This window comes from Hippocampus zosterae, chromosome 16 (genome assembly GCF_025434085.1).
Source record: "Hippocampus zosterae strain Florida chromosome 16, ASM2543408v3, whole genome shotgun sequence".
NCBI lineage: Eukaryota > Metazoa > Chordata > Actinopteri > Syngnathiformes > Syngnathidae > Hippocampus > Hippocampus zosterae.
This window is the reverse complement of record NC_067466.1, coordinates 12,708,421-12,852,599: the sequence shown is the minus strand read 5'-3', so window position 1 is coordinate 12,852,599 and position 144,179 is coordinate 12,708,421. Positions and strand designations below refer to the sequence as shown.

Sequence of the window (144,179 nt, the reverse complement as noted above, 5' to 3'; positions counted from 1 at the left end):
GCTGACGCCTGCGCATAATTAGTTTGTAAAATGGATACATCGCCGATTATATTTTCAAAATCAATTCATATTTCGCAAAGGCAACATTCATCAGAGTACTGCGTTTACACTCGAATAGTTTTTTTCTCCTCCTATATTTAAGTGTAGAAAATTGGCAGCTTCCACATAACGTTTTTTTTTTCATCCGTTTTATTCATCTGCTGGATATTGAAGCTGCTGCAGTGAAATTTCAACTGAAAATGTTTTGCATAATTCCGCAAATTAATTATGTGACCCACATTGAAACATAACCGCTTGTCTAATGATTCCTTTCTTTACTAAATTCGAGAAAACCCCTTGGTAATAGACTCCGCAAAGACCATTCTGCCTTTCAGTGTTAGAACTCCAAGGCTTTATCTGAAGACATTCCGCAGAACGCACAATCGCACCCACCACTTCCGGGCCACTTTTTACATCTGCATTCATCTCAAATAGACAACTGACAATCACTGCGGAGTAGAGTGGGTGCTGCCGAAGTGTGGCAGGGTTTCGACAGCCTTTTCTTGCAGGCTTATCTACTTGAGAAAGTTTTGGCTGGCTTTGTAGGACGGGACACTGGAGGTGACACTGTGGCTTTGCCAAACTTTCCTAAAAGGCGACTATTGTGTGCCGCGTCTCGCTTGTGGGAGGAGGAGGCGGGAAATTAGCAGCGCGACTGCAGTGACAGTGTGCGGCGCGCGAGTGAGGCTGTCATCATAACAGTCGTAATGAGCATCACGACATAAACGGTACTAGCAGAGAGCGGGAGCGGGATGCAAAGCGAAAAGAAAGTAACAGTGATGCGGCAAGAATGAGAGTAATATATGAACAGGCCACGGCTCTGAGCTACGGCAATTCTAAGTAATCGTGATATTCTTGATGCTATAAATGGACTATATCTAAATATAAAAATTATAAAATATCAATTTCAAAGCATCCATCATTGTAAGTTCCACAGCATTGCTCCAATAGAATCCATCCATCCATCCATCATCTACCGCTTATCCGGGGCCGGGTCGCGGGGGCAACAGCTTTAGCAGGGAAGCCCATACTTCCCTCTCCCTAGCTAATTCTTCCAGCTCTCCCCGGGGGATCCCGAGACGTTCCCAGGCCAGCTGGGTGACATAGTCTCTCCAGCGTGTCCTGGGTCTTCCTCGGGGTCTCCTCCCGGTGGGACATGCCCGGAACACCTCACCAGGGAGGCGCTCAGGAGGCATCCGAATCAGATGCCCAAGCCACCTCATCTGGCTCCTCTCGATGTGGAGGAGAAGCTGCTCGACTCTGAGCCCCTCCCGGATGACCGAGCTTCTCACCTTATCTCTAAGGGAGAGCCCGGACACCCTACCAATAGAATGTTCACACATTTCTTGGCAATGGTAAATCACACGAAGCGCAATGTGTCAGTTGGTGAGTTTGGGAGACACGGAACACATTCTATGCGGCGAGCCAACGTCACAACGTAGATTGACAGACCTGCTCGGGATCATGTCACAGTAGCAGTCACTTGTTGCTAGGCAGAATACTGTATGTGGGACACAGTCAGGGGTGACATAAGGGAGGTATAGTCATGTCGAATTCACAGGGCCGTGACTGACACTGGCCCCAGAAAATAACATTTTACCATGGAAGCAGTGGTCCATTTTTATGCCTAATTTATGTTGAACATATGTTAACAAAACAAAGTTAGGCCTTACGATGCCACAAAAGTCATGGATTCCATCTAAATACTCTAACCTCCTCCAACCTTGTGATGATCCAAGTGGCCCCCGCTAACCCTTCAATTCTGATCCCTGCCCCCTGCGCCACATGGTGTCCCTCGCATTGGGAACAATCCCAAGAATTAATATTCAAGTTATTCACAGGATATGGGATGTGTTGTTTTTTTCCAGTCCTCCCTCTAAGCCTTACACTGTTGCATTTGGCCTCATTTCTCCTGATTTCCCCCACCCAGGGAAAAAAACACAATAAGTCCCTCCAAACGACATGACGAAATACAATGTTTGGCAATTTTCTGACATGCCGCCAATGCAGTTATTCGTGAATCCGTCCAGAGCGTTCATTCATTACCTTGTGGCGTTGCACTCATTTAGTTCTTTTCACGCGCAAGTGGCTGCCTTTTCTGGCAAACTCTTCTCGTGCCAAACATTTGCTCACTTATTTATATATGAATGGGCTCATGATTGAGAAACAGCATTCAGGCTTTGGAACAAGAAGAGGTCTTTGCAAAGAGATCAGATAAAAGCTATGAATCGTGTTTTAACGTCTTTTTTTTTTTTAAGTATCCCAGTCTCACTCAACACTTTAAGGCTGATTTCTTCCATTTTAAGATCAATGAAGGATTTTTGACCCTGAATTGAGAACTTTGCTGGCTTAAATTGGTCATCGGTGACCAGTGAAGATGACCCGTGCCCTTCTAGTCTAATTGAAAGCTGATTGTTTAAGAAGGAAAAAAAACCCTACTTTGGCGAAAGGAGAGGCGAATGATCAAAGAGACGGGAAAGAGAAATGCTCCAGCTGATATTGGAACTTTGGTGAAAAAGAGAATTTGTTTTGATGTGAGGAGCGGCAGCTTCCGCGAGGCGACATGGCCAAAGCGAGGACCTTTTAGGTTGCCTTCCTCCGACCCTTGAAGCCTGTTTTCCATTTGAGAGGTGCGGAATAGAGCAGTGGGCTTGTTAAGGTGGGATGAAGGGGTAAATGAAAGCCGTCTAAAAAGCTCAGCGGAGCGGCGATGCAAATTGCTTTCATTCTTCACAGCTTGCCACTTCCACGATCTGATTTCGGCACCGGCGGTGACCTTCCTCTGATGGTTTCTTTTACCGCTTTTATCCCTTTAACCCCCACCACCCCCATTTTCTCCTTGCTTTATTTATTTCCGCATGTCCCATTTTTCCACCATTTCTGCTAAAGAGTGGAGTCCATCCATCTTAATCTCTCAAGAGCTCACATCGTGTCTATTTGTACGTTTTGGAGAAGGTATCATGCGAGTGTTAGCACACGTGGGATAGTTGTGTGTCATTCGGTTTCTTTGCTGACCAAGAGCTCTTAGAAGCATGAAAAATGCCATCCACTAGAACTGGTAACAAAAGTGGAGAAAATATTTTGATTTGTAATACATTTATCCATTTATTTGTTATATTAGCATGATAGATAGGTAGATTGACAAATGTGTTGGACCATCACGATTCTTGAGGGTAAATCAATTCAAATATTCCTGTTCCAGCACCTTTTTTCCAAATCCACACGAAATCCTTCTACTGGGGCATTGGGCTTCTATTTGTCAATTTATACTCTTGTCAACTTTTGGCCCCGGAATATTTTTCTACTACACAGCATTAGCACTCATTTTTTGCTCACCAGAATAGAACTTCTCTAAAGATAAGTAGGTTCACTCAACTAGGTCATTTCCATGCGAGCATAACCTTAGGTGACCTTGAAAACAAAATCCCGTTCCATGACCTTGAAGATGTGGACAACGCTTCCCTTTTCACATATTGTCTGCATTCCCTTGTATTTTTCCGAAGCTGCTAGGGCGAAATGTGATCTCACCGCCCCCCCTCAGCCAATGCTACACTACCATCCATCGACTTCAGTGTCTTGAAAAAGCCCTCCAACAACAACAAGCAGCTTTCAATTTCCTGTCCCACACTGTCCTCTTGCCGCCAGCGACAGGCTATGAGGAGCCTGGCAGAGGGCACAGCTTCCAAAGAGGCCTAATAATAAACATGGCAGCCCCCGCCGAGCTGAGTGACATATATTCCCCCGTCTCCCAGCAGCTGAATACGGACTCCTTAATATTCAAGCGCCGTAGCTGGAACAGCTTGGGCGCTGCATGGAGTCAGTCTGAAGTGCGTACACACACATACACACACACACACAGACTTCTGCAGGGTTTTCATTTATCCCCATTTCTTCCAGCATGAAAAATTACATTTTACACTGTTGTATCAGCAAAACCAATCAAGTTGCGATGGACGCAGTTAACATCGAGACAGAGCGAAAACAAATTTAGGATCCATAAACTGGGATTGAATTTGGGTGCTAAAGCACCACCGCCCCCCCAAAAATAGTTTAGAAATGCCCGTTTAAGAGACAGATTTTATTTGAGAGGAGCAAGAAAACAAACTGCTGCATCATAGCGGCGGTTGAGGCCTATTAGTGCAGGTAAATTTGATGATTTTTTTGCGAGTGATTACCGAATCGATTTTCTCTCAGGATATGAACTTCAGCTTTGAGACACACAGTAATGTTCTCTCCTTGCAACCATTTTCTTGACTCTTTCATCATTGACTTTAGCCCGAACATCACTTTGGAAAAAAAAATTAGAGGGACTATTGTCCCCCGCCTCCCCTGCTCCAGAAGCAGGGATTGCTTAGTTTAGTAAGTTGGCAGCTGTGCAGCTTAGCGGACGACATACAATTTATTAGAGTCAATTGAGGTATCTGCAAGCCCTCTTTGTGTCCTCTCCAGAGAGGAACGGAGAGTTAAAGGACATTGGGGGGGGGGGGGGGGGTAGAGGACAAGGCCCACAAAGATTATTAGTGGAGGATTATTAAGCGCTCAAATATCCCAATGGAAGATGTGAAAAGAATTGACAAAGATTTGCCTCTTAGTTGTTATCGGTGACCCGAAACTTGACATCATTACTCTTAAACTGCCATCAAGTGTGTTTTTCTGGATATATTTGGAGTGGACGTCAGTGCCACTGAAGCTGAAACTGGAAGTTTATTGAGTCTTTAACTCAATTCATGTTTTGGAATTGAGTTCAGCACAGCTTTTGAATTCAAGATAAAGATTCGGAGGTAACGTGGAGTGATGTTTACAATCGTACAGCTGAGGAAAGGTTTTAAAATATGTACCAAATTCATGTCGGCCTCAATACTGAACTATAGTAATCATAACCTTAGTTGTTGGAGATGGCGGAGAAAAAAAAGACAACACTAATATGGCATCATTATATTGTGCAGGTGCACCTAATGAAGAAAAAAAACCTCAAAGGGGATCAAAGGTAAGAGATGACACACCTTCCCCAAAGCTCCAAAAAATCATGTCGCGTTCCAGGGTATCGCATATTTGCTCGTGCTGCATTCAACTGGTTGTACTTTCTCTGCGTTCAGAATTTAGTGAAAGTCTACAGGGAGACGTGTAGGTACCACCTGCATGAATAATGCATCAATCAAAGCATATTTTTGTGTGTGTGTGTGTGTGTTTGCCCCTTAACCAAAGCGGCCCTTGTGACTTCTGAAACAGATTGTTCAAGTTGTATGCAGAATATGGACATTAAAATGTACTATATTAAATTCGACCTCATGTATTCAAGGAATGCCATGTGGGAAACGGGAAAGGGATGTTCTGTGAATGATAGGAACCCAAAGGATAGTTGTCACTCATGGCATCGCTTCATGTGCATACAAAAAGGTTTTTGTTTTTTTTTTTAATCACAACTAGTTTGAAAAACCTTGAGCCAGCAAATAAAGCGGTTTTAGTTTCTATATAAGTAATAATTTCCTGTTCCCGCTATGTGCATTTTGGATTAAATAATGCAAGCGCACTTTCTAGATGGAACGAAAAATAAAATAAAATTCTTAGGTGTCTAAAACCAACAAGGTTGATACTTGCACAAAATAATGTCTATCGAAACATGAGAAGAGCAGAAATGAAATATCTTCACTGAAAAACCAAACCAGGATTCCACTCACCCTCCCTACACAGTCCTGCTCATAAAACGTCATATAAGATAAGATATATCTTATCTTATCTTATCTTATAAAGACGAGAAATGATTTACTAGAAACATTGACAAACGTGGTGTCAGAGTTGTTGAGAATATTTGAACACGACGTTAAAAAAAAAAAAAAAAACTTGACTATGTGCCCTTCACACAAGCCACGTGACCTGGAGTATATTTTGGTCCAGAAAAATGTTGAACATCTCAAAAGTTCTTCTCACGACTCACGGTTGGAAATCCAACTCCTTTCTACATCTGCTCACTCACTTCTCAGAGCCGTAAGAGGCGCGACAACAAAAGCGTTTGTCAATTCAATGTGATAGCCTGTTGACAGAATGGCTTCAGTCTTGCTTGTATAGTGGCAGACAAGCTTGTGAGGTGTCAGTCACCGAGGCAGCTCCTGCAATGTTTCCGGCTACGAAAACAACATCTTGACCGAGCTAAGCCGATCACCAGATGAAAGTGGCGCGGCTTAGTCCCCGAAACTTCACCCCTCAGCTATGCCTGCGTGACGAGTACCGCTCGTTTCGCGCGTGAGGTAGATCCATTTGTTGCCATCGTCTTTTGCGTATTATCGAGCTGGAGTGCTTTGATGTCTTGAGGCACCGAGACTCCGCTGATGGTGATTGCAAAGGTCCACCATGCGACCCGTTCGAAAAAGCTGCAAGCTCCAAGAACACGAAAAAAACACGGTTTGTTATCATGTTAGCTGTTTCCGCAAAAACTTTAATTTTGGTCGCTTCCATTTGATTTTGAGGCCAGACTCATATTTTTATCTTGTGAGTGAATCATGCTGAACCAATCTCATTTTGATATTTGGACAAGGATAAATTGCATGATGGCAACAAATTTCGATTGAATTTTGTAATCTGAGATGCAATGAACATTTTCTCGATGGATGATTTCTTGGGTGCATTTTTGTTTTTCTGAAATCGTTACAAATTACAACGCATGGTAAAATCAGCGTTGCGCAAGGCCTTAAAGGCCAAACTAAGAAACAATTAGCGAAGAAAATCCCCCAAATCTGCTGTACTAGGAAGCTAGTAAAGACATTTTGGAAGGCAGTATCAAAAAACATTTCGGGACACATAAAGACAGATGATTAAGATTTGGTGTCGACCAAGCCTTTGAGATTCATTCATTGTTCACAATACTCTTGTCCCAATTGATGAATGTGAAAATTCCGAAACAACAACATTGATCAGTAATGGACCTTTAGGAGGTTGCGAGGGTTCGGCGATTCTCGCTGGTCATGATCAATGATTTGGCATCCCCATTTGCGCTGTTCTTCACACATCCCTTCTGCTCTCCCCGACTGTATTACGGCACCAATTCAAGTCCGAAATGAACCGCGGATGAGACATTGCTCGGTCCGTTACGTAATCCAAACATTGACTTTGCTGCAGGCCGCGAGTCGAGATCGAGGGGGTGGGGTGGTGGGGTGGTAGTAAGGCCTTTGTAGGGCACACGGAGAAGGTAAACGTCCTCAGTTGACGTCCTCGGTTTTACGCGTATGTTGCCGCATATGCTAAAACGCTAACTACGGGCTAGAATTACAAGACGGCGACATAAATCCCCGCTTAAAATACGCTTACAAAGTCTCGGCATATCACCTGTACTTTTCACAGGAAGAGTTTCAATTTGTGTCCATTTCTATTTCCACACGAGCCATTCAGCGCGTGATTGTTTGATGCATTTGTTTATTTTCGTGCAATGTTCCGCTCCCCTGTCAATGAAGATGAAGTCAGTGCGGCCGACTCAATATCATTTTTAAAGCTCTCAGGTGCGGGTGAGATATTACACAGCCTGTAAGTGGCTCCACAATCTTCCCTTCCTTTTATGATCATATGGCAAGCAATAATCTCTTCTCGCCTTTCATCCAACATTCATCATAATATATCTGCGTGATATATTGTACAGGCGCCGCCCACGGCCCATCCGGGATCTCCTTCGCGGAGCTTTTCTCCAAAGAACTTCACAAGCAGCGACAAAAATAGCCATGAAAGAAGGGCATTTTGCACAATTCTCATATGTCAAAGGAGGAAAATTCGAGCTTCGCGTTGAGCTGGTGGTCCACCTGCCTCAGGTTAAACGTACACCATGACATTGGTATTCAGAGAGTGTGTGTGTGTGTTTCTCTTTGGCTGCGCACCACTGAGTCATGCACAGTGAACTCTGAAGCCGCACGAGGTCCATGACCTTCCCTCCAACACTATTTGGCTTTCTGCATGGCAACTCTTTCGTGTCGCCATCTCTCTCTTTTCCTCACTCTCTGTCTGTGTCTATCTCGTCCCCTCACACACACACACACACCGAGGTGATAAATGTGACCCCCGGGTCTTGCGTTCTCGTATCCATTTTCACCCTTCAAGCGTCTGAGGCCCGGGCGTGAGCCACACAGCTCCTCGTTCCATGTTTGTGGCATGTTAGGTTTTCGACACATGCAGCGTGTGATGCTTCGTGTCAGGAGTTGGTCTGAAGCACGTGAGTTTTCTGCTGACTAGTGAACAAGATGGACACTATCTATGAGAATTAACGAAAATATTTTTAGACCGTTTTTTAAAAGTTACTTCATGATCTAAAACTAAAATTGGAATTAAAATATCTATTGACAAATAATATAAAAATGAGAACTTTAAAAACAAAAAAACAACAGCAAAATGAATTTTTTTATGTTTAAAAAAAAGGAACTAAAACTGCCTAAAGAAGGAAAATACCCTTGTCATCTTTGTCACTTAATTTCTTTCAGGGGCTATTTTCAAGTTATTTATGTTGAAGTCACTGTGAAAGAACGTCAAAGAATCGGCAGAAATATCATTTACTTAATGATTTTTTTATTACATTTTTTGTGCTCTTTAAATGTGCCATTTTATATAAAACAACTAAAGCTAACACTAAAACTAACTAAACTGAAATAAAGAAAAGAAGATAGACTAGCTCTAAAAACTAATTCAAACTAACTGAATTAAGTTAAGATCTTGTAGCGGCAGGTTGACCGTGGAATAATACATTTAGAGGTGTCAAATTATCGCTATAATTGTGAATAATTAATTTCAGTTATATTTTGCGCAATATGTTTTTTAATCATGTTAATCTAATCTCTAACTTTATTATTTCTGTAGGTGGGTTGCCTGTTACTTATAAATGTTAGTTTTCAAAACTTAATTTATTAAGCTAACAGAACAATCTCTAAGTCTTAGAAATAAGTACACAAGCACCATTTTATGTTCAGCAAACCCAATTTTTATTTGTGTTGGAACTGCTTTTATTAACAGTATTAAAATGTTCATTCAAAACAAAATAAAACAACAATTTTCTTCAGCACTGTTTTAAGGGTCTGTTTTATTTATTATCTGTAGCAAGTTCCGTGTTCAGTACTTGTATTGCTCAGAAAGGTGTTCTTACTCTTTTTGATATGTTAACCTAAGCACTTTTTCTGGACAAGGTGTTCTCTTTTATTTTTATTTTGTAATTATTTGGAGATTTACAAAAACAATAAAGTGATATTCCCCCTGGTGGTCAAAACTAAAGGTTGCAGGTCAGATTTGGGATGACAGTAGTCTCCAATACAGCAGAAAGTAAATGGCTTGGACTGCATCTGTTTAAAAACAATAAAATACTTTATAATACCACTTTTTTTGTGATGTGAATCTTTTGATCTGCATCAATGCTCAATAATGTAATAGATTTAAAACGAAAATAGGGGCTTTCTCAGCAATTTTTAGATTTGATTAAAATATAGATTAATTAGATCAATTACAGATCAGAATTAATTAATATAACCTTTTTTAATCTCTTGACAGCACTAATTATATATTATTTCTGTTTTCCATCATTTCCTGTGATAAAATCTGATACAAATTCAAGGTTGAGCAGCATTCCTGATTGGATTGTGGTCACCCTTAGAGGTTCCTGCTTATGTGCATGGAGCATTTCTCGACCTTAGACTGACTGTTTTAGGACATGTTTTATTATTATTTTTTTTGCCTAGACAAAACATTTCTCGACCTTAGACTGACTGTTTTTGGACATGTTTTATTATTATTATTTTTTGCCTAGACAGAACTGGAGGGTCCAATAAATAGTAATTTGTGATACATTAGTTTTAAGTGTACCGTAAGAATCAGAAATTGACTCTTACTGTACCTCCAAATGAAAAGGGGTCATCTGAACCTCATCTCTGATATAAACAAACAAACAAAATGGTGATAACTTGTCTTAGATATCGTGTATGAATTTTTATTTATTACGCCAATGTAATCAAAAGGCCACTTATATAATGCTTGTGTTTCATGCCAGGTCGCCTTTCGCAGAACAATTCCACCTACATGTGTCACGTGTGTATGTGCATGACCCCGGTCGCAAATAGACGCAGCATCGTCTGCTTTTCGCATCACGTCTCCACTCAAGCAGGAAGTCTGCATGTGCACAAACACAACAACATGAGCAAAAAGCCTTCAGGGGGGTTTTCGCTGCTGCCAAAAATATTCCACATGACATCAAAGCATGAGTCATATCACAGCTAGCGCTGAATTCACGTCACAGCAGGAGGGGCATTTTCCTATTTTCAATTTAAAAATGAAATAAAATCAATAAGGAGAAACAAGCAAAAATAGATGCAAGCAAAATGATCGTGATGGAAACTGCAGCCAGCGCAAGCTTCATGAGTGAGCTTCCAGAAATGGGTGCTATTCCGACAAAATATCAGTAGGGGGTGCACTTGTATGGAGCAAAATCTCTCACTTCAACTACTGCCAGTGTTTCCAGTCAAATAATAATAATGACAATAACGTAAAAAATAAGCATTTATAAACCAGGTGCAACACGGAATCTAAAGTACGTTTTTAACACGGCACTAACATCTCGTCGACACATGGGACGAGACGGGGAAATATTTAGCCCTCTTTCTTAATTAACATGCGTGTTGATGTCTTGATAAATATTGTCCACACAAACGAGGCATTCATCTCATGTGCACACTTTGAAGCCTTTTAACATCTCATGTCGAGACGAAAACAAGAGTGTGGGGGTTCCCCTTCCGCGGATTCGGGAGGGGATCCCCCCGCGCCTCCCCAACTACCCCCTCCCCCACACCTTCATGCAAGAATCCACGCAGGGATAATTAGGCAAGGCTTTATGATAACTTACCATATTGACTTCTGACACCATGTCTATGCTGGCGATGTCTATATTCATGCCCACTCCCACTGGTGCACCTGGGATGAAATAATAATAATTAAAATAATAATAATAATAATTGGAAACTGTGGTGCAGCCTTTATAAGGGAATAATGATTCTATTCCCGCTTGTGTGAGAGAATAGTTTTTTTTTACTGATTTACGAAATCAGCACATTTGACCATTTGAAAAGTTGAAAGAGGGAATGCTGCAGCTGTTGTAAAAGCGCTCCATAAATCAGGATGTATTGTTTTGTATTGTATGTACATGCATGCACGAGCGGTGATATTTTTTTGACGTGCACATGCACATGACTTGGTTGGCATTTACACAGCATTGCATTGCATTAGCGCACAAAGTGACAGCTCAACATTTACCTCCAAAATCTGGCCTCAGACGAATATCATAACCTGTCAACAGCCTATCCACCGTCTCTTTAACCAAAGGCATATTGCTCGGATCGTTCACACCGACACTGTGAAGGAGCACACACACACACACACACAAACACAAGAGTCACACACACGCGCAAATTAACAGATTAAGATGGCAAAACATTTCACGGAGCGCAAAGTCTCCTACACGCCGTTTCCGCTGCTGGTCCGGCAGGAGGGAAAATAAACGAGAGAAGTGAAACATTCTTACCTTTGTGCGCACACCACGGCCACTACGAGGGGGAACACCCCGACACAAAACCACCATCTTCTTCTTCTTAACACCGCCATGCTCGCGTCTTTTGATGGCGTGTGTTGTTGCTGTTTCTTTTCTTTTTTTTCTTCCTCCCCAGCCTCCTTATAGTCAAGACAAGACGAGCTACAACTTATTCTTGCCAGTGCGGTAATTCCAATGCTGGACGCATGCGCAGTCTGCGCTACAACGTGAAGACCGATGATGAAGATGATGATGCTGATGATGATGATGATGATGCTTGTGACAGAAGTGTAGTAGACAGACAGCCAGACGCGGGTGGAGTTTAAAGGGCGGGGGCGGGGGAGTCAACTGTCACTCGTGAGGGATCTCCCAGTGTGATGGACTGCAATTAGGTTGCAGGTTGGATTCCCATAGAAATGAGCAAGGCGTGTCTTTTTGTTCCGTGCATCACTCACGAGACATTCAGTTGTGTACGGTAACTTTTAACATCCTGTAATCACTTAAATAAGGACATCGGCTTTGATCAATTCAAACAAGAATGAGAGACAATAAAATTCAGCATTTTGAATACAATGAACCCCTGTTGGTTCATCGGTTCGATTTAATGGGACCCATTGCAAGTATTGTAATTTAACATAGATAATGCTGGCACTGTGGTGTATAATTTAGAGGGGAAGTCAAGTAAAATAAAAATATTACAATAGGTTGTATTCATCCCCCACTAGTCTAAAAACAGTAAAAACCAATCATGGCCCAGATTACAAAGTAGCATAACCAAACTTAAGAAATAAATGTTGATGATGTTGATGATCATAAGTGTTTGTCTGAAAGGAGTGTGCGTGATAATATTTAATCATCATAATAACAACAATAATGATGATGCTAGGCGGCCCGGTAGTCCAGTGGTTAGCGCGTCGGCTTCACAGTGCAGAGGTACCGGGTTCGATTCCAGCTCCGGCCTCCCTGTGTGGAGTTTGCATGTTCTCCCCGGGCCTGCGTGGGTTTTCTCCGGGTGCTCCGGTTTCCTCCCACATTCCAAAAATATGCGTGGCAGGCTGTTTGAACACTCTAAATTGTCCCTAGGAGTGAGTGTGAGCGTGGATGGTTGTTCGTCTATGCGTGCCCTGCGATTGGCTGGCAACCGATTCAGGGTGTCCCCCGCCTACTGCCCGGAGACGGCTGGGATGGGCTCCAGCACCCCCCGCGACCCGAGTGAGGATCAAGCGGTACGGAAGATGAATGAATGAATGAATGATGATGCTGATGAAAATCAAACCTTTCCTCTCACATGAACACTTTGAGACAGTAATTCATGCCTTTGTCACATCCCGGCTCGATTACTGCAACGCCCTGTACTTTGGAGTCAGCCAGTCCTCCATCAAGCGCCTTCAGCTGGTACAGAATGCCGCTGCTCGCCTCTTGACTGGTACTCGTAAGAGGGAGCATATAACTCCTACTTTGGCATCCCTTCACTGGCTCCCCATTCATTTTAGAATTATTTTTAAGATCCTCCTCTTTGTTTTCAAATCTCTGAATAATCTCGCGCCACCTTACCTCTCTGAGCTCATACGCCCCTACACCCCTGCCCGGCGCCTCAGGTCTGTGGACCAGTCTTTGCTAGACGTACCAAGAACTAAACTGAGGCTCAGAGGGGATCGAGCCTTTTCTGTTGCTGGTCCATCTCTCTGGAATGACCTCCCACTGAACATTCGGCAAGCCTCCTCGCTGCCCATCTTTAAAGCCCTCCTCAAAACTCACTTGTATTCTTTGGCGTTTGACTCAGCATGACTTAGATTTGCTCTTGATTTTACTGCTTGGTGCTTTCTACCGCCTTATTACTTATTACTTATTACTGATTCGTCTTACTGTTTATTGTATATGTTAAATCGCTCCATGTACAGCACTTTGTATGCAGCGATGGCTGTTTGAAAGTGCTCTATAAATACTGTTGACTTGACTTGACTTGACTTGATGATGATCATAACTACTTGACATCATAGTCCGATACTTCTTTGGCAGGATTGTCATAAATTGGCCACATCATGAGTGTGCACCCGTTTTCTAGGTTGGAAAAACTCCGGTCAGGTTTGTCTTATTTGCAACTGACTGTTCGTGATTGGTTCTAGGGCAGTTTGAAAAACTTCCTGAGGACATTTTCAAAGCAATAAAAACATTTTTAAAGGCTGTAAAAGTGTGGAGGCAAGCTAGACTAGGTTTTAGACACACGCAGATTGGTGCAATTAAAAATGGGCACATTGCCTCGTCGAGAGCGGGAACAGAATACTAATTACTAAACAAGAGCAGCAGAATACTAGAGACACGCCTAAAGTTGAATCAATGCCAGCTCATTAATAACCTACCTGATAATGTGTCCAATTTCTTGGTGCTTGGTCACTATTCTTGATGGTCAAGATGTCAGAAACAGCTCTCGTGATGCAAACAACAACAAGAATAATCGTGTTCAATTAATACCTCTTTAACAGTATCAATCAAAACATTCTGAACGTTATTGCAGGCTAAATGCACAATGTTGTGACCGGTGTGCCTTCACATCCCGGCACCAGTGCATCGATCGCCATACATCCAGACCTGTATATGCATAGTGCATTAAGCATGTCTTAACACTGCAAGAGGCACGCTGCCAATTCCGAAGTGCCTCGGGCTTTGGAGGCCGGATCCATGTAGACGAGGAGTATGTGGTGAAGCTACACTGGCTACGCACGCAAAGCTGAGCAGGAAGCATGCACCACCGGGGAAAGGAAACTCCAGTCATGGAGGAAATGGTGGATCGGTTGAAGATGCCTCAGCATTGAGCCCTTTTTTTAAGAGAGTGATGAGAGACAGATTCCTTCAGAGGAGAAGCAGCTGTAGGATTGCAAAAAAAAATTAAAAAAAAATCTCCATGCCACCTGATGGTGTCACTATTTAAAATTCTCTAAACGTTGAGTCTGTTTCAGTGATATGCAGTATGTTATTGACAGTGCCCTTACACAAATTGGTGCAATGACAAATTGCAGGGAGCTTAGTCTTGAAGCTACAATTTTGACGTCAAATTAAAATTGGAAAATTACTTAACTTGCCAGTCAACGGAAATCACGCAAATTACCCACCAACGCTGGACTTTTGCCATTTGTCTGTTTATTTATGTATTTATTTTTTAGAATCTATAATAATGGTGAGTTTTCTTTTGGGAACCACACACGCCTGCCAGATTCTGCCACAAAAGCATTTGGACGAAGAACTTCAAGATGGTGTGTGTATCAGGCGCCCGTTCCTTAATAAGTCTACACACCCCCAGTTTCGTTGTAAAGTGTTTGTGATGTAAAAAAATATGGGATCAAGAGAAAGTATTAAAAAACTTTTCTACCATTAATGTGCCCTCAAAACTATCAAACTCAATCGAAAAAAATATATACATGTTTTTTCCAAGACAGGAATTAAAAATAAAAGAGATAATGATGATTAACCCCAAATAAATGTTCTAGTAGGTTTTCCTGATTTTTGAGTATTATGCGAAAGGGATTGCTTCCCAAAATTGTCATATCTAGAGCTATAAAAAGGTTTTTAATTAGTATGTGAGGCTTTTTTTTTGTACTGTGCCAGTAATTGTCTGCACATTTGTTTCCTGTCTTAAATCTTGGGAAATTTGTTGTCCAAACGTGCCAAATCGACCGAGTGAAGCCGTTGCATTATTTAGACATTGCAGACCGGCCTCGCAGGGGGAAGTGTGAAAAGATTTACTACGCGGCACCTGGTGGATCTTCACTGTGGAGTTTACACCTGGTCTGCTTCCACATGCCCAATGTCTGTTTGTCATCCAAGTGGGGCCGCACGCCAAGCACCACACGATCGGCACACACCTTCCCGCCGCCATTGAATGTGACTTTCAAAAGACCCTCAGACCGACATGTGAATCTATTTAACATGTTTTAGTGCGTATCATACGTCCATCAAAGTTTAATTCAGAAATGTTCATCTGGGGGGGGGGGGGGGGTAAATCTTTTATTTACTTCCTAAATAGAGGTGAGCCCACATAATGCTTCTTGAAATCCAAAAATGCACAAAATCTGCGCGCATGGGTTACTGCAGCAAACAAGGCCGTCTGTCAGTAGAATGTGGCGGCTGATTTGAATTTCTCTGTCAAGTTTTCTGTTTAAAATCGACAACAACTGGAAATCAAAGGCACCTTCCAGTTGTTTATGTTGCTTTGAATGCTTCATAAGAGTTGCCCATAAACATATGAAGTTACAAATAGGTGAGAGAAATGGCAAGGACTGAAGAGGACTGTGGGAAATCAACATCTTCCAGAGCTCAGGGACACCCAAAACACTATTTGAGGGAGGTGCTTGTTTTTTCTTCCTGCACCTCATCTATATGGAAATATGGACAATAGAGTAAAAGATAATTGACTAAAAGTTACTAATTTATTTTTGACTAAATCGAAACAAAATTCCATCTTCAAATGAAATCATTTGTTCCGTTTTCCGGCCCCATGCCGCGACCTTACATCCGCGTTGACAAGCATATGCAAATGTCACCCTATTGTTATTAAACCGTGCTTACATCCATTACTCTTCCGCTCAAAGATCAATATACGCACGGCAGGCCTTTTTCCGGCATTCACTGAAGTGATGATCGGGATACTTTCATCCGCAATTACGCTCATGAATTTTTCAACGTAGCTCCACAATACAGTGTGCAATGCTCACCGGCTGCTCCCCTCCCATTATTGTTCACCTGAGAAGAGAAATTAGCACATACGCTGCATTTAGCTTCAAAAGAGCCCTTGATGTGTGCTGGGGTTTATTTTTTTTTAACACTCCCCATGGTTGTTCAGAGTCTACACCTGTCCCAGGAATAATATCAGGTTTGGAGCGCTGAAGCGGGGATAAATGGGATAAAGCGAGCCTGTCAGACAACATTTGGACCTTATCTCCTTATCTTCTCCAGAGGAGGCGCCACCTGCTTCCGCTTCAAGGTTGTCGTGCCCTTCAGGCAGCGGATTGTTTGCTACTCACCTACATCTCTACTGCCGTAGCGGTCTGCTCAACCACAAGTGCCGACAGGAGGGTCATCTTTGGACACAGTTGGGAAGAGGAGGAAGTAGAGGACCGCTGCGATGATTTGAGAGCGTCTGCCAAAAAGCTGCTCTTCGGGAGAGCTGGCTGCCATCTGATGTGATGATTTAGATGGCGACACATGAGGTTGTTGGCTTCTTTCGACGGTTTCCCTCCCATGTCGCTCCCTGCAGACAGCGAGGGTGGAAGGAGATATATGATGCATTGTTTTGCGCCATAATGTAAAAAAAAAAAAAAACAACAACAAAAAAAAAACAGTTGCTGGGTGTCTTACGGAAATCAAGGATTGAAAAATGGACCTTATACAAAAAACATTCATGTCATGTTCATTAAAGACCGTAAACTGTCCATAATGTGAATGTTGTTGTCTGACTATATGTGCTATGCCAGGGGTGCCCAAACTTTTTGGATCGAAGATCTACTTTTCAATCAACTAACCTCACGGGATCTAACCTTGACGGCGCGCGCACGCACACACACACACAAATTTAAGATTTACCTGCTTTATTTTATTTTTTTATTTTTTTTTATGTGAAAATGAGACTGATAAGATGATTAGTGTGCAGTGTATATTAACACAAAAATATATTACTAACATGTACAAAGACACACAAATGGTTGTTTGTTTTTTTTCTTCTCGAAACTCCTCGGATCTACTTGGGTCCTGTCTTAGATTTACCGGTAGATCAGGATCTACCTAATGGGGCACCCCTGCGCTAAGCAGTTGACTGGCAACTCATCAGCGTCCTAAGTCTGATTTTCTTGCTTTTGTTTTTAAACATGAGAAGGAAAACTATTGAACTCTGTTGAGCTGAGTGTGAAAAATCAGTCAAACATACTTTGAAACACAAGAAAAACTCATACCTGTGGCTTTAAAAACAGTGGATAATTTTTATGACAAGTTAACACCTGCATGCATGACCGCTTTCCAATTTATTTATGTTTTTGTTCAACTGAGTTTGGCGGCAAAGCAACACAGCGTTTTAAGTAGCACCGCCGCGGCGCCGGCGACTTCAATTTGACATTGACCATCTACTATTCCATTAGCGGTAACCATGGAGACTGCGGCATACACCTCCACGTCGCACACATGCTCATCATGTGCGAGAATGCACTTGCATGACTTGTTTTCCGCACCTTCTCATGAACTCTCAACATTTCCAGCAGTTCAACTACAATTCAAACTTGAATTAAATATGGTTGATATGAGAGTGAGGCTTTTGGCATCATGGGCTAATTCCCTCAGCTTTCGGGTCAATAGTTGCTCATAAGGAAAAGAAAATGTCATTTCAACCGGATAATTTAGCGCAATCATTGCTCCCCCAATTGCGACAAAAAATAATTAACGTCTTGTGGTTCAAGTACATTCCGATACGTAGTGGATACAGCCATTGCCCAAGTGTAGGTAAAATATGACCTGTATTTCCCTGGAGGAGGTCGGTGGGGAAAAGGAGCACGGTATGCTACGTTGCCCCCTTTCCGCCTCGCTTAGGAGGAGGATAACCTTTTAAAATACGTCCATGATGAGGGTGATAATTAGAAGAGCAAAGAAATGTAACCGCAGGTGTACAGTATGCGGCGGCTCGGAGGAGAGAGAACCACACCAGATGCAATTGGACAGGTGGAAGGGCAGCAACACACACACACACACACACACACACACACACACACACACACACACACACACACACACACACGCACAATTGCGCACTCATCTTGGTTTCCTTCATCGTTCACAACAGCTCGTACTCCGTCTTCTTGCTTTCACTGGGACATGTTGGCAGGAATCAGTTCACTGTTCAAGTTTTTTTTCCTCCTCTCGCTCACTGTCTGAATTTTATTGGGTCAGCTGAGTGCATATGAGAAAAAGTTTTCTCCCAAAAGTGTGATGGGAGGAAAAATTGATTGACAGGCATGGAAATGGTAACGCTACTTCTCCGGGCTCTCGCGTAATGAGTTTTTATCCGCAAGCGTTTTCCTGCGTATGCAAATATCCGATACACTTGATACATTTTTAATAAGCAGCATTACTCTTGTGCATTTGCTATCTGGACAGTCTAACCTAAATATCTGTTGTAGGATATTTTTTTTGGTGAGGCATATTATGAATTTATGACTGCTGAATTGATTATATTTACCTACGTAGTGTACCTAGTGTTGCGGTACTTTCATTTTTCAAAACGTATGTCAGGTGACCTGTCATAATAGCCAGGAGAGAGCATCCTTCAACTTTTGAGAATCCAATTGTAATACAAAACACTCATTTGACATTTCACTCAAAATTACTCATTTGACAAGTGTAAAATCACAAAAATTAATCAATGACAAAATGATACACTAGCATTTTAAAACATCGTTGTGGCGAAATTCATCTACTTTCTCCATCTCCTTAGTCTTGGGCGGGAAGAGGGAAGTCCACCAACCAACCACATGACACAATGAAGACAATCCCCCCCCCCCCCCCCCCCCCCTCCGCCGCCTTCATACTTCCAGTCACACCGAGGAAAATTTTGTCTTTTAAGATATTTTGAGAATGTGGGCCGAAGTGAAAGCCCACACAAGCGTGGGGATAACATGCAAACTCTACAAAAGGCCAAAGCTAAGTTTCAAAACAGGAACCTCTTGACTGCGAAGCAGACATGCTAACCACTGGGTCAACCACCGTGTTGGAATTGTAAACAATCCAGCCCAGTCCATTTCATTGGGATCCACATCCTTTTTCGATAAACACAAGGTCTACCGAAATATCACACACAAATCCACCCCCCCACCCGCACATCGCCCCAACAGAAATTCAACATTTACTTTATCTTGCTATGATATGATTCTGTCTCCATGGCAACTGCCGCTGCCATTTCTCGTGATGTAGAGGCGGTGCGAGCACGAAGGATGGAGAAAGAATTTTGAAGAAACACTTTTTATTGAGGGTCACAACAATAATGGGGTGGGGGAAAAAAAAAAGTTTTTCCAAGTTAAGCGGCCGCTCATGTTATTGGGGCGAGTCAGTCAGCGCACCCGCAAAAAGGCCACGCACGCCCCATACTCCCTTGTTCCAACGCACACAAATACATCGTGACAACCTTCCTCCCATCATCGTGGCGGCCTGGAACCTTTTCCCAAGTCTTTATTTAAACCACTTTTGGAAACAAGAGCCAAACGTCCTGCCCTTTGTGTGACGACCAAAACAAAATGAAGCGCTTCAAAGTTTAGATGAACACGCACACACGCGCTCGGACACACAAGTTTTCCCCTACTGTAAGTGTTACCATGGCGACCGCACGGCGAGGCTTATGAAGTACAGTGGGCCCGTCTCACGTGGGAGCTGGCATGTATTTATAGAAGCACTGCGCCGTGGTCAGGAATGAGAAATGATACACTTTCATGCGCACACATGTTGCGCAGTGTTCGGTGTGTGTGTGTGTGTGTGTGTGTGTGTTACGAATATGAATATGAACTACAAATTTGTTTGAAATGACAGGGGAGTTGGGGGTGTGGGTTAAGAGACAATGTGTGTTTCTTTCACTTTTCACTTCTTTCACTTCGCTAGCTTCCAACCTTTCATTTAAGGCCCTGAGCACACACAAAAATAAATACAAATGAGATCGAGTTGTGCTTTGAGAATCCTCCCGCTGTCAGTGATTTTTTTTTTCTTCTTTGCAAACAATCTGCTGGCCTTGCATCGAAATGCAGAGTGCATATCATGGCGGGTTTAATTAAACCTCCGTTTATTTGAATGATGAACTAATTAAAATCGTTTTGATTCCGAAAGCATGTCTCCTTATCTCGCCGAAGTAATTGTACTTTGCAAATGGACATAATTGAATTGCTTCTCATTCTATTGTTCCCATGGAAGGGGACGAGTACCTCCTTGCAATCCATCATTATCACGTTGCCTCTCATCTTCATGCACATCTTTAAGTCTAATGAACGGCTGTAGTGATTACATTCGGTGAAAAGTGTTGTCTGCCAAATAATGATCCCCCATTATTTATATTTGTTCACTTAAAGACAAATTAATGGGGAATTGATGAATGGGATCAGGTGGGATGAGCCACACACTTGTTTACAGGATTGAGAACTTTTTTTGATCATAGTAAATACAAGATATCAAGTGTTTCGTCCTGACACTCTTTTAGCGCTTTCTGTCTATTCTTACCATTATCATATATCAGGCAAGTGCTGAAAGAAGTTAGCAGTAAAACGTAGTAACTGTAAAATATTTGCACCATAATGTCGATTGTAAGTTTGCTCTAACTCAGCCAAGTGTATTTGACTTTTGTTACATCTATCTGCATAGAAGAAAAATGGATGCGCCCTTCAGTGAGGCAGAGTACTATTTGCCTCACCTCACCCTTTTAATGTAATCTCCTTGATGTAATCAGCAAAATTAAAATAGATTACTATGGAAAATACATTTTCTTATACCTGCATATATGTACAGTGTATTTTTTGTTGTTGTTTGTTTTTATAAACTTGATCTGTATTATGGATGGAACTGTGGGGAAATGTTTTTTTAAGAGTTGCTGTTTGGCTAAACACACTCAATATTACAAGAATCCTACTTTTTGCGCTTACGTTCATGTTTTATATACATTTTAAGAGTAAGAGCTTAGTTTAGACGAAACCAGACTCTCAGTTAAATATGCCGTTAATGTGCGGAAGAACACAGCAAGCAGACAAGCATGGTTAACTTAAAGAGATTGTGTGCATGTAATGGGCAAAAATGCCTAAAAAGCAAAGATGAATATGTGTGTGTGGGTGTTTACAATGTCTGCTACTTTCAAGCTAAAAGCTACTCAGGTGGATTAGACCGGAAGGCAAAGTGCTTCTTTCTACATATGCAGGTCCCTTTCAGTTTCGATGTATGGCTTCAGGACTCTGTATTTCGACAGTTAAAAACAGGACCAACTTTTAAAACAATGATTTGCCGTGTTAAGAACCTTCATAATGAATGTGCCATGCTCTTGATCTTCAGTGATTCACTCATGATTGCAAATTATCGAGAGCCCATTTTTCAGCACGTTGAGTGTTTGGTGCACAAAGACAGCGGCAGTTGAAATGTGACGTTGCGTAATCAGTCCGCGCATTTGAACAGCGTCAGAAGACCACCCTATATTTCTCCCTCTCTGCCTCGCTGCATGAATTATTGATAACAAATGACTGTGATAGCAGTTATAATGAAAAAGTAATGCTGCGCCGAGATAATCTCGCTCCTTGATCAATGAAGATTTCTTTTCTCTTCCCGTGCATTCAAGTCTTGTTCGAGTTTAATATGCACACAAATACAAACTCAATGTGCCATGCGCCCAGCGTGAGAATACAATATCGCAGAGTCGTCTTCATGAACTTTTAGTTGCACAACTGCATGCAGTCGGGGGTAAGAAAATGATTCTACACAATCGAATGAGATGTGGGAGCCAAAATTGTCTTCGTTGGATATTATCGTGGCTGAAATTTCCTGGGAATGCCCTTTACCATTGCCGCCAATTTAAGTCCCTCCATTTTCTTTCACGCATGTCTGCATTTGGCGAACTGTAGCCTAGGATAGCCCAGAATAGGAACTTCGATAAGGCACCATTCAAATTAAGTGAAAAAAAAAAGGTGAAATAAAGGTATTGCCCTTGCATGTGGGCAAGGAGAGCCACATTTGCCAATGGGCTTAACTGTTTAGCGAATGGTTCCTTGAGTCGACCTGCACAACAACAACATGACAGCACTCGTGAGGATCGACTCAAACTCCCGCAAATCCCAAGGCCACACCCCTTAAAGGCATGTATTCCATACACAAATACATCATAAATCATTACAATTTTGTAAAAAGAGTTTGTTTTCATACAACACAGTGATTTGTTTGTGGGAAAAAAATTGAAAATAAATAAATCAATTGGGGGGAAAATGATAAAAATGTTCTCATGTAACCAAATAAGTAGCCAAAATAAGACCAACAGCTCTGAGTAGTTATGATAACTTGCACTTCAACTCTACATATCGTTACATTCTTCAACATTCAAACGTGATTTTCTCTCCCCCCTCCCCCCTCATTAGGTAGTGAAGGTGTACCTAATGTTGTGGCCAGTCAGTCTATATACAAAATATATCAAACTCTCGCCAGCATTTGACTGGTTTTAATCTTCATGGTGGTGCTATTTGTCTCCTCTTCCTCTTATGAGGAAATTATCACCATCAATTTAAATATTTTATTTTATTTATTTATTTATTTTTTACTTTTGTTGCAAAATTCCCCCCCTCCTCCCTCCCTCCTCTTCCCTTCCCTTCCCGCGTGTCCGTCCGCGCTCTTCACTCTCCAAACTCCTCAGTGTTGTATTCTTGCATGCTTTATTTATTTCTTTCTTTCGCTCTCAACTGAGCGGTTGAGGCTGTTGAGGCGCGCGCACCGGAGAGCAAGTCAAGTCGTGCCGGTGCCAGGACTGACGCGCCAAAATCGTCGCAACTCAAAACAAGAGCTGCTCACAATTTTGTGAGGGGGGGGAAATAATCAATCATGTCTTCGCCCGATGATGGCATGTGCTCGTTTGCGTAGCTGACCTCGGATTTCTGGACTTGTATTTGTAACTAGTACAAGGAATGGCTTTCCTTTTGACGTGGTTCTTTCTGTCTTGGTGAGTCGCAAACTGTCGGACTTTTACGCACGACGAGCGCGCTGCTTTTTTTTCATCATTTACTAAACTCTTGTATTATTTTAGAAAGCTATTTTTAATTTCGTTTTTTTTTGTTGCACGTGTGCTTTAGTTACAGCGTATGCAGTGCTCGGGGGACTCAGCACAGCGAGAGCAGTATCTATTTGGATAACATCACGCGCATATTGGATAGATTACTGGACGGCTATGACAACAGGCTGCGACCTGGATTTGGAGGTAGATGCTTTCATATACTTTTGAATCACAAATCATCGTTGGGTTGTGGTTGTTTTAGTGGCTAAAAGTTCAGCCAAGTTTGTGTTTCCGAGCTGGGTGTGACTGTGATGTGACAATGGGGCAAATATATGACATGAAATGCTTAGTTGAGCATGAGATTGAAGCTAAAATGATGTTTTATGACTCCTACAGTGGAGATATTCGATAGGACTAGCATGCAATAAAAGAGTACAAATCCAGTGGTTGAGTTCTGTTAATAAAATAAAGTACATGGTATTCGAAGTACCACATTACTGCAAAATCTGTCTAATCAAGTCATATATGTTTTTCTTATATTTATCACACATGCAGTTTTACACAAAATCATGTAAAATATAAATATGTTGGTGTTTTCTTTCCCCGTGATTATTTGATCATTTTTGGAAAATTCCTTAGTGTTTTATGTCAAACCTGGAAAACGCCTAACTGCCTGTGCTGTAGGTCCAGTGACAGAAGTCAAAACGGACATCTTTGTCACCAGCTTTGGACCCGTTTCAGATGTCGAGATGGTATGTAAACAAGCATCACAAAGTTAATTCATTCTGCTTGTCATGCACATGCGTGCGTCTTGCCCCGTCGTTGAATAGACACGAGAGCAAATGTGCACTATTTGATGCTTTTTTTTTTTCTCTCCCTGGTAACTCAAGTCCTAGCCTTCATTATTCCAGCATTTGGGCAGATGTCATTAGTCCAGCTTAGTCGGACTTTAATCTGTCTGACAATCCCCCCCGTGAGAGAGATCGAGAGAGATGTGGCTGATGTTGGGATGGGATAGGCTGCTGGCTACACTTGACAAGCAGGCCGAGTGTTATACGTCTGTTGAATATGATGTTGCCATTCGGGGGCTTTTCGTGGGGTCTCGAAAGACTTGGACCACCGTGTGATGGTGGTAATGGCGAATGATCTATTTAGAAAGGCATGCCTTCCAGGGTAGTGAGCTTACCCATTTGACCTCAAAGCCTCCATGGTTGACACTTATTTAAGACTGGCTGCCTGGCTTATTTGATTTTTTAAAGACCTGATCGTCAGTTTACTGTCCAAGCTATCGAGATGCAATCAGACATGCTTTGAGGAATTTCAGAACTGAATTGACTTTGTACCCTCACGAGCCACCGCTGTGTGTTTTTTAATGCACTTGTATGTCGCAAAGAAGTATCTCCAAGATATTTCATGAATGATTTTGAGATTATTTTGACGTGAACTGTTCTGTATGGCGATTTGTTATGCCCCACCAGCTGTTGCGAAAGCGCGATTTCAATAAAAAAAAATATTGGATTGTAATTTTATTATACACAAGAAGGATGAGATATTCGAAAGAGCTCCCAGTGTGATACAGTGCAGTGCAAAGTACAATGAGGATGATGAAAAGATCAATTAAAAACCTCTCGGACAGTGTCGATCAAAAATGGGCATCATAGCATGTTTTAAGGAAGGCCGTTTAAAGAATTGGATCATTCCCATATAGATTGTACTGGGAAGTCAACCCTTGCGGAGCTCCTAATTGGACAGGGAAGGACTTCTAGAGTCAGGGGAGCGGGGGGTCTTCAAAATGGACCAATCACGCCTTTGTATGAGTCAGCAAAAAATAAATATATTGAAAAATAAATGCAAAAATGATGTTCACAGAATGTCATTAAAATGAAACATACATTAAAAATTAATGAATACATATTAAAAAATGTGCTGCATTCATCAACGTGAGAGGAATTTTCCTCATTGGTTCTTACCAATTTTTTTCATAAATAAAATTCCTTCAGACTTCTGAAATTACACTGAAGTTATATTATAAACAACGTTTAAAATGACTTATTTATTTATTTTTGGGTGTCATCACGCATTTGAAAGGTGTTTTAATCCTAATTGGAGGGCTCTTAGGAAAATAGACTTGCTACATTCAACAACTCAAAATATATTTTTTTAAACTATGTAGTCCAGTAATTGTCTAAGGATGACTGAAATGTCGAAGTGCATACGAATGTGCTGAGCAACGTTGGCCAGGGAGGAATACTCCGCTGTAAACATTCAATACATAAATCAGACAATGCCAAAGCTCTGCCATCTGCCAGACTCTTCAGGTTAGAAGGGTAGCGGCATGATGAAAGTCATCGTAATTAAGTAGTAAAACATTCTACTCGTCCTCTCCAGGAATACACCATGGACGTGTTCTTCCGGCAAACGTGGATCGACGAGCGCTTGAAATTCGAGGGCCCCATCGAGATCCTTCGACTCAACAACCTCATGGTCAGCAAGATCTGGACGCCAGACACGTTTTTCCGCAACGGCAAGAGGTCGATCTCTCACAACATGACCACCCCCAACAAGCTGTTCCGCATCATGCAGAACGGAACCATCCTCTACACCATGAGGTAACAATGCCGTGGCCAAGATCAAAATAGATTGGCGGATGGAGCCCTGGATCGCAAATCAAACAAAGATAGTATCCAAAAAAAAAAAAAGGATGCACAGAATGGCGTAAATCCATTCCAAAACAAAAAAATGTGCCATCTGATCGCGAAAACAGCCTTTTGGATGGCAATTCAAAGGAGCCTCTTTGTTCCAAAAAGAGAGATGCCCTGGATGATAAAGTTCCTCCTGTGCGATGGAGGGCTCAGAATTCCCGAAAATAATTGGAACATCTGAACGTATAAAGTTCTTTTGCCAAACTCCAAACTAATGATGCACTGCGTTCTGCATCATCTTTTGAAGTGGCACATCCACAATGCGGCTGGATTCACACGGCACCGTTCAAAACACCCAACCAGGACTTTGCTCCACGGTAGTGTGAAGCAGACAAAACACCGCCAAATGCCGATTAATCATATCATAATTCCACATGTGGAAAGAAGTGTTCTCATTCTCGTTGGGTGCGTTGCTTCTTAATTGGCTACAGTTGCATTTTATGTCACAATCATGGAATCCGGATCAGTTGACCCGAGTGTTGACCACAGATTGTCAATATTGAACTTGGTTATGTTACAATTGTCAGCCCTGAGTGTTCTCTCAGCAGATTGGGGTGTAAAATAAAACCCGTTCTTAACACACCACAAGATAATCGATAGAGATGCATTTTTATTTTTATTTTTACAGACACCGGATAATCAGACCTTACTGACTTTGCGAATGACGACTTTAATGTTTGTTTACCTCTGCGCTCATGTCACTTCTGTTTCTGTACCGCAGATTTGCATTTCAGCCATGACAGTGGTTCCTGGGTGTTCATGAAATTCAGTTACATGTGACAAAAAAAAAAAAAAGATAACGGGACAGAATAGGAACTGAGTATTCAGAGCAACAGTGTAAATCCAGTCTACGTCGCGAACGCTCTGATACTGCATCTGGCCATTAAATATCTCAGAGCTCATATTCATGCAAGGCTTTTGCATTCTCTCAACCAACAGACAGCCTTTTGAAAATGCGCTCAGGACATCAAATATGAACTAAAAACAACCCCTCAACTCTTCTCTATTCTGACAGATTAACTATCAATGCAGAGTGCCCCATGCGCCTGATGAACTTCCCGATGGACGGACATGCATGCCCACTCAAGTTTGGGAGCTGTGAGTTTGTCTTTTTTGATTGATTAAAAAAAAAAAATCTTTGCTTGTTGTTGTTTTGTGAAGTCTACGTGACAGCTGCTGCCACTCTCAAATGATGATTGCGTCACTGACTAACTGCCTGGCTGACAGAACACCCTTCATAGATGTCAATTATCAAACGCGCAGCTCATTTAAGCAGCTCGGGGTCTGTCATCATGTGTCACTTTTGCAGGCTATTAATTAGCTAAAGAAAACAGTTGGGATTCATTGTTTGTGCAGCAGACTTTTTTTTTTTGCCAGCCTGTTTGGATTGCTCAAAACAGTTGAAATCTCCCATTTCTTCCTTAAAAGTGCCTCAGTTGGATTTGGTGTTAAATGTTTCAAAGCCTCCCCAACCCTGATCCGCTCTCCGCAGATGCTTACCCTGTCAGTGAGATCATGTACACGTGGAAGAAAGGTCCCCTGTCTTCCGTCGAGGTGCCGCAGGAGTCGTCTAGTCTCTTGCAATATGACCTCATCGGTCAGAGAGTGTCAAGTGAAAGGCTGAAGTCCAATACGGGTGAGCAAAGATCCTTGGGGAACGATTTTCACGGTGTTAGCTTGGTGGACGCGAGTACTGGATTTGACTCTTAAGTTCTTTGCAATCAAAGTCATCAGCTGTCTTTGCGCAGAGCTATTGAGCACGCACACATACACAATGAAAAACAAAAAATGTCTTGCTCACACCGTTCCGACAAAGTGGAACGGTGAAATGTCTTTGGCAGATTGTGCTCTGTGAGAGAACAATCTTGCTAACCGAGCAGTCAAGCTAACTAAGCTTTACAGTTCACAGTTAGCCATCCTGTAGCCTTCCAGTCCTCGTCGAGAAATGAGGACGCAGCATCAGGGAAACTTTGGGTTGAATGTCTTATTCATGACGACTTTGATCATTCTGTGTTTCATGCTGTTAGCCTCTCCGCTTATCAAATTTTCCGATTCTTTATTCAAAAGTAAACAACTTGGAAGAGAATCAAGCGGATAGTTGCAAGAAAGTACTCTGAATATATATTTGCAGGTTTAAGACATGGTTACAAGTCTCGCATCCAACCAGTCCAAAATGCGAGGAACCGTGTCTTTGCCTAAAAAGCTTGCCTACAAAGTTGAACTCTATCGTCTTCTTTCCCAGGGGAATACGTCATCATGACCGTCCATTTCCACCTGCAAAGAAAAATGGGCTTTTTCTTGATCCAGACATACATTCCCTGTATCATGACCGTGATCTTGGCTCAAGTCTCCTTCTGGATTAACAAGGAGTCAGTTCCAGCTCGGACGGTATTTGGTAAGAATTCTTTTGAACTTGACTTGACATGCGGGTGTGATGTCAAAGACTATAAAGGCTTTCTCAAGTTAGAGAAGCGTTCTAAAAGACCATGCCGAGTAGTTTTCAGTTTCAGTTCCCAGAAGAGTTTCTGAAAGTATCCAGAAGTCAAATGAAACAAAAAAAAGAAAACAATCTGAATGTATCAATTTAACGCCCACAGTTTGACCCTAACGCGAGTCTCTTTCTGTAAACTTTAAGCTGGCATACTTTCCTCAGTTACCAGCACATTCAGCCTCAACCCCTGATTGGCTCTCGAAATAAATACCTTGGTAGCACAGGCAAACAAAGACAGTCCGTGATATTTTTTAACCTTTCTTCATTATCTCTATTCCTCCTCCACAGTGGTTGAGCTGAATTAATTGGGAATAAATGTCCTTTTTGAAATTGCTCATGCAAAGGGACTGAGAGGGGGAGGATGTTTATACTTGGCCTGCTTCTGAGCACTCACAGGTTCCGCTCGCTCACATTACATTACGCTACAGTTGCCACCGAGCTCTCGCCGAAGGGAGCGAGAGAGAGAGAGAGGGGAATAAAGACGGAGACAAAGCAGAGAGCAAAAGATGGGACAAGTAATCGTCGTACCCTCATGTTAAATCTAAACTTAGATGGAGCAGTAGATTATGTGTTTGCATTTGGGGAGCAGGGAAGCAATCCTGAAAGCTGGCAAAATTTCTATCCAAAATATCATTATTGGGGAGACTGTTCTGCAAAGCAGGCAATCAAAACAAACAAACAAAAAAAGGCAAGTTTCTTAAGGAACTATTCCCCAAATTATTTGGGTCAAGAGTCCAGTTGTGGGGACAATAATATGGGATACTATGATACTACAGTATGCTTATAAAAAGTCTACACATTCCTATATAAAAGTGTTTGTGGTATGTGCTGACTCCGATTTGAGCTTCCCCTCTTGGGGTGGGGGAGGGGGGGTTGAAATAATAAAAATTGAAATGTTTCGGATTAGGGTTGTGGTTCTCCGCACGGCATTTAATGGCCACCCTAAGTTTTGATTATTGGATTTTATTTTCCATCATGTCATGAGGACTGGCGAGTGAGACCATCACGCAAGGTGTTCATCGAAAGATTCTCAGAACGTAGACCTTACCGAATAAAACAAGCCCAGATCAAATGATTGGCTCGAAAAGCAGAGAGGCACCACAGATAACGGCAGTATTGCTTCACTCCTCCTTTTTATCCATTTGAATAATTTCAAATCAAGTTTGTGAGTTTCTGTGATTGCTCCGGGACGTCATGAGACTTTGCGATTTTCTTCAGACTTTGCGTTTAGTGTCGATCTCTTGTAGACTTGCACTCACAACACATACAAAAGGGTGAGCTGGAGTATTACGTTTTCGCAATAAGTGATCTTCTCGGAGGATGATGGTTTAATAATTTATATTCAATGGAGCTTTTAGTAATCCGATCCTCAGTTGCTTTCCCATGCTTGACACAGGCTAGAAATGTGTCCCTACTGAGTTTTCCACAAACGCGAGATGTGTTTAATAAAGACGAGTTATCCTACGGGTGGCTTGCGTAACCCTTTGCCCTGTACCGCTGTGTTGCAAAAGTTGGCTCTCATGTAGTTTGTCGGTTAAATCCATGTTTTCCGTTTTAGCGAGTTTATTTCTTGTCGTCATCAAAGCCCGTACCAGTCTGACTCGCTCATGTGCGGGTTATAAAGCAACCCCTGACGCCAAGGTTCTTCTAAAAAGCTCATGTCATTGATTCGGGAAAGCCATCCATTTAGGATTTTGAGTTTGTGCATTGCGGAAGGTGCATTTAATGGCTGGGAGAGATTCTAAATGGTACGTAGAGAAGCTATAAAGCACACACACAGTACATTAAGGCAATGGTATATTGTGGACTGCATCGTCAACATCCGCTCTAAAAGCTTAAAGTCCCTTGAGCAGAAGTCTCCCAGAGTTAATTGAGTGTATTCTAATTTGTACCTTGCTTCCCACCCCTGCAAAAGCCCATAAACGCCGCAAGCATTTCATTTCTGTCCCGTCTTTATATCATCAGCCCTGTCCCTCGCCCCCTCACTCTTTCTTTTGCTTCCTTCTTGCCTCTCTCTGTTGGCCTGACAGCCTTTCTTCAATTCCCTTCACCATATTTAAAACCGAGGCAATCAACGTCGCTTGAGGAAGATGGAATGTTTTTAAGGAGGTTTCTGTCCATCTGATGCAGCGATGCCTCACAAAAGATGCATTATGAAGTCACATTAGGTACTTTAATTTCCTGGGCTGCTAATGAAATCGCAAATTTGGTAAAAGCCTCGGCAGCAGTCTTCAATTATTTGTCCCCCCCCCCTCCCCGCCCCCACCTCCACGTTCTTGCTTTCACAATGAAATTGATGAATCAATTAGATATCTCATTTGTTCAGAGGCCTCTTAAGTGGATGTGGAATGTCAGCGATTTTGATTTGTCTTCAGGATAGCGAACAGGCCCGACGGAGATAATGACTTTGATCGACCTGCTACTTACTGACACTGGAGTTCAAACTTATTTGGCAGTGTCCTTGTGAGAGTTCAAATGTTTACTGGCCGCAGCACAAAGTACATATATATGGTAAATGGGCTTTAACTTGTACAGAGTTTTTGCCTATTTAGATGGTCACTTCATTCACTCGGTCAAAGTGATGACTGGAATATATAGTCTTGACTTGGACCTATTCACTTGGGGATGCAGCATCTACTGGGTTTTCAATGTATTTTCAAGGCGACCCTGTTATGGTCACAAGGGAGCAGGGGAACAAGCCCACAAGTGACTGCTTCGGTGACATCCCCTCCGGAACTGAGACAAACGCAGAGCGGCTAGCATTCATTCTGCATTCAGCTGAACAATTCATCATTCACTTTTCTACACCGCTCATCCTCATTTGGGTCACGGGCAACTGGAGTCGACACCAGACGACCTTGGGTGAAAGACAGTACACCCTTAGTCACCAGTCAATTACAGAAACACACTAAAAGCTATTTACACCGATGTGCAATCTAGGGTCATCGACTCGCATGACAAACATCCTAAGTCCACATTGGTGCCTGAGCCGAGATTTGTATCCCAAACCAAAAATGCATTTTGATTTGTGTCTGGTTATCACTCACAATAGCTATCTCCATGTTTGCAAAGCGCGTGTGGCCACGGTGCGGTCAATGCAAGGGATATAATGTCATGGACAGATGAGCTTCCCCTTAAACTCATTCAGTACCCGCCAATTCTAGACCAAGTCTGAAAAGACGTTTAAAAACGTCTTTGGGAGTGAATGAGTTTGTGACATTTTGGTACACAGCACTGAGCTGAAAAACCACCTGGTCTGACATTCTTTGTGACTTGCTGAAGCAAGCTGAGCGTTATTGGAAGAGTCAGTTGTGTGCGCGTAACACAATGACATCAATGTCAGCACCCAGCATGCACCCATCATTCTGTACGCAGGTATCACCACCGTGTTGACCATGACCACCCTTAGCATCAGCGCCCGCCACTCCCTTCCCAAAGTCTCCTACGCCACAGCCATGGATTGGTTCATCGCCGTCTGCTTCGCCTTCGTCTTCTCCGCCCTCATCGAGTTTGCGGCTGTCAACTACTTCTCCACACTGCAAGCTAACCGGGAGTTACGCAAGGCGGCGGCCATGAAGGCGGCGGCTCAAGAGGCCGCAGCTGCCGCCCCAGCTGCCAGCGCAGGAAATGATGGAGAGATTTCCTCGGTAAGTGTCTCACATGACTGTATAAATAACCAGTGTACAATGTACAACCTACAAACAGTCTCCCAAAATATCCTTTTCTTACTGAATACACTTGTGCCTGATATAAAAACAATGGCTTGTTTTTATAACATATTCAGCACAAGAAACGCAAAGTGAGGTTTAATCCAGATACATTATTTGGGTGTGAAATCCTGGTGCTGTTTGTTAGTTTCTTTGCTGCAGAGCGTAAAATGCACAAGTCAAGATTTTGTGTTTTGATAAATGCTCTGTACAGTAAATGTGTGGTAGGTTGGTTTGTTGGTCGGTTGGTTGGTCAGCTAATTGGTCTGAGGGGTCAATGGTGATTTCCGGTTGGCTGATTTTCGATTGGCTGACCAGTTGGTCAGGTGGTTGGTCAACCTCACGCGACAACGACTGAATGGATTTCCACAAAACTCTCAGGACACATGTCATTTGGGAGGAAGCGAAGAAAAATCTGCGTGGAAGGATGCTGACAGTGGTTTCTACCCTCAGCGGAGCTACAGTAGGTGGTGAACTCGATATCTTATTAGCTGGAGAATTATGTAACATTTTAGCTTTCGGGCTGGTGACAGTCTTACGTTTGGAACATGTGGATGAATTTTGGGCATAACTGTTGAAAATCTGAAGAAGAATTTGGGATTTAGGCTCTCTGTAAGGGCTCAGGTGCGATGTACAGGGGCTTGTAGAAACGACTTCATAAAATTATTGGATCCTGATGGGTAAAATGTTCCGGTTGTGCGGCTGTTGCTGATTTTGGCCGTACAACTATTATACTGACATTCAAGCTACCTCCGAGTAAGAACTAAATTAACGCTGCCTGCATGGTAGTCAGGCAAATGAACCATGCGACTAAACGTTGAATTCAACATCATTCCGTCATGTTTTCAGTTTCCAATGCTTATTGCTCATCTTTGTATTATTTATAAAAATTCCTGTATTGGATCTCATTAGTTTTTGCGAGCATATCTAATGTTGTGGCCATTGAATTCAAACATCCCCCCACCCCCCACCTCATTCATAAGAAATTCATGACAAGCTTTGCTGGAGTCTTGCACACACTCCACAAGCACAGCAAACTTTGCCCCCACCGGCAAGAAAGTTCCTTCGATTCCTTGCCCTGCTCTTTATTAGACTGGCTACTGCGTTTATTTTGCCTTCATACACTGCTCATGCAAGCACTTAAACCTTGCTATCTCCACTCCATCCATTTCCATTCAGGGGCGAGCATCCCTGTGCCTCAAAACACATATACACGCTCGCTTCTATATGCACTCGCTTGCTTAATCTGGAGTATTATACGTCCCACAGCCATACAACGCACTCCTCCATTTCTAAAGTGACTTATCCATTCATCTAGCCTAAGTATCCATCCTCCTCTCCTCTCTGGCTGCCCTGTTACCGTGCGATCAGCACAGAGAATGACATGAGGAGACAGCCAGTAGTTGCCCATGTGAATGACGCTGCCGCAGATTACGTAACGGCTATAGATTAAGGGAATATCTAGCGGAATGCGAAGGGAGGGCACCCAACACACTGGAAGAGCCAGCCTGGGCCAAGATGCAGAGATACACCGTACAGTAGATGCGCGGAGGGAGGCTGGTCGGGGTTTGTTTTTGTGTTGCGTGCACGCGTAAGCGAGTTGCAGTGAAAAGCGCCGAGTGGGTGGGAGGCTTCATAGAAAAATGACTGCTTTCACCAAAATATGTAGGAGGGCAATGAAAAGAAGGCAGAGGAAAATAGCATGCAACCATGGGTAGAAATAGCCGCCAGCCAGTCACGATTTTTAACGTGACGACTTGTTATGGCTGCAAGGTAGAGACATGGCAGGAAATAAATGTGTTTTTTTCCTTTTTTTTGGGGGGGGGGGGGGGACAAGGATCAGGTATTGCAAGATCATTAGGGTTAAAATTTTTTGGGGGTGGTATGGGAGTTGATGGCTTATTATCGAGGTGCGTTCCTTGACAGGAAAGAGTTTGGTGCAACTGCAGTGTTTGAAACACATTTGCATTCATTCTAATTGAAGAAACGAGTTTGAAAGGGATGGAAGACCCTCACATTCTGCATTCACATATTATATCCTAAGTTCCTTTTCGATTGAAACCACCCTCCACGTTGGCGTCACATACTGGTGGCAGTACGGGAATGAAAACAAACACGTCTCTTCATCTCCTATTTTCTCACTAAAGGCCATCATTTTGGTTTTCCTACCACAGATCATTAAAAAATATATCTATATATATCTATCTATATCTATATCCATATCTATCTATATATATATATAGCTTCACCGAAGAAATACGGTAACTTAACAATTGCATTATTATAGTGGTTGAAATTTGGAATGGTGATGGCACCGCATTGCATCTTACAGAGGGCTAATTCTAATAATTGCCCTCTTATGAAGCGAAGTAAGGTGAGCAAAATGTTATGAATGCCTCTCTGTATGAAGCTAATGAAGTGGCCAGCAAGCGCGCCGCACGCTGTAACCAATTAAATGCGTTCTTTTTCCAAATGATGGTAAAAAGTGATTAAAAACGGTTTCATTTCAGTCATATATTAAATAGCCCGTATTTACATATACTCCCATCAATGTAACTTTCCACAAGCTCGTTAACGCCCACTCGCCACCCACTCGGATGACCTTTTGAACCCATTCCCAAAACCACACATATTGGAAATGTGCCGCTACTGTAACTCATTTTATTTTATTTTTTTTGCACACACCTACACATACACACGCACACAACATTTACATAGATTGCAACCACCCCCGCACAGACAGTACACATCTCCAAACATCATATTCCCTCGACCAATAGTGAGTGACCATCTGCGCCCTGTCAGTGTCTGTGTGTGTGCGTGTGCGTGTAAGCTCGTGCCTGTGTCGAGGGGTTGAAAAAAAAAAAACAGATATAGAACAGAGGATAAAGACGAGCGCATCCCACTTGGATTTGACCAGCAAGAAGCCAAAGAAGCTGGTGTGTCATTATCATAAAAAGCTCCTCTACGGGATCTGTTGCCATGTATAGTACACACACACACACACACACACTTTCACACCATGTGGTGGAATTGATGAACAGACTGGTGATGGAATTTACAAAACCGCCTCATGGCTCCCCAAAATAATTCTCAGATTCCCCCGCCACATTTCTAAAAAATAGACCTCATCAAGGCAAACGGTATGCAATGAAATAAAAACACGTTTTTATTAATTTATCAATCAGGTTTTAGTTATTTATTGTTTCACGACCTTTTCCGTAGCGCTTGTTTCATAGGTCGACCTCGAGCGGGAAGCCGGGTCCACTCAACAACAACAACCTCCCAAGCTTCCATTCATACGTATCGGCAATTTAAAGTCCTGTGTGCCCAGTGCACATATTTCGGGGGTCAGGGGGGAAGCTGATGTACACTATGTAAAAGTAAGGGTACTTTTTAGACTTTTTAAAATTTTTATTCTTTTTTTTAAGTGTCAATTCCTTGACATCACTGATAAAAAAAATGTACTTCCAATTACTTATTTCTCAATGAACCATCACGGACAAGCATGAAGCAAGAAACATTATGAACAAATCGAAATGAAATATGTAAACTACAGATCTGATATGATAGTGGCCGAAAAACAGAATTCATATCGTTTTGTTTGTTTTGTTTTTGCTCACGATACTATCATTCCTTGCGGATTCGACTGGGATAATCGCGCCGCTCAAATGTTTGTTCTATTTCTAGTCGACTGCAGGTAAAGATTTCGTGCTGTTTTCTTTGGATTATTGCGCTGGCTGACAGTCCCGCTCTCACGCTGACTCTATCTGCTGGCAACATGGTGTTCTTTGACCCAATTCCCAGAAGTACTTTACTTTTTCTCTCCGAGCACACCGCGTGTGATTTGCGGCGATTCCCGGGCTTGGCTTCCCCTAACTCCATGAGGGACGCTGATAAGCATGTGTCAATACACACGAATCTATTTGCACATCTATCCTCCCATCAAAATACTAAAGTGTCTCGTAGAAATAAATAAACATCATTTATTCCCTTTGTGGAGCTTCTTGCCGGTGCTCATTCATATTTTAGGCAAAGTTTTTTTACATCCGCACACGCACGGAATCAATCGAAAATGCTCTGTGGCATCATTAAGGGTGTGCTTTGACTTTCAGATTTCCCTTTTAATCTTTCAGATATGCAAATATTTTATTCATTGTTTAACTAATAATACAACGATTAATATTGAGCGCGTTAGGATATGTGACGCCTTTTTTTTTTCCTCCCCTGCACAGGCGCCTGTGTGCGAACAAAAACCAGGCGCCGTTTTTATTATTGATGCCCTCACGTTACATCATGCTCAACTTCCTTTCAAGTGAATTTCCGTCTTCTCTCCAAGGCGGATGCGAGCAACGTGTTGAAGAAGCGGATGAATTCGGCGCCCCTTTTCGACCGGCCGGCCAAGACCTTCCCCAACCCGCCCGTCAGCGCCCAGGCCTTCCTGCAGCAAGGCTCCGCCATGCCGGCTAACAACGTCCTAACCGGCACGAGCATCATCGACAAATACTCTCGCATCCTCTTCCCGCTTTCCTTCGGCGCCTTCAACTTGGTCTACTGGATTGTGTACCTCACCAAGGACACCATGGAGATGACCAGGTGAACATCACGGCATGCTTGCTATTTGAAAATACCGCTTTGACAGCGGTGCTGGGACTACTCGACGGCACTGCGATGGGAGCACTCGCTCCTTAATTTTGTGCTTGCATGCCTACAAGTGACGTGTCTCCGTCTCCGTGAAGCATTTCTGTTTTTTTTCGAGCATGCATCGTCTTCACCTGGCAGCCGAATTTATGACCTGGCAGCCACACAAGCTTCCTTCGCTTTCATCGCTAATTAGTCACCATATGGCTTTTTAGAAACACGCCTGAAGATTGATCACGTGCAACGCAGTAGTTATTAAACATTCTATACAAGAAAAAAAATGGCTCAGTAGTTGTGATTTGGTGTTTTGTTCGCACTTTTTTTTTGTACAGTGACTATTTGATATGAAAAAGGGCCACAAACTGGAACACTGCATGTACAACAGCAACGTAGCCAGCGTTGAGGAGTGGCAGGCCACTTCCATTTCCTGAAGAATGATGCATGATGCTCGTCTTGAGCAGCAAAAAGTGAAACAATTGCAACAATTTGTTGGTTCACTCTTTTGCTACCAGGCCAAATTCTGAGGATGTTTAAGATTGTCATCTTGTTGGATTCTGGTGCAGGAGGAATAAATTGCTCCAATTGTGAAAAGTGAAAAAACAAAAAAAAAGTTTGTCTGTCTATTTGTGTATTAGCAAGCTACTTCCTGGTTCATGGAACATCATTAAAAAAAAGTCAGTGAGAATCATTCTAAAAGTAAAAACAGAACTCCTCTCTAACAGAGAATGATGAAAAATCGCTCGGTGTCCTCTGATTGTTCATGGAGGATGACAAAACTACGAGATCAAATCATTTTTGAGACACGCCCACCATTTCTCCTCACATCTCTCCCACGCAGGAGCTACGAACGGGCAAAGCATTTCACATAGCAGTTTGTTTCTACTATGATTGGCAGTCAAACAAATGAATTCATCTTTTCTTGGCTGTCTAGCCGCACATATTGTACATACCAGAAACAATCACTGGCTGAGGTTGATGGAGGGTAATGTCAGACAAAGGGACTGTACCATTTTTTTTTATTCAGTGGTTAGCAACGGCGTCTTTACATGTTTGGGTTTATGAAGTAAATGATGACACATCCTCTTTTAACTTGCAAAGGAATTTTCCCGTAATGCTGTAAACAACAAATGACAATCAATGTCATACCTTTAACCCTTGCGCACTCCCGCTTGCTTGTGATAAAATGTGAAGGGTTCAACAAGCGGTAAATACTGTAAGTTAGTTAATCAGTCAAACTTGAATTGGAGAGCAAGAAAAATGTACTCGGCACTTTTTTTTGGGTTACCATAGCAACTCTTGTTAAATTCCTGGAAGGTAAATGCGACTGAATCCTGCTTGGGAGTAATCAACAACACGTTTATTTTTGTGTGAGAAGAGTGTTGGCGATGTCTTATTTTACTACAGGGTCAGTATATTAGAAACAGCTCTCGGCATGACGCAGCATCGCTCTTGCCGATCTCAGTGGATTGCGCAACTTCTTGTACAAAAAAACCCCCAAAATACTTCCCCCCCCGGCCGCCTCCAACCAGTGTCTTCAAAAGCACATTTACTTTCACATTAGAAAACGAGACTTGGGATAGCGCAGACACGACGCAAGGTTTTTAAACGACTGCAGCTTTGATGGTGTTATTATGGCAGATGAAATGAGGCTGTTGCAACATCAGCTCAATGTGTGGTTTGACACTTAGCTTGAATGCTGTTAAAAGGACGAAAACCTGTTTATGATGCACGCGTGTAGGCAGCCGTGTGTGTTTTTCCACCCACGGTATATGCTGTACACATCTATGCGTCCTATCTATGCAACGTGTTAGTTATTGGAGGGAGTGCGGGGGGCGGGGGGCGATCTTCCTGGCCCCGATGTGATTTATAGTTAAAAATGGAAAAACCCAGACGTCAAATGAGACACACGTAACCAGTGATGGGGATGTAACGAAGTACAAATACTGAATTGAATACATCTGCTTTTGCCGGACACGGGTGTCAAACTCAAGGCCCGGGGGGCCAGATCCGGCCCGCCACATCATTTCACGTGGCTTGCAAAAGCAAATCATGTGCGCTTATGATCTAAAATCTGTACCGACATGTCAAATTGTCTTCTTTAATAAATAACGTTGAGATTTTGTTTGAGTCTTCACTCTCACTTGAAGAAGAATTGAGCAAACTATTCTAGTTGACTGGTTTGAAAACTACTAATCCATGAATTTGTTGTGCGCAACTTATCAGGTGATGAGACGATTCAATATTTTTGCCGTTTCACAGTCATGACGGCCCTCCGAGGGAAGACGTAACTCCAAAGTTGCCCGTGACAAAAATGAGTTGGACACCCCTTGGTTTAACACAAGTAGCTGTACTTATTTTTGCCACCTATAAAGCAGTACTACCTGAGTACTAAACAACACGTGTTTTTTTTTTTTCCTCTATGACTCGCGTATGCGCTTGTGACCCGACATTCACTCAATACAGGCGCATTGAGAAAATGCAAAGAGAGTGTTGAACTCGAGAAGGCGGTAAAAGACTCTGCATCCCAGAGGCGATAGCCACAAGTCCCCCCGGGGCGCCACAGGCGCTCAGCGGGCCAGCCGGTCCAATGCAGCGCGCCGTACACCTTTTTGACATTGTGATCGATTGCACTCGAATTATCTCCACGGCAAACGTCAAGGTGTTTAACATGAAATAAATCTCAAACATTTGCTTTTTCTTTTTGAACCTGCATATTGGCTATAACCTGAGAGTGAGAGAGCGAGAGAGTGTGTGTATGTGTGAGTGTGTATCATTGTTTAAAATACATAATGCACTGCAGCATTAATCTTGATGACTTAAAAACATAGATTAGATCACAACTAGCCGGGAAGGAAGGCCGTGGTGTTTATATCATTTGCAATCAACGCCATGGCTAAATTATCTGCGCTAATTAGCGTAGTGCTAATCACTTGGATGGGTTAAATGTAGTAATCAAATGTTGCGGCGGATGTCAAAATGAATTCATGACAAAGTCGTAATCTTCTCATTAATTTGGATTGTTTCTCGTTTCTTACCATCTGCCATATCATTAGGAACACATGTACAGCAAATTAGCGTTTGTTATTTTGACTTTTGATCCTGTTAAGTGCTTTGCGATTTACTCTGGGCACAAAAACAGGGCCCGGTGCTTCATTGAACTATTCAAGTAAATTACATTTTTCACAATATTATATTTATTCATTCATTCATTCATCTTCCGAGCCGCTTGATCCTCACTAGGGTCGCGGGGGGTGCTGGAGCCTATCCCAGCTGTCTTCGGGCAGTAGGCGGGGTACACCCTGAATCGGTTGCCAGCCAATCGCAGGGCACACAGAAACGAACAACCATTCGCACTCACACTCACACCTAGTGACAATTTAGAGCGTTCAATCAGCCTGCCATGCATGTTTTTGGAATGTGGGAGGAAACCGGAGCACCCGGAGAAAACCCACGCAGGCCCGGGGAGAACATGCAAACTCCACACAGGGAGGCCGGAGCTGGAATCGAACCCGGTGCCTCTGCACTGTGAAGCCGACGTGCTAACCACTGGACTACCGGGCCGCCATATTCTATTTATTGAGATGCATTTGTATCTTTAGGATTAAAAAAAAAGTAATTTGAGTTACAAACTCCAAAATCCCCGATGTAACAACTATCAGCATAATCTTTTTTTTTTAATTATTTTTACATTTTGGGTGAAATCTGTAAAAACAAAATCACCAAACAAGGAGTTGCTTCAATTCACCCTTTGTGGATGACTTTGCCCCTGATGACTGTGAATCTACTCATAGAAAATACAATCTTCAGCAAGCACATTGGGATTTGTAATTTTTTTTTTCTTTTCCCCCCCCCCAATTGATATTGTGATCGTAATTTGAAAATTATGCTCACAATGTACTGTATATCTTTCTGGTTGTAATTTGCAGAGTGGGATAGTGCTTTAACAATTCTGGTGATGTTGGGTTTGTGTATCTTTGTGAAAACATCTCTGTGGAGTTAACAGATTGCTTGCGTGGGCTTGCGGATACTCCGGCTTCCTCCCACATCCCAAAACAACACGCGTATTAGGATAATTAAAGACTCCAAACTGCCCGTCGCTGTTAAATGGGAGTGTGAATGTTTGTTTGTCTCGATGCGCCTTAACGACCGGCTGACGACCGGTCCTGGGTGTACCCCCACCTCAGCCGCGATTGGCTCCAGCTCACCAGCAACCCCAATGAGGACAAGCGCTATCGAAAAGGGACGGCTGCATATTCCACCGCTGCCATTTAAGATACATTCACATCGGCGTTTCTTGACAGCGCAGCCCACACTGTTGAGCCTCTGACCCAAACATCCATCCACCTTAAGCTCTTCCATTAAGCACAAGCAGCCTAAAAGCATGCAACCGTCTTCCCGCCCTATACACACAACTCCCACCCATCTTGTTTTCTTTTTTGTATGTTTGCCTCTATTCGCGCAGGCCCTCCTGCAGGGATGAGCTGGACCAGAAGAGTCCCGTCTGTTGTGTGAGAGTGTGTGCAGGTGGATTCATGTACTGTATATGTGTGTGTGCGTGTGCCTACTCCTACTTGGGGTGATAAAGGCAAAGAAGTGTGTAAATGTGCCGTGGCGGCAGAAGTAGTGCCGACTGACTGCAGGCTACTTTCATGAATAGCGCCATTCAGAGGTGGGGGGGGGGGGGTGGTCGGGTGAAGGAAACAAATTTGCTGAAAATACTTCCTTCCATGAGAGGCCGCAGCTGGTGGATGGCTACATTTGTGTGTGTGTGTGTGTGTCCTCTTAATTGCCCATCAGTGCCAAGATGGCAGAGATGAAAAAAAAAAACCACTTCCCTGTTGTTGCTCATAAATCAAAATCACTAAATGCCGCCTGCAAGTCCATCTTTTTTGTTTCTCTCCAAGTACGGAGTTGAAGCCACAACATGTCACGAGGATTCCATTACAGGCCAACAAGAGGGACACAACCAGCGATAGCGTATCTAACATTCTCCCTTAGCCACTTGGGCCCGCGGGGAATCGCCGCTTCCTCCCGACTTTCGCTTGTTCGATCCGGGATGTTGGTGCACGCGCGCGCTTGTCAAGCATGGCCGCATTTCTCATGGGCACAGTTCACGCTCAAGTTGAGAATGGAGCATTTTTTTTACGACATTTTGCCGACTTTCGCACGAATCCCTTGCTTGGTCCCGTGTGGAAATTGTCCCGTCGCCAAGTGAAGTAGCATCGAGGATGTTCTGGGATAATGTAGCGTGGACACTGCATATGCAACGTTTAAAGCCATCTGGTCATTTGACTCCGTGCATTTATGTAACCCAGAGGTCAAACGTTCAGGAATTAGTCCTCGTCTGAAGTCGCCGCACATTCAATTGGGATTAATCAGTCGCAATGGAGTCCCTTCATCAAAAAGAATGGATTCAGTAGACCCTCGAGAGGTCAAACCATTTGGATTTTGGGGGGGGGGGGGGGGGGGGGGAGAGAGAGAAAAGAGCATGTGAGGTCTGGGGCCACACAAACGTCATTTCTTGCTGTACTTTGGCGTTTTATCTGCATGCAAGAGGCAATAATCATGTGGAAACATGACTCTTCGGTTGAGACAACTGTGAATTATATTAACTGTAGTAAATATCGGTATGGAAAACACTTCAAAGCCAGCAATTTAAAACAATCCAATTCAAAACAGTAATTGCGACAGTGTGTTGTTGACTGCGCGGATTAGCAGGACATCTAAAGGGCTTCAGAATGCGTGTCGGCGGCATTAGCGGTTGATTTTTCTACACTAAATAGCACTTGAAATGCGCCATATGTGTTTGCATGTAAACAGAGATGCTTTTTAATGTCTATGTGAATATAGATCTTTTTTTTGTGTGTGTGTTTTAATCCTAAATTAGCCAAATCTCTTACGGATTTCTATTGTCTCCGCACATCTTCATCATTATTAATTCCAGCATGATGCTTGCAATGCTAATCGGCATGCGGCAAAAGCAAATGAATTCCGGTAGTTAGTTAATATAATTTGCTTTTGAATATTTTTTTTTTACCTGGTATTTTAAATTTGATGTGTTAACTTCGACATGACCGGAAAAAAAAAGACAAAATTCATTTTTAATCAGGGTCGAGCTTGCTCCTTTGGGTTTTGTGAAATTTGGCACGTAGCTCTCAAAAGCACTCACAGTCATGCACTCGTTCGTTCAAACCTTTTTTTAAATTGGTGCCAGCAACTCTAAACCGCGGCAGCCTGTTTCACTGCTAAAATAAGTTCAAGTTTTATTTCGAGTTACAATTCTGGTTGCGTTTGACCAAAGTTTGCCCAATAAACAACAGCAGCCATGTGACATCGGTGAGTGAAAGTATCTCTCCTGCTCTGACATGTCAAGAGGAGGAGGTGTAAGCTGTGCAGTGCAAGTTTTCAGACAAAGTTCCCAGCGGGCAACACCGGCAGCGGTGCAACTGACAAAATTTTGAAATTTCAGAATTTGGCCTGTAATGAGCAGAGGCTGTTACATCATTGTAAAGAAGTGAGCGTGTGCGAGCACATGTGGCTGCCGGGAACGATGTCGGTAGCTGTTGCATGTCGGACTGGGCGAACTCAATGAATTATTCAAGGTGAAAAGTTTCCATCGACATGACTGGAAATACAGTACCGGTAAACTTTGAACTAGTGCTGATATGTATTCATTATTCTAAAAACAAACAAAAAAAACATGTTTATGATAGTAAAATTATCCAAGGATTGATATAAAGTTTAAGATTGCGCTTTTGCTTTTATGTGTTTTCCAGGGATTCCGTCTGAACCCGCAGAACATGAACATCGCATAGATGCAACTGCATAGAGAGACAAACATGCATACAAGAGGGTGGCCCAACGACAACCCTGGTCTCATCAACCATTCGTCGCGCGTGTGCGTGTGTTTGTGTGTGTGTGTGTGTGTGTGTGATGCATGGCGAGAAAGTCTCTCATTGGCGTGTCAATGCATATTAAGTTTGCTTTCGAGCCAAAAAAAAAAAAAAATAGTCGTTAGAGTAGATGCTATCTATCGCCAACTTAATTCAAGTGTGCAAAGGCTTCGTCTACCTGATGTCTCCTAAGAAAATTCAAAACATGTTTCGGATGGGACTATCGCCTGGTAGCAAGGCTGAGGAGCAGCAGGCTCTGCTTAACTTTTACTCATGCATGTCCAGACTCAGTGAATGAGATTCTGCATGTGTTCAAAATCATACGTTCGCCTCCCTCCATTGTCTTTCATTTATTTATTTGTTTTTTGGGGGTCGGGGGGGGGGGGGTGGAATGAGTGTACTCCACGTAATGGGCTGACTTATCCTCTCCAATTCTCACTTCACACTCAATCACATCCTTTCCGCATGCGGCCGCGCGGAAAGAGGACCCGAGGGAACATCTTCAAAATAAAACATTTTCAAGTGGCGTGTACTGCAGATAGTTTGCACAAATATGAAACGACAGTAATTCCATCATTTCGTAGCTCTTCATATCTATCTATCTAGCTATCTATCTATATCTACATATATATCTATGTTCCGATATGATTCAAGAATGGAGAGATTTCAGCAAATAACGATTCAGCACAATTCGAGGTTGAATTTAATATGGTGCGGCTGTAGCTGTTGTCATGGTTATTAATATGCAACATGTAAAAGCTCTCCAAAGTCCAAATGTGTCAATACATTCAATGACAGGACAAACCAGAAGCGGCATCAAACTGCTGTAAATCTCTTAGAAAAGACGATACAGTACACACATATATATATCTATATGTCTCTCTCTACATATATGTGTGTGTATCTGTGGGTCTGTGTGTGTGTGTTGACTATTGATTGACTGGCGACCAGTCCAGGGTATCTTCTGTCTGCCAGGAGAGGCTCCTGCTCCCCACAACTCTGAACAGGATTGGTGGCACAGGAAATGGATGGATGGATACATGGAATCAACTATTTTTTTGCCTTATCTGTCTTAAAATAAGATCGGATTTTATTTTTTTATAAAGCGCTTTTTAGGGGTGTGCAAGAAGGTATGCATTCGCTGGTGTAACACACGATTAAAGTGGTAGAAAAGGCGGTGAATCGCCACTTTCGAGGAAGAAATGTTGTAAAGTTACAAATGCGATTTATGATGGCTAAAAATCGTTGGATACAATCAATTCTCTGCCAGCCAATCAACAGAGAGCGGCGTGTCTTGCCCCGCGCTCCACAAGTGTACTGACAGGACCTTTTAGAATAGAAACGTGACAACTAGCATGGCGGCTTCCTCCATCTGTATATTCATTCCTCGCTGAGGGTGCATGCGTTTAAGCTCAATTGGGGACATTTGGGGTTGTGCGCTGCACACTGTCAAACAACAACTAATGAATATTGTAGCATTGCATAAACTGATCAAAACAAAGCCACGGTGGATTCATGCAGTCAGACTTGGGGGCTGGAAGTGTGTGATAATCAAGAGTTGCGTAAGATATGTAAAAAAAAAAAAAAAAAAAAATCCTGTTCATACACAAAGGCTTCTTAGCATCTCAGCAACAGCGTATGTACACTTGAGAAAATGATTATTGTCACTCCGCTCGAAAAATTAGCATGCTTTATCCCGCCCCCCTCCGTGAATGTAAAAAACGTGTTCGCCAGTTCTTAATTAAGAAGACAGCTTCTGGCTTCTTGTTGGCATTGAACCACGAGCGAAAAATAGAAACCTCAACCCAGAATCATCAATAACGCAGGTTGCCAAAACATCTTCATTAGTAATCCACTTGTGTGGATTATGCAGTTTACGGCTAAGCGCTAACAGGTTGTGTTGTGTAAACGTGTGCTGCCTCACCACATTCATCATCCTGTCGCACCCCCCCCACCCCCTCATTAAAAGTGGCTTCCGTTAACACGGGCACCTTTTCAAATGAACCTCCTTTAAGAAGGTTTTAAAAGATATGCATGTACAATAGCTATGCCGGTTATTAATAACATCATACAAATCCTTACGCATATGCTTTATTGATGACCTAAATATGTAGAGTTCTTCGTGGACTACTAGCACAAACAATAATTTTGATGAGTCCCTCTTTAAATATTAGGCATGATGAATGTATGACCAACGTATGATGTCTACCGTGTAGATCAGAGTTGATGTGATGAGCTGCACAATAACGATGAAGTCATCTCGTCATAATTCGAATCGTAAAAAAGGGCGGAATAAATCAAAAAATAGTCTGAATTTGCCATTTCAGTTCGTCAATATTTTTATCAGGCACATTAGAAGAACAGTAGCTGCTGAATGCTTTGATTTACTTCCAATGATAAATTTTATTTGATCATAAGATATCAACATGGAAAAATGTGTTTTTATATCTTTATTTATTGTTTCTAATAATAAGTGATGTCGTGTTCAATATGTATTAACATAGTTCATAATATATTCCATTTGTCTTTTCATCATCATTAGTTACCGTTAATAGTCCATTTTATTTTTTTATAATATATTTGCTGTCAATTGTCATTTTAAACTTTTTAATCTTATATTTTGAACCTTTTTTTTTTTTTTTGCGGCACTTTATTTTGTAAAGGGGGCACCAATTCGGCCCCGACGGTGAGGCCGCATCACGCCACTTGATGAAAAGGTCACACTTGAAACGTTCAAGAAAAAAATGTCTTTGCCAATAGCCTGTCATTATGTCTTAACAGGTCTGACATTTAAAAGCAGCCAACGCAAAATATATGTGGAGGTTCCTGAAAGGCTTTTAAAAGTTATTTCTTCTCCACTTAACAGCCCTCCTCTGCACTTTTGTTAGGGGGCGGGGCTATAGAGCTCTTTCAGATTGCTTGTCCCATATGAAAAACAATCATATGGGAGGAGTGTGTAAAAAAAGTTGTATTTGTTTGTGTGTGTTTTATTTTTACTTATTTGTAGAAATATTGGATGTGGCCTCTGACCACACCTCCGGCACGAGCAGACTTGCCAGACATTTGACATCCTGTATTAACGTGTGTTGAGGTAATTGCAATATTTGAAAGAAAACAGTGGAACCCTGTTTGATGATGAGCAGCACTTCAATAACTGGAGCCTAACTCTTTTTATTGACTCACCACAAGCGTTTGTCCTTCAGGCAGCTGCGATTTTTTTATTTTTCTCACCCTCCCACAGCATTGGAAAAACAATGTGTGGCCCCTGTTGAATAAACGTTTTCCCCCACAAGAATGTTCAATAAAGTCAACATTATTTTGCTGTTCCGATGGGAAGCGCAGTCTTTGCCAAAAGCTGACAAAAACAAAACAAAACAAAAAAAAAAACAGTAACTCAAACCAAGCAAGAATCAACAACAATGTGGTGAAAATATGGATTGAGAAAGGCTTATTCCGTCTCCTCCTCTTTCCAGAGTACAAACAATAGGGTTGCCGCATAGCAAGTTTTAAAGTTGTAATAACTCATTACTAGATAGCAGACATGTCTTAGCTACTAGGTTTGATTTTTGTGGAAAAATACACAACGAGAGTTCTTGCACTTAATTTCGGTTTATTTTGCAGCAGTTTTGCGCCATCATTGAATAGTATTTTTTAGGGAACAGCCCTTTGCACTGGGGAAATATATAATTTAAAAAAATACAGGATGTGGTTATGCTGATGTTTGCTTGAAACCCTTTGGTTTGTTGGGCTAAGATAATGGATCTTTTAAACGGGTTAAAATATGTACTCTTAACGATTATGATTATTTTGAGCCTAAATGCCTGATTTTATACAGCTTTATAGACTAGGACTGCAAAATTAGAAACCTCTTTCATGGGATGTCAAGCTCTGACTGATTTTTGCTATTCGCAGTACCATGACACCATCGTAATTGTTCTTATGTAACAACTCGAATACATTTAGTAGAAACAATACTGCACGCATGCAACTAGGCACGCACGCGCACACACACAGAAGCTGCATAGCAGATTAAGAACTCTGTTGATTTAATTCAATCAACCTATTGTGCTTCAATGCACTTTAAAAACTAATTTCCTGTTTGTTTTGACCATACAGGAGAATCATGCGTGAATTTACTGGCCTCTAGCAGTCTGGGTCACAAAAGTGTACAGTGCCACCTATTGGTGGTGCACAGCCATCTCTCCCACAGCCTTCTCTTCATCTCGCATCTCATCCCACACTGATGCATGGTGGCACTCGACGACTCCTACACACTGAGTCACCATATGTTCTTTTTTTTTTTTTTTTTGAGGGCAGAGAAAGGACCCACACACATTTCTAAATATGCAAAAAGACTGACATTAGTACAGAAATGATTTATGTGAATAAATATTAAACCCATAAGTACAGTAAACCTGTCGGCAGTACATTTGATACATTAGTGTTATGAATCATTTTAAAATTCTCTCTCTCTCTCTCTCTCTCTCTCTCTCTCTCTCTCTCTCTCTCTCTCTCTCTCTCTCTCTCTCTATATATATATATATATATATATATATATATATATATATATATATTGGGGGGGGGCATTTCTATGCTTACATTGTAAGTTTATGAATGTTTTCAAATGTGCCACTCCCTTTATGGCTCACAAAGTTTTATACACAGATCTGCAAGGTGTGTGCAGGCAAATAAAGCCGAAAAGCCACACTTCACACTCAACCTCAGTGACCGCGAAGTGAGAAACTGTTTCTTCCTATGGGGCGTGTGATAACTGAGCATCGCTTTTAATTCACCCCCTCCAGCTACACGGTGGCTGTGAAAATCAACTTTTACAGCATTGGTGATATTTGTGTAGGCTACAAAAAATATAAATAAAATAAATAAATAAATAAGACAGTCTTTCTCCGAAGATCTTTGACCCACGCCGCTGGAGGATGATACTGAACGAAGACGCCTACTCAACAGCAGACAAATTGAGCCGTGAACTAGTTTCTGTCCGCAGCGGACGCCATAACAACTACATCTGGTCATTAAATTGTCATCATTTGCATCTTTTTGGTCAACCAAAAGATGAGAGGTGTAATAAGGGGATAAAATTGCAAAGAGAAAATTTGCTACGATTAAGGTTCCACTGACAGTATATTATTCTTATTCTTATTATTAATCAATGTTGCATTTTAAACTAATCTCAAAATGCTACAAAGATTTTAAAAAAAACACTAATAGAATTATTAAGACACTGCTTTCTGATGATTTGGCACAATGGAATGGTATAGAGGGCAAATGGGACTGGCACAAGCACTGACCCTTGTGGCACCCCAAACATGTCTATGTAAGGCAGAGATCTTGAAGTCACAATAAGTACACATGGAGCTAGAAAAAGGTTCTCAAGTAGTTTTATATAAACCACAGAGGTTGCCCACCAGATGCTTACATTAAAAAAGTGTGTGTAGTGGTTGGGGGGGGGGGGCATGAGAATACAAGTTGAATGAGACACAACCCACTCCATCAGTGACTCCCAAAGACAAGCGGTGCTGTTTTATTCGGCCCAGAAGGCGCCGGCTGTCAGTCATTTAATTTGTTTCCATCTCCTTCCCACAGTGAAGGATGGAATGGGTGGTGTCGTGCTCACGTCCCCTGTTCATTTGCCGGGGACATCCCGGTGCGTGAGACCATGCTGAAGGGCTTTCAATTGCTGTCAAGAACCACTCGTCACGTTTCAGCTGCTGAATACATACCGTGTGTAATAAGAGCACTGATCCGCAAAAAGCTTTTCGTGGTTGGTGCACGGCCCAGAAAGCGTTAACCATTATTAACAGTGTCACATGGGCCGATGTAAATGACGAATTGGATTAGTGAACCAAAAGTGATTGATCAACAGTATTTGTCACAGCCTAGAGTTCCTGGGTTCAAATTTTGGCTCAGACCCTCCTGTGTCTTAGTTGCCCAACTCAGATGATCCTTTTGTGTCTAATAGTAACCTCAGAGCACATAGCTTAAATGGAGAGTGAAAGGCCATTGGGCAAAAATACATATTTCCTGCTTAATTTGATGAGGAACTTCCTGTTCCGATGAGACCTACACTGAGGGCCTGTTTAAAAATAACCACATGGAATCTGTGACAAATGACCTCCTTCCACACACGCCTGGCACTCAGCACACTCCGAAACCCAAAAAGTGAGTATGTTTAATAGAAGATGAATGGCTTAAGTAATGAGAAAAGGTATTCATCATGCGCTGCAGATTATGACAGCCTTTTACTCCAAGTTCCTAAAATGGAAAACACAAGTGCTGCTGAAAGTGCAATGTATCCAAAAGAGTCAGACATTGCATTCCTTTTTATACACCGAATAATCTCTGGAAGCTTCGTTATTTCGGTGCTACCGTTAACAACAAGACGACGCGAAACCAGAAAGTGTTATAGGGGCACATCTGTTCACTTGCCTGCCTGACAGTGTCAATCAAAACTAGGACTCAGTGTATGTAAACGTGGAGCCATGAGGAAAACCAATTCATTACAAACCGGGTGACCCGCATTGTGTACACTTGAGCTCTGCTTATATGCACACATTCCTGACATTGCGGTAAAAACATGAAAGAAGAAGAAGAAGAAATAAACATCTATTACACATTTATAGTGAGGATTAGCACAGTGGGGGGTTGAGGGGTGGGAGGAATCCCATAGTGGGTGATAGGGAAAGCCAATCTGTACCTAGAGAGGAGCCGTGACTATTAAGCAGCTTGCTGTGACCTCAACATGGAGATTACTGTGCAGATACAGAGTGGCGTTGTGCAGATGTGCTCGCCTATTAATCCATACAACATGGACGCAAGAAACACGTGCGCTGCAACTCTTTTATGTTATACAGTATTTGACAAGAAGAACGGGGGCAAACTGAGCTTCAACACATCATCACATCACCCGGTCACTGACATAACATCATAATTATTTCAACGATGGTTGTGATGCCCAGGACCGGCCCGGAAATACACCAGGGACCACCTTTGAAATTGGATGCAAAAATGCATTTTTCTTGCTGCCATTTTGCATATATTAAGAAGAAAAATAGTGACGTTCTTTGTGTGATATTGACTACAGTATAAGCTTATGAAGTACTCAAGAGCTTTGTTTACATTCTCCAAGCATGTATCTGTATGGCGATAGCTGCGATGAGCCATTGTCAACATGGTTCTGTTGGCCTCTCCTAATATAGTGCAAAAGCATTGATAGGGGAACCGGGGGCGGTGGGGGGGGGGGGGGGGGGTGGTGCGGGAATAGTCGACCTGAAGAAGGTCAACTCCACATCGCCATGGTAACTTAGCAAAAGATTGCAGCTGGTCCATCTGTTCCTTAGCCAACTTTGAGTTGAGATCCTCCCACATCAATATTTATTTTAAAAATCTGTTTGTTGACTCTAAATTACAAATGCAGCGGACCCCTATATATAAATGTACATATGCAGGGTAAGGTCAGAATTTGGATTAAAAAAAAAACTGCAACTGGCTGTTTTACTGAACGGATTGATGGCTTCCTGCAATCTCGGCTGATTCAAACAATTTTAGTTCAGAGCTGGCGAAACCCAAATAACATATTAGAGTGAGAGAAAGGAAAATTATACGAGAAAACCTTCTAAATGGGCCATGAGTCAGTTTCCTGCAATACAAATCGACTCAAGAGCGACTTTGTGAGTCAAAGACATTTAACTCCACTTTCTCAGTCGACCATAACGCGCTGCCAATATTAATACCTCCTTTAAAAACAAAACGAAACAAAAAAGGATTCCTGGATAAACTCAGCAAAGCAAAGCCATGGTAGACTGAACGAAGAAATTGTGTAGCTACGGCAACAAACACCAATTGTCATTAAACATATCATCTTCACCTCACAATATCATCGTGTTAAACACCGCACGAGGCGATTCATATTGCACACAAAAGTGACCGTTTGGTCGTGGTACTTTTTGAATGCAAATTACACGGTGACAATAATGACAGCAACGCATGACCAACTTGAGAAGAGAATTCATAACCGCGTGTACAACAGAAAGCAGGTATATGCGAATCCTTACGCTACACATAAGCGATTGTGTTAAGGGTGGTTCACACACCACACCTCACTTCTATTTCTGGTAATAGAGGGATGTCACCATATTCAAAATGGTGTCTGTCCCGTGTCACGGTTTCACATCAACCACCACACACCAAACATCAACATCCATCCATTTTCTAATTCGCTTATCCTGAAAATGGTCGCCGTGCATGTTTTTGGAACGTGGGAACAAACCTGAATACCCGTAGAAAACCCACGCAGGCACGAAGAGAACATGCAAACTCCACACAGGAAGGCCGGGGCCGGAATCGAACCTTGCACCTCTGTACTGTGAAGCGTGCACCATGCCACCCTCGAACATCAATATCTAGTAATTACTATTATTATTATTAATATTATTTTAATGGAGCGTCAGGCAACACTTGAAGCAGATGTGCAAATTGTTTTTCAAATCCCACTCAGAGGGCCCACCGTCACGGAATCTCCCGACGGAGAGCCGTAACTCTGGCTACACGGCAAGTAAATGTGTTGCTTTTCCAGCTGAGGACCCAGCAGTTAGTCACTTACGCGTGACGATACATGTTGCTATCCATGTTAAAACTAAGATTTGTGATTAATCCCAGTCCCTCGTGTCCGCATGACTCCTCATCCTGCTGCGGTCAACATCCAACGCCAAGCTAACACACAGAGAAGCTGGAAACGATACTGGTTAAAGTTCTTCAAGGATTTACAGAATGTTTAAATGAATGCGTCAATTTTTTTTTCTTTCTGTCCAACACATTGCACGTTAATTAAATGAGAAGGTAATCGTGTATGAATGAGTAATCTCTCATGCAATACAATATATGGAACTCTAATTGCAGTCAGTGGAGCGCAAATTTTGGCTAAAGGCAGGTCAATACAAATTGGATCGGCATCAATTTGAACACCCGCTGAGATAGTTTCCCCCTCCTGCATGGACTTTACATTTATCCTTTGCTAATAGAGAATTCATCTGCATAATCGGAACGTGTACAATTTGAACCCTAGTCCTCTTTTGTATTGCATCAATTGTATTACGTATTGTAATAGGCATGTTGGGAATCTTGTAATAACAGTGTGGTTAAATGGCTGCCATTGTGTAAATGTAAAACAAATCTTCCAACAAATCGATGTGTAGTATAAATAAAGTGAGTTGAACCTGAAACCTAAAATATCCTACCATGGCTTCAAGTGGAAAATATAATCCAGGATTTACAAATGTAGTAGCACAACTACAGACACACTAATTTCAAGTTTTAATGTGTTTTTTTGGGGCGGGGGTGGGGGGGTCAAATAGAAGCTTTTTGGTAGAGGAAATAAAATCAGATCATCACCTTGTATTTTACATCAAAACCCAATCTTATTTGTTTCATAACGCGAATTGACTGGTTCTGAACAAGTGATAAAAATGCCAAAATTGGAAACCAAATCGGCGAGTTACCCGAGCAACAGGGTCCTAAAATGTCTCCTCAGTCAAATATGGAAACCGATTTAAAATGAAACACTGGGTGATCTTAAGATGACCAAATAAAGCAACATACTTCACACGATTACGGTGAACTCGATCAGCAACGTCACCGGCTCCCGTTCTTGCTGGAGGCCACACAGTGAACGTCACGTATACAATTAAAGTGCAGCAGTGGGTGGATTTGCATGATTAAGCTGAAAGCAACATCTAAAATAATCCCTTTTGTGCTCACACTATGAGTAAGATTGATTTTTCTTCCCCCCCACATTAATTAAACAGCATTTTTTATGGCGACACACTGACTGTGTCATAATCCCTTTCTCCGGTGTAAAACAAGAGGGAGCAAAATGTGGGATGAAATAGTGACAGCAAATAAAAACATAACAGGGCAAAAAAAAATCCTTATTTTAACCTTTTTTTTCAATTTCCTATTGCATAAGGATGTGCCCCCCCCAAAAATGGATTATGGCTTCAGTTTATCAGCATTTATTTGAAGATGAAGGCCACACTGCTGGCTTTAACATGTTTATGCAATGTGCTCATACTAAAAATACTAAAGCTGCGCCATGGAGCGTGCCACCCAATGAGGGAATGGCGTTGAAGATATGGATGTGCATTATTTCTATGTTCAGAAAAGGGCAAAAAATAAATGGTGGGAAGTCTGCTGTATGGTCTGTCTATCCTCCAAAAAGAACTTCACAAATTTGTTTAATGACACAATTTTTTGCCAGCTACCTATTAGCTTTGCAGTTAGCACACCTAGCAAGAGTTGAATTGTTATGTTTCCTTTCCAATATTTCCCTTTTGTTCAAGTCACTTTATAAATAGTGTATACCACATTTTGATTGTGTGTACCACGTCCAGTCCCTGGTCAGAAGTCTTTCTTAATGGTCAATGTCGAAAAACAAATTGAAGTATGAGGTAGGACATGCCACCCTATGCGCCACATGTCAGACTTTAGTCGTCGTGGTTGTGAAGTGTTCCAGACGCTTTCTAAATTATAAAACTTGGGAACAAATATAAAATAAAACAATGATTTTGGTGTGGGAAAAGGTACATTGGAGTCCATCCCAATTTTTCCAGGCTTGGGACAGCCACTTTATGCATACCCAGTGATATGAGGCGAGCAACTGGAAGCTGCTGCGATGACGAGGGAATGCGCCAGAGCGAAGAAGATAGATTGACATGTTTGAAAGAATGAAGCAGATAGCTGAACTGCATCTTTCCAGCACAGGTGAACTTGGAATAATGGCGCTGCAGGAGGAAGATAAGGGATACTCTGAGAGGACAGATGAACACAAGCCCGTGAACACATTGATGGATGGACGAATGTATGGATGGGTGGACGGAAGGATGTATCAGCCAGAAAAAAAATGAATTAGAGAGAAAGCATGAGCACAAGGTTAACGTGCCAACAAGATAAGTGAGTGTGGCTCAGGGAAGCAAGTGAATGATAAGTGAAACTGCATTTGTTAAGAGTGAAGACTAGCATAAGACGAGGGCTTGGCATTCACTCCACGTAAGGTCCAGCAGATAGTGCGACATTTTTATTTTCGTGTGTGTATGAATTGTATATTTAATACAGAGTAATCATTTAGTCACAGTCAGCTCAGGCGCAACGTGGCGTTAGTTCCTCGTTTGTCATCCATAGAGCCGAGAGGAAATTACTTTGATAAGCGACTATGCTATTTTACCACCACCCCAATTTTGATTGGGCTCTTTAAACTATGCCCAGCAACAAGTACCGGTACTCACTTCCATGTGATAAACTGTCACAAGATGAAAGCAAACAAACGTGATATTAAACTCACCAAAATGTAATTTGAACAGTTATACGTCAATTGTTAAACATAACTGCTGCATTGTCAAACATGAGAACTACGGTGGCCCGAGAGGTCAAAAAGGGCTCATTACCGGTGGCCTCATCCTGTTCCGCGACAGGGGTCTCGACCTAATTGTCTTTCTATAAAGCACCACAGTCTACTTTAATTAGCAATCATGAACAGCCACAGCACTGTTGCTCATAAAAGAAAATACAGTCTTTCTACCCATCATGCTTTGCACACGAAATTACCACAGGAATGCACAGAAGGACCACATGCGGCCGTATTCTGTATCAACCAATTTCCCTCCGGTCGCCTGCAATGTGCTGACGGTGCTTGGGCAAATACTTGCTCCGAGGGGAACTTTCACGCCAATGTTGACTTGACAAATTTCACATCAGCATGTATCACTGCGTGCCTGACACTCGACTCAAACAAAGCATATTTTTTTTGCCATGCGAAGCGCAGGGAGCTTTCATCACGCAAACTTTTTAGTCATAAAAATAGACCCCGTGGAAATGACTTTAGGCAATTTAAGATCGCACTGCAAGGCGATTTAAGCAAATCGCTGAAAATACGGGCCACATATTTGATGCCTTTACCATGACTTGGCAATTTTACTCTTGCAAAGGAATTTGTCTCTGTTGGCCTCAGAAAGGAAAAGTATATGGAAAGAAACGCAATATTCAAAACGGTTGAATGAACTGAGTCTTAATATTTTTATGAAGGCAGAAGTTTTCAAATTGCCCTTGTGCAAGTTTAGCTCATGCTGTGGCCTTGCAAGTTGATACAGACTATTTTTTCTTGTACAATTAAAATGTAATTAAAAGTCAGGACATGCATAGAAAACTTTAATTATTTGGATTGGGCCTATTGATGCTTTTAACCTCCGGAAGAGCTTGGACGGGTGGAGCTATATTAAAAAAAAAAAAAAAAGCCCAATCTGCCTTCTCAGCAGTTGATATCTTTGTAAGTGTCATTGAGGCAGACACTGAAGCATTACCTGTAAATTTTAAAGCACTGTGGCTGAGAGCATCAGATGTGTGCCAACATGTACACTGGCAAAAAAAAAAAAAATTCTTGGTACTCAAGATGCTCTCGTTGTTTAAAGAAAAATGCCTAACGACAAACAACATTTCTTTTTCGGCAATTTGGCACCAGAGGTGTGTTGTTTTTGGGCACGTTTCCTCGAAGTTGGCTTTGTACCTTCCATAAAAGGTGCTTTGGAGGAGGTGGGCAACAGAAGGATGCTAACTAAGCTAAAAGCTATGATGGCCAGTCCCTACCACCCCCTCCAGCCCGCCCTGACAGCACTTGGTAGCTCCTTCAGCCAGAGACTGGTACACCCGCGCTGCAAGAAGGAGAGATACTGACGCTCGTTCCTACCGACTGCTGTCAGGCTGATGAATAAAAAATAACAATCATAATAATAATAATAATTAAATGATGTGAAGGAAAATTGTAAATAGTACTGCGATTTATCCATTTTGTGTTCATATTGCATTTAATTGAAAGATGTTTGTTGTTTTTTTTCTCTTTCTTCTTTCTACATACATTCTTGCTGTTGGAGGGTGTAAATTTCCCCAGTGTGGGACGAATAAAGGATACTTTATCTGATCTTATCTTATCTTATCTTAAGCCACATAGCCACACCCATAAACACAAAACACCAGATAGGTTTATTTTATTTTATTTTTTTATTATCTAAACAATTATTTATTTATTTTTATTTATTTATTTTATTTTTTATTTTAAATAAATAAACCCATTGCAGCATAGGGGCTTTAATGTGTAGCCACATAAATTGGGCTGTTTAACAAGGTGGAAGGCCCGAGGTGTCCGACACAAATCTTACTCCTGCCACACAGGTTTGATGTGCGGGGCCCGCGGAGGTCACTCACACCATTAATATAACCATTCGCAATCACAGTCGGAGAAATGTCACGGGTGGAGGAAGTGTGATGAAAGCACAGGAGGGGACAGAACTGTCGGACATGACAATGCTTTTGGCCTCGGGTTCACTGTGATAAATGAGGAGTCAATCTCCCTCTGATTCCACTTTTGTTTTTTTTTTCTCCCCCTTCAAGTCACCATAAATTTATTAAAATGGAAACCTCACGGATATTGAAGATTTTTTTTTATGATTTAATGATCTTGGTTATTTATATGATTGACATATAATAAAGGAAACAATTATATATATCAATTAAAAACTGTCAACACGTGTAACTTTTTTTTCTTTAATTAAAGATACAAGTAAACTTTGAGGATTTTTTAAAAATTCTGATTCTGAATCTGCCCTTGTTTTTCTCTAGCACATGAGGTTTTAGTCATAACAAAAATAAAACGTGGTAAAATGTGATGTACAAGGGGAAAAAAAGGCAAGACGTTTTTTTTTTAAGTCAGCATCAAAAATACATTTAGGGACAAAAAAAAGCCACATCTGATTAACATTGGCCAGTATAATATCCATGTTGGTCCTGACTACACAAATCCAGTTCAAAATTCAGTTTTCAGCTCCCAATGACCCCGAAAAGGAAATGTGGTAACATCAGACAACAATGCTACTGACTGACCCCTGATAGGAAAACGGTTCCTGCTCTATGTGACATAGGAAGTCAACAGGAAGGCCAGTATTGCCCTGGAAACACCCAACTCCCATAGTGTAAGACTGTAGGAAGGTGTCAATATTATTTCCATCTTTACGAGGCTACTTGATACTTTTGTACACTGGCTTCAAGTATTGTCATGAGTCTCAACCGCATGGGTGTTGACACTTACCCACCAGTGCTGCAGCCCTCCGCAAAAATGACATCCAATAGACCGCAGTCGTCGGGCTTGTTCCAGTAACAAGGAGACTGACACTGAACAGCCCACAAAGTCACGTATATTGTTTACGGCACAATTACAGTACATCCAGCACAGCCACCTCAGCCGTCATCACACCTTATTACCCCCCCTATAAGCTCCAGTGACCACCACTGGCTCGCCAGCGCGCTCTCGCGCCTTCCATCAATCATGCTCAAGCAGCTTTGGAGCCCGAATGGGAGGCCACTTCGGCGATTGAGAAGCTTTGGAGACGAGCTAATGTAGCCGAAAACTTTTTTTTTTTGAGTCTCTATACTTAGCCAACACAAATGTATACAAAGTGGAGATGCAATTCCCGCGAGATAAAGGCTCACTCAAGATATGCTCTTTCCAGACATTGCCCAGGCGTGCACACGCATGGCTACACAATAAGAGAGGAAAAACTCATGCAGAAGTGCACAGCATCGCACCAGCATCCATCTTCATTCGACATTTAACCTTGGATGTGACCGTTGAAGTAGATGATGTGCGATAGCGCCAATCGAGAGGACCATTGACCACTTGCAATATGTGTTAGTAGGGTTTATCCTAATCGGCAAGCACTGGCCCGATGCAGCAACGTAATACCGAAATAAAGACTTAGACCGGTGTGTGCATTTGCGTTTGGGATTCCAAGCGTCTCCCGGTGCGTCACCAGCAGGTCAAGAACAGCTTTGCGAGCTCAAGCACCAACATCTCATTTCCTTTCGCCGTCCGGGCTACTTGGGAACAGTAATTATGAATATTCCTTAAAGTGTGCTTCAGGTGCACCATTCGATTATCTGTACAGGATATGGAGGTAATCCTTATTCTGGTGAAACCTCCAAGGTTGAAGACTGCAAGTTCCAGGATGCTGGTCAGCCTGTTTAAGGGAGCGAAAACATTCCCTAAAGGAAATTATGGATATAAATATAGAAACAATCTATTCCTGAGTCAAACTACTGCCTTCATGAAACTGTACATTTTGGTTTTTTTTCGAAGAAACAATAAATTCTTCTGTCTGGTGAGGCAAATGTTTAAGAATTAAAAATGGCAACATATTTTCTGATGCTTGCTGAACTGACGTTGCGCATGATATCCAAACATGACGTCATTCACGATGACAAAGTCTTCTGAGACATCCGTCGCCATTCATCTAACCTGAAAACGAATAGGTCCTCGCCTTTGGTGGTAATCAACCTGATTTCTATCTAATGGGATTCAACTGAGGTCATGATTGTCTTATGGCCTTGCCAACAAACTCATTTACTCAATCAGTTATGGGAATAGAGAACAAATGGAGCATTGATTATTGTTGTCGTTTCTGGTCCGCTTCCACGAGAACTTCTGCAACTGAAACAGTATTTCGGCATTTGAGAATGCGTTGCAGCTACAATTTTAATGTGACGTTTTCTTCATTTTTGGTATGTGAGAGGAAGCCTCCAGTCGCCTGCGGTCTGCCTCAAAGTCAAGAGACCTGTTGTTCAGATTGCCCAGGCTTTTCCTTTGTGGCGTGTGCATATTCTTCCAGTACTTGCGTGTTTTTTATTTTTCATTTTTTAATGCGTAATCCGATTTTTCCCAACAAAACATCATTTTTAGATTAGTTAAAGAGTCTAAGTTGTCCATAGTTGTGGATGATTGCCTATTGTGTGTATGGCCTGCGTTTGGCTGGCGCTAAATTCGGAGTGTACGGGCTCTTGCCCAAAGTCAGCAAGAAACGGCAAAGAAAACGGACGGATGGAAATAAAACCACTTCACACAATCACACAGGAGGGAAAGTTACCGAATGATTATCCATAACGAAGGACATGTTGTTTACCTTTCAAACTATATATATATATATATATATATATTTTTTTTTAAAGTCACAGCCTCTCTTTTTCACACATTGACTCAAAAGCACACAAACACTCCCACACCTCCAGAAATAGAGACAGCAACAGTCTATGCGATTTATTATTTTTTATATTTGGTCAACCCACATGTTGCCAATGTCACCTTTTCCTGGTGTTTCATTAACTCCTGCTAACAATCTCGGAGCACCTCTCACCCCATTCCATCACCGAGCTCTCCCTGTCACGCTCCGGCTTTATTTTCAGATCAGTGGGATGTTTGAGAGGAACTGTCATGGTGTATAATTGCCGTAGTTAACGATGCTACACTGCGATCTCTCTCACGGAGAAGAGACTTTATGATCCATTAATGTCAGCTCTCTTACCAGACAAAGAGAGGACCGTATGGGAAAAAGCAGATGCGTTGCAGAGGAGTTGAGTCATTCTGCAAGTGTCAGTCGAGGTGCAATTCGAAGATTCACTTGATCTCAGAGTGATGTGCGCAAATCAGATCATCAATGTGATTTTACGAGGCTGCACGCTTTATTTATTTTTTTCTCTCAAAAATTTGCTTCATGAAATCTGATAAAAATGTCAAAATGGAACCAGAAGCGATTTTACTCCATCATCTGTGGAAAATTAGCATGTCGCAAAGGTCACGTGGCTCTCGGGGGGGGGGGGGGGGGGGGGAGAAGAATAAGGCATAGAAGAAGATGGGTATAATGAAAGTTTCTCTTGAACTAGGCTTGCAGTACATTCTCAAAGTGTCTTGGAAAAAAGCGAAGAACAACAAAGAAAGGAGAAAGACGATGCTACGCTGCTGAAAGAGAAAAGGAAGCACGAGAAGAGCATGGAAGAAGGCACTGAAGAGGGATGAGAAGTCAGTTTGCTCTGAGGAAAACTTGCGTCATTTTCTCAAAGCATTTTGGAAGAAGAACAGGAGAAAATGTGCTTTGATGCTACGGAGGAAGACAAGAAGAGAGTTGAATAGATGAGAAAAAAAATTGGAGGCAAAGATGACAGAAGTTTCCTGTGTACTTTACTTTTCTAATTATCCGAAGAAAGCCAACGAAAAAAAAAACTGACAAAGACCAGTTTTTACGACGCCGTAAAAGAAGCAGAAGTGTGCAGGTGTTACCGGGCTCAAAGTACCCTGAGAAAAAAAAAGACCCCCCAAAAAAATCACGATTAAGAAGAATAAGACAATGCGGTTGAAACGCTTTTCTTGTTGGGTGCTATGCTCGCTGCTCACTCAAGAAAAGAAGAAAGAAAGTTGAAAGGTGAACCGTCAAAGTTGGCCTACGTCACCCATGTTGTGACCTAAACTGGGACTTCTGGCCCCAAGAACAAGATGTCCGCGTCTTGAACGCTAATTTTCATGCTACACTGGTGCCACGTGACCGAAAAGTCTTGAGAGAAAAACAAAAAGAAAAAAACGCGTCAAGAAGAGCCGAGCGTCAAAGAGGACGACGCGTTTGCTCTGTTCACTCTGTTTGGTGGAGCGCATCCAAAGTCTCTTGGGAGAAGACGACAAGGATGAAGATGGAAAAGCTGAAGAAGAACACGACGACGACGATGATGACAAAGAAGGCAAAGAATACACGTAAAAAAAAAAAAAAAAAAAGGAAATGAGTTTGAAGTTGAGGCTTGACTACTTTTCTGGTGACACGAGTCCAAGAAAGCGCCGCAAAGGAAGAGGAGGACGACAAATGTGTTCACCGATCACTGGCAGTGTACCAGACTTCAAAAAATCCGTGAAGAAGAAAAAGAACACAGCAAAGGAGACGCGAATGCTAACTCGCACGTATGCCGCCACCAAATGGTCGAAACGTCTCCGGAGAGAGCGAGCGCAAAAGGAGAACATCAAGTGGCATGCAAATAAGCAGAACAAGGAGAAGAACTAAGCCATTTTTGTTTTTTTTCCTGTGCTATGCTTCTGTTGCGTGTTCCACCACTGTAAGCGCACATATGTGACTGAATACTGTCAAAGAATCATTCCACTATTGGTACAGTATTACGATTGCAAGTATTTGTTGTGTAATTAAAATCCGCGTAAAATGATGCCTTTGTTTTACGGTTTTGTTGGTTTTTCTGGTTTTTGTGTGTCATCGTTAGGTTTGTTTGTGTTTGTGTGAAAAATTTTGTATCAGCTACATTTGAGTTGATGTCTTGCAAAACCTTTCAAGAAAAAGAATTTGAAAGAAGCTTCGAATTGGGAAAACCTTCGCGGGGGCATTAAAAAAAAAACGCCTTCATTCAACAGACCCTGAATTGGGACACGGCTCAAAGCGTCTTGGAAGAGAGTGAAGAAGAAATAAGAGAAGACACCAAATTTTGCTCTGAACTACACTGGCATCGTATTAAAAAAGTGAGAATGGTGGGGTAGAGCGCACAAGAAGTTTGCTCCGAAATATGGCGAGACTTTGGCGAAACTAATGAATAATTAGAAAAACAAAGAAGATCATTTGCACGAGTGTCCGCATCACAGGCTCAAAGGCCCCAAGAAAACATTATAAGGGGTCTGATGCCCAATTTACACCCTATGTGGCACCCCTCAGTTATTTCCGATCGTATTCGTACCAGTTGAAAAAAGTGCAAATCAAAACAAATCAGAAATGTAGCCTAAGAATGTTTGCCACAACTTTATTCGGATATTAACGGCAGCCCAAAATTACCCCGTTGAATTCCGTCGCTTGTGAGATGAAGCGTCGAGTACACGATGAAAGCAATCACAGGCGATGTGAAATAAACACGTTGCAGCGGGCGGGAGAAGTATTTGAAGTGAAGCAACTCAGCGACGGAACAGATGGTCAGCGGGATTTGAACGCTCCGGCCGACCTCAACTGTTGCGCGGCGGTTGGCTGAACCGCAAGATTAATAATCGCGCGTTACGTAAACTGACGAGTGACAGCGAGGAGAGGCCCGCTCTGTGACGTCTGCGCTCGTCACGTACGCTGAGATTTCAATGAGCGTCATTGAGCATTGACGAGACAAAAAGGATTTGGAACAACAACTAAATTAAGGAAGTTAACGACTTTGTCACGTCGGCTTCACAGTGCAGAGGTACCGGGTTGGATTCCAGCTCCCCGGCCTCCCTGTGTGGAGTTTGCATGTTCTCCCCGGGCCTGCGTGGGTTTTCTCCGGGTGCTCCGGTTTCCTCCCACATTCCAAAAACATGCGCGGCAGGCTGATTGAACACTCTAAATTGTCCCTAGGTGTGAGTGTGAGCGTGGATGGTTGTTCGTCTCTTGTGCCCTGTGATTGGCTGGCAACAGATTCAGGGTGTCCCCCGCCTACTCCCTGGAGACAGCTGGGATAGGCTCCAGCACCCCCCGCGACCCTAGTGAGGATCAAGCGGTTCGGAAGATGAATGAATGAATGAATGATTTGATTAAAAAAAAAATCTACTGCTCATCCTTCAGTTTTCATACATCATATCTTGATTTAGCATAAAAACCACATGCTCACTCATTCCTAATAGCACTCCCGCGCCTACGCTGAGGACCACATCCAAGGGTGGCCTGGCCAATTTATAAGGCGCAGTTATGTTATTGGAAACGATGTTTGGATTGGAATACAATACAACAAACAAGAGGGCGGCAAACGGTACACTCATAGAAGCAAGCCTGATTTAAATTTTCAAGTACTCACGAAACACAAAGCATACACAAATTCTGGATATTAAAACTTACAGGATTTAGATGCTCTATTACGATAAGTGTTTTTATACGCGTGTGTGTGTGTGTGTGTGTGTGTGTGTGTGTGTGTGTGTGTGTGTGTGTGTGTAGATACAAGTTTTGTCAACAAAGTTTTTTCAAATCTTTTTTTTTTTTTAAATTGAGATGTCTTTTGTGCACACTCCAACGACAATAGCACAATACCAAGAGATATCTGTTTGTTTGTGTGCGTACGTGTTCAGGCATGTTCGGCCTTGTGCGCTACGAGATATGTCAGCTCATGAAAAGCACAGTTCACAGAGCGTAGGAACTATTTAGTCCTCCGCTTGGAATTCATTCATCTTATGAGTCGATTGAAGAAAGTCACAGTCGATGTTCGTGAATGGTGAGAATGACAATAACGATGCCCCTAGTGGTCTAAGTGGAAATGACAGCATACGCCGCTCATGCGACTATGCGCTATCGTTCGCGATTTGCGGGCTGCCCAATGAAGCAGAAAAAAAAAAGGGGTATGGAGAGTATTTCACAGAACTCCAAAATGGGATTATATGAATTTTACAACGTCGATAGCGTCAATTATCTCATCTTTGCCAATTATCTCATTCTTTGCCAGATTGAATTGAGAAACGATAAGAAAATACCAAGCGGTCGCAGCAAGAGGGAACTTATCTAACCTGATTTATTTCATTCGTAAATATGCAAGCAGATGGCATCAAACCCTCTCAAATGTTTTTTTTTTTTTTAATTTGAAATTATCCTACTGGCCTTTCCCACGGCGGATCAGCACTCCATCTCGCAAATCCACAACATTGGTTCTAACCCACACCCGGACAGAGAACTATAACAACCTTGGCTGTGATGGATTGTGACTCATATCCAGTATTAGCAAGCAAATTGATCGATTGATCTGTTTCAGACTGTTTGCAGAAGCAAAGCAAAGCAACATGGTGCACAAGTGTGTTACTTAATAAAGCTAACCATGCGAGTGACTCACACGTACGACACTCGACACGTACCACTGAGCACACCGGGAAAAAGCACACATCTCTGCTCAGCACTGACTTGGCTGCAGGCCACCCCCCACCCCCCTCCCACTTCATATAAATGACACAAGGCTGGCTACCACATACAGCTGAGGAATGTCAATTTGGAGTGTAGCCTACTGTAAGATTGTGTGACACCAAATACATTATCAGCGCATATACAGCGCGGCGTGATGGATGTGCGACACACAGGAGAGAGGCTGGCCCTCATCCCTTTCCACTTATTCCTGCACAAAAAGTGTGTGTGTGGGGAGGGGGGGGCAGAAAAAAAAAATCAAAAAACCTGCTCACCGGGAGTGATTATTTGCTCATAACGCACACATCTCTCAAGCAAATTACAGCCATCAATCTCTCTCTCTTTAGTCCCTCTCTCTTCACTTCACATCTTCATCAGCTAGCCTAAGGTGGAGGTGGGATTGGCTTGGTCCCGATGCCTCACAGTGTGAGAAAGAGCGCTGTGAAAGCTCTTCATTAGGGGAGGTAGAGTCCCAACAGATGGCGCTGTCTTTCTGGCCAATATCGATATGAAAAGACACGCTTTGGCAAATGCCGAAGCCGTGATTCGAGCTTTGAACCTAAGAACGGTGATGCAAATTCAAACTACCAGCCCAACGCACCGCCTCGAAACAGTCTGGTTACAAAGTGTTACAAAGACGTGCTTGTGAACCCTGCGCACTGATGCTCACATCAAGTGGCAACACAAATGTGACGTGACCAGAAGCAAGAATCTGAGCAATCCTTTTGATCCAAAGTGTGCTGCTGCGACCGCTTAATAGCTAGTTAAACAATTTCAGGCTCCGTTAAACAATGCCCTGCACATGATTTGTGTTGGCACTTTATAAAATTGTATTTCAGTTGCAACTTATTGACATGACGCGTGGTGCACTCGGCGTTAAAGCGTCTGGCTCATAGTCGATAGGTCCCAGATTGGAATATTAGCTCAGGCTCACGTATGGAATTTGCACGTTTTCTTTGGGCTTGCGGGTAAACAAAACATGCATGTTAGCTTTAGTGAAGTGAATCAGATTGTTCATAAAGGCGCGATTGTGCCGGTGAATGCTTATTTGTAGACAGAATACATACAGTTTCTTCTAAAAGTTGCATTCCGACATGACTCCTGGGCACCCCTGGCTACCACATAGATCCGCAGATTGATATTGATTGGTTCCATTTGCCGTCAATTTTTAATAGATTATTTTATTTGATTAATGGCACGGCATCGTCAAAATTATGTGCCGTCTGTTAAGGAAAAATAATATTAAAATTGCACCTCATCTGCCCAAATAGACGCCAGCCCACCGGGTATGTGCCCCTCTAAATCAGATGGTCAGTCCAGCCCCGAGTGAAGCCAAATCACCTTTAGTTTGTTGTTACAGAAATCGTGTTTTAAAAAGAACACCCAATCATTTTCTCTCCTCACTGTTGCACGCTCATCACGACCACATGCACGCGCTCCGGCAACGCGCTGGCACGTGTTGTACACGCTCCGCGCCACGTGCACGCGCTCAGGGGGCGCAGATCCGATCGAGAAGACTAGTTGGGGTTGGGGGTGGGGGGCTTCTTCAGACAATACACTTGAGCTTTATGGAGTGAAGATTTGGTCCTCATTATTATTTTTGTTGTTATGAAGAACGGTCGGCGCATTCAAGGAGGAGTCGGATTGGATGGAACGCGGCCGCCGCCACGTCGCTTCAAAACTCATCATTCACACTCCACTTTAACCACGCGTAAAAAAAAAAAAAAAAAAAAAACGGTGGCGGGGGAGGGGGGGCACGCGATGCAATGCAGCCGATGCATGCACGACTGACGTACACCATTCGTCCCCTGCCGAGATGCAAATAAACGGAAGGCGATGCGTGAGTCACTGAAGCCGGGACGCTAAATTATGAATAGCCCCCCACCACCAAATATACAAAAAAAACAAACACACACACAATCATAACATTAACCATAATACCATTGTTTTTATGCTCATGTGGCGCGCATTAACGGAGGTGGCTGATGGTTGTGGTGGTGGGGGGGGGGGGGGGGTGAAAATGTCCTCTGATTTGTAGTTTAACTTGACGACTACAAAAATTATAGGCTGGCTGGTTGGTCGACGAGCCCGTCCCCCCCTAGCCCCCTCCCCTCCCTTGCAGATGCACGCATCTCCGGCGCGCTCAGTGTGGAGTGGCGCGCCTGCAGAGGCACATTCGCTCCATACACTCTCACGCTTGTATTTCCACTCGTAATATCTTCCCCTCGTATATCTATTTTTTTTTTTACGCCACGCAGAGAGATTCGCAGGAGGATTTCATTTGGATTGAGAGAAGAAAGCCAACGGGGAAGGCTCGTCACGTCGGCGCAAACTGGTGAGCCGCTGTCTCTTTACTCTTATTTGAATTGCACTGAGGATGTTGTTTCCCAGGGGTGTCACCGAGCCTTTTTGAGGAGCACGCATGCAAGTCAGGCTCCGTGCGGAGTGGCTTATGGGGCGATGCAGTCCCCCCCCCCCCCAAAAAAAATAAATAAAATGAATACATGGCATTCGGTTGTGTTATATTTAGCTCCAATTGCAAAGAGATGACAGCAGCGGAAGTTAAATAGTGCTGCATACAGTATAAAATGGGCGGTCTCGCGTAATCTGACATGGAATGCTCACATGCATCCTCCTGTGGATGCGTTGAAGCGCGGATCCCTTGCAAGGTGAAGTGCATTTATAGTTTGGAGTGTTTTTTAAAATTTCTTTTTAATTATTATTATTATTCCTTTATTTTTGCGATTAGAGTTGACTGAAAGCGAGGGAGAGAGAGAGAGAGAGAGAGGGAGGGAGAGAGGCAGCGAGAGAGAAAAGAGAGAGAGACCTGCATACATATCGTCTCCAGCAGCCTCCAGCTAGAATTCGTCAGATGTGAGATCACACAGGATTTACTTTCTACCCCCCACCCCCCTAATCATTTTTATTTTTTATTACCGGTCTGGTTTAGAGAACATATTCAAACTTTGAGGAGGGGATACAAGCGTCTATTCCGAACCCATCTGCTGTAAGTGACTCATTTATTACCTCCCCTTTGGATGCTAGAAGATGGGATTTGAGGGTTTGGGTTGGGGGAGGAGAGGGGTGGGGGGTGAGATGTTCTCATTCTGGATGAAAATGAAGACTTCGGGAGTCAGGCTTCGAAATAGATTTGAGGCGAGGTGGGAGGTTGGATGGACAGAGGAGAGAATTCAGTGGCATAGCCAGCGCCCGGAACAGCGCGCGCGCCGCTTCATTACGCACAACCGGATCAGCATGCACGGAGCAGCCTTGCAGTGATGCCAGTTGCATGCTAAATCTTTAACCTTCTTCCCAAATAGATACGTGTCACATCACATCGTGGCGCTGTGAGAGGAGAGAGTGTCATTTTTGTGCATGGGATAACTTAGAAAGTGTGCTCTTTTTTGGGGGGTGGGGGGGGGGGTTATTCCTTTTTACATAATCTGCATCAGGCTGCAAATCCTTGTCAGCCAAAGGATTTAGCTCTTTTTTTTTTAAGAACCAATATAGTTGCGGCGCCCCTTGGATCTGATTTGTAAGTAATTCACAGACACATCCACAAAATCTTGTCTTTTGGTGTACGCCTTCTCACATCATGACACTCACCATCCCATCTTCATGACCGAGGAGGAAGCAAATGCTCTTATTTTATTCAGCGAGGGGAAAATAGGACGGGGGTGAGTGGGGTGGGGGGCGGGGGGTGGGGGGTATCGAGGGCTTGATATTGCGGTACAGCGGTCGTTCACATTGCAGGTTGAAGGAAAAAGAAGGAAGCGGTCGGTGCACAGGTGTGCTACCACCTCGATCTGGTTGCTGAACATTCTCGGATTGTGGCTTCCGTGTTATCGTTGTTACCAAATGTATGTGTATGCTTGTGTTATTAACCTATCCTCCGCACGTGTGTCTCTCTGCTCTGACCTCCAGCAGTGAAAGGTCCTCATATTCAACAATGTGTGAACGGGGCAGCGTGGCCTCGCTGTGCCTGGTGGCTTGCTTGCTCATTGCCCACATCGTCCTGGGTGCCAAAAGGTAAACATCAATAAAACTTTCACACACACACAAAAAAAAAATGCGTATGAACGGCTGCATTGCATTTTTTTTTGTTTTGTTTTGTGGCCCGCAAAACAAAACAGTGAGCTATTTTATTGTCTTACTTGAGTGTGATGTTCTATTTCCTTGATGTGTTGGAGCAGATTCGCTGCGGTTGTAAAGTGGGGCATTCCCACAAGACACCTCCATGCTTGTTATTTTGTCGAGATAATGAGATAAGGAGCGAAAATAGCCACGACGCATGTCATGGTGGTGTTGCATATTAACTGTGAGTGGATAACTGCAGGCTTGAGGTCATACTTGACTTGGTCTGTAGGGTGTGACGTCGCTGTGGTCATGTTTGGATGAAATAACCACCAAAAAAACAAACAAAAACAAAACGTTTGTTTGAGATTATATCATAATCTGACTCAAATGCTTCGGATTATTGTGCGTAACGCTGTCATGATACACCAACAGTGGATCGATGGTGAGCAAATAAGGCAGAGCTGCAGTTCTAATTCTTCAGCCGGTTTAACTGCAGGGGATGTGCGCCTTGTTTGAGGATCAATCAGGGCTCTCCTTGAATTATTCACCAAAAGTGTCAGAGAGGCGCAGCCGACTTGAACGTTGATTCATGCCGAAGGTGCTGCGGCCTCGGCGAACAATTTACAGCAGCGTGTCCTATTAAGTGCAGAAATGATGCCCTCGCATGACGATTTACGCCGATGTTGTCGATGATTGCCACGCATTGACGTCACAAGCCCAATTTCCATTGTTTATACATTAGAGTGCATCAAAGCCACCGAGGGCCTTCCACAGGAGCACAATTTTATCGACTCGCATCATCATCGAATCCGCTTTTGGATGTCTCGTACAGAATTTCAAATTCCTTAAGTAACAAAAAAAAACGTCATTAATTTAATGAGAACAATCTGGATGAGATGTACAGTAGTTTGGAGAAAGGGGGGAGGTGAGTGAGGGAGACATCAGCGTGTCGAGCGGCACTGTTGCGGTTTAGATGACCTGTAGATGGGGATGGTGCACAATGTTTTATGAAGAAGAGCCCCCCCACACCCTTTTAGCTGCTTAAATGTGCAGTCTTCCCTGAGCATCTTTTACGTCTGCTTTCTTACGCGATGGTTTATTTATTTTCATCACACGCAAGCCGAAGTGAGTTTGCCGCGTAAACGCATGGCCTGGATGTAAACGCGTGTCAACGTGCATCCGATAGTGGGATGGCGGGTCTAAGTAATTCATCGAGGAGTCTTCTGTTGTACATACCGACAACGAATGACTTGAATTACGAAGAACATATTCATCTGTCAAAAGAACCGTGATGGGTGTTCAAAATAATCGCATCCCAAACAGAAACCAAGTGCAAATGGAAGACAGCAACATATGTATCCTACCGTGCCTCATTCACTTGATTATTGTCCTACGTCTTTATAGACCAGCATGTAGGTTACATTTCTACTTTGATGGTAAAGTTTGTTCTAAAAGTGGACAAATATATCATCGGAAACGTACGGGCAATCCTTTCCTATAACCATCACCGTAAGTGTAACAAAAAGTGTCTGGAATGATTGTGACCTAGCAAGGAGGTGTGAATGTCATCATGTATTCGACACTACAACAAATAATGGTGGACTGTACCCAAATAGCACATCACGTACGGTTGTTGAAAGCGCTATATAAATCAGCATGTATTGTATTGTATTGTATTGTATTGTCTTGTATTGTATTGTATTGTAGTGTAGTCTAAAAAACATCAGTTCGGAGAAATACCCGGAATGACCTGTGAGAGGCAGCATGTTGCCACGGGGGCAAATAAACTGTCAGAAAGTAAAAGAGGAAGAGTAGTCGTGGAAGAACAAGTGCAAGAACAAGGCTGATATCTCATCCGTGAGCTGCATTGTGGTTGCGTGCTTTTCACGGAACGGTTTGAAGCGATTTCTGGCAGAATCACTCCGAAGACACAGAGCCGAAAAAAATCCCTCAGGATCATTTTTTTTTAGGGACAGTTGGCTTTTGGTGACTGACTTGAAAAGTGGAAACCAAATCGCCCTGATTATTGGCTTTACGAATAAAGTTATGACGCGATGCACATTAGATTGGGATGTGTGTTCGGTAATAATAAACAACAATCACAGCCATCGCCTTGTTTAAGTTTTTAGATATTACCACAGTAATTTTCATAAGCATTTTTTTTTGTCACGGTTTTCGGCATCCGAGAAGAAAATAACGACAAATTCCGGGGAATTTGGGGGCTGGCGAGCAGTGTTTTAACCCTTTTAGACAAATCCATGTGTGACAGTGTGGCAGCATCTGTATTTAGAAAGCAAAATGTCCTGCAGCTCGCACACACTCAATCAGCCTCAATCCCTCAGCCTTAACGGTGAGCCGCGTGTCGCTTCTCCCCTCGGTCTCGCTCACCTTTTCCTGACCTCTCTCCCACTCCTCTTCCCACCTCATCGCCATCTGCACTCTTGCCTTCATTTATGTTTTGTCTTTTTCCGGACAATTTCTACGATTTTTTTTTTCTATCCCTTTACACGTTCCTCCGCGAGCCACATTCCCGCCCACGGCCGCCATGCTTTCCCACTTCCCTTCTGTTGCGTCGGGTCCGCCGCTAATTCATCTCTATGACCTCTCCCTCTCCTTGGAAGTGTTGAGCGAGGCGAGCTTGTTTCCAAACATTGGCTGTTTATTTTGCGGGGAGCGAGATTTTGCAGTTGGCGTATTAAAATAAAATCAAGAAATTGGGATCTTCTGATTGCTTCACTGCATTGCTCGAAACATGCTCCTGGTTATCAACACACGAACAAACAGATGTACACCATGCCCATATACATTGATTCAGGTGTTTTATATATATATATATATGAACATTTCAGGTGCTTCCGGGCGGCGATGGCACAACATCTGAAATATTCATGCACGATTGTCACCGAAGGAGTGTTTAGGCTTGAAGCATTTTGTTTCATGTTCAAGCCCTTGCGCATCCAGCAGAGCTTCAGTGGTCTGAAAGACCATATTAAGATATTAATAATGGATTGCAATTTCTTTCACGATTGTGCCTACGCGTGCACGGTCTGTGCATTCCGCTTTATATCCAAAAGGCATAAAAGTGGCTGTAATGCACGTAAACACGTCCCCTATTAATCCACACGGGCATAATATGGAGTAACTTAATGAGGTTTACAGTACTCTAAAGGAAGGGGCGTACTATCCGTTTGCGAAAATGACAAAAGAATATGTGCGCGATAAAGAACCGTTAAATGACACGTGACTCCGTATTGTCTTTTGCACAATCTTTGATTGTTGTATTGCCCACGAACCGACCAGGAAGCAGATCGGGGTAACATAGAATGACTTTGGCGGTCTACCAATTGATGCTTCGAAAAATGACGCGGCAGCGTGATCTGAAAATGGCATGATTTCATGATTTGCAAACCCACCCAGCCTTAAATTTGAGCAGTTTGGGTTGTGAAGGTGAAACTCACGTTTTCGTATTGAAGTCAGCCTACGAGAGCATACGCACAAAATGAGGCATCGGGAATGCCCCTTCCGTTTTCATGCAACTTGACTTTTGTCGCACAACCCCTCGAAACACAACAAGAGGAAAGACAAGATATAGTAGTGTCAGCTTGGATGATAAAACGAAGCCATTTGGCATTTAGCTAAACATGGGATTTAAAAAGATGCGAGGTCATGCAATCGAATCGAATCGTTCTATTCGATCATATATTGGCGACAGCAAACAACGATCCGTCATTGTTTTATCACAAGAGATGTACGACTTCATTTGTGTTCGTCGCGCCTTGACTTTAAACCTTGTTAACTATGAACTTTGACGCAAGGCGTGTTTTGATCTCATGAGATCGTTTTATGAAGACGAACACAGTGTTAAACTACAAACAAAGATCGAGCAAGCCCTCACCGTGAACTTTACTCCAAGATTTGACATGATGGATTTTTGACCTTCCTTGTTATGAGCAGACTTTCACTTGAAGGCTCGCCTCGCTGTGACATTGTATTTTGACCTTCAGTTTAAACCCCCTTAACTAGCCCTGAAGCCAAATAACCTATTGGGTGAATGTCAAATGAGCTGCTTCTTTGGTATATCAACACGCTAACAAATAGCAATCGGGACAATCTCACTCTGGTGCGTATTTTTCCTCTTTGGTTGAGTCTTCTGATCGTGCGTCACTATCTATTGTGCACTTCTTCCATCGCAGCTGCCTCTGCAACGACAGGCCTTCTCCTCATTGTTGTCAACCATGAGTCATGCTCCGAGCTGTTTTTTTTTTTCCCTACTGTTCTTTTGGCTTTTTTTGTTTATTTGTTTGTTTCGGCGGTTGCGCTCTTTGCGGCCGTGATCTGACATCCTCTTTCCCGCTTTGGGCAGCTCTGGGCAGGACAGTGAGCACAACACGACAGTGTTCACCAAGATCCTAGACAGTCTTCTGGATGGTTATGACAACCGCCTGAGGCCAGGACTAGGAGGTCAGTAACCGAAACAACGCACACAACGCTGACTTAATATGAATATGATCCGAAGGGAACGAGTGGCAGATGCACCTTGGAATCGATATCATAGTTCGATTACCATGGCCGCTACTAACAGGTTTGCAAGATGATAGAGAGATTGCATGTAGTAACTCCCCCATTGTTTTAATTGCTTACAAGTGTGAGTAGACGTTGGACAGGATTGTGGGTTCGTTCACTCTTCGAATGCTGAAAGGTACCTTGCCATGATGCAAGATCAAATCTGGCCAGTTTACCAGTGCTCGGGGGGGGTTGACGATTTTCATGCGTGATGAAACGACCACATTTTGCGGATTGTTGCTCCTGAATGGCCGAATGCTCGCTTCCCTGGGATTGAATGGGTTGCCCTCGCCCCTTATAAATGGCCCACCATGTGACCTTTTCTTTGGGATTGGTTAAAGGAGCAAGTAAAGGGCACCAAACCGGTCTTTGGAAGAACTTGAAAGGCAAATTAATTTTATGTCTTCTGTCATGCTAGTGATGTGCTCCATAAGATGATCGCAAACGTTTGTGCCCACATGGAGTTTTACATTTAAAAAAAATATTTTTTAATTAAAAAAAAGAATAATATATTTAAAAAACTAACGAAATTGGAGAGAATTTGCCATCATTAAATGCACATAAGTACACATACTTTCTCTTCATGATACATTGATATTTGATGCTGGTTTAAGCTATACAATATTGCTATTTCATGCTACACTTAATGACCCCACGATTGTGAATCGATGAAGATGTGGACTGTTTCAAGTACTTGCCATAAAAAAAAAGAAGAAGCCATTTTATGGTACACTTCATTGGCCAGAATCAAGGGATCTATATTGTGTGAAGTGTTGCGCGAAGGACACAGAAGTTTGTGCTGCTGCTCTACAGCAGACATCCAAACAACAGAGGAGGAGAAATGATGGGTATGAACTTCATCCTGTTCCAAAATGACTTTGGAGTCAAAAGCAGGGGGGAGGTGGGTGGGTGGGGTGGGGGAGCTCATCAAATGTTATGCGAGCACAGCGGCTTATGTGCAGCAATGTTGCAAATTTATGAGACGATTGAACTGTGCACCTAATGGGGCTGACATTGAAGCCAATACTAGCAGAAATGCGTCGTGACATCCAAAACGGGCTGTTTTTATGGTGCTGTTTGGGATCCGGGGCCCCAGCCAGGTGGTCTTGTATTAACAGGTAGTCAGTGGAGGGGGGGGGGGGTGGAAGGAATGCCACTGATAGGCACTAACCTTCCCAATTTCCTGCTTCAACAGAGCGTGTAACTGAAGTCAAGACTGACATTTTCGTGACTAGTATCGGGCCAGTTTCAGACCATGACATGGTAAGTCTCTTTTGTTTGTTTGTTTTGTTTCATGGCTGCGTAAATGTCACCAGTTTCCCTTTCTCCTCTCCATCAATATTCCTCATCATTGCCAATTGCGGACCCGGGAGTGGTCTCCTCGCCTTCAGAGCGATGTCTTCATTCCATGATTCATTTCACTAACTCGTGCTGCATTTATAAAACTGTCTCTTGTGATAGGTATTCCCTTGCCGACAGTAAGTAATCCTACCTGGCATGAATACCATCCCCCAACCCTCTCCGCAAATGCGATGATCACGGCCACTCATTTTCAGTGCGTCATTTGTTAGCTTGCAGGAATCCAAACAATGCCATCGTCGAAGTGACTTTACAAGCAAACTCTTGCTATCAGCTTAACATGGCCTCTGGAGAATTCGGTAGGAAATCGTACAAAATGATAAGCACGACATTCCAATTGAACTGGAGGATTTACAAGCAATGTTTACAAGCAATGCCAAACAAGCCCTGTGCAAATCCCACAGTAACGCACTACTACACACAAAAAGAGAAAAGTCCACACCAAAACATCCTGCAGACCCCCCCCATGCACCAAGTATAATATTTTATTGTGAAAACACACACACAAAAAAGTGTTTTGGTGTTGAATGCATTCCTAAACAATAACTCAAATAATCTCAAATTTAGCATTTTACAAAATGGAGAAATAAAAAAACAGTAAAACCGACTATTATTGTGATTATCATCATTATTTTGGCTTTGAAATGGTTGAATTAGATTGAAATTCCGCATTTTATTTTTGGTTTAAAAATGTTAAACAGTTGGAAGCTGACCAAAACTGAAAGACCATTCGAGCACTTGCTGGATGGCCTCTTTGTGTTGTGACAACAAGAAGCCTAATTCTTGTGTTGAGCATTGTTAACAATTCTTTCGTCGCACTTTGTCATTTGACTTCCTTCGGCCCGCATGTGCTTACAACCAATTAACCTCACCCAAATTCTTCTTTTGTAATTTTTCCCGCTTTGAGCACGGACAAGTGCGCGCATTACTTTTGACATCATCCTTGTTAAATCGCGCAGGCTGACATGCAGGCCAGAAAGAACATCTGAGGGACATTTCCTCACAGTTTCCTTCCTTCACTACCTTGGATCTCTATCTTGGATCTTAGTAATTATCTCACCGAGGCTGAATGGCTGGAAGAAGGAGGGAGAGGGGGGGCAGGCTGCTCTATAATTTTAACAGGCTCACTTTACTGTGCTGAGTAGCTATGTGGAACCATTAAAATCTGCTCTCAGCTACAGTCATGAGCCTGCGTCAAAATGCGGCCGGGCGCTTCCTTTTTGTGTCGATTCTCAGTTGGATCGCCTCGAAAAGTGGTCTCTTGTGAACATTTTCGAAGCTAACAATGTACCCGATGACCAGAAGCTGAATGATGCTTAATTTGTCATGCGCTGTCGTAGGCTGAACATATCCCGATTATTAAGGAAAATTAAAGGACGTTTTTTTTTTTTTTTTTTTTTTAAGTCTGGTAAAAGAGACATGAATGACTACGCTCCAACAGGCCAGTCATTCTCTTCGAAAGCCGACAAGGCAGAGTACCTCAGCATCTTGGGCCAAAGCCGTTAACATGAAGAGACAGCTACCAGCGCGGAAAGTAGGCCGAGGCCGCCGTATGAAATTCCGAGTCAAAGAGCAAAGAGGGAAAAAAAAACGGTTTTACTGTATTCTTTTCTAATCCATGAAGGTTGGAATTATACAGCGACCGGTGTCAACGCTGTGGCCTTTTATTCTCCCGTTGCAGGAGTACACCATTGATGTATTCTTCAGACAGAGCTGGAAGGATGAGAGGTTAAAGTTCAAGGGTCCCATGGCCGTGCTGCGTCTCAACAACCTGATGGCCAGCAAGATCTGGACGCCCGACACGTTCTTTCATAACGGCAAGAAGTCAGTGGCCCACAACATGACCATGCCCAACAAACTGCTGCGCATCACGGAGGAAGGCACGCTGCTCTACACGATGCGGTAGGCTGCCATAACGGGTTCGTGCAAACAATCAAATGTACTCCTGCAGACTAAATTGGACCTGCTGGTGTCGTCTTTGCCAAAACATGAATGCTAGGTGGGGAAGTCAAAAACGCTTCATGCACGTGTTGCTGAATGTCAGAAAACTGCCCTGAATTGCCACCAAAATTCACATGCACATATCTATTCATGGCCACTTCAACCTCTGAAAATATCCAAACGATCTCGTCACAGTAGTGTGGATTTTATGGGCATTAAGCATTTTCCTCTCCTTAGATCACAGGTGTCAAAGTCAAGGCCCGGGGGCCAGATCTGGCCCACCACATCATTTTATGTGGCCCGCAAAAGCAAATCAAGCAATGTCAAGTTCCATGATGCTTGCTAAAGTCAGAACCAAAATTTCAAATTGTCATATGTAATCCGCAATAACAGTCATTATTCTTGACTTCTGATTTTAAAACTAGTTATTCATCAATTTGTTGTGCGCTGTGTTGATAAGATGTGGAGAGAATTAAACATTGATATGGTTTCCCAAAATTCATAACGGCCCTCCAAGGGAAATCAGAACTACAATGTGGCCCGCAACAAAAATTTGTTTGACACCCCTGCCTTAGATGTTCACTACAGAGAAAAAAAATTAACGTTAAAAAACTATGAGCAATCGTCACCAAAAACTCATGCGGACATCTCTACCTATTCACATCATCTCTGAAAATGTCCAAAACGATTGCCTCCATATTTGAGATTAACAGTTTTCCTAGTTAAACTGTCATGAGCACCTACAGAGAGGAAGATGTTGATGTCCAGAAAAGCAATCGTTTTCACATTAGTTCGGGCGATAGGCTGGTGAAGATTATTTGCATTTTACTTTTGGGGATTGAGAAAATATGCCTAATCCACATTAAAACGTGACATTTGTGAAATGCACAGTCTGTTGTCATGGTGGTGAGGGAACATTTCAGCAAATGGTTGGCTTTGTGGTTTTATAAGGATTAAAACATTAAGCGTAGCATGGAGTTACACAAGGGGGAACAATTTACGGAGAAATGGCAATTTTGTAGGATCTGCTACCAAGAAATATTCACAGTCATTTGTAGAAAATTGACATAATACTGCAGTTTGGAAATTAAGGTACTTTCAGTAACGTTTTTACTGGAAAAATACAAAAAACAGATGTAGGAATAGGCGGCCCGGCAGTCCAGTGGTTAGCATGCCGGCTTCAAAGTGCAGAGGTACCGGGTTTGATTCCAGCTCCGGCCTCCCTGTGTGGAGTTTGCATGTTCTCCCCGGGCCTGCGTGGGTTTTCTCCGGGTGCTCCGGTTTCCTCCCACATCCCAAAAACATGTGTGGCAGGCTGATTGAACACTCTAAATCAGGGGTGCCCAAACTTTTTGGATCGAAGATCTACTTTTTGATCAACTAACCTCACGGGATCTACCCTTACCGACGCACGCACACACACACACACACAAATTTAAGATTTACTTGCTTTATTTTATTTTTTAAATATTTTTTTGGTGAACATGAGACTGATTAGTGTGCAGTGTATATTAACACCAAAAATATATTACTAACATGTACAAAGACACACAAATGTTTGTTTGTTTTTTTTCTTCTCGACACTCCTCGGATCTACTTGGGACCTGTCTTAGATCTACTGGTAGATCAGGATCTACCTAATGGGCACCCCTGCTCTAAATTGTCCCTAGGTGTGAGTGTGAGCGTGGATGGTTGTGTTCGTCTCTGTGTGCCCTGTGATTGGCTGGCGACCGATTCAGGGAGTCCCCCGCCTACTGCCCGAAGACAGCTGGGATAGGCTCTAGCACCCCCCGCGACCCTAGTAGGATCAAGCGGTTCGGAAGATGAATGAATAAATGAATGAATGAAATGCAGGAATAAGAGCCATTTTTATCTCTCTCTTCATAACGTCGCTAAAAGATTTCACAGTGCGCACCGTGAGTTGCAGAAACCAACGTACTGCCGCTGGTGCGCTAGGCAAGGATTGCAAGGCATTTATTTAGCATGTTTACTGGGTGGGGGGCGGGGTAGGCCATGTTGCTGTCACAGTTGAGCGAGATGAGGGGACGGTTGGAAGATTAGTGTGTCACGGCTGGCCTGACATGCTGTTTTTCTGCAAGCTGTCAGAAAAGAAAAGCTCGGGGGGGGGTGGGGGGGGGGAATAAAGGAATCTTTCTACGGTTCTGCGGAAGAGATGCGGTTTGACAGCGTTTACCTCAGATAGAGTGGAAATCAACAAAAACAGGACACCGCATGTTCCTGTTGGCACAACCGTTTCTTTTAATTATCTTCTCTTGTCTGCGCGATGGCTTTAGGCTGACTGTGCGAGCCGAATGCCCCATGCACCTTGAAGACTTCCCGATGGACGCCCATGCCTGTCCACTCAAGTTTGGCAGCTGTAAGTGTTCTCTGGAGACGCCACGACACAACATCCACGTACACCAGTTCCGTTCATATTGCCTATGAAAGCTCGATCTTTTCAACCTGGCAATGAGCGAACTGAGGATGAAGTATCAGAGGAATAACCAATGTGGGCTCAGTACCTGTTTGAAAGTGAACAGCACCAAGTCCACTTTATTCAACCTTTTCTATTTCAGAAGACACACCGGAAATTAATCCTGACGTCACGCGCTTTATCTGATGCCAGCAGGCACCCAAATCACGCCACTGTCCAACTTCACAAGGTTTTTGTGTAAAAGCCACAAAAGTGTGTTTTAAGCAGCTTGGAAGCACCATTTTTGTGGAAACTGCTTTTGATAAAGAGCTATAAATATAGGGATGCTCCTCCACAAATTTAGAACAGAAGAAGCCTCGTGGATTCAAGATGAAATCTAAGACGACGACGACGGCTTTGCTTCTTTTCCGCTTTTGGAGATGACCTACTTGACTGGAAATCTCCATAAAACGTCATCAAGGATAGACTGCCAGCTCATGCCCTCGATCTTATGCTGGATAAGCGGTCTAGAAAATGGAAAGATGGATGACGCACGATCTCATGTTGCCTACTCATACCTCATCCAAACGGAAGTAGGAGCGATAAGGGACGACAACATGATAGCAGATGTTACCCCAGAGGCGCTGTTTGCTAAAGCCCCCCGACCCCCACCCGGTCTCCTCCGACCCTGCCAGGCCATGCAAGTCCCTGCCAGACGCTGGCAGGCAAGCGACGTGCGGACCCGTATTTATCCAAGGCAGCGCTCTTTGAAAAATTTCCAAAGCGACTCACCAGCTGTCTCACTGCTCACAGCTATATAAGCCCGTACCTTGCAACGCACTTCGAGACGGCGTAACAAGCGCAAGAAAGATGGAGACCGGCGACCAGAATAGCCAATGAGAGAAAGGCTGCGCGCTCCTGTTGCCATTTGTCAGCCAGCTGCGCAACTCGAGCGACTGGATCCGTCCTCGAGCCGACACCCGTGCGTTTGCCCCGCCGACGTCCCACCTCCTCTTTAAATTGAATCCGCTCCCTAAATATTTCAGTGTTTAGCTCTTTGCCTTCTGCCGCAGTCTGCAGCGGGACCATCCTTTTCCTCAGCAGTGGTCGAGCCACACTGCAGTTTTGACAGGTTGGCTGGCCGTAGGCAAGAAAACACTGACGTGGCTCTTTTAAGGTCACGCCGTCCTGTTGGGATGGTGCGTTTGTGTTCCTTATAAAGTCAGAAGATGACATGATGTGACGCGGAGACGAGTGGACAATTAGACAGAATGTGGATTTGATTTTGTTTTTTTTTTCTTTTCGTCCACCGTTAGATGCTTACACTCGAGCAGAAGTGGTGTACGTGTGGACCAAAGGGCCCGACCAGTCTGTGGTGGTGGCAGACGACGGTTCAAGGTTAAACCAGTATGATCTGATGGGACAGAGTGTGGATTCTGGAGTGGTGCAATCCAGCACAGGTAGGAATCGCTTTGCTCAAGTCCTGCATCTTGCTGCAACACTACAAGACTGGTTTGATCATAAAAGTGCCAGTGTGAACATTAGATGAGAAAATACACACATTATGTCGTAAAACGGCCAATTTTTCATTGCCTTACTCTGACATGGGAACATCTGTCTTGCTTATTTGTCATCTCTGCGCAAACGGTGTTTTAGGGTCTACTTAAAATGAAACCATTTGATGTCTTTGTCACCGTCACAAACGTTCATTTGTCATTTTAGAGAAATGACAGGCCTTGCCCTAGATTTGGATTTTCCCTACTGGCCATTGCATCGTGTTTTCCGCCGACTCCTTTTTGGTCCATAATTGCAGACATTAGTTACCGCGCAAAATGGGAGGCCTGTTTGCAGCATTGCTGGATGGGCTGGTCGGAATGATTGAGAGCGAACTCTCTGAGAAACACGATGTGTTTGGAGGGGCGACAAGCACCCGAGGTGCATTCTCCAAGCATCTTCATAAAAGCCAACCACAAAACAAATTGAAGACAACCTTGTCGGCCGAGAAAAGATAGTTCAGACGCTCTCAATAATGATTGGGAAATTTGGTTTGCGACAGGCTTTAAATGCACCTGGCAATAAAACTGCGTTTTAGTCTAAGGCCAAAAGTACAAAGTTGGTCCTTCTGACTAAGCGCCAGGCTGATTTATTTCGAGGTGGTTCTTCTCATTGATTACACGCAATTCGATTTTCAAGACCCATGTACTGTAATTTGCAAGACACCTGCGGCAAGATGCCCGATATAGAAGAGTTTGAAAGTTGAAGTTGTTTGGTCTTCCTAACTCTCTGACCACACAGTTTCCCTTTCAAGGGCTGGTGTATGTTTTTTCAGATCTGTTTTTCTTATAGCAAATCAATTTTTCACAGCTCAACCACAATAGTTGATCATTTTCTTTTAGTTATTTGAAGAGGAAAGAAGATACTCATTTGGGGCTTTTTTTCTACATAGTACAAGAGAAATAAAAGGTGGAACATCACCAGTGAGTCACGATGAGAACGGGAAGGTAGGGTGTGGTTATTTCGTGGCCGAGACTCACTGCGCCGAAAGGAATTGTCACTGGCACTAACATCACCAACCATCTAATTATCTGAATGCACAAAACCGAAACAACGTGACGGAAATGCATTCGGATCATCCGTGACATTTTTTTACGTCCGCTCCGCAGGCGAGTACGTTGTGATGACGACCCACTTCCACCTGAAGAGGAAAATTGGCTACTTTGTGATCCAGACCTATCTGCCCTGCATCATGACAGTCATCCTCTCACAGGTGTCCTTCTGGCTCAACAGAGAGTCCGTCCCTGCTAGGACTGTCTTTGGTGAGTCCTCTGGTCCCTTATTCTATTTCTTAATTTCTTTTATGTATTTGCGTAAATTCGTTCTTGGGTTGGGACCAAACACTAAAAGGGTTTCCAAAAATAAAGAAGTTGCTACATGCGGAGATTAGCAAAAACTGAGAGCTCATAAAAGGGCTGGTGCGTGGCGACTTCCTGGAGTCTCGGCTGGTTGCCTGGCAACTCCCTTCTATCGATCTTCCTCATTTGACTCTCTGCAGCGAAGCTAATCAGCATATACCCGGCATATCGCACGTGTCCTCGAACCGTTCCCTTCGAGCATACGTGACATCTTTAAGATTATCTCTGAACTGCCTATTAAAGCCACAATGCGACAAGATAGTTCGATTTCTATTCCATTCTGCACCAATGAGGGCGAATGAGGTTTAATCAGTCGGAGCTGCAGTGAAATTCCAGGCGAAGAGCTCAGTGGTGTTTAAGCTTTGAATGTGTGTCTGTGCCTCCTTAAGTGTGTGTGTGTGTGTGTGTGTGTGTACGCGTGTACCGGTAGTCATTAGAATGTTTGTGTCTGTCTGTCACACTCGGTTCTTACGTAACACTGGCCAACAGGAACGCTCTTGCTTGCTAGTCCGCAGCATGCTCTGTAGCACAGCAGCAGGCGGAATGTCCTTGAGTTACCTCACGCGACACTCATTTTCCTCCGTTTTTTTTTTTTTTAGCTTTCTCTCACTCTCACGGCTGTCAGTATTTCCCTTGGCCCACTTTCACTGAAACATTTACACCGCCATCTGATTTTGCAGCTCTTTTGCAATTCTCGTGCCGTATTTATTCCTTTTAACCTAGCGTGTCCTGCAATGTTCCGGTATCTGGGAGTGCATTGCAGCTACCTGTGCTGCTTGTCACATGTGTCGAAAAGAGAGCGAGGGTGGCCCAGATTGGATTTTAACATCCAAAGTATCTAGGTCATGTGTGTGTTCTGCATGCAATCACTGCTGGTTGTTGCACAGTGGAATGGCAATGGGGCTAAGGCAGCATATGGACACGGCATAGCACGCACACACACACGCGCACACACACACACACACACACACGAGGTAGGTCATTCGTGTAATTAATATGTATTTTTCCGAGATGGCGGAATAATGAGCGCAATGCTCAAAGAAGTCAGTAGAGATATTAATGAATCACTATTTTTTTTTTAAATTCTGGTTTGTTAAATGTAAATTAATATGCAAACTAAAATGCTGCCTTGTGACACGCAAGGTCTAAAATGCTCAGCAAGTCATCATGAAGGGCATCGGTCGATTTTTATATGCTCGTTCGGTCAACGCTGGCCAATTCATCATTCACATCTCGCATTCAATTAGCATCCATAAAATGATATTTGCACAGCTGAAGGCGTGACTATTAAGCAATGTAAAATAAAACATGCTGCAGGGAAACCAAAGCACTCAATCAGAAAGTGTCAAGGAAAATACACTGCAGGGTAAAGTCAACCTAATCTGGGTGGGCGATGGTCAAATCAACACAGGGTGCAATCCCAAGAATACATTGCATAAAATTAGCATACATTCAACTTCGCCCTGCCAATTAGAGGAGCTCAACTTTGGGGGTTTTGTTTTTGCATTCTGCATTTGAGTAATTTGCACGGCTGTTTGCATTAATCATGTAACCATGTAGAGAAAGAGACGTACTTACCGGTTGTCCTGCTTTGAATGTCATGCCCTCCTCTTGCTCACTGCCAAGCGTGGCGTAGCGAGGCAACCCGCTTCTCTCTGATAAAGGATGAAAGCGATTGGAAAATGAATTGAGTGCTCACATGCATTTGGTCATTGATTAAGATTTCAAAAGCATTAAGTTTTTATGTCCAGCATTGATGAGTGCGCTTCGACTCCCTTCACAGTGCGACTTTTAAAACAGAATGCTGGTCATAGGGTAACATAGGGTCTTGTCAAACAGAAGTCCTTTTTTTTTTTTCGCTGAAATACGCAGATCAAGTTACACAACATTGTTCGTCAAAGCACGGGCTCCCTTTGTTTCACGCAATATGTCAAAGCTCGCGTCACTGTGAATCTGAATTGGTGCTCCGCGATCCGACGTGCACGACACGGATGCGCCGAGGAGCCTCATTAAAGTGAGAAAATGCAGCTGGGGTAAAACATGGTTTAAAACCTGTGACGTGACGAGAAAGCACGGTCTCACGAAATCAAGCCGAAGCCAATTTCCAAACACAACAGTAAGTGACCTTATCTTCTTGTGCCAATTAAGATTGGATTTGCACAAAATGTTTCATGAAAGAAACATATTTCGTTTTTGTAACAAATGTTGTTGTTGTTGTCGCAGTTACAGTCGAACAGGAAATACTATATCGCCTCACCCGTAGAGAGGTTTCATTTGGTAACCCAAAAAAATGGACTGTTCCGCCAGTGAGTGCTACCGCGTCCTACATCTCACTGTTCTTTTGACCTCATTCCACATTTTGGTTGTCATGTTTAATTGGTGACACACTCAGTCAAACCACCGTCACTGGCAAGTATTTGCCCAGAACCAGCGAGGCAGAGAGGCGGCGCGAGCGCAGCCATTTTTCTCGGAAGGTCCATTCTCACAACCACAGAGATTTGTTCTGTGTGGATGCGATCCAGTAGTTGAATTTGGGATTAACTGAATGCTGTCATTTCAAGGGTACGCAATAAAGTGCTCATGGGGGTGGGGGGGCTGGGGGCGACAAATATCAGTTAGACCAGTAATGAGTATGCAGGACTGAAGTGGCACATCACACAGAATGCAGGGCACTCTTTTACATGGAACAGGGTCACACTTTTATGTTTAGAACTGCAATTGAAAACTGAGCATGGAGGGGAAATGTCAACTCTTCCTTTAACCGGTTAGGCACTGCAGTGTTTTCATGGTGAGGGGTTCTGAATGGCCTTAATACATACAATCGTATGTGTTCACAATCGTACAATATTGGTCCCGAACCCTCAAGAACATAGCATCACCGCGACTGATGTTTTGCTTGTGAAAAATGTATTTAAACCAGTGCTTTGCAATTGTTTTCTGCCACTACTACAAAAAAAAAATAATAATCTACACCTGCCCTGTGCACCCTGACAATGAGAGCGTCACTGCCACCTACTGAAGTGGATGTTCAATTACACTTTATTCTAGTAGGCAAAAAAATTAAATTTAAAAAAATCCCTCCGACTTTTCGAAAGACTTGACAAAGAAAAAACGTTCTTGACCATTACACGATCGTTAACAGCATTACAAAATTATATTTGCAAAGATATGCCACTGAATGGATTCTTGACGACAAATTTAGGAAGGTCGATATTAAAACAACAAAGCAAATCCATGTAACTAATGTGCTGACCAAGTTGGGTCACATTTTTCATCAAACAATTGATGAAACTGAAACAATAAGTCAATGAACTGCATCCTATTTATGCTTTCATCTATTGGTATGGTATGTTGGAACGTATTAAGAAATGCCAAATTTGGTTGGTATTATGTATCTTGTGATCGTCTATGACCACGAATGGATGCCCAGGAGCAAAAGAAAGCATTTTCTTTTTTTAAAATTTGCAGCTTCTTCACTTTGCACCTGTAAATTTGTTCGACAGCAGCCCCGTAGATAAGAAATCCAACTTTCTCAAGCTAAGAAAGGTTATGTCAAAAACTTTTTAATCGGGCGTACGTTATCTGTGCCACATTTGATTCTTTGCTTTGCCTGTGGTGAAGCTCGTCCTTGCCCGAAGCAGCTGTAAAATAGTTGCTTCAACCTTCTCATTTATCGCCTTCAAATTCAAAATGTACCTTGTTACTCAATATCAGGTGGTGTGCTTTGACATCGAGGACGTCTAGAACTCTGTAAACTCAACTAATATAAATAATAATCATTTGAAGACTTAAAAAGATAACGTTGGGGATAGAGCTTGTCAAGAAGAGGAAATTAGTTTGAGTCGGAAATGCAGTATTTATTGAAACCCTCTTTGTTGGAAAATCAAACAACACACTTTGTACAATATATACTACAAATCAAGCGGAGGTGCGTGATCAAAAAGGAGGTGGGATGCTATAGCGGTCAGCCGTGACCATTTGGCACACCGCTCGAGGTCATCTTTTTTTTGCCTCCCTGACTGTCTTCACTTGTTAGAATAACACAATGAAGGAATATTTGTTTCCATGGTAACATAACTAGTCAAACAGTAAACTATATATGACTGACTTTTTTTTTATTTTTATGAGGACTTGTGTAATACCCTGGGGGTGCTTCCTGCATCCTCCCCCACAAAATTAAATTATTTACTGTGCAAACGTAGATATTGACAACATTTTGCGCACACCTACTGAGGCGAGCACTTGCCTGGCTCCGATGCGCGCCCGCACACTTCCGCATACACATCCGGCCCTCATCCACCTCCACTCGGCCCAAGCGTTTGTCTCCAAGTCCACCCATGTTCAAGTTTAAACACACCAGGCATCCATCGATTTAATGTGTGCGGAAACAATAGACGAGAGGTGGCGCTGCGTTGTACCTGGCAAGACCATTAAGCGCACGTGATTGCCGGCACAGGAGCTTCGTGCTGGATGCGCGCCAGCGGAAAATGCTTTGGCACTCTCTCTTCGTGAACTCTGCCACCAAAGTGACTCTGAAGAAATTGTGACAAAGCAAGCGGGTGCTTTTGCTCATATTGCAATTACATTGACATTACAAGTCAAATATTTGCTTTTCGTGAAAGACGAGGGAGTGTGTGGATTATTCATCCAGCAGTCCATCTGTAGACCTCATTCGGGTCGCAGGTGAGCTGGAGTCTATCATATAGACAAACAACCTTTCGCGCTCACATTCACACTGACTGTATGCACAATTTAGATCTGGGATGGACAACTGGCGCCCCTCAATTTTTTGAAGACAAAAGATATGCATAAGTGTGTGTGTCAAACTGCAAATATGACGTTTTAAATTGTAATATCACCAAATGCTACATGTCTTATTTGCACTCATGGGTCTTATGCTGCTCTATATTACAATGGCTTCATATATATATATATGTTTATTTGATTTTAGTTGTTTGTGTGGATTTGGAATGATATGTATGACAAACATAGAATCTGAATCATTTTTTGTGGAAAAAAAATGTACAAAAATGAGTTCTTGAACTTAACATTAGTTTCTTGTTCAGTCGTTTTGTGCCATCTTGAATGGTCATTTTTCAAGTAAGACAGTCACTTGCACAGGAAAAAAATATATATATTGGGAAACCCGTGCACTTATTTCCGTATTGTCTAAAATTCCCAACAACCCTCATTTGAATGCATGTTGAATGCCCAGGGCCCCCTCCGCCCCGCTCTTCATACGACATTGCTGTCAAGTTAAAAAATAAAATGACCACAAACAAATCACTAAAAGTTACATTCTCCCTCGTTAGACAGTCGCCTTTGTTGGCGTACAACGGCTCAAATGGTAATTAGAAATGAAAAGAGGGAAATAATTGTTCAGTTTCACATGACTGAAGGCCCCGGGGATGCAGAGCAAAAGCGGCAGAGTGCTGAATCGCTAATTTTCATCTCTTAATGTCAGTTTTTTATGATACTTTTGAGTTTCATTTCCCTTGGGAAAGAACGGCAAACGCAGAAAAGTTTCGTGAGGGATATATGCTCATACATCTGGGTTGGTGATGTGATGTGTGTGTGTGTGTGTGTGATCAAACATGCAATATAGGCTGCAGAAACCCAAATAAATAATGCAATGCTGACCTACTTATTCTATTTTGATTCAAAATGAACGTGAGAAAAGCATGACCATACACCTGTGCACCAGCTGTGCAAATGGCGCAAAACCATCAGAGGGGTCCTTGTTTCGTTCTGGTTAAGTGACTAATCACTTATTTGGCTCTGACTAATGAGAAACATCATAATCATACTTTATGCTTCATGTGACAAGCAAAGCCAAAAAGCATGCGAAAACGAGCGTGGGAGGATGAGGAGCGCATGATTCATCCGTTTACCGCGTGTGTCGTCAAAATCGACGGAGATGAGACATCCCCCGGAATGTTTTCCAAATAAACAGACTGTACATCAAACTGTTATTTCGACAGATGTTTGGATGATGATATTTTGTCGCAAAGCGGCCACCGTAGCCTGCTGCTGTGAAACAGTTTCATGGTTTGTAAATAGGCAATTATAGCAATCACTGAGTGAAAACAGTACATTTTAACATGCTAACGCTTCTGCATTAATTTAAAAAAAAGCATGAATGGATTCCTGAAAATGACGGTAAGTAGTATTACGACAAAAATCCATTCATTTTATAATTTTAAAAAATTGACAGTTTCAAATTAGACTGTACCTTGTAAATAAATCAAATTTTTATCGTTTTGTACAAAAAGTGTGTTTCAAGTGTGTAGCCAAGACTCCGACAGCGTGTTGTCTGTGTATATGACCGCCATTATCACTACAAGAAATACTGACGCTTTCTAAGATATTAGGCATAAATGTTACTGCTTCCATTAGCAAAGAGGCAAACTGGTCAAACGACATCGTTCTCAAAAACCTTCATATCGCTTCACTAAAAGATCCTCTCAAAAGGCGTATCAGCTGGGACGCATCGGAATGAACGGATTAACCCTGTTCAGACGTGACTGAAGACTGAATGCTACATGGCACGCACTCTTTGTGTGCGTGCCATGTAGCTAGCGTGCACACATCCGTACAACATTCGTATGGGAGGTGTTAGTGTGTCATGTTTCGTATTTTCCCCCCTGTATATGCCATCTGTTCGTGTCCCGAAATCGCTAGATGGCTTTTCTGCTGAGGTTCATATTAGGTGCTGTGTAAACATCTGCAGTTGCCTATTCTCTATGGAAGCCCCGACCCACTTCCTTTTGATTCTCTGCGCAGATGCTAATGGGCTCGGTGACTGATTGGGCAGGGTTAGCCACATGCAGCAGCTATTATTTTCCCTAGCATTTGCACTTGCATTTTGTCTAGTTTTTTTTTTTATTCCTCTGGTGTGTCTTGCGGCAGTGCAAGATGTCATTCCTCCCGCCTATTTTGCCTGCATACTATTCGTCCGCCGCAGTAAACCACCCCTGTCCCCCTGAGGACAACCGCATGTTGCGGCTGCATCTGGAGAGATCTCTTACCGCTGCGCGTCTAATAAAAGAACAAGCGGCACGGCTGCTCCGATAGATTCATAAAAATGTATTAGGAGCCCACTTGGAAGAGAACCCTACAGTAGCAAACCTATAGCTCCGACATTTTCGTGTACAAAAGTTATTTGTGTGTCAGTATAGGTGTTAAAGAGACCTTTCCGGAACACGGTGTTTAACATTAACTGCATATACGGTCCTCAATTCTGACATTTCGAGGTGACCATCAACACATGAAAGGATACTCAGTCAACATTGTATGTCCCGTTTTTTGGGTGGATTGTTTTATATTTATTGCATAGTGCTTATTTTTGCAAGGCACAATAATACATTGAGGACATGCATGCAGTGACTTGAACTTTAGATTTTAGATGTCTTTAATTTATTCTGAAAAATGGTATTAAAATGTCACACGTTGCCAACATCAGGCGTGATGGAAAATTCAAAATCTGACATCACTATTTGATGGTTGAATTTGGAATTGTACGAATGATTGGGCCTCGTCGGATTATATATTTTTTTAGGATTTTTTCTGTTCCTCTTTGGCTTTCCACAGCAACATCAAGTTAACCTCTTAAGCAACTCTCACTGCCGGTGACAACCTGACTAAATCAAATACAAGGACGCGTGTATTTCTGTAGTCCATCTTTAGAAAATAGTACTTGCACGCTCGACACTTAGGTCAGCAATATTGGCCGTGCACAACGACTTCGGTTCCAAAAAGTGGGATGCAATTCATTTTAAAACGGTGCCGTCTACGTTTGAAAGGAAGCCCATTTTTTTCTTCCCCCCCCAAACCTCTCCTGGGGTTCAGTTTCAGCTCACACAAAATCCTAATGAGAATAAGCAGTGCTCAAATGGATGGGTGGATGGAAGTTGAGCAATTATAGAACCCTATTAACTAAATTACACCTCATGACAAAATATTCCTATCAATGTACGGTACATCAGTTAATATATTGCATTGATTCTTTTTCTTTTTTTGGGGGGGCGGTTAAATAGGTCAGCTGGTCTAATCATAAACCATGAATATTTGATGCTCACCACACATTTACACGAATTTCACTTCCACAGGAGTGACCACTGTCCTGACCATGACCACCCTGAGTATCAGCGCCAGGAATTCTCTCCCCAAAGTGGCCTACGCCACCGCTATGGATTGGTTCATCGCCGTGTGCTACGCCTTCGTCTTCTCGGCCCTCATCGAGTTCGCCACAGTCAACTACTTCACCAAGAGGGGTTACGCCTGGGATGGGAAAAGCGTGGTACCAGAGAAGGTACTTCAGATCTCAGTTTTCATTCTAAGCAGACCCTGAACAGGTTGAATCACAGGGGAGCGTCTGCAAGGTCATAATATTGTAAATTCTACCAATTTTCCCCATTTTCTGAATTCTTTGTCTATTTGGGCGAGATTTTTCATCTGGGTTTGGATTGATTTTCAGGATGGTATCTGTCAAACGGTGAGTCCAGCGGAGAAAGGATGCATGAGACTTCTTCATTTGTATTTATTTGTTATTTTTTTTTTGCACATGGGGGCAGTTTAGCACTTAACTGCTGCGGGAGCTGCAGCAGGCGGGGGAAGCATTTAGTTGTCATCTCCGAGAAAATTCAATTTGTGTAACATGACGTGAACATTAATAGTTTAGTGTTCATCTCGTGCTTTCTGCTCCACTTGTCTGTGTGCGGCGTTTAGCGGTGCGGCGCTGTTTCGGAGGACAATTTTCTTTTTATTTTTTTTAAACAGGTTTATTGATTTGTATGAATCATTAGTTTGCCGATGACGCAATGTCAGCAATGACTATTATTCATCATCTGCACGCAGCTTTCACAGATGGGCAGTGCAGTCCGATGCGAGTCATTTCTCATGATTTGCAGTCTTTTGTCAAACTGACATTTTAACAATGACAAAAGACTGCATGATGGAAATTTGAATTGAGGGCCAAACAATCCAATGAAACCTCAGAAGTCAAATAACAATCCATCCTCTTTTTTTAATGATGACATGATTATCGCATTATAAAAATAAGCTGACTCTTTTTTTAATATTAAAAAGTGTTTCTTTCTCAAGAACTTGTGCAAATGTTTCATCCATTGGATCGCGTCCGTACGCTGATCCCTCTGTTTGTTTTTCTTTCCTCGTCAAACCAACCCAGCAAAAGAAGAAGAAGGAGTCCATGCTGAAAAAGAACAACACAACAGCGTACCCGGCCGCCACTGCTACAGCCTTTGCTCCCAACATTGCCAGGGACCCTGGATTGGCCACCATTGCCAAAAGCGCCCCTCCACCCCCGACTGAGCCCAAGGAGGAGCCAAAGCCCAAGCCCCCAGAGGCCAAGAAAACCTTTAACAGCGTGAGCAAGATAGACAGGATCGCCAGAATAGCCTTCCCTCTGCTCTTTGGAACCTTTAACTTGGTCTACTGGGCCACCTACTTGAATAAGAAGCCCAAACTGCAGGGGATGACGCCACACTAATCCACTGTTCGCTCCTTTGCAATTCTACCCGTCTAAAACTTTCATTTTCTTTGGTATTCCTCAAAAGAGAAACAAACAAAAAAAATGTGTTTATTTTCAGACAAACATGATCTCCATGATGGTTTGAATTCCCAGTCGTTGCATTGCTTCTTTTTATCTACATTTTGAAGATTTGGAGAAAACAACATAGAAGATTAAAAAAAAAAAAAAAAAAGAAGCGCAAGAGATGCAGACTTTTAAAAGGGTGTTGTTCAGGTGTGGGGATGATGCTTTTAAGAAAATGCTACCGTAAATATATAGCCGAGAGGAGAATGCTATTCTTTGAGTACGCAGAGCCCAATCTCGTCATGGGCTTTTTCCTTTGTACATTGTATATTTTCTTATGTTGCGGGATTGCAGCTCTAATCCTTGCCGTGGGAGTCTCGAGAGTTATGACCATTTGAGGGAGGGATAAATAAATAGAACAAATGTGGATTCGATGAGGGAGACAGACCAACGATTTCTTGCTTCTGTTGTGCAGACAGCAACGACTTGTAACTAACTGTCCGGTATATCTGCAACGTTGTAACCTATGTTCATCTCGGCAACACAGGCTTGGCAAAAGGACAAAGTGACAAATGCGGTGACGCAAACTGTGCTGTCCGTTGTTCGAAACCACTCAAGTCAAGCCCGTCTCTCACGACGTTTGTTGTAGTATTACCGTAGTATCGCCGTATTTCCGCAAATAGTGTCTGAGGTTATCTACTTCACGGCTGATGAGGGGCGACATCATTTGATATGACACCACGTCATCGATATATTAAAGTCCATGTCAAGTGAAAGTGGAGTTGAAAAACAAAATGGACCGTTCTGATGGAGAAATGCTGAAAAACTCAGGCTCAAACATGGAACCATGGATACACACACACAACACACACACACACACACACAACTTTGTGGACCGATCACACGTTAAGTCGACCGGAAAGCTACTCTCCGTTCAAGAAGATTCCACCTGACGTTGGCTCATCATAAAACACTGCACAGGGAACACGCTTACAACATACGGTAATACGCCACCTTTTAGTTAATCCGAGATACTGTTTATGTGATTCGGTAGGTGCTGCTGTTTTGGTTCACAACAGAGTTCAAACTCGCTCGGCGGTTGACTTTTTAAAGTCTGTCTTTATACTTGTAAGAGGGCCATTATTGGAGGAAATGTGTTACCAGACGTTGAAGCTGTCCAATCAACGGTGTGTACTCCGCCCAACTTGTAATCTTTTATTCAAAGTACAACTTTGAAAGTACAACTGCTTTTGCATTGGATGTTAATATGAAGAGTACTGCCAAAATATTTCATTTCAGTAGTTTGTGCCAAAACGCCCAACAGTGGCCAAAAAAATCAATACCGTACTTTCCGCACTATAAGGCGCTTCGGAGTATAAGGCTCAACTTCCAGGAATGGCCTATTTTAAAACGGTTTTCATATCCAAGGTGCACCATAGAAAGCGCATAGAATAGAAGATACAATAATGGCTGAGTTTGCGTTATTCATCCACGAGATAGAGCTACGCTAAAGGGAATACAAAACAGTTTTATTTATAAAGCACTGTCATCACCGCTGCAGCTGTAGCAAAGTGATTCACAGAACATTCCCAATATTTTGCCCTAGAAATAAGAATATTGATCCATTTATAAGGCGAATCAGATAAGGCGCATTGACGACTTTTGAGAAAATGGAATGTTTTTAGGTGTGCCATATAGTGCGGAAAATACGGTATTTGACTGTTCTTATCATACCTAGAAACTAGTGTGGAAGGTTCGGCCATAGTTAAACCCAATATTATTCAGACACGGCTCAAGTTTTGAAGCTAAATGAATTATTGGTTTTATTAATTATTGGCAGGTTGCAGCCATTGTCCTATTCAAGAATGCATTCTCTTTTTAGTCTATTGATGGTCATAATTCCTATCGACACACAAACGTACAATTTGTATGACTTTAAAGGCTTGGGCCCCAAAGCTTCCATTTGCACCTGAAACAAACCAGCCCGTTTGTATTTTATTTACTTCTTGACGTTGGCTTTAGCGCAAACAAGACAAACAGCACGCGCGTATATGCATGGGCAGGACATCCTCAAAACCACGTCACGATTACACAGACCGCCGGCTTTTGTTTCTTTGCTCAAAAGATATCCATCAGCCGTTCTTCGAAATAAGTTGGGATTTCTGCAATAGCAATAAACACACGTCTCAGTGGACCCACCGATCATTGCTCGCCGAAAATAGAGTAAGAAAACAAAATCAATCTCTGCTTCGAAATGAAAATGATAGAGTATTTTATTTGTCACAGTCTTTGTAAATATTATCAGATGTTAGAGATGTCAATATTACACCGGGGTAACTAAAGGGTAAGTTTAAAAGAATACTTGGATGAGTCACTTTGCGTTCTATGACATGGTCTGTTTTGTGTTGTTGGGAGTGTTTTTCTTTTTTTTTTTGCCAAATTTTGTGTACGGACCTCACTTTTTTTTCTTTGGTTCACGCAGATGAAAAACGGTGTAAAAAGTGAAGAATGTAATGAATCGTTTTCAAACCTTTGTTACATTTTAGTTATGTACAATCATTACTTCCTGTTTTGGCTATTATAAGGTGGTGGGGGAGGGGGTTGTCTGCCATAAAATGGCGTTGAACGCAAAGCCAAGTTGGGTATAATTTAACGGAGCGGCGAGGCACATTGCAGAGGAGAAGTGCCTTTTCGATACTTTCAGAGTGTGATGATGGCTTTGCTGTTTGATGGCACACGATGCGTTTTGTGACCCACTGTGAGCCCCAAATCTTTTTGGATTTCTTTATCGTTTCTGTATTTTGATTTATTTTTGCCATGTTCGTTTTTTGAGCTGAAAGTTGTCAATGCTCAGAAAGTACCAGCTACACTGCCTTCAGTATCAGATGCCCTTTTAGAATCGATTTGTTGCTGCTGTGTCGGTGAGAGAGAAAGGGAGGGGGAGGGATGGGGTGCTTGGGGTGTTTGGGGTAAGAGCCAGAAGACGACATTGCGGTGTGACATCATAATCTTACATCTTACCTTTACCCAAGTCGGTACTGAGGACTTGAGTCATTCTATGAAAATGAATTCGTTTTCGTAGCATGATGTCAGCCCCTCTTCTGGGAAAGAAAAATAACAGAAAGGTGACCGGCTCGTGTTTTATTTTGTTTGTTTGTCTGTTTGTTTTTGTCTTGAACGTTGCTCATGCTTTTTAAAATATTTTTATTATTTCAAATACGAACAATTCCTCGGCCGTGGCCCGTCAAGCTTTCGTAACAGCCCAGTTTTAATTCTGTTAATGTAGCAATATTACTTAGCAAGGGCTTTTCTCAAACCTCAGCTTGAAATTTAGTGAGGGTTTGATTGCTAGCGTAGCTTTACGTCAATTCCTATTGTCGTTTGTATGCTGCAAATCTCTCTTTCCTTTTTGTGTTCAGACCAAGGTTTCATTTTTGGTGTCTACACTGAGATGAAATGCATTTGTCACTTCCTGCAAGCTATGACAGTTCCCACTCACTTGTAATTGAATTTATTTAAAGCGATTTCCATTGTATTAGATTTTTTTTTTTTTTACAAATTGGATTTTACGCTGCTTATTATTTTACATTATTTTCAGCACACACTATTTTTATCTATTTATTTATTTAAAAGTATTTATTTATATTTATTCTTTCGATCCATTTTAATATGTTTGTGCGTTGCTTTTGTTTTTCCTGTCAAAGCGCGGATGAGGTCACAATCTATAATGCGGGTTTATACTTTTCTTATGATTTGCATGATCAGGATCACCGGTACTGAACATGTCTCGAATAGGCCGTTTATAAGCGGAGGGGTGAAGGAAATACAAAGTTCAGGGTGAAGAGTTGTACACAGAGAGGATATGAATAAACTATTGTAGGTATGTTGATAATGATGAAGGAAATCCTATATATAAATATATACATATATAAATATATACATATGTAAAATACATGACGCATACAGTATTTGATTCTATTACGGAAGATATTAGCTCAAACTGATGAATATTGTTTGTATTCTCAACCTATTGTTATGCATTTTGCACATTTAGATGAAGAATAACATTACTTGTATGTAGTCGGCATCGTGCTATGCAAGGACAGCTTTGAACCACCGATCAATGACCGCGTCTCCATTGTGTTTCAGATTTACAAGCTATTAAAAGGAGGAAAAAAAGGACGCTTAGCTTTTTTTTTTTTTTTTATCACAACTGTGCACCCATTCACTTTTTCTTTTGTTTTTTAATGAAACCATGGTTATACAGGGTGACATCAAAGAAAAACAGTGGATTATCTCTTGTTTGTGCTTTGGATTTGTCAGTGCTTCAAGAGAAAATGGCTTTCATTGTTGATTGCACTTTTTCTCCGGGGTCATGCAATAAAAGGCGCAAGATGGAAAAAAAAAACTAAAAAAAGAAAAAGAGCAAAACAGTAAGACGTTGTTTGAAAAAGTGAGGGAGCGAGTTCCTATTGGCAGCAGACTGAAAAGAAATTTCCAGTGCTACTTTCTAGGCAAGTCAGGTTTTGCTCCATTTTGAAGCTCCTTCAAGAGAATGTGAAACATGAGCTACAGTGCAATCATACGCTTCCGACTTTGATCTCGTCTCACTCATTTGCATAACTTACCATGTATATATCACATTTGTTACTTGTCATAAACATTTGTTTGGTTGGTTGGTTTGATTTTTGTTTTAAAAGGCCAATGATCATCAGCACTTGCTTTTCAACAACAGGTCTTTTTGTTCTTACTAGATATCTACTGAAGTTTTTTTTTTCCGTGTTCTAATTTTCACTGAAAAACTAACAATGGAAAAAAAACAAAAACATTTTCTAAAGCACAAACGACGTGGATATGAGGAGAGTATGGACAACGGATGGACACTATTGACTCCACTGGGATGTGTTGCGACAGGGTTCTGATGGGTGTAGATGAAGTGGTGAACCTCCTGTAAATGTTTTCGTTTGTTTCTTTTGGTTATGATATGGCCCTGTAGATTCTGATTCACTGCATTAGTCTTTAAATAAAAAGGAAACAAATGAGCGCGGCTACCGTTGTCTTTATTTGAGAGCACAGCTTTTGGAATGTTAACGAAAGCGGGAGGGAAAAAAAGCATTTAGCTGTGCTATTGTACCCATTAGCACAAACATTTAACGGTTTCCAACATTCAGTGGCAGTAACCTCTGCTAAGGTTAAAAAAATTGCCCTAGCCAATTTGTTTTTCCATGTGGATATCAGCAGCTACTTCCTGATGCACATGACTCTGCTATTTTTCAATCAATATCTATTTCGAATTACATCAGTCTACCCCGGCTAACTGCAGGCAATGCTGACCTCACATCAAGACAGGTAAACCAGTTTTTACCAAACTACAGCCAGGGGGGTCCATTTGCGGCCAGCCATCTGCGGCATGCAGCAGATACAAAACATAACCTTTCTAACCATCTGACCCAATGGTGTAATGTTCGTAAAAGTAACGCAACTTTCCTCTCCAAATTTAACGGGTTGATCATTGGCCCCTCCCTCCACAACACAGAATCGCGCAAGTTGCTCTTATCTTTACTTACGACATCGCTCTCTAGTTTCTGTGGACGGCATGTGCAAATGCTTTATCCAAACATCAAAAGAAATTTGGATTTGTCTGAAAAATACACAGCCCATGCTCCTGTTTTAGCAAACCAAAATGGGATATTATATTCCGCACAAGAGTATTAATTATTACAGGTTAACTACTTTATATGCAGTATAGTTGAAATTTACACAAGAACAGTAATTGGCTACCACTGCAATAAGAGGCTATTATTCTTTTCCCACTTATCTTCCCTCTCCGCCTCTGCTCTCCAGTAGGCGCCTCATTCTCATTCTCCCACCACGATGCCACGGCGCCGTTAGACTTCAGGTGCAGAAAAACGTGCGCTTCTTCCCGAGAAGCATGTGAGCTGCTGATCTCGGAGAGCATTATGTAACAAAACTGCTTCCTGCTGGCAGAAGAGCACCAGAGGAGGTTTTTCTCTCACTCTGTCGGCCTTCTACTCCTTCTTTTCTCTTTCCACTCCATCAGTATCCCCCCCACCACCACCAGCACAAATTTGGACTCAGGCACATAACAAGCAGGTATTGTAATCCCATATGGTTTGTTAGCAGCAACTTTCACTGACTGTGTGCCTCGGTCATTTCATGGCAAAGTTTGTTGCTGAATAATTCGAAATGCTGGCTTCATTTAGGCCAACGCAAAATATACTTTAGGAACAAAAAAAATTGTAAAAGCAGGAGGTTAAGGTCTTACCAAAGCAACAGGTGGCACGTTAAGCAAAACCTCCAAGATTATTTTGGTCAACTATTGAGGGGATCTTTTATTTTCTGAAAGGCAAATTAATGATGCTTTACTTTCCTGAAAAGAAAATCCATCAATCCAAACATCCAGTCAATCATCGTTCACATCGAGACAGACAACTGTTTTTAATCTATATTTTGTTTAAGAAGCATTGATCAATGAACATATTGCTATTTTTTGCTTAATTTTACATCCAGTAACCATAAGTATTTATCGTACTGAGAGCAGTAGCATAAGGAAACCATACATCTTAATAATAAATAGTTACTATGTATACCGCCTATACAGAGGTGCATGTGAACAGCAGCAAAACAGCTAACAGCACCGAATGTAACAAAGACATGTATCAATAAATCAGTAGTGGCTTGTAAACCATAAATGAATGAATAATATATGACCAAAACAATATATGTGTACTTTCCTACGCATACTACACAAGCAGATGTGAGGATAAACTTAAAGTAAGCACAACCAGGTGCGGCGGTATATGTGGCGACTACACGTGGATCAGCAATGCCATACACACAGGCAGTTGGGAATGAAACCCGCACCGCAGTCACAACTGCACATGAATAAATAATCCAAATACACTTGTGTACGGACTATTGAGACCAGTGTTGGTTGTAAAGTGTGACAGCAGCAGGAAGAAAGGAAGGCCCTGCACTACCAAAATACTCGAGGTGAAAGACTCGTCACTGCTGAGTGCTTTGATGGTGTCCTGCATTAAGTGGGAGTCGCTGTCCACCATTCTCCTTTCCCTCTCCTCTTGCAATGAGTCCAGGGGACATGTCAGGACTGACCTTCCTTATCAGCCGGTTCAGTTTTTCCACCGAAATTGCCCCAGCAGATCACTCTCTACAAATAGTTGCCACGATTGAGTAATAAAAAGTCCTCAGGAGGGCCCCTTGTCCGCCAAAGGACCTCCACAGCAATCTGAGTCAGCACTGGCCTTATTTTCTTTCTTTGTACAAAGCCTGTGTGCTTGTAGATCAGTAATTGATTGTTCAGGTGAACACCAGTCAATCAGAGTCAGTTCGCTCTTCAACCTTTTCATGAATGTTCACCATTGTTGGACGGAGGAGTTCCACAAAGTCCAGAATCAGTTGATGTCAGAGAATTTCTGCAATGTGACAGCGGGCAGAGCTGTAAGGGAATGCTGCAGTGTACTAGATGAAGAAGAACGGGTCCGGGATCGTTCCCTGCGGACCACTATGTCAGAGACACAGTGCATTCATGACCTCATAAACTGAAAACGGTCTATGAAGTAATCAAGTTGCAGAGATTTGGGTCCATGCCAAGGTTATTATAGTTAGTGAAAGTGAATGAAATGAATAAAATAACTTTTGGAGTCCCAAATAATAGTACTACACATATCATATCCACCAATGATAATCATAATCCCGCATGAAGTGTTCACATGTACTTCCCGGCTTGTGTGGGTTTGTCATTGTTTCCTATCCCAGCAACATTGTGTCCCCAAATCTTGGCATGGACACCACCACAGATTCAAATCTCCAACTTCACTAAATTCTCGTTGTTGCGGTCCAAGTGTGAGTGCCTGCACGTCGTCTACACAACGGCAGAACAAAGACCAATGTATTATCTGTCTTGCATCTGACAAGCATACAAGCTCACACACAATGGCCACATTATTTCCTTTTGTAAATCCTCATCTCAATATAATCACTCGGCAGGGACCCACACTTACTGCTTCACAGAAATTCGAAAAGTCGGACTTGACAAGGGGTGCCCAGAGGAACTCCGGTTACTTTGTTGGACATTTGTGATAATTTCCAAAAGACCCGAAGTGACTTGTAACACAAGTGGAATGATCGTGCTGTGTGCAAGAATTAGCATTTGAAACACTCTGTGCCATAGATTGTCTTCAATCTATAGCCTGATGTATTCCTCTACACTACGTGACTACGATGGTGCAAATACAATACAATACAATACAATATGCATGACATTGGACTTGAAAACAACGATAATTTCATATACACACACTCATTTTAAACTTACAAATAAGCACATATTATTCCTTTTTTACCGCTATACATTGTTTTATAGTTATAAGCATCTGTTGTTTCATCCTCAGACTTGTTTAGAACAGCTACTGAAAACAATTTCTACCATATTATTGTTTGAACCAAGACCGATGCATACGTTTCCGACCCGAGTGTGCATAGGCCACCTTAGAAGGAATTTGCTGACTGCGTATTCAACATCCATATCTGCAGCACATGAGCCACTCTTTGTCGCAGTACAACTGGTAGGATGGGGAACAAATTCCACCCACATTTGTGGGTTCCAGTTCTTTTCGGGTGAACAATGACGCTGGCGTCCGTCGGCTGCCATAAGCGACTTAGCTACACTGTCAGCCAACACAGCCTAATTCTTGAAGGTCACAAAGCGATGATCAGACGCAAACAATACCCTGGTATGGTTCAACGCGGGGCTGTTTGGACGAATTTCATTTTGTGACAAGAATTTCTTTTACGCGATTACTGTTATGGTGCAGCCATGCAGATCAATGTAAAGCTTATTTGAATGCAAAGCCAATAAAAGTCAAGTTAAACTTACTTTGTGTTGCCCTTAATCAGAAAAGAGTCTCAAAGGGCTCCCCAGATCGATAGTTGACAAACATTAGCAAAATCACCTGATTGGAATATTGTAATATTGTAAAATACTCAAATCGGTACTGATTTTTAGTTTCACCTGATCATTGCACTTTTGTCTTTTCTTCACTTTGACCACAGTTTCACCCTGCAGGGACTCCAAAAGTTGAAGCTTGTGTTCATTTTCCGCTAGTAAAATAGATTATTATTATATTTTTTTTTACCCTCGCCGCCGTCTTTTGCCTTTTTCTCATTCCCCTACCCTAAAGTTCTCCGAGGCCTCGCGGATGTCCTTTGTCGAAACCAATCGCTGGCATGCGAGTGATCTAACAAGCTCGGAGGTTCAAAAGGCTACCAAGCTCCTTTCTGCTCAGCCACACATTGTCATTCAATCATATCCTGTTACCGTGATATGCCCCGTTCAAAGCTTCCACTCTGAGAGGAAAAATATCCACTGAAAGGGCACAAATTGTATCCAATTGAATTAAAAGAGCAGAACGTATTTTGGGGAGAAGGTTGGGGCATTGCATTCACTTTTCAAGTTTGCCAATTAATGTACTTTCTGAGGGCAAAGAAAAAAAAATCGAAACACATCGACCCTGTTTTTCTACTTTGCAGATACGACTTTGTGAGTACATAACACCGTGCCATTTGGAATTCTATCCTCTTGGGACGAGCTGCTTTTCTAAATCACAAGAGTGTGAATCAATAAAGAACCGATAAGGAGCATATAGTTTGTGACGGAGGCTCAAGCATGGCGTGCAACATTAATTGGACGTGTAGGTGACAGACACCGTGTTTGTGCACAAGAAGAAAAGCGATTTGAGCACAACAAGCTTTTTTCGATTCAGTTATTTCCTACCATTAAACCATCTTGCAGCCTTTGTGTCTCCCTCACGCACGCTTTGGCTCTCAATCTTGCTCCGCGTGCGGATGACGAGCAGCACGCAAAGTGCACGCACCGAATGGTAAATCAAGGCTTGATCGACTACGCGCGATGACTTGACATGCATCTCACATCAGTTTCCCCGGGGGGGATGCACGGGATGCTAAAGGAATCCATCAACAGACAAATGCAAACACTGGGGAGAGCAAATGGATCCTGAGTGGACCGCCAGCAAATGAAAACATATGGGTCCCCCGTCCTCCGACGGAGCGAACAGCAGTTGTGGTTATAAAGGAAGATGTTGTGCTGCGGGTTACCATATGCGACTTCGCATCTTTCCTGTGACTAATTGATTGCAGTCAACAGGTTCATATCAGCTCGTTCTGTAATGCTAGTCAGGGCAATGGAATTTTTCACATAGGGAATAACACACACACACACACACACACACGCACACACTTGTGGAATATGCTGCTGCGGAACTCATTCATGCAGATGGAAAAGAGCAAAAGGAAGAAAGCAATCTGGAAAGGGGTTGCTCTACTTATTTTGGATTTTGAAGCAATTTGTCCCGTTGGTCAAAGTTTTGCTGTCGTAAAACTTGCATTCCAATTTACAACCGCCTAAGTGCACAATTAAGTTAAAGACTCTTAATGGAAAGACGTAAAAAAACATAAAACCAGCGAGTATTTAATGACGAGAGTGAAATGCAATCTCGCATTGAAACTTTTAATATCCATACAAAAGGAAAAAGGAGGCTGCCACTAAATGTTTCAAACATTAAATGAAGTTAAAAAATGAAGAAAAACTAAACACAAAACGTAAAAAAGGAGAAAGGAAAGGCACACATTTTTCATTCCAAATTGGAGGGGCATTCAAAATGAGAAGCTCCCCGAAATGAACCTCAAATTGCTGGGCAGGGACGTGTCTCTGGCTCCCTCCTCTAACAAATCTCTGCAGCGTTTGTTGACAATTATTCAAGGTCTGTTTGATGTGACATGACTCACTGAGAAATTTAGGGGGATTCAAGCACACAGGGCCAGCTAAAGGACAGACACATTTAATATCCGTCATTGCCAAGTATTTCCACTCCCTTAAATAATACTTACTCGAATATAACCTCTTTAATTTTGTGTGTGTGTGTGTGTGTCTGTGTGCAGTGTGTGTTTACACCTCCACATGCTCGTTGCTAATGCTGATGTACTCTAATTTGCAGTTGTTGACATTTCCAACACCCCCTCGAGGCAATTCATTTCCCATTTCCCATCCGTGTTGTTATTATTGTCGCTATTATTATTTGGTCGTCATCCAGATTGTGTCATCTTGTGCTGTGAGCCTTCCGAGTACGTAACAAAGACAGCGCAGCGGATCAATACGCTTCTGGCCGGGCTGCTTTGAAATGCTTATATCTAAAAAAAATAGTAATTTAATAAATAAATTAAATGTTATTAATGGGCTGCTGCAGAGGAAACGCGCTTGAGAAGGAGAGCGAAAGGATGAAATAGGGAGCCGATGCCTTTATTATTCATCAGCGCATCTCACTGCAGTCAATCCAGCAGGGGGAGGTGTTGCAATATTGGGATGATCACAGGCAAAGTGTCGTTATTAACCACATGATCACGTCGAGTGCCACTGGTACCGGTTAGGCTCAGTCACGTGTCTCCCGATCTCTCTCTGGCCTCGTCCGTCCGCTCAACCCTGAATGCAGATGCCGCGCTTTCGGTTAAATTTTATTGCTGGAAATTAAAGTCGTAAAACTCTGCGCTCTGAATTTTTCATAAATCCGTGTTTTGCGGAGAAGGGGAAAAGCTTCCTCTGATGGGCAAGCGATTAGATAAGTGAAGTTTGAGTCAAATAATGTGTCTCACACTAACTGATGACATCAACACAATCGCATTTGGATGATCAAGTTCTATTCAAGAGAGATGCACATTGCCGCATGAGTCAAAGTCTCTGAAAAGCGAAATTTTGCTCAAATGGAAGAATTTATCCTAGTTGACTTTGGGTGTGGTAGGGTACACCTTGGGTTGGTCGCTGGCCAACTGCTTGGCACATCTAGACAAACGACCATTCACAATCACATTCCCAGCTATGGACAACCTCATTCCACCTAACAATCATGTTTTGTGGGGACTTCAAACCCAGAACTTCAAAACAGTGGCAGTAGCAGTGCTAACCACCAGTCCGTGTCCTAATTTCACTATTTCCAGAAGGAAACAAAAAATTGAAATCCTAAATAACTGACTGATTGGGCTTAAAAAATTCACTATAAGGGGCAGGGGGGTTTCATGGGTAAAAATGAAGCAAACTTGAGGTTGGAATCAGCCAAGAAACTTGAACAAAGAGCCACTGTGAAGGCAGAGCCGTACTTAGTCTCCAGTACGAGGCCACAGTAGGTTAGCGTGTGATTGGCAGGCCATCAGATATGGCTCCGCCGGGGCACATGGGGACCGGCGCTATCTTGCCTTTTACCCTTCTCACTCTACCTCTCTCGTGAATCCTCCGCAGCACGAGCCCGTTTCACATTGTCCGCTGCAGGCAACCTTCAGAGCAGACAGTTAAGGAGCGAGAGCGTGCAGAGATATGGAGGAAGAGATCCAGGGTGTGGAACAAGACAGGATGGATAAAAAAAAATAAAACAAAATCCGACTGAGAATTTGAACGCCGTCCAGAAAAAGCATCGAGTTAGCAAGCGAAAACCTATTATGTGCCTCACAGGAAGCTGACACTTCTAAAAATACATTACATCAAATCATGCATTACATAGTGTCTTCATATTTATCCCCGAGTCTTCACTCCAGCACTAATGCATGACGTGGTCTCAGTCAAGTCACAGGTGTGCTGGAGCAAATAATTATTTTCCAACCAATCACAGGCCGCATATAGGCAAACAACTATTGACATTGACACCCATGGACAATTTAGACTTGAGGTTGAGAGAACCTGAGAAGCATGCTTATGGAATGTGGGAGAAAACCGAAGTACTCTGATTAAATCCACACAAGCATGAGGAGAGAACCATAGACCCCAATACTGAGGCGGATGCGCTAACCACTTACTCACTGAGACAACTGCATATATTTCTCTCATCTGCAAGGCCATTTATTTTCCTGCTTAAATTGGCAAGGAGATTTTTTTTAATGATAAACAATCTCACCACCCGTAATATGAAGTACACAACCCCCTAATCTAAAAATAGAAATGATAATTACAGCTGCGAACGGTAAGGAATGGGCTTTTGCACATGCCTGACGGGAACACGTGAAAAAGGTGCAATGCAGCCGAGTCAGCAAGCACTGCTTTCATGCTCTGTCCAAAAACTCAAATTGTTTCCCCGTTCTGTCTCGTTTATGTGCTTTCAATTTGGTATCAACAGGACAAAATCTCAAGGACGAGGATGTTCTTAAGAACCCTCGGAAAAGACCATAATGACCCTCAAATGGATACCAAAATGGCAGCTGTGGGTTTTTGTGACATTTTTGAGAACCACCCTTCAAATGGTGACTTATTTGGCCTAACAATAAAAAATACAAAGTCATTTTGAAAGGTCCTTTGCACCGCATCCGCCCTGGCAATGCTCTTTTTTTTATGTACTCGGGGGGGTGGGGGGGGTCACTTGGACCAACCATCAGAATGCACTCAAGGGCTGCACCTCATGTATGTTGCATTTTCCTCCCACTTGTGATGATTCATGAAGACAGCATACAAAACATTGTCAAGTCCCGGCCGCCCAGGTTTTCAAAGCAAGTCGGGGCCAAACTAGGGCTTCCCCGCCAGGACATTTAGGAGTTGCCGAGTTAAAGGAGCGGGAGAGAGCACATTACCATCAACCTCCTACCGATCACTGGAGACAGGAAAAAGGTCAGTAAGGATGTAAAGCTTCTAAGAACTGCTTTTATCAGCAAGCATTTTGAGCAAATATCAGTAAAGTAATAAGTAAATAAGTAAATGTAAGTAAAGTAGTGTAAATATTAGGAGAGTTGCAGTATGTATATTTTGTTGCATATATTTTGGGGGTCCAGGTTTGGATACAGAATGAACTGTGAACATGTGATTCGAAACTTGGTGAAGCAGCATGTGGCACACCGCATGTTTGTGATCAAAAAGCACCTTATGTTGGGTCCAAGTGTGACATTGGCTACCACGTTAGTCTCTCGTTTACTTCATTGTGAGAGTCTACACTGGACAATCTCTCCATTTTCTTGCAACGTTTGCTCACCTATACGTATTCATTTGTGAATGATATTTACAGGTAAGTACGCATTTGTTACCAATGCTAAATTTCAAGATCAGCCAGCTTTATATTTGGAAGTGTTATTGTCACGCAGCCATCCGAGTTCAACAGCCACACTTTTGCGTTCAATGACAGCGAGGTGTTTCTAAAAATAACGTAAAGCTGTGTTGTTGCTCGCGCTTCTGCTCTGTGAGTTACAGCATTTTTGCTTGGCCAATAAAAACTTCTCCTTCTCCATAGACTTTTTTTCTCTATCACCCGGAATGACGCGTTTCTGGTCTGAAAGGGAAGCAGAATGGCATCCTAATGGCAGCCGAGTAACTAAATTAAATGGCTCCTTCTCATGCGCTGTGCTTTGAAGGGCTTTCAATCAGAGCAACAAGAGCTGATAGTGTGTCAGTAAAACATTGTTTGAAGTTTGACCCTTGTGATAGTGCCCCGTGGTGGATCTGATGCAAGCATTTAGCTACAAAGCTTTGATCTGCAGTCAAGTAATTGCATCTGCATTGCACAATTTTGGTCCAAGGAATGGTGATGAAGCGCTGCCTTCCTGAATGAAAATACAATACAATCACGCTCTTTTATTAAATTCCATACGGGAGCTCATGTTTTATATGGTGCACATTAATTTTACATGTCTGAAAGAAATTACTTGAATTGTTTGGCATCTACGGCTTCCCCAGGTGCATCGACTGCCCCGTATAACCGTCTACCGACCTTCGCTGTTAATTGCGCCACGAATGTTATTTGGCATTCAGATGTAATCCGTAGTATCTGCATGAGTGACTTTGGGCTCAGCCACGGTTTATTTTCGATAAAGCCGTGACTCAGAGGAGCGAGGCAACAATTGAAAATAAATGTTAAAGATGAAAGCAAAACTGGCTGTAATCTACCTTTGGGAGGGGAGATTATACGTGCGGCACATCAAGCAGAGCAAATTCAACATAAAAACGCAACGAAAGCGGCCGGCTTCATTTCGGCTCTAAACTCGGCGGATAGGTTAGCTGCTGGCAGCCACTTCATGGAGATCAGTTTGGTGTGCAGAAGTGCAGAGAATCGGGTTGACTGTGAACAGTTGCTCAAAACCACAAAAGGCATTTTTTATTTTAGTAAACACTGGGATTCTTTCGCCATTTCAAAATGGATTACCCCAGTTATATTGCTCTGACTTTCAATGACAGCAAAAGCAAGTCAAAGTGGGTCACGGGAAGGCCCAAAAACTGATCGACTCGGTACTGGCCCTTCAACTTGACTTCAGGGTTGTCGGTGACCTACATGTAAAGCAATTTCATTGGAAAAGTGTCCACATTGAAAACAGGGATTTGTGCAAACGTGCAGAAAACCACAGTGAACCTGCGAGAGGTCACGGTGCCCCAGATTCGGTAAAAACACAGCTTGCTGGCTTAAAATTTTTTGGGGGCAAGAACATATTTTCTGCAGGACAGGCTGCAGCGTATAAAGAGAACCTGAGGTGTTTTGTTTACATGAGCTCACTCGAGACCCCCTTAATAAAATGCAGCATGATTTTCCTAAATCCAGTGTGGGACAAATAAAGGATATCTTATCTTATCTAAATGGGACAAGCTTCAATGAAACTCACAAAATATGAACAAGATAACTTTTGCAACAATGACGCCCGACTACTATTAGCAAGTAAAAAATTCACCAGCGATGCGCATATTCATACGTTGAAATCCATCCGTCAAGTCACTCTTCAGATTTTCTCCTTAGCAGAGTAAAAATCATTGCATAAGTCATGTCTTGTTTTTTTTCTCTTGCCATTCTTTTTTTTTTTTTTTATGTTTCATCTTGCGAGGTTATATCACACTGTGTAGAATGTCAGTCTGCTTCTCGCATCCAACGGCGCTTACAGTAGATCATTGTGCCTCCACAGCTTGACGTTAACCAAGTGGGGCTGTGACAGCATATGTGTGGGCCGCAAAGCTGGACTGATCGTGAAGCCAGGAACCCGAGTGATCACTCACGTGAACGTAGACCACTATTTCCCAACCGACACCAACCCATCACTCATTTCTTTTTTTAATCCACAAATGACACATCAACAGCGCAGGCACGCGCCATTTGATCTGCGTAAACAATACGCTTTGGGAAACGATGAACATTGGGAGTTTTTTGGCAGATGAGCTAGATTATGAGCCACGGTAATAGCATAGCTGTCACTACCCCTAATCGGTTTGATTAACAAATGAAAAGCTTGGATGATTTGGATCTGACCTTCTGTCGTTCATATTTACGCACACCAAAGCCCGATGCGTTTGTTTACTGCAGATATATTAATGAGGTTTGACGACTATAAATTAGTTGTGAAAAAGCCTCGATGCTGTTATTTTGTGTCTTGAACACACACATACACACACACAAAGCTTTGTGGAGGTAAAGTGAGTGCACCAGAGCACAGGTGCAACGTGAATATGGGGAAGCGCCAGTTGAGCTCATATGTGGCCTGTGACTATTGAAGCAAGCAAATTGAATTTGACATCTCCCTCTCTGTCTGTCTTGTTGACTGTGCGCCTCCGTGCATCAGACTAACGAAAAACCAAATAAGCAACAGACTGCCGCAATGATGCTCACCGTTAGCGCTGCTTTTTCAGAGCGCGTGTTCATTATCGCGAAGGACAAAATAACTCTGAACACGAGGATGTTATTGGCAAAACATGTTGGATTCTGAGAGTGGAGTGACACAAGACAAACAACCCCTTTACTGCAGTTTATACCAAACTCCGAACTGAGACAAACTGAATTAGTAAAGCCTGTCTTCTATTTACCCTGCACACACACATTTATTTGTCGGGGTAGCCAGAGATTGCGCGTGCAAGTGCTGAACCGTATCTTCAGTCTTCTGAGATGTGACTTCATGCGTTATTTACAATCCGAACGTTGGTTTACTTTGAGCAGTGCTACATGTTTAATGAAGCATCTGTCGGACACTTTAAGATGATTTACCTCCGCTCATTTGCAACCAAAAAGCACGTGGCCGTGTTTCGAATCAAGCGCAAACTCATCTCCCATGCACGACACACTTACTGTACTGCAGGTGGTGACAGCTGCCCTTCCGTTTGCTTTCCCATTGTCAACGCTTAATTTTTATTTTTTTTTGAAATGGTGCAATCGTGACTGAATGATGTTTGTGAGTTGGTACGCTTATGGAAAAGACTTAGCAGAGGGCCCCTCCTGGGACAATAAAAGTGAAGCAATGTGAACTACATGTACGCCTGTGGAATAAAATGTTCCAAGTGGGAAATTAGCCTTAACGCTTCATACTAACACAGATATGCAGACACCTGCTTGTTGAGCCTGCACCTGCCTCTCTCTTTCGTGCTATTTATTTATTTATTTATTTGGGGGGGGGGGGGGGGGGGGGGGCTTGCGGCTTTTAGGTTTTTCTTTTCAGAAAAAAAAGGATCTTATTTCTCTACTGCAAATGGATTCTCTTTGGATAAGCTTTACCATGAGTTAGCACCTTATAAGCATGCTAATAAGCATGCTACGTGCAATCCATTTACTCATTTATTGTACTGCTCAACATTTCATATGCTATCGATTTTATAGGCTGACATATAAATGCTGCATATTTATTGTAGGGAACCATTTTTTAAACATTTATATCACAAGTATATGCTCCAACCAGCCACGAAGAGACTCCCTCAAGGAGTTATTGTAAGTTACGCCGTATCAAAATTGCGGCATTAGCATATTTTACAGTATCAAGGCTACTAATATGCCAAGAGGGCATGCAAAAAGAGCTGCAAGGCTTTTTCAACATGATTTGCATTTATATCCACATCACCTGTACTGATCAGATTATGAAAGAGCATAATTTCAAAAAAGAGATGATATGACTTATAGATCCACAGAAGAGTTCGTGGATATTAGACATGCAGACATATTACACAATAGAAAAGTAAAGCATCCATCCAGCTGGCTACCGTAATTGGAAACAGCATGAGGCACAGCAGCACTAATCATAACAGTCATAAACACATTTCTAGTATCCATCCATCCGGTTTACGTTGGGCTTTTCTCTTATTAGCTTCACAGTTCAAGTGGAGCCTCTCTCCCAGCAGACTTCAATTAGGGTACAGCGTTGACTGGTTGCCAGTCAGTGGCAGGACACATAGGAATGCAGGCTAACCACTCATCCACCACCCTTTAGTTGTTTCTTACGGTCACATAACATTTGCTTTGACATGAGAGGCTGCACTCTAGGAAAAAAAAAACTAGAGAAAAGTGTCCTTGATTTTCATTGGTGAAAAGGCCGCATTTAGAGTCAATAGAGCTGCTCAGGGGCTTGAAAGCTTAAATGCATTCAGTGTGTTCAGGATCCCCAATGACTGCGAGAAACAGCGCTCTCTCCCTTTCTCTCCCTCGCTCTCCCTCTCTCTCTCTCTCTCTCTCTCTCTCTCTCTCTCTTTCGGGTGTCCACCACACAGCCTCTGATTTTAGACGTGGGCTACCAGAGGTTGGAAGGCATAGCTCAATGGTGCATAAGCATTTGGGATATGTCGGGCGAACGATCCCAGTCGAGAGCAAAACTCATCTGCTCAGATTGCAGCCTGAGACTTGAGTGAGCGTGACGAAAGAGAAAACTGGGAGGAACTGTCTATGGTCCTGATTGGTGTCGCGCCCGGCGCCATCAGAACTGTCCATGGTGCTGAAAATGACTTCCCTGTTTCTAAAACGCAAACACGGTTAAACCCGTTATATCATCGCCAAGATTATAATAATAGGGTGGCAGTCCACGCAACCCCCCCCCCCCAAAAAAAACAATCATAATAACAATCATTAAACTGCATTAGAAGCAGCAACGTATGAAATGTAAGGTACTTGGGCTTTTCGGGAACTTTTTGATGGAATGTTTTTAGATCCAGATCAATTCGGCCCACGGATTTAATTCAACAACAAAACCTGATCAGATGTTTGCTTGTAACATGCTTCCTAAAATTTTATTCTACCCAACTACTCTACTTTTAATTTTCTATCTTTTAGCATGCGGCTTAATGCTGCTGTGGAGGGAGCGCGCGTGTGGGGTGAAATCACGCGTGCGTTGATCCGCGCTGCAGTAACGTGCCTCGGCTCCCTCTTGCAAGCCCCGCAGCCTTCTTCTCAATCTGCATTCACGCCGAGGCTGCTTTTCACATGCCATTAGGTGTGTAATTCTAAAACGCAACATAGGGAGGCAGTTTTCATTCTTATTTATTTGCATACGGGTTCTGTGCTCGCTTTATTATTTTTTTTTTTTGTTTGTTTGTTTTAAATCATCTTTTTGATTGTTTTGGACGATCTCGAGCCTGGCTGCGTTCCTCGCGTTGGAAATAAAAAAGAGGGGGGAAAAGCTGGGTGATGCATCGTGGGCTGGGAAACCACTAAACAAGACGGGCATCTGCACCAGGCGCGGAGACGAAAAGATGGTGAGGATGACGATGGCGGCGGCTTCACCACATTTCGCCTCCGAGTGCTCGACGGCCATGGCGAAGCCTTCTTCCCTCGCGCGCAAGCTCTTCTTATGGCTCTTCATTGCAATCAACCTCCCCACCAGGTAAGCGAAACGGTCCAGTATTCTCATTCTTCCCCGTCACTGTGAGCTAGCGTTAGCCTTCGCCTAGCCGACGATGCTACCACCAAATTTAGCCAAATGTCACAACGTCGTTCCCGTTCGTATTCGTGTGTCTCACGTCAACTCGCAACACACCCACACGATGCCCGATAACGTGTTATATATGTGTTATACGTGGGGGGAAAATAGAAGGATAAATTAGTCTAAAGACCACATCCAGCGTCATAATCAATATTTAAGGGATGTTTTTTTTCGTGATTCGAGGCTGCTGTTAAAATAGCACAGGCGAGCTAATGGGATGCTACATATAGTGTGCACTAAGCCGTTTGTATGGATCAAGTGTATTTAAGTCAAAAAGCCGCAGGGCTCTTACGAACATGTAACTCTGTGTGTTAAGAGGGATACGGAAGAGAGAAGAGAGCAGGTTGTGGACGCTCTGACAAATGTGTTTTTTTTTTTTTTCCAAAATGGCAGGCGGTTATTATTAAGGCATAGCATATCTGCAGAAATCTCTCCTGCAGCTTGTATTATCAATGCACTGCGTGCGTTGCAATTGCTGTTGTGCCTGTTCGAACATTATTTATTGGGATAGTTAAGATGGAGGGCCAGAGAACGGATGGTTAGTCGTCTGTTTCGAGACAGAGAGGGAGGAAAAAGAATGGAGGCATATCCAGTCTCGGGTCACTTCATTAGGTACACAGGCTCGATACGTTTAGTATCAGAGCTGACTTCAAGATGATTCCTTTACAAAGATGATTCCTTTCTAAATATATTGCATTGTTCAATTTGATTTGGATTAGTCTGCAGTGCATCATTCTGAGGGGTGTCCATACTTCAATTTCCAGTATGGCATTAATGAAATTAATTTCATTAATTACTATTTAATGATACTATTTATTACTATTAAATAAAAACTATTGGTAATCACAGTGCCACACACGGGTTTGAAACAACTTTGTTATACATTCTCATAAATATCGTATTTGCCTCAACTGTGGCCTCTGCTCAAGGATTTACTTTAAACATTGCTGTGCCATCCAATTAAAGAATGAAACGCCTCCCCTCATATGTAATGTCTTGGCAAACAAAATTATAAAGGGGAAGTCAATAAAATAATTTGATTTACAAAAATATGTTCTATGCAGCCCGCTAGTCTAAGCACAGTCTTCTGATTAATATGCTGGTGGAAGATGAATTAACCTGGAAAAAAAGGCCTCAGAGACTAGCCTCAAGTCATCAACTTTCAGCTAACTTTGGACTCCTCTGCTAGATTCAGATTTAGTTTGTTGCCGCGACAACAGGTAGCAGCGAGTTAATTTATTAGCATGAAGCTAACGTTAGACTGAACTGGCAAGCTTCCACAGCGACACATTGTGTCCGCCCCAAAAACAAGCAGATTTCATTTACCAGTCTGAAAGTGTTCATCAAAAATTAACTTTTTTTGGGGGGTGCGGGGAAGAGATTTTGATTGGATCTTGTTTGTGTAAGCATATGACATGTGACCCGTGGGGGTAAATCAGCCAACGTGATGATTACCACCTTGCCGCTGTTATTGATTGAATACGTTCATGTGATTGCACTAGTTAATTTGTGTGGTGATTAAACTTTGTCATCGACTCAAATAGCATCTATGTTTTCTTCAGTAGCAGCACTGAAAATCTTATGAGATTTACTGCATGTGACACTCAAATAAGACGTTTCTCCTCAAGGCTCCAGGCTCGCTTTCTGTAAAATGCTACTTTGTGACTCATTGGCAGTTACTATATGTTGTGAGGTCTGATTGCATTACTCAGCATGAAACTACACAAGTACTGTTTCGCAGCAAAGTGACCACATGGTCCAACTTGGAAATGCATGATGCCATTTGGAATGCAGAAAGCAAGGAAGGCCTCAGAGTAAGCAAAGATGCTTAACAGAAATGTTTTGCAAGGCTGTTTCAAAAAACATTCACTTGTATACTGTTGTTACTCGAAAACATGCTATCTTTGAGTTTTGAAAGGTGTGCCATTTTGCCCCCTAAATTGTTTAGTGTTTTTAAAACAAGTTTACTTGGCAAGTATTCTTACTTGATATCACGGAAGAGTCGCATGCAAGTACTCGGTGGAAACAAATTGGTATTGTATTGGTACATCACAAGTAATTATGGAGTCGTCCAATTCATTCTCTTGAATTGGAAACCCCAATTGCACCGTTCCATTAATAGCGGTTGAAAAGTCGTGTCAAGACGGCCAATTTCGAACACTGTGATTATGATCTGCATTTCTTGATGCTCACTATGCAGATGTCAGATTTCACGTTTTCCCTTTTAGACGGGACAAAAATGGAGAGGCGAAGCTGCCACTTTGCTTCCATTTGAGAGAGTCTGTTGTATTCATCACCAAGGTATTGAGGTCGTAATCATTTCAGATTTGAGGGTCGGAGTTGGCCGCAGAGCTGGCCTGTGCTCATCCCCAGTTGGCATGGCGATCACGCCAAAGTGAGACCGGAGGAGGCGACTGAACGTCACAGGCTTCGTTTTCTCGCCTGTGTCGGTCCCTGCTGTCGCTGACACCCTGTCTTGAATTTAGGCGCAAATTTGTTTACATTGTTGTTGTAATGTGACTGACCACATTTGTTTGAGAGCATTTTGATAGAATTCATACTTTGCCTTTATTTTAAAAACCTGACTTATGAAACCAAAACACATCTGTATAGTAAATTATAATTGCGTTTGTTCGAAAAAGTAATCATAAACAAATAAGCATAGTCACAATTGTAATAACAAAGGACCGTGAGAACTGAACATCTTGATACACAAGGCAACTCAATGTGCTTCACACAACCAAAACCACGACACCTAAAAGGAAATCGTTCAAAGATGTATGCCCTTCGTAGGTTGTAAGTTTTTGTCAATTTTGATTGACCTTCCAAATTGTCGGGCATTGGCCGACCAATTTAACACTGTATAGTTTGTGACTTTCCTAAATGTTCCTTTCCTGTCGTCCTATCAATACGCTCTTTTCGATCTCATTATGTTGTGCCGAATGGAGTGTCGGTTGAACACATGCGAACCCATAAACGGCCCGGCTTTCCCTGCCAGAGGTCACTTCAGAATATAACAGCACTGACCCACTTGAAAATCCTTTCCTCATTTTGGGCAAGGTCACACGGTTGTTGTTTTTTTAAATTTTTGTCTTATGAAGTAGCTTTTTTTTTTCCTTTTTTGCCTAAAAAGTAACATCAGATGGATTTCGATTTTTTTGTGACTCACTAAAAAGTGGCTAATGGCGCTGTGTAGGAGGACTGTGGTCACTGCCTGACATCCAAAGCGGGGGCTGTTGCTTTGCTTCATGGGCGTCGAACTAATTTCATGTTGAGCGGCGATAAGCACAAATGTTCATTTGAGTTGGGTACGTTTATTAGCCGTGGTGCGAGTAAAACATGCAAACGCATGCTTGTATTGTCTCACTGAGGGACGCTTATGTGGACGCTAATGGAAAATCCTCATGATATTGTGATCATCTTTATGGATGGACCTCGGCTTGATGCTAAACGCGGCCATCGCTTTAGTTGAGATGAGTCCGCCGTTTTTTTTTTTTCCGGTGCAGAGCAAATGCAATTTTTTCCTGACATGCGACGAGAAATACGAAAAGCTTTGAAGGAGATATTTCAACCCGTTGAGCGCTCACAGACGTGCACATGCATATGCATGAAAAACAAACTTTGGCTCGGGCGTCTCAGAGGACCTTCAGGTACTCAATTAGCAGGCAAGACCACAGATCTGCGTGTGCTGTAGAACACGTGGCTGTTCCCTTTGATCCGCATACTTTTGGAGCTTTTCCACGTACACTGAGATGCAGTGGAACCTCTCACGTCACACTCTCCTATGGTCGCACAATTCCGCATTGGACCAACAATAATTGAAAGCCGACACCAGTAAAGTCACTCGAAACTGTAGGAAAAAGTATTGCGGATGATGTCAGCATCTGGTTTGCTTTTCATTGGGCTTTTTGTGACCCTCGTTGCTAAAAATCGCCTGAAAAAAGGGTGCTGAAGGACGATAAGAACATGAAAAGATGAAAAGAATATATTGCACATTTGTTCTTATGCTTCTGAAACAACATGTTTTACATACAAGTGGCGAACGAACTATGCTAACTTAATTTTTTGCACTATAAATCCAAACTTGAATTTGGATCCTTTCTTTGTACTACCTGTGGTAGACAAAGAGGCCACCTGAGTAATATAATTCAGATTTAATGTTTGGACCGGGACGTCCAAGTGGAAATGGATGTCGCGTGATGGCTCTTTTAGACAATCTAAGGAAAAGTGCAGGTCAAACTCTTATTCCTGGCTCTCAGCCTGGGAACATGAGAAAGCTATCAGATCTGTGACCCCCCCCACACCTCCTTTTTTTATCCTTTATTATTTTATCCACACGCCTTGTTTCCACTCATCGCCCTCAAAGCCTTGCTAAAAGAAATCTCAGAGCTTGTTCAAGGCTGCTCCTGTGTGCTGCGGGCCACCTCCCCAATCTATAGCGACGCTTTCTGGAGGTGGACCATCTCTCCGCTATATTGGAATTCTATTTCGGGCAACTGCGTGTGTGTGTGTGTGTGTCTTTCTCTTTGTATGCCCACATTTTCCCCTTCGGCCTTCGTGTTGTTTGACCCTATTCTGCATGCAGCGCCGGGATGTGATCTTTAGGCGACTCAACTCAACTTGAATGTATGATAGACCTTTGTTTTGTTTTTTTTAGTCCTATGCCTTGGTGACAGTCATGGTCGAGAGCTCTTGAAATGTTATTACCTTTTCATTCTGCAAGGTGGAAGAAGCCTATTTGAGAAAATTGTCATGCGGCAAGACTCCCAGAAGTCTGGAAGCCCTCAAAGCATCTTTAGGACATGACAAATATTTTAGTCTTCCAGTAGAGTCAGTGTGTGTGTTTCTGTCATAAGTTACACCCTTGGGCATGCAAGCAAGTGCTGTGTCATTACTGCAATTCACTCGATACTGTCCGCTTTATCCAAAAGCTGAAGCGGTTCAGAGAACAGACAGCCGGGGTATGACATGCATTCTCTCTCCGCATTGCAGCTCCTTCCAGACCGACGACGACGACGAGGTGTCCAACAAGACATGGGTCCTGACCCCAAAGGTGTACGAGAGTGACGTCACACACATCCTCAATGGCCTACTAGACGGATACGATAACAAACTCAGGCCCGACATCGGAGGTAGGCGCCTATTGAAAAACATTTATCTCTTGGATTTTTGAGTTCCAATTTTTGCTGCAAAAACCGATAGCCTTTGGGAAATCGAACGTGGCTTTTCATATCTTCAACAGTCATTGTGATAGAAAGTAACAAAAGGCGGACTTTTGCGACATGGTTGACGAGGCCTTGTGATACTTCATATTTTTAGACGTAAGGCAAGCGGCTTTCTTCCTTCACGATGACAGCTGGGTGGGGCTCTCCCGTCCACAAGTGTACATCCATCACCTTGTCATCTGAACGGATCAGAATAGGGCGTGTTGTTGTTCAGTACCTGAGTACCCATGATTGATGAGGCCATATATCTCGGAGAAATGGCCCGTTTGTCACATCCTCTTATATAATGCTATGCTGGACTGCATCCACAACTAATATGTATACATAATTTCTTTGTAATAGCTGCTATACAAATCTTACCAGATGAACAGCGGTGACAGAAAATGAATGGATTGCCCCTACATGAGCCTCCTGAAGATTAGCACTTTTACCTTTCAGTGTTCTTGCTACTTTGAGCTATTAACATGCACACCTGCCCAATAAATCTTTGGTCTCAATGACGTGGACAGAACTATGACGCCATTCGTCATTCCGTAGAAGCTGTCCAAAGATGGCGCGTCGTAAAGGAATGTTAATAAGCCAGTCCCCCGACACACCGCAGCTCCTGAATCCAATGCATATGAAAGTGTAAGAAACCATCTTGGAAAAACAAGCAATCCATGCTGCTTGGTTTTATGCATGATGCCATAATCAAACAAACTAAGCACTGAACGTCGGCTGGAGGCATCCAGGGAGGCTCGCTAAAACAATTTGTTGCACAAGCAGACCTCTGGTTTATCTCCGGTTTATCATACAGATTAAGGCGGTCAATATGTTGCAGGTAACAACAAACTATCAATCAAAGTGTCCTCGGTTCTTTGGCTGACAACAAAAATTCAGAATTATAGACGCATATTCAGTTTTTACACGGGATGACACTGCAGCATCTGTTGGACCAGACATGAGGCGGTGAAGGGACCGAAGCATTGCAAGGTTCTGTTCCACGCCGACGGCTATGCGGTTGGTTGCGGGATCTGAAACAGCAACCCCGATCCTTTTCCAAACTGAGTGACTTGAGCTGTGGCGTTCCATTAAACAAGTTGACCATCTTGCGTCGATCCTTGAAATGGCTGGAATGTTTTTGCACGGTGTCAGCACCTTGGTGGCACGGCCATATATAAAGTTCACCTGCCTGATTTTATTAACCAACTTATGTACGGTTCCCTGACAGTCTTTTTTAAATATGCTTCTGAGCGTGACAGTTTTCATGAAGGGCTTCATCTTTTTTCCCCCAGACTTTATAGGCGGCTTGGCTTTCAAATTCAACAGCATGACAGATCTGCGTTGAGTGGCTGCATCAGCCCACAGCAACACATAGTCTCTTTGCGGCCGGCTGCCGCCGCCATAACCGAGCGTCGTCTTCAAATGGGCTCTGATCTCCTTCTCGCACCTTGCGCTACTCCAACGCCTGCTGTCAAAATTTCACAGATACCGCAAGGTTATAATTAGCTGGCTATACTGTAATCTACCAACAGCCAATTACGTCACCCGCCATACCCTGCACCGAGCAACGATGTTCTTTGCCAACCATCTAATGCTTCAGAGTGATGTAGATTGATTTGAATCTACTGATTGGACCTTAGTCTACCTTTGAAATGGAGCTACAAAAGCACGAGAGAGGACCTTTAGATACATCCGATGAAATACTCCAGGTGATGTGTCCGGTGTCGTGTTTGTACGTGCGGTGGATTTAACCAAGCGGATTTTGATGTCAATGAATTTTGCTGTACTATTGAGAATGAAGGACAAAAAACACCAAAGCGCAAATGTTTTGGTCATCTGGGCTTTGGGAACTAGGGCCCACCGAATTTTATTTGCTGCGTGGGTTTTCTACGGATACTCCGCTTTTGTCCCACATTCCCAAAAAGTGTATTAAAAGTTAATTGATGACTCTAAATTGCCCTTAGGTGTTAATATGAATGTGAATTAGTGTAAATATGCCCCGCGATTGGCTGGTGGATCGAGGCGATCGTCCAAGGTCCACTGGAATAGGCTCCGGCTAACCCGTGACCCTCGTGAGGATTCTTGCTTTTGAAGATGGATGGAAGTAAAGTTTTTACGCTACTTTATCTGTCTACAGTTCAGTCGGCCCTCCTTTGGCATAACTTGCAATAATATTTCTCGGCAATTGTGCTTTTTAGGACAAGTATTTGATTTCCAGTTGGCTCATCTTGAATAAGCAACGTCCACTTAAGACTATTCATTCGTTTTCTATGGATTTAAAGCCCTCATGCGTGACTTGATGGGAATCCCGCCTGTGGTCAATATTTTGTGGCTCTACGTGCTTATGAAACATTCATGGACATTCACGAAATAACCCATTACATGTATGTCACAGAAGACGCATGCGGCGTGATCATGCATGTCCTGCGATGCACTTGACGTGTATGTCCGGGAGTGACATAAAAAATGAATGCCAACCAGCAGCACTCAATATAAGCGGCAGGTCGGTTGAGAAGGCCAACCCGTATCTCTACCCGAACCCTCTTAGACGTCACGCTCAGTCAGCCGTTACGAGTTCGATAGCACCGTATGGCACCGCTGACTCACATCATCTGATGCAATATGGGCATCTATTTGACACTAATATGTCTTGTTTTCTCATGTCTCACATGTCCACAAATCAACGGGGTGCTTGTGACCATGTGTGTCACTGCACTGAGCAGATGGAAAGTGTCTCAGCGTATCAGATATAGACATACTGCATATAAATGCTATATTAGATATAAAGGTCCGTTCTAAATTACGCAAAATATTTTTACCATGCCAAGTATAATTTTTAGCTGTATACTGATCCGCCTATCGTATGCACATTGGATGTAAAAGGTGCTTCGTATATTGTATTTAACTCAATAACTTAATACAAACATCTCATTTTACGAAAGAATATATGATTGTTTTCTTCCTTTGTGAGGGAACAGGACTGTTGCATAATTAAGATATCCTTTATTTGTCCCACACTGGGGAAATTTACAATTAATTAATTTGGCCAAACTGTTTAACTTTATGCAGCAGTGAAGATAGCAAAATGAGATTTTCTCCCACACATTACTGAATTTATCCGTCCACAATGCACGAATATGTTCACAAATGTCCTCACTACAGTTTCTCACAATAATTTCTTTCCACCGTGTCCGTTACAATCTATCAAGCAGCATTCAACCCCCCAAATTTATGAGACGTTTGCCCTAAAGTTGCATTTCGGCGCGGGAAAAGCGAAAGCAAAGACCTGCACTACTCCTCATCATGGTGGCCTCACAGGGCTCGGCGGTACAGAAAAAGGAACGGAGTGCATGTTGCAGAGGGCATATAAGTCGGGAGGTTCGCTTTTAATAAACACTACTGTCCTCCGATATTGCCCAAAGACTCTTAAATATACTTCCGGTTTGTCCTGTTACACATCAAACGCAAGTCCATACATCCAGATTAGTCTGGAAATGCTTTGTATTTAAACACGGTTGCTAAATCAAGTGTAATTGCTCATTTTAACAATCCCCGTGCTTGGTGTTGCAGTTAAACCGACAGTGATCCACACAGACATGTTCGTCAACAGCATCGGTCCAGTGAATGCCATCAATATGGTAAGTAGCCCAGAATGCGCTCTTAATGTGTCAATGTTAAGATTGAACTGTCTGATCTCGCGTTGAGAAAGAATATCAATGACAAAAATGTCTGCTCCAACCGTCTCTGCCTTGGGTGGGGAGGCCAGAGCGTAATGATGGGGTGCTTTCGGTCTCTGCACAGCTGGCAGGCAGTCGACGTGTTGCTCCAGCACACCTCAGCATCGCAGCTGCGGGCTTTCGGGGCTTTTATTCTAATCTTTATGTCGCACACTAACACAGCTTTGCTGTCGATCAGCGGGTGAAACAGCTGCACCAGACCTTTGCCACACACTGGATAAACTATTTAGTGGTTCTCACTGCAGACAGCTTATAACACCTCATCCATACAGAGCCGTCGGTGAATATCATAAAGCATCTTTTGAATAGGCACTCTTGTGTTATTTGGTTCATTGCCAATCATTTCAAATCATTTTCCGAAAAATAGTCTTTGTTTTGAAATGAAACTCCCCGAAATAAGCACATTGTGCTTGTCTTGATGAATACTAATGACAACTAGGATAACACGACCGCATAGATGCTTGAACCGAAGTGGAACTGGAACAAAAAAAAAATAAGAATGACCCCTCATCTAGCTACAGATTCTAAACTGTTTTCTAACATGTCACTATTCGATCACGTGTGTGCAAGACTAAGTTTCAACACCCCACACAAAACCCACAGATGCTGTATTTCTTCTCTGCTGGTCGTATTTGAGAAAAAAAAAGCCCAGTCATCGATAGCAGTCACGGTGAGGTATTTGGATCGGCTGTGTTAGAACCCGCCGTTGGTGCTCGCATCGGGGAATTCTTGTGTGTGCGAGGGTGCCGCGCTGACACGAAAGGTTGATGGATTGCCTCACATCCATATGTAATCACCCACGGGCCCTCAGGTTCACACTGTAACGTGACGAATGCGTGAGCTTTGTAGGTAATGTGAAGCACGGCGAAAAGACAGATGGCGCCGGGTTGGTGATTTCATGTTCTTAATTATGCAATGTGAATCCACGGGAAATATGGCAAAGGCGCATGCTATCTGATTATTCGCGAGGTAAAGGATGAGACACTTTAAAAGGAGGCTTAGAAGACAACGCTGACATTCGCTGACAACACGAATCTGACTTTTGACCCTGTTGTCAAATGTTCATATTGGACACAATTGGACAGAAGTGGACGTAATGATCTAGTTAGATGATTGTCGAGTCGAATCATGGCACAAAGCAGTTAAATGTTTGTCAAATGAATTGGCTTAGATTAGAAATCTTTGAAGGTAAGTGCTTCAAAATGTGTGAAAAATAGAGACCTATGTAGTACTGAATCCAGGTCGATATCAAAAACTTAGGCCTTTGGCTTAGCCCCAAGACACATGGCACTTGGCAGAGGTCTTTTAGTACTTGTTTGTTTGTAACTCTTGGAATAGGTTTGGGCTTTATTTTTGAGTTCGGCTTTATGGCCTCTTGCACACAAATGCCCCCGCTTATTTCTTTCCTGCTGTACTTTACTTGAAACCTCGGGGCTCAACCACTGCGAGTAACTAAGTCAGTAAGAAAAGAGTGATAGTTCCATTTCAATGAGCTTCTTCCACTTTTATTTCTCCATTACGCCCAGGCTTCTGTCAGCTGGATTTTCATTTGTCTGACTTTCTTAGCTTGCTCTCAAAGGGACTGAAAAGAAGACGGGAGATTTTGGTCGAGCTGGTAATGAGGTTTCAGAGTACTTGAGCCAAAAAATGAGAGCCATTAGTTGATCATTGGCCCATTCATTTTAAGGTTGAGGGAGTCAAAATGTTCTTCAGTATTGGGGATTAAAAAAAAAGATCTATTGATTTGAGCACAGTTCCTATATGAAAAATGGCCCACTGATACCTTTTGGCAGATAAGAGACCAAAAGTACTGTATGTTGTCAGTTAAATGAAGATACTATGAGTGTTTTTCAAGACAGTCCACCATTTTTATTATTATTTTTTTTTGCCAGGAATACACCATCGACATCTTTTTCGCCCAGACCTGGTATGACAGAAGGCTAAAGTTCAACAGCACGATGAAGGTTCTGCGTCTCAACAGCAACATGGTTGGGAAGATCTGGATTCCCGATACGTTTTTTCGCAACTCGAAGAAGGCCGACGCCCACTGGATCACAACACCCAATCGCATGCTTCGGATCTGGAATGACGGGCGAATCCTCTATACGCTCAGGTACGAAGTCAGGGTTGACCCTGGTTATTAGACCTAATTTAGATGAATGTATCAAATTAAAAATAATGTCATGAGCTGAAAAATTCTCTTCAATACGAGCAACACCCGAAAAGAATGTGGGATCAAATGAGAGTGGTGCTTTAAGAAAAAAAATATATACTGTATATTACATCGATCGAGCGTATTATGTGTTTTCTTACCGTCATAAATGCAGCAGATGTTTTCTCCAGACGCCACTATACATCTCGAGAGATACTAAGAAAGAAACTAAAGTCCATCGGACTCAATCAAGTCATGATTGATGTTCTTCTATGCCAAACACTGGCTCGCCACTTCATTAATTTGGGGTAACTCGTTATGCAAGCGCTAGTTAATTAGGATGACCGCTGTGCTGCGCGCGACAATGATACACGACAATAGCATCCCCCCGCGGATGGGCAAAGTCACTTGAGGTCATTCCCTTATTAACAGTAAGTTTTATGACTTTAATGATTTCAAGGTCCCTCAAGTGTGAAAAGTGGTGATAGGACAGCTGTGCGGCGGTGAAGATTAACATCTATTTGTTTTGATAAACAACGGCTTTAAAGCTCGTACTGGGACTGTACAGTGTCGTGTCTCTGCAGGTTGACCATCGATGCCGAATGCCAGCTGAAACTGAACAATTTCCCAATGGACGAGCACTCGTGCCCCCTGGAGTTTTCAAGCTGTAAGTGTGGAAATAAATTTGACTCGCCGCTGCACGACTACGTCCCAATTTACATGGTTTATATAAAAGCAACATGTAGCTGCAATGGCTAAATCAAATTTGTTCTCATCTTGGCCCGTGCGCCATACCGTCATGCATTTTGTGTAAACCAACATACCTAACAGTGGTGGGGGGTAGTTCAGTAAATTGTGCCGGTCCATAATTCGTCATTCGCCGGTGACTGGCCCTCACAGTCGTCATTGTCAGTCCGTTATTTTAACCGCGCATCCGTCATCGTGAAATATTTCGTCACCGCTATTTTAGGTCCATTAATAAAAAAATAAATATATATTTACAAGGGTAATAGCTGTGGTGGCCGCATCAATAAATTTCACCGGTGATTTACTTGTCATTTGCTAGCGGCCGGCCCGCCAGTCATCGTTAGTTTAACCATGCTTCCGTAATTGTCATTGCGGTCTGTTGGACGTATTTGCAAACTCGTGTGCATATATTTGCAAAGTACGTTTGAACATATTGATAAAATGTAAACTAAATACTAAAAAATAATTTCCCCCGTAATGCCACAGGGTATTGATTTGTGCATAAGCTAGTCAATACTTTGTGGCAGTATGTGGCAAACAATATTATCAATGAATGTATTCATCCATCTATTCATGCGGAGCTTATGTGGACTGCGCTTTCTTTCCCCCAAAATTGTTTTTGGCTCCTCATGCATTCAGACTAAAATATGATGTCTATTAAAGTTGTAACAGGAGAGTCCTGGCTTTCATAGTGTGTGTTGGCAAACGGTAAACTCACTGAATAAAACATTTTTAAAAACCAAAAGGAAAAGATGGACTCCATTTCCAAAACATTGCTTTGCTGAAGACATTTCAAAAGTGCCACGAGTTGAAATGCTTCACTGGCCACACGGGAAGAGTGGAAGTGGGCTAAAGTTATGCTAATGAGGTCTCTATGGATCTACAGAGAGAAGCGCCATGGGATCGGTCTCCCGGGAAATGGCTTTGTAAATACTTCCAAAAGCAACAAGAGAAGAGAAACTAGCATGTGCCTAAATATGGAAGCAGAGCGCCCTTCATTTCAGTAGGATGAAGCCTGTCGATCCTTCAAACATATCTTTTGGCATCAATGCACTTGTGGTAGATGGTAGCAAGTCTTCCTGTGCTGGCCTCGAACCTATCACTGACCTACATTTGCAACCTAAATTCTAACATGTGTCGCATTAAATTGTACTCACTTACGCCCACCAGTCAATGCGCTAAATTTGTTTCGTGTGTGTCTTGGCTGCACTGCTTCTGGTGCGTCACTCTGAATCGAAGCTATTTTGTCCAATCAGATTTTAGCCTTTATTTACTGCCATGTCATGCTAATCGGTAACGAAGTCGGTAGTACTGACCGACCAATCAAGAATTCAAATTCGTCCTCACGTGGCTGGCTGGCCCTGGACTACATCGGCATTTTTTTTCCATTCTCTAGTTTGCGCCATTGACTAGCAACGATTTATTTCACCCGCTCACTCCACCCTTACTCTAAATGTTTTTGTAATGTTATTGTATTGATACAATAAATAATCAGCATGCGACTGTACATTTGTATAGTAGTGATGGCTTCTGTAACTGTGATGCAACAGTGGTGGTATTAAGATGTGGATTAAGTCGAGCAAATCCTAACTGAAGGCCTAGGTATCAAATGCTGTAGACACACACGCACACACACACACACCTCAGTTATGCCATTGGCATATTTGACAACAGTCAAGTCATAGAAAGTTTCTCGTTTCGAAGAGAATCAATCATCGTAGCCAGTTGAGGAGCAGGCCGCCTGCTGGGCTGGCTTTAATGTGGCAAGCGGGTATATCCGCACATCTCACAGCATCACTGCATGCCTGAAAGCACCGACATCATGAAGCCATTTCGACAAGTACAAATATGCTGGACCAAAGCCACCAGCAGCCCGAGGGCAGCCTCCGATGGGAATCTGAACAGAATCGGTACTCCCAGTAAATGTTATTTTAATTAACCTTAAATTCAAGGACAGAAACATGACACGCAGGACTCTTATGTCATCAATTTTTGGAAAAGAATGTTTTGTAAGATTGCAGACTTTCCTGTGATAAAACAGGTCATGAGTGCTTTGGCTATACAGGATCTGGAATTGCAAGAGTGAGCGACTCTACCGAGGGAACTCCTATAAGGGATGAAATGTTTGTTACGCGCGGTTATAGTTGGCCTCAGCTAATCCCCTGTGCTTCTCGACCTCCTTCTCATCTCCCTCCCGCACAGACGGCTACCCCAAGGAGGAGATTGTGTACAAGTGGAAGAGGAGCTCAGTTGAAGTTGGAGACATCCGCTCTTGGAGACTTTACCAGTTCTCCTTTGTGGGCCTGAGGAACACCTCAGAAATTGTCAGGACCGTCTCAGGTAAGACCACTTCTGGGCAACCCTATCTGGTATATGTACGGTCTCATTTTGTGCTATGAAACCTTTTGTTTTGAAAGAAAAAATTGACGCACACCCGTACATCTGACATTGTGGGGACATTTGTATTGGGCCACACACAAGAGAAATATTAGGATGAACCGCTTTGTTACGTGATTTGTCTGGAGTGTCTTTGTAGAACATGTGATGTCCGGATTGGATTTTACATGACATTCATGGACAGAACATTTAATCTGGTGTGGACAAGAGGTGTGCAGCATTGTGGGCATCATCCTTTTGCGTAATATCTGACATGAACATTAAAAAAAAGGCATCATCACAATCGTCTGGCCCACACAGACGATGCATGTCCAAGTTTGCTATTTAATTAGTAAAATGGGATTTTTGGCGGGTCATTTTTTTCTGACCCCCCCAAAAAAAATTATTGACACTTTGGTATAGGTGGTTTTAGGAAAATGAACACGTTGTAGGCACTCTGTTATTGCAGTTACAATAAGGTAAGGTTGTACAATTGGAGGCCTGACTGAGCTGGGAAACCTTGATAATTAAAAGTCAGGATGCAGGGGCTGCACCGACAGAGGCAAAAAATAAATTGGACGGGGAAAAAAAATAGACTTTTGTTGAAGCTGCAACTAAGCAGATTTCAAAATAACAACCCAGTGCCAAACTAGGGATGGATGGAACCCAAGAAAATGGTTTGTGAGCCGTAATTAATAAGTTGGCCGTGCTCTTTTTTCTTTTTTTAGATGCTTTCATGTTTACATAATGATGCTAAGTAACTTGGTAAAAAGGATATACATAAAATACCAGTATTACAGTATAGTAACATACATACCAGGCCAGTAGCATCACTTCATGCATGCACGCCAACTGCTAATCCACTCTGTGATTATCCAAAGAAATCTTTTGATTACACTTTGTCCATTTATGTATTTGTCGTTTGCCGATATGTTTTTTTTTGCACATACAAAGGATATTATACACGAGAAATTGATGACTAAATATGGAATCGAGAAAAAGTGCCACAAACGGTAGCTTCTGAATTGGTCTGGGAGTGTCAGACGCTTCATCATATTTTACGAGTTGAGTGGAGCAGCCCTCTCATGTGGAGCATCAAGCTATATTTTGGAGTGTTGGCTAAGAGGTTGATTGCGACTAGGCCTGTCAGGTAGTCCAGTGCTACATACAGTATATGGCGACATACAAAAACATGCAAATCGTAAATCGACCACTTGCATCCACATTTAAAGGTATGGTGAGACAATGGAGTATGCTTGAACTATAAGAGCTCCGAAAAAATAAAAAAAAAAACATTTGAAACTTCTGCATTTAATGAAAAGTATTTCCAAGTGACATCACGAAAAGGCAATCTGTGTCGGCGGATTACATGTGATGAAGACTTCGTAGCATGCCTCTCTGATCTGGTTTGTTATTTCCGCCAACAGCCAACCCGCCATCTGCTCTCTTGTCAGCTCGGAGAACCTTGACTGCGGTTGAGAGACCCCTTGTCTCATTTTGCAGTCACTTTGGGTTTCTGACCTGCTGCCAGTTGGGCGAGCACATCTGCCTCAACGAGCAGTCTGTTAAGAGAGAGTCTGGCCACCACCAAGTGCAACCTATGCACTTGGCGAGAGCTGCAGAAATGGGATGAAAATAGGTTGTTTATGGAGAGTACGCAAAATCTGTCTTGATTTATGTTTTTTTTTTTCCAGCGGTGTATTCAAGGACAAGTTGAAAGTTTGAATATTATTCCTATTCAGGTCCTTTTGCGGTGTTCGAATGAGGCAGGCAAGGCAAGTGGAAGTAACGTTAATGCAAGCAGACAAGCAGGCAGGTGAACCGGCTTCAGCCAGAGGAGGTCATTCGGGCTCGTTTTTGGAAAGAGCAACATGACTGTGATCAGATTGGTTCTCCCAAAAATGTGCGATGACCGAAGCGCGCTTTCAAAAAGATCAAATGATTTTATGGTGAAATGGATGCTTTGGGGATTGACATGCCATCTGCTCCTCTTTATGTGTACCTTTTAATAAAGGTGGCGTCTGCTTTTATTGGACTCCGCACTTGCCCTGCTCAGCCAGTGTCCAAAGACGTGGTCTGGCAACATGTCACTTTGCATCAAGACTGCCTGCAAGCCTATAGCGGCATTTATCAACACACACTCACTCACACACTGCCACAGTTACAAGGGAACGCGGAAGTATTCGGTTGGAATTTGATTTTAGCTTGGCTAGTTTGAGTGTGCGCAAAATTGTTGTTGTCCGACATCTCGATACGTGCCGTGTTCAGAAGCGCAGTTTTAACTCAAGCAGCTGGAGCAATCCGCCTACGTAGATTTATCTTATGCTTGTTCAAACTGCAAAAGGATGGTGGACACATTATACACATTAAAAAAATATCAATAAATGGCGGGACATTATTTCCAGTGCTTTCATGTTACGCTTCCGTTACTCAGATCAGCAGCGAGGTCCCACCATGTCTGTGAGTTCAAGCACAAATTAGCAAAAAAAAAAATCTTAGACGGATGTCCTGAAGGCTTTTTTCCATCCAAGCATCAAAGAGAGCCATGTCATTTCCCCAACTGACTGTGTCTCGTTCACTAGTTATTCTCGCTCTTCTTAGTTATGAGTCATGATTTTTTTTTTTATTCAAGCAGCACAATCGGGTCGCAAACCCACATTGTGTGAATGCACTTCAATGCGTATACATACAATCGTGCACATTTCAATGAGCCCGTTTGTCTGCACGTGACGTATAGAAACCTATTCTTAGCTTGACCTTCCGGAAGCTGCGCCGTGCAGCCTTGTTGTCTGTGTTCGTCCGCCTGTGTGATTCAGCTCGAGTCGAAAAAGCCCCGAGACACATCAGTGGCCCTGTCGCGATGACGGAGCTCCACAGTTTACAGATGATTTGTTGATGGGGCAAATCCAGGGCGGGGCTTGTGCAAGGAACAAGCTCGAGAATACAAGCGAAGGAAACCCACGGAAAAGAAAATGCGTTCCCTCTTATAGCATGACCAAGCGCAGTCTCGTTTCTATCTTTAGGTGGTTACGGCCGCAAACGGAAAAGGAGAGCTTAATCCACAGAGACGTACTCGACAACGGCCAAAGTGTTGACGGTTCTGCTGCCACAAGACAACAAATATGCCGTACATTTGTTGTACTGACTGGACGCAAGACCTTATTTGAGATCCATTTAGATTGTGAGAACGTGATGGAAAGACATCGTACAAGAACAAAATGTGTTGATTTTGTGCTATCCGTCGTGATGGTGGACTGCGTCGTGAAACAATTGGGTTCAAATTGAGTGTGCTTATTCTCGGCAACCACCCGAGGCTGTCTTGATGTGATCCCCTGTCATTTGAAGCTTTTGGCTCGAAGAACAACATAAGATAAGACGTTGATTTACACACACTGACTTTGATAATGGCTCTGAAACAGGACTTCAGAACATTCAAATAGAAATCTTCCAGCTACAGATAATACGTGAAAAACAACAAGTGCAGGTGACAGATTATTATTATTTTTTAATGTAGTGATAAGTAAAGCACATGAGTAGAATTATTGACACCCAAACAGTTTACCGCACACCTAGGGTGGGGGGAACATAACTGCGGAGGCAAGGTCGCTTGTCGGCCGCTGCTTGTTTAATCAAGAAAAGTGGTTACAAAAAATGGAAAGCAATAAAACACTGACGCCAATAGTTTATTTTATAGTTACGGAGACATTGTAGTCCTGATTGGATATAAAACCTGGCCATAAAGTCAAAGGAGAGAAGATGGTCTAAAGCGCTCATCAAAGTGAGATGTCAATCCCGCCAGCAATCACAAAGTATTAAAAAAAAAAAATCACAGTGTGAGCTCACTCATCAAAATCTATATAGTAATAATAATAATCTATAAGAAGATTAAATGAATGACTGCGGAAATGTACTGCAGCTCTTTAATCAGGTGCCGATCATCCGGCGTTTATTAAGAGAAAGGAGGTTGAAGACTGCCGAAACAATTCATTAGCCACAGCCAGACGCCACTGCGATTGTAGCTACTCGCTGTTAATCTCTTCCTCCAGTCATCCACTCCTCCTTCCTCTCTCGCTCTCTCTCTCCTGGCGACGCTTGTGAGGGGCAGGATAAATGTTGTGACTCAGCCCGTATCGTCCTTTTGTCAAGTTAAAGACCAATTTATGCCGAATGCCACCCCTTGACGCCCCCCGTCCCCGCACACCTGTGCCCGCATGCCACACCGGTCACGTTACACTCAAGCTGATTTACAAGGAGCAACTTTTCTTTCAGGCAATACCCAAATCATCTTTCCCGATATGTATAATTGATGGTTTGCGGAACCAAAGAGCCCACGGTAACACGACTTAAATGGATGACTGTTTTGCTCCTCATGCATTAGTGAAGAGGCAGCTACCGGTAAGATTTGTCTCGTGAAGGACAAACGCAGAGCAAGTGGAGTGAAGCGCTTTTTTTTTTAATGAAGACATTTTGTCCTGTTCCAATAAAATTGCGACCGCGGTAACGTTGATGCTTATTGGAAGCCCGCAGTTATATTTCTGACGTTTGAACAACCGATGGGTAGCTGTCAAAAATCATTTCGCAAGACCGCGGTGATCATAATAGTGCTTCCAAGGGTAGTTTTGTTTACAAGTAACGTGTTATTGTTCTGGCGGACTCAGTCGTGCTTACACTAGTGTACTCTCATTTTAAAACACTTACTTCCAGACACCGTTAATAAACCAGCCACACAATCGACCACATTCTCAACAATGAAGCGATTATTATTCCAAGCCTCCATCTCCTCAAACAGAGGTGCAATATATTATTTCTTTTACACAAGCGCACAGTTTGAAGCTAGGAAATAAAAAAAATGCTTTTACGAGATTACGCACCTGTGTTCCTGTTCCTGTATTTACTTTTCATTGGACACAACAGTTGCTACAGAAGCTTCAGATGGCGAAAACAGGACACACCGATGCATTGCTTCCCAAATCAAAACTATCTAGCAAGTGGATAGCAGTATTGAGGTGATTATTATTATTATTATTTTTTTTTTTTAGTTGAGATGCTGTAGGCATGGATGGAGGTCATCAAATAGAGTGAAGCGAGGGTGCTGAGCCAAATGATTAAAAGAAGTAGGCCGACTGTGTCAGAGATGTTGCTTGTGGAGATGTTTTCCTTTTATGTGGACTTGCACATAAAGTTGTTCGATACTTTTGGCAATATACTTGGGGGCGAAAAGTGTGTGCGTGTGTAAGTATATATATATATGTATGCGCGCACACATTTTTATCTGTCATTGTGGTCAATCAGGCGCCGTCTTTCACCTTCACAAAGCTTTAGATGGAGAGTGGCATGTTATTGTCTAAAATGAGTATCAAAGATACGGTAGCAAATCGAGGCGGGTTTATGAGCATGAACTTTTTGCAAAAGGACACCGTGAAATTCAGTTTGAAGTCATTGACGCGAGCTCGGACTGTGTTGACTAAGAGGATTAACCTGCTTTCATGCAAATTGTGTTTGCAAGTGCAGCCCTCTCAATTTCTTTGAAGCAATATTTTCTGAACGTTCCACTGGAATAGTCGGACTATAGGACAGAGGGGGGATTTATAAAAAAGATGGGTTGCAACGACAACCGCACTTGATTTTCAAAGACGCCCATTTCACAAAACTTTGCGGTGACTAAAAGGAAAGGGAAACACTACAGTATCTGAAATATGACTGATGTGGTGACGGCGATGATAAACCAAGACCCATTTCAGTGACTTTAAGGCTAGTAAACTTCACCCATCTATCCATACGTCTATTAAATGTCTTGATAGCGATTGTAACGACCAATCCGTTGTGTCATTGTCAGACATCGGAGGTCATAGCATGTTGTGTTAGCAGTGAAAATGAGGCATAGACGATGCGCGCTATCAAGAGAAAAAGGGTGAGCGTTCAATTTTAAGAACACGCCAACGCTTACGTAACGGGTTTGAATCACATCTCGGCTCAGTGTGTGAAAAACAAATGCAGCCATTTTTAGACAAGGTGAGGTGGAAGTAAAGCAGAAACAGAGGAGACAAAGCAACCATTGGATGAATTTGATGATGGAGTTTTGCAATTACCAATGCAAAAATTGACAGAAAAGTCAGCTGGCTTTATTCTTTATTGCTCCCAGGCAACGTACTCCTCCCCCTTTGCGTATTTCTTAGTTTTACAGTTCGACCCAAAATTATTTTCCTTTTATATTTCAATGAGCAGGTGGCAAAGTATAAAATGGCCACTGCAGCCTGCAACGATACAACCAAGCAACACGGGAACTTGTTTATCATCTGCCATTCGTCATGTCACCAAAGAGTGATGAGCAAGCATTCCTGCTAAGTACCATTGACCCTGGCAAGTAGCCGAGGCGTAACCCCGGTCATTAGCAAGCGTCTCGTCTTTCAGTCAAACCTGCACATTTACATACGCTGTCACCTCTTATATCCCCAAGCGTTTAAAGGACGGGCCTGTCAGCAGCCTCGTATGAGATTGGCCAGCCTTAGCCTCAGGTCTCTGCTGCCCGTGCATATCTCCCAACAATTTGCAAGCTCTCAGCCAGCAAAATGACGATATGATATTCTCATGTGACTTTTTTTTTTAATTTTCTTCCTCTCTTCTGGTCAGGAATCCTGCATTTGCATGCCAGGTTTCATTCCGACCATGTTCCTGTTCACTGTTCCCCATCAATCTTCTCTGCTATAACTCAGATAAGAATTTATATATATATATATATATATATATATATATATATATATATATATATATATACACACACACACAGACACACACACACACTATATTCATCGCACTACAGCTAAAGCTAAAATAATTATTGTGCCTTACCATCGCTTTCTTTCTGTTAAACGTGTTGCCTCAGACAATAAAGAGCTGATTTCTGATGAATGATCAGGGCCACCGAGTTTTTATTGCTTCCCGTAGATTACATCAGCTTGAAGTAGCTGTGCGATCCTCAGTAAAAGAAAGAAAAAAAAAATCTCAATGGCAGGTTTGTGCTGCTGTCGGTATTTTTGCATGGGTTGGGTCAGCAAAAATTATCCCCGTCTCGAGTGAGTCTGACTTAAAAGCAATATAATTCCAGTGATGGATGGATGATAAGCTCATTTTATTAACAGTGGGCAGAGAGCGTCACATAGGATGCCTTCATTGTCCTGATCTGTTATTATCTTTGTGTTCTTGTTACAGGAGAAATTAGCACTTTGGATCACATGATTGTTAGCCGGATAGGGAAGGAGCTGAAGATGTGGGCGATGTTGGATACATATGAAAGACCGGGAGATCACAGCGGCACGTACAGCTGCTTCATTACATTCACTGCTGGTCCACTGGGTGTAAATTGGACCCCTCGGTGGTGATGGTCATGAATAAGAGAAAACGTTAGATCGTGAGAGCTGCGCGTCAGGGGTTCCGCAACTCACTTTGCAGCCTCTTTCCCAAGTTTCAGAGGGCCGTTACAAAGAATCCAACTGAAAACACTACGCCAATATACATTCCAGCATGAGCTGCGTCAACATTTCCTCTCATCAAAACGCACCTTGTCCTTCTGTCAAGGGTTCATTTCTGAATTTGAATGCAATTGACATCCATTGTAGAAAACAGACTTGGATTTTTTTTCCTCAAGCGATTTCTATGTACCAGCAGGATAGGAAATTACAAAAAAAAAAAACACATTCACAACAATAATAGGAACACAAAAAATATTTTCTAGTGTTAGAAGAAGAACTCCCTTTTAGGACAGTCAACAACTTGTTCGTCTATGAGAGAGCGAATCAGGCTGGAAGTCTCTAATGACCAGGATGAGTGCACCAAGCTTATGCTTGTTCCCCATCCATGAATGTTGTGTGTGTATCATCCACACGCCGTAGCCTTGAAACTATGTGCAATCAGGATGTAACCAACTAATGCATGACCCCCTTTGCTCGAATGGCAAGGCGGCTTGATACTAAAATATCAGCTTGCCACAGTGGAGGGCACAGGTCGATAACGGCTCCGACAAAATATCGTGTTGGCAAGTGTCGTGGCCTGTAATGAAACCGGTGAATGGATGAAAGCGAGCTTAAGGCAACAGAGAACGTCGCCGACCAATTTCAGCCATGCTGGAAAGACCATTGTTATTAAAGGTGTGGAAATGGGAAGGAGGTTTTGCGCTGCTGACCACATCAGGATTACATGGATTAACCAGTCGCAAAGGATGGATCTTGGTATAAGGGGTTATTTGCTCTTGTAATGCTAATAAAATGTAAACAGTGCTCTGCCGAACCATCAAGTCCTGTATTGCCCACAAACCAGATGACACGCCCCAGCCTGCATCAGCAGAAAAATACATCTGAACAGTTATGGCTGTGCTGTCGGGGTCACCGAACATTATTTCATATCGCCCAGACGTGGTCTCCCTCATCCAGATGCTACAGGAACTCGCTGGCGCTGATCGCAACAAAATAATAAACACCAACGGTCTCGCGTCTTGGTCTCTCTGTCGCTCATTAGCGCGAGCGCAAAAACACACAGATGTCGGCTGCTCTCGCAATAAATTGCGGCGCGCCCTTTCTCATGAGGAAAATTATTAGCCAGCTGTTCGCAGCCAGTCTATCGCAAAGCGCCAGCGGCCATCGAACAATCTCTCTCTCTCTCTCTCACTCACACGCACCATCACACTGACGACTGAGACAGAGAGAAGGGTTGTGCCCTGCAGGTTACAAGCCATAGTAAAAGGCCAGCGGAGGTTTCCGACACCGCGAACAGTTTGATGTTAATCAATTAGCAGACAAGCGGCCGACGCTGAGCTGCCATTTTACTAAAACGAGTCAACGGATGCCAACGGGTACACTCCAAGTAAATTGAAGTTGAGAGTTGCTTGAGCACTACCAAAGCTAACTGGAATAAGCTCGTTCACAGGCTGTATAGTTCAGTTCAGTTTAGTCCCGACGGTCAAACACAATTCAAACTAAATTAGTCCTTGGTTTTGATCCAGCTGCAGAAATCAAAGCATCGATGCTCAAGTTTGCATACTTATTCGGGAAATTGAAGTAGTACACTGTTTGGAATGAACTACACTACCATGTGTGTGTGGGCGGGTTGGTTATTGCAGCATCAATGGTGGACCGTGCATAGTGTGACATCTGTATGACGATGCAACCCCAAAAATTCAGCAAACAAGATCGTAAGATGGTAATCGAGAACAACTTAAGACATTTCGCATTTTGTGTTTTTTCATCTTGGGATGGGCAACCTTCGTTTTATTTGTTGTTTTTACAAATCACTGTCTTACACGGCCCAAAAGCAAGAATCTTACACCGCATTTACATTTTTTTTTTTGAATGCGCTAGCTTTCTTCAGCAAACAGTTTGGTTACTCAGCATGACATATTCATCGTCAGACTTGAGTTTGTTCATGTTCGCTGTCGACAGCTGTGTTTGATCATCGTGTGTTAAGACAGCACGACTTAATAGGACGGTCGGAAGAGTGCTCTGCGGCATATTCCGGCTGTCAGAAGTTTCACGTGTATCGAAGGAAATGGAATCTGAACCGTTTTGTCCTCTTTTCCTCTCTTTTAGGCGACTACGTGGTGCTGACGGTCTTCTTCGATCTGAGCAGGAGGATGGGCTACTTCACCATCCAAACCTACATCCCGTGCACGCTCATTGTCGTCCTCTCTTGGGTCTCATTCTGGATCAACAAGGATGCGGTGCCGGCCAGGACGTCATTAGGTGAGCTTGTGTTTTGCATGTCAAATGCTGGCAATCCAAATTCAGATGATCGCACATTGCTACGGACCCGCACCACCCCCCCGTCACGGTTAAATTCACTGGCAAGTATGCCCCCTGAAACATACGAAGAGCTCGGCGGCGGCCCCACTTCACCTACGATTGAAAAGCCATCTACTTTGTCGGTCGCTTTCCTTCCTCCTCTTCCATTCCTTCCTCCCCCTTCTCTTTCCCTCCGAGACATGCACGCTGCTCAGGAATCTAGTCCATCTTGATAAGAAGAGCCAATCATGGCCACATGTTTTCACGCATGCCTTAATGAGGCATTCATTACGCAGTACAGCAGCAAAAGATGCCGGGATGCAGCCTCAGCACAAGAAGAACAGAGGCTGCTGCGACTTCGATGCACGCAAAGGAAAAGGACGCGGGTCTTAAAACGAGAGCAAAAGTTGAAATATCAACAAACCACATCAGGCTTTGAACTTCCTTCACCTGCAGGGAACATGACACGGATGTGTTTTTTCGTCATGTAGCTTTCTCCTTGTCAGCTTTCTTTTCGAACCCGTAAGGCTGAAAATCTTGCCCCCAAACCCATTCGATGTGATCATTATCGGGCATACCAGAATGTACAAGAATTTGCCTGGGAACAGCGCTTCCTCCTACCTTGCTGTCGTCATGACTTTGTCTGCCATCAATCTCTAAAAATAGATGGCGTACTCGAGCGTTGGCGGATTTCAGCACCGTTTGCTGCGGAAATGCGAACAGAGTCCAATCCCTGCTAAAATTATACCAAGAAAGGAAAATCCAAATTTCCCCTTTGAAAGATTATACGGGCAGTACAAGCAGCCAGGTGGTTGGGAGTGGATTAATTCAGATGACATCATTCTTAATCCTTCAATGCCACCCCGAAATAAACCAATTCACTCACAATGCTGAAATATTCGTCTTGAGAGAGGCAGATGTCTGTTGTCTCTCCCAACAGTAGGCCAATGCAAACCTCCCAATTCGGTGAAAGGGAAGGTGGGAGCTTTGTTTATTTGTATTCCGGAGGTATTATGCCACTGACGGGAGTGCTAATCTGTACTATCAGCGATCATATAAACCCTTTCCATGTGCCTTGTTCCACATCATCATGAGAGCCAGAGCAAGACTGGGCGAAGGATTACCAGATGGTGTTTATTGGAATTGTAGTGTCGGTGTGTTGGTGGTCAATGGCAGATTGACCACCAACATTTGCCGCTCCAAAACGTTTTCCAAGTCTTTGCTTAATTTGTCCTATCACGGTTTTTAAGGGATGCGTATTGTTCTTAGTCGTGGTCAAAACACATATTCCCTTGAGGGGTAAAATTACTTTGAGGGTGACGCACTAATGCTGTGCGTTACGAATCTGGAATTTACGATCTGTAACTATGAAAAGTCCGCTGGGCGGGTGGATGGCTATATCTCAAACATAAATAATCCTGTACAGGTACGACAATTTCCAATACGTGGTGAATCTCCAGCACAAAAACTCATTTACATGCTTGTCTCAGTGCTTCAGCAAGCCACTACAAATGGGCCCAACAGCTTCCTCCCAACACCATTTATGGGCTGATATAATGGCAAGTTTTCTGAAGGAAAAAAATGAGGCATCCATTTTTAGATTTCGATTCTTGCAATAATTCTAGCCACGATGATAATTGTTGCAAACTTGCTCGACAACCATCGTCTATGATGTCATTACCAGGCATCACCACCGTGCTGACCATGACCACGTTGAGTACCATAGCCAGGAAGTCTCTCCCGAAAGTCTCCTACGTGACAGCCATGGACCTGTTTGTCTCCGTCTGCTTCATCTTCGTCTTTGCCGCGCTAATAGAGTATGGCACGTTGCACTACTTTGTCAGCAATCGGAAGCCAAGCGCCAAAAAGGACAAGAAGAAGAAAAACCCGGTGAGTGCCCTTCCGAATCGTTTTATCTTTTATTTTGGATTAGATGAAGTGCAGTTAGCACACAACTGCCACCGTCATTGAGAGTACCTTTCATTAACCTCAAATAAATTTCAGCTGTTCGATGACAAAAAATGTCAGGAAAAAAATGGGGTTGATCAGAGCTACTTTAAATTTAGGCAGTTGTGCGCTGACTTCCATTTTACATGAATTTGAATGTGCCTAGTTAATACCGAAGTTAGCCAGTTAGAAGAGGCTGTAAACATTTGTACAACCATAGCAGAATCAGAAATTGAATCATTTTGATTGGCCAAGTATGTGGAACACACAAGGAGTTAGTCTCCGGTTATACAGGCTACACTAGTATCTCAACAACAAGCAACACGATAAAGAAAGACAAGACATAAGTATCGAAAGACTTTCCAAAATGTAAGGGTACCATTGTGACGCCGTACCACCCAAAGACCGCTGTGCGACAAGGCTCAGAGTCACCGAGCAGAGATCAAGTGATCAGTGGTGCAATACAATACTATGACGGTTGTGCAGTTGGTGCAGATCATCGTTGCGCCATTTTTTTAAGTGACCAGTCGCAATAATTGGAGTACAACTTTAGGTATACGATTATACAGAAAGTTCCTGATTAAAGTGTCTGGTTTTGGTGTGCATGGTTGGGTAGCGTTTGTCTGAAGGGAGTAGCTGGAAAAGGTGGTGGGCAGGGTGTCGGGGGTCCAGTAGGATTTTCCATGCCCTTGCCTTGGTTCTTGTGGTGTGCAAGTCCTACAGGTTAAAGGTCATTTTAATGGTGAAAATGTGTACTAATTTGTATTGGTCTTTATATTTATATATATATAAAAGATGTCATTTGGACAGGGTCATGTAGACTTTATATATCCACAGTAGGTTAAGGTTCAATCACTCTCATTGTCCCTCGCCCACAGTATTACACTGACGTTAATCCTCAGGAGGAAAAAAAAAAAAAACTTAGTATCCCTAAGGGAGCATCTTCCCGATCACTGTCACCTCGACTTACTCGGTGAGCGAATCCTTCAGCTCAAACCGTCGCCTAATCCGCCGCACATCTGTTACAGTTGTAATTTCGACCCATGTCACATGTCAGGGCGCTGGCTTCAGCCTCGACTTGAATCCATCAAGAGTTCATGCGGCTCGGCTGAAGAGCCAGCCAACCTGTCCTGCCGAGTAGTTGTCGATTCTGAACTGAAAGGTTATACGAATCAATCGTTTTTTTTTTTTTTTGTGTGTATGTTTGTTTGTTTTCCATTTGATTACTCAAGGTGACATTCATGACAAACACGGCATCTGTTTTACGGCTCTCGCCATTGATGATTTTAATATAGCGATCATATGCTAAGTGTAAGAGAGGACAGTATTTTGAAATAGACTCTCAAGCGTATTCCACCATGCATTTTGTCATCTGTTGTCATACTTTTTATGTCCTTCTGCAGTATCTCCTTTTTCCATTCCGACTGGCGCGGGGTTTGTTATTTTGATGCATTACCTTGTGCTTTCTTTTTGAATTCCGGTATATTGATGTCTCGTTTTCCGTTTGTTGTTGATTCTCTTATTCAATTCCTCACATTCTTTGTTTCCTGTCTGGACAAAAGCTCCTCCGGCTCTTTTCCTCCAAGGTATATTGCCTGTGTCTAACTGCATGTTTCTGCTGCAATTTTATTTATTTTTTGTAGGGGGAGGGAGGGAGGGGGGGGGGGTTGATCCCTCAAGCACTATCCTGCTTTTCTGATCTACAGCAAAAATCTGCATCTCTCAGTTCCCTCTTTATCCTACCTGCATTTTTATTATGCACCTCCTCATTTGATGAACACTTTTCAAATGATATTCAAGGCGTTCTCTGCTATACACAGTGCGGAGGCAGCCAGCCAGCCAGACTCAAGCAGTTTGTTTTTTGTTGTTTGTTGTTTTTACAATTTAAATGAGCACCCGACTGATCCTCCACCCAATGGAACATTAAGTCCAGGCCTAGCTTGGACTGCTTCTGGCTCCCTCTGTCCTGTTTCACTCTTGTCTTAACCAAAACGCGTTGCGGCTGCAAAAGCTTACCCCCCGCCCCCACCCCACCACCCCCCGCCACCTCCCGTCCTGCCAGTGAGAATTTACCTCTGTGTTCGTTGGGCTTCTCAACCTGACACTTCCTACGGAGTCAGCAGAGCCTTAACAGACTGAAACAGACAACCCCCCCACCCCCTCACAAAGTGTTGAGACTAATTAGAGGTGTGTTTAAATATCAGGTAAGACGTAAGGAAGGTGGAAGGGAGCGAGCAACAATCCAAATTTCCACATGCACTATATGGACAGCGGTCTCCTTCAGTTTGTAGTTCAGCTGTGACCAAGGATGAATACGTACCCCCCACTGACCCCCCCACGCCGGACACTTTACTGTTTTTTAAGGGTGAGCCCAGAAACCTGACAAAGGAAACATACGATACTGCCAGTGAGTGTGTCCTTTCACAACAGATGTAGATCGATCACTAAATTGAGAGCTTTTCCTTTTGGCTCAGCTCTCTCATCACTTAGATGGTGCGAAGCAGCAGACCCCATTACACATCCATGTTGCCCTCACTTGTGCGTGAACAAGGCCCCGTGATACTTGAACTCCTCAACCTGAGACAGGACTTCTTTCCCAACCCGAATGGCAAAATTGACCCTTTGCCGACCTCAGAGTTGGAGGTGCAGATTCTTAATCCGATATTTTCGGGAAAACTGACTCTCTGGCCTTTTTTTTTTCTAAAATGATCTAAGAAACGTTCTTTCTGGATCATGAAAAAATGACAACAGCTACTCCAAGTGTTGTAGAATGACATCAAATCCTTGCTTGGGTATTATTTCTCCTAATTGGGGAAAAAGAAACATTTTCCCATTTGCCAATGCCTGTGTCCATATAGTGTACAAACGTGCTTTTCAAAACAGATGTCTTGCCCCCCTGATTTGCTTTGGAACTGAATTCCAGCCAAGCCGAGTCGGTACTTAAACATCCCGTCAAAAGTGTCACACAGAATGTCCCCTTTTTCTGAGAGGTTGTCTATTGTTCAGTCAGTTAAAGTTGCCAACGTCACTGTGTTGCTCCTTTGTTTTGGTTGTTTTGTTTTTTTTTGTTCTGTTTGCTAACACCAACCCAGCACAGCCCGGTGTGAGCGGGACATCGCTAATGCTCCTTCTGCTTGAGCTTCCACTCATTGCTCCGCCTCCAGTTCTAAACCAATCCCCTTTGAGAACGAAGTCATAACCTGCTCGCCGTAATCCCCTCATTAACTCAACATACTGTCCGTTCATTTGGACTCGACCAAAAAAATAAATAAATAAATATATGACTAAGTGCTCAAAGCAACCCATATGCTGTTTTCCATATGGGGTTATGTGTCGTTTTCAAAAGGGACAACGGGTTTGTGCACAAGTGCTGGGCTAAATGAGGCTGTAGGGAATCATCTGTCAAGTCAAGTTGAAGTATTCTCAGCTCATTTAAGGACGCATGCAAACAGCAGGATGGCATTTTCGAACAACCGGCAACGTTTCTCATGTTGCTGTGACCATGGCTTAAGGTCAATAAATTTTTAAGATACATTGGAATCTTATATAGGGACTATTTTCAGGAATGGTTTTAATATATCACCAGAGAACACAAAGAAAGAAGAAGAACAAAAAAAATATCACAAGAGTGCAAGCTGAGAAGCCGTGACGTGAAATGCTGCTTGAGCTTTTTGCGATGCTCGACATACCGAGTCTTTCTAGGAGACAGGTTTGACACCACACTTTATCAGCAAGGTCGCGGATCTTTCCAATGCTGCCGAAGCATTTAATCTGCCAAACTGCTGGAATCCCAATTTATGCAACAGAAACTGGCATGACTTTGAAGATAAAAAGTGGATGGAAATGGGCATCTTCGAATACTCATTGTCTCCCTTGATAATGACAGACGCTGACATTTTTGTCCTACCGTATTTCCTCAAGAGTGGCGGGGGTTCACGGATTATACTTAGCGATTGCTGATTAGAGGGGGCAAGGCATTTATTAAAAGGCAGACTTTTTTTTTTCCTCACATAGGTCTACAGTAAATCATAATGCTTTGGAAAACCTGTCTCCACCTTGAAAGTAGTCTGGGGAGGAAAAAAAAACATTATCAGAGGGGTTTTCTTGGTTCACGAGGCATTTCTCGTTTTACGGTTGCAATTTCACCTATAGTTAATATTTTACTGTTATTTTTTTAAATGCCTCAAATAAAAACAATCAAATGAATATGGATAAGCGCGCATTCTTGTAGTGTGTAACGACGTCTTCTTGTATTCTGCAAGGAGTTTACATGCCTCCGTAGGTGTCGCTGTCCTGGTTAGCAGTCGAGTTATCATCAAGGGGGCTAATTACGTATCGCTGACTCATGGTACCAAAAGAAAGTGGCAGCGCGAATGAGACCCCGCACCCCCCAACTGTTTGGTTTTATGAGTAGGGCTGAACGATCTGGAAAAAATAATCTATTTGCAATTTTTTTTTCCTCTTCAATATTGCAATTTAATTAGTGATAACTTTCAGCTTTCTGTGTTTTTTTTTTACAAAGATAAACAAACCAGGAAATAAGTTTTTGCATTAATGAAACACTGGATGTTCACAACTACAAATTTACAAAATGGATTGACAAAATATATCAGTAAATCATAAATTGGACGACAACGACAATTAGATTTCCCCCCCCCTCCGAAACAATGAAATATTAAACGTCCGGCATTTCCTACCACATCGCGAGGTGGATTTGGATCGGATGAATTGTTCAGTCCTACTCACAAAGGGTACCCGAGGCGGCGCCGCGTGTCCACGCGCTAACTGTCGGCTTCCTGTTTGAAAGCAGACGCCCACGGTGGACATCCGCCCGCGCTCGGCCACGGCCATCCAGATGAACAACGCCACGCACATGCAGGAGCGCGACGAGGAGTACGGCTACGAGTGTCTGGACGGGAAGGACTGCGCCAGCTTCTTCTGCTGTTTCGAGGACTGTCGCTCGGGGGCGTGGCGGCACGGCCGCTTGCACATCCGCATCGCCAAGATTGACTCGTACGCGCGCATCTTCTTCCCCACGGCGTTCGGTCTCTTCAACCTGGTCTACTGGGTCTCCTATCTCTATCTTTAAGAGCGCTCGTCCGGCCTCATCACCGCGCTCTTGACGCTGTGTGGGACATTTCTTCAAAGAGAGAGATCGGTTTTGGAGCGGCACACGGCGCAAATCCTGTAGCATTACATTAAGCGGTATGATAAGATCGATCAACGCCGATTTGAAGTATTCCTGTGCGTGATAAGCTTCTGTTCACTGTGCCAACGCCTCTCATTTGGTTTGTTTTTCGTTTGTTGGTTTTGTTTTTCGTGGACCGATGGAAATGAAAGTGGTGAAATGGAAGGAATCACTGTGCTGCAAAGTGTCAAGCATTTTAAAAGTGTCACAATTAGGGATGGGCATTTGGTGACGCTTCAAATTCAAATCCACCTATTTCTTCACCACCAATTCCTCAATTACGAGGCCCATCTCTAATTGAAACAGGTTTTAATTTGGCCAACGTGACAAAAAAACGCAACAAATCGTGTACCATTTTTTATGTGTGCAGTCAAAGCGACAGTGGCGACGTTGTTTATGGACAACTGTACAAATACTGTAAATATTTTACTACTGCATAGTGTGTTTATATTTATTGCATGCACCTTTCAAGGCCAGGAAGAAAAAATACACGCATTTCTTTTTTCGGGTATTGCTGGGTATCATTTAGGGGTTGAAAAAAAATCGGAATATCTTTACATTCAGGTGGAAAGGTTAGCTCCACGTTTGTTTCTTGTTGTTTTTTTTCCCTCACAGCTTTCAACAAAAGCAACATTTACCGTTAAAAGCCAACATTTGCATAATGCGTTCTCTGTATGCAAGAAGAGACACAAGCAAAAGTACTTTTGTCTCTGTGCGCTTGCCCTTCACTGCTTGGGAAAAAAAAAAAAAACGCACCATCACAAAGATGACCTCGTAACTCATCAACATTCCAAAGCGGATGTCAGTGCAGATACCGGTGGATCGTTTTTGGAGCTCACTTCGAAGATGACACAAAACACAAAGCTGTGAAAGCCTTATTGCGGAGCCTCTCACTTCGTGCTTGTTGGGGCCGAAAAAAATCCCAAATGTTTTGTTCCTCCGATCCGTTTGCTTTGAATGGCGTGGTGCTGAGAGAAGACGCAAATGAAAGTGTTGTAAATGTTGTGTATCATGTCGTGTAATATATAAACGCACTGAAGAAATGGGGAAGGTGGGGGGGTGGCGTGTTTTTGATAGATCAGGGCAATAACACTCGTCAGCAATTTTTTTTATCGGAGATGCCTGTAAACTTTTAGATGTTTGTTTTTTTTGGGGGGGGGCAGTGACAAATTTAACGCTTCCCGTAGTTTTTCTCTAGCACGTCAGGTTTTCATAATAATAAAATGGTTAATACAGTAATACATTTAGGAATATTTGCAAATAGGAGGAATTCCTTTCTAGCTTTAAATTTGTTTTGGCTCAAAACTTAAAAACAAAAAAAATTACAATATTGCAAAAAAAAAAAAAAGGGGGAGATGTGCGAGAACATACTGTATGTAAAAGCATTTTTAATACAACGTCAAAAATAGGGACACAAAGGCATCTCTGATTAAAATTTTCTGTTGACCAGTGTCATGGCACAAAAACTCATCTGTAAATGCCGTTCCGATGTATATAAATGATGAAAAGAAGAAGACCCTTTGGATTTTCTAGAAGAAAAAAAAACACAAAGAAAAAGAAATGAAAAGGGTCTATATAAAATATATATTTTGTAATTTCAGCTTGCCACATTATATAAAATGACAGTATAGTAGACTTATTTAATGGCATAGAATAATCCAACGGTGGGGGTATTTATTTATCTATTTATTGTATTTATTTCATGGAAATAAATTGTACTTATGTTCATATCGTCTTCAAAAAAAGTACATTTATGCATTCATAATGGGTGCATTTTTTTTTTTTTAGTCGGTTTGTCAATGGAGCTTTTGCTCAACTTCTCTTGTTCTTTCTATGTTGTGGTCAATGTTCTCACCAAGGTCTGTCCTTGTTTGCTCAAATGTGACTGCTTTTATGGAGCTTCAGCATCGGGTCTTGGGGGGCATTGTTTCATTGATTTTTTTGGGGGGTGGGGGGTATTTGTCAACCTTTACAACATGGGTGGGGAACATT

At 42.7% G+C, this 144,179-nt stretch overlaps 4 protein-coding genes across 12 annotated transcripts in view; 3 read left to right on the top strand and 1 right to left on the bottom strand.

Annotated features, from left to right (window-relative positions):
• The window catches only part of LOC127588215 (gamma-aminobutyric acid receptor subunit beta-2), a 30,482-nt gene extending 18,608 nt beyond the window's left edge, over nucleotides 1-11,874 (bottom strand). Inside the window, exons 1-3 of one of the 2 annotated variants that reach the window (XM_052046850.1) lie at nucleotides 11,570-11,874; nucleotides 11,302-11,399; nucleotides 10,895-10,962 (exon numbers count right to left, since the gene is read on the bottom strand). In XM_052046850.1, the coding sequence (XP_051902810.1) occupies nucleotides 10,895-10,962; nucleotides 11,302-11,399; nucleotides 11,570-11,649 (246 nt within the window). In that variant the 5' untranslated portion in view covers nucleotides 11,650-11,874. The remainder of the gene's footprint in view (nucleotides 1-10,894; nucleotides 10,963-11,301; nucleotides 11,400-11,569) is intronic. The other variant, XM_052046851.1, reaches the window with a different exon arrangement.
• Nucleotides 11,875-22,950: 11,076 nt separating this feature from the next.
• Nucleotides 22,951-47,088, top strand: gabra6b (gamma-aminobutyric acid type A receptor subunit alpha6b). Its single transcript, XM_052046867.1, has 10 exons — nucleotides 22,951-23,273; nucleotides 23,404-23,528; nucleotides 24,009-24,076; nucleotides 25,713-25,933; nucleotides 27,042-27,124; nucleotides 27,519-27,662; nucleotides 28,269-28,421; nucleotides 31,893-32,164; nucleotides 36,564-36,820; nucleotides 43,642-47,088. The coding sequence occupies exons 1-10, from the start codon at nucleotides 23,239-23,241 to the stop codon at nucleotides 43,652-43,654; spliced, it is 1,371 nt and encodes a 456-aa protein (XP_051902827.1). The 5' UTR covers nucleotides 22,951-23,238; the 3' UTR covers nucleotides 43,655-47,088.
• Nucleotides 47,089-66,650: 19,562 nt separating this feature from the next.
• Nucleotides 66,651-96,377, top strand: gabra1 (gamma-aminobutyric acid type A receptor subunit alpha1). 5 transcript variants are annotated; one of them, XM_052046871.1, is made up of 10 exons: nucleotides 66,651-66,852; nucleotides 68,445-68,546; nucleotides 72,958-73,055; nucleotides 74,353-74,420; nucleotides 76,198-76,418; nucleotides 78,752-78,834; nucleotides 80,187-80,330; nucleotides 81,534-81,686; nucleotides 89,891-90,093; nucleotides 90,970-96,377. In XM_052046871.1, exons 2-10 carry the CDS (start codon nucleotides 68,467-68,469, stop codon nucleotides 91,288-91,290), a joined length of 1,371 nt encoding a protein of 456 aa, XP_051902831.1. In that variant the 5' UTR covers nucleotides 66,651-66,852; nucleotides 68,445-68,466; the 3' UTR covers nucleotides 91,291-96,377. The 5 variants fall into 5 exon arrangements, with proteins under 5 accessions (XP_051902831.1, XP_051902828.1, XP_051902830.1 ...); XM_052046868.1 differs by having other exon boundaries at nucleotides 68,442-68,546; XM_052046870.1 differs by lacking the exon at nucleotides 66,651-66,852 and adding an exon at nucleotides 67,257-67,524.
• A 14,062-nt stretch (nucleotides 96,378-110,439) lies between these two features.
• Nucleotides 110,440-143,915, top strand: gabrg2 (gamma-aminobutyric acid type A receptor subunit gamma2). Of its 4 annotated transcripts, none has more exons than XM_052046858.1 (10): nucleotides 110,440-110,964; nucleotides 116,056-116,195; nucleotides 119,841-119,908; nucleotides 121,900-122,120; nucleotides 122,744-122,826; nucleotides 125,109-125,246; nucleotides 134,861-135,013; nucleotides 136,737-136,942; nucleotides 138,562-138,585; nucleotides 141,807-143,915. In XM_052046858.1, the coding sequence occupies exons 1-10, from the start codon at nucleotides 110,834-110,836 to the stop codon at nucleotides 142,086-142,088; spliced, it is 1,446 nt and encodes a 481-aa protein (XP_051902818.1). In that variant the 5' UTR covers nucleotides 110,440-110,833; the 3' UTR covers nucleotides 142,089-143,915. The 4 variants fall into 4 exon arrangements, with proteins under 4 accessions (XP_051902818.1, XP_051902821.1, XP_051902822.1 ...); XM_052046860.1 differs by having other exon boundaries at nucleotides 110,445-110,964; nucleotides 141,810-143,915; XM_052046861.1 differs by lacking the exon at nucleotides 138,562-138,585.
• The last annotated feature ends 264 nt before the right edge of the window (nucleotides 143,916-144,179 follow it).

Excerpts from the sequence above, each read along its gene's own strand:
- gabrg2 (XM_052046858.1), top strand. The coding sequence starts at position 110,834 with ATGGTGAGGATGACGATGGCGGCGGCTTCACCACATTTCGCCTCCGAG. Across the intron at positions 110,965-116,055 it reads GCAATCAACCTCCCCACCAG|CTCCTTCCAGACCGACGACG; the intron begins GTAAGCGAAACG and ends TCCGCATTGCAG. Across the intron at positions 135,014-136,736 it reads GCCGGCCAGGACGTCATTAG|GCATCACCACCGTGCTGACC; the intron begins GTGAGCTTGTGT and ends TGTCATTACCAG.
- gabra6b (XM_052046867.1), top strand. The coding sequence starts at position 23,239 with ATGGCTTTCCTTTTGACGTGGTTCTTTCTGTCTTG. Across the intron at positions 24,077-25,712 it reads CCGTTTCAGATGTCGAGATG|GAATACACCATGGACGTGTT; the intron begins GTATGTAAACAA and ends CGTCCTCTCCAG. Across the intron at positions 32,165-36,563 it reads ATGATGGAGAGATTTCCTCG|GCGGATGCGAGCAACGTGTT; the intron begins GTAAGTGTCTCA and ends CTTCTCTCCAAG.
- gabra1 (XM_052046871.1), top strand. The coding sequence starts at position 68,467 with ATGTGTGAACGGGGCAGCGTGGCCTCGCTGTGCCTGGTGGCTTGCTTG. Across the intron at positions 73,056-74,352 it reads CCTGAGGCCAGGACTAGGAG|AGCGTGTAACTGAAGTCAAG; the intron begins GTCAGTAACCGA and ends CTGCTTCAACAG. Across the intron at positions 81,687-89,890 it reads CCCTGCTAGGACTGTCTTTG|GAGTGACCACTGTCCTGACC; the intron begins GTGAGTCCTCTG and ends TCACTTCCACAG.